General features: G+C 37.1%; 1 protein-coding gene and 1 long non-coding RNA gene across 3 annotated transcripts; both read right to left on the minus strand.

Annotated features, from left to right (window-relative positions):
• Positions 1 to 17,070: 17,070 nt before the first annotated feature.
• Positions 17,071 to 93,795, minus strand: epha8 (eph receptor A8). 2 transcript variants are annotated; one of them, XM_084101855.1, is made up of 17 exons: positions 93,547 to 93,795; positions 72,369 to 72,433; positions 50,729 to 51,392; positions 33,263 to 33,418; positions 32,025 to 32,489; positions 30,478 to 30,602; positions 29,534 to 29,696; positions 28,423 to 28,540; positions 26,456 to 26,523; positions 26,146 to 26,271; positions 24,528 to 24,713; positions 23,549 to 23,610; positions 23,206 to 23,415; positions 22,033 to 22,182; positions 20,755 to 20,945; positions 20,082 to 20,237; positions 17,071 to 18,589 (listed from the first exon to the last, which is right to left on the minus strand). In XM_084101855.1, the coding sequence occupies exons 1-17, from the start codon at positions 93,632 to 93,634 to the stop codon at positions 18,475 to 18,477; spliced, it is 3,108 nt and encodes a 1,035-aa protein (XP_083957981.1). In that variant the 5' UTR covers positions 93,635 to 93,795; the 3' UTR covers positions 17,071 to 18,474. The 2 variants fall into 2 exon arrangements, with proteins under 2 accessions (XP_083957981.1, XP_083957982.1); XM_084101856.1 differs by having other exon boundaries at positions 28,444 to 28,540; positions 93,547 to 93,794.
• A 20,741-nt stretch (positions 93,796 to 114,536) lies between these two features.
• LOC311074902 lies at positions 114,537 to 127,032 on the minus strand. The gene is made up of 3 exons (XR_014604389.1): positions 126,889 to 127,032; positions 119,104 to 119,181; positions 114,537 to 114,574 (listed from the first exon to the last, which is right to left on the minus strand). It is a non-coding gene; the product is annotated as an uncharacterized lncRNA (long non-coding RNA).
• Between the last annotated feature and the right edge of the window lie 17,147 nt (positions 127,033 to 144,179).

Genomic DNA, 144,179 nt, shown 5'->3' on the forward strand with positions numbered 1-144,179 from the left:
ATGTACAAGATCGATGTTTTGACAGCATCTGAAACATAAACCTTTTTTGCAGTACGTACAACTTTAGATCTGTATAATTATGAATCCTCAGAAAATTGTACTTAACTGGAATTACTGGAATCTTTCCATTCAAACCTCAGGTGCAATTTCATTCATTTACATTTAAAAAATGTGTGATATTATTACATTTCATTGCCTTAACAAGTACATTTTTCATACAAATACCTATGAATACCAATGAGATCACATTGGGATTTCAAACTGCAATCCTCAAGAGAAACAGATATCAAGAACTCTGTTAATTATTGAGAAGTGAGAGTAAATGTTATCACAGGTTAGCATGTGACACCATTACTACAAACAAAATCATTTTAAACATGGCTAAAAATACTTATTGATTAAAAAACAGATTTAGTGTCCTTGCAGCATGTCTTAGTGTTTCATTCTTGTTTATTTCATTTCTTTTTTCTCATTTAGAAATACCAGCCATCTGGCCGCTAGCATTCCTGGCAGTAAGTAATTCGGGCAAATATTCTGTCATTTATTGCTGTGCTATCATGACATGCCATAAAATATTCTCTCACTAATTAATAACATATTTATGGGCTGAAGAGGAACAAGTGAAAATGTGTATCTTTCACTCAAATGAAAGAGTGCAGCAGAAGGGAGAGAAAAAGAGACAATCTAATTACGGCAAATCCACCTCAGAAATACTCCAAATCATTGTTACTGTGCTAATAAGCTGTCGGATGTGTCAACACAGCTGTTATTAGCTGGACTTTTCAAAATAATGGGTTTTCAAAATAACGGAACTTTTCTAAAAGAAATAGAATTTCTGTAATGTAAAATAATCTGTTTTCAAGTAAGTTTCCCCCGTCTGCTATTGGTCAGGCAAACAGAGAGTCCCGCCCCCAAACTCCTGCCATTGGTTGAGCTGTCCTAAAATGCTCAAACGGAGTTTGTTGCTGCGTCTGAAACCGCATACTGTATAGTAGGTACTACATTTGGTTTGAAACTTACTTAACAACTGTTAAAAAAGGAGAAAGTAATTTAATAGAGGTGAAACCCTCAATTATCTGTGATATTCTGGTCTAGAGTCCCTCTTTCAATGGAAATTTTATCATACGATAACTATATTTTATCATTCCCCTTCATTTCAATGAGATTCTAATTCAGTTAATATGTTAAATTCTAGTGCATTGTAATATTCTTCCATTTTAAATCATTCTGCGTGCTCTTTTTGTGTTGTTTCGTATAGTTTGAAATTCTGGAACAGTAAAGTCCTTGGTGTGATGATTGCACACAGCCAAGGTTGCTGTGATCTCCTTAAATGTAAGCTGTCAAACACTTCCAGTCCACACTCACCGCTGCTGTGGTGGTTTCTGTGCAGTGAAGGTCGACTGAAGTCTCAGACAGACCCTTCACGAATAAAACACTGGGGAAAATCCGCACTAAACGTTTAAAGCACATTAGTCTAGACCAGCACTCGAAATAATGCTTATTCAATAAATTATATGTTTTTCTACTATATAGTATATTTAACTAACACGAAATCTGTTTTTTTTTTCTGTTCTGTCTACTGCCTAACAGCTTGTATTTATTTGCCAAAGGAAACAGAGGTCTGTTTAGTATCACTGCTGGCCTGATTTTGAACTAGATTGCTGGATATGAAAAGGTTTGCGGCATTGAATGTTTGAAACATATTCAAGAATTTAGTTTGAAGTATTTGCAAGTAAGCAAGATGTCTCTGTATGTTTTCTACAAACACCACTTTTGATGCACACCAGTCCCTAAAAGTAACATAAAAACAAGCAATTAATTGTTTAATATGCCAATTAGGCAGCACTTTCATACATGAATGGATGGTCAAGCTTTTGCTTGCATTCCTATGTTAGGTAATGTGGAATCTTAAACGATAAGTGTAATGCATGTGCTTTATTTTTGTGCACTTAAGCGTTGTTTTTCCCAGCTGTCTACGACCCTTTCAGAACAGAAAACAGCTTGTGACCCATCAGTTGAGTATGTTCTGGGCCTATCAGTCTGTGTCTATTGAGAGCGACAGTTCGTCTTGTCAAGCGGTACTCGAGATACAGAAAAAAACTGTGTAAACTCACAATTGGTTGTTTTCTCAGTGCAGGAACACCTTTCGTCCTTCCATTGACACCTTCTTCGTCGCATCTGTATAACTATTAATATGACAAAGACGTGAGAGTCGCCCCCGCAAATAAACATGCAGCACTGCGTGATTTATACCCAGTGCCAACACTCTTTATTAGACTGTCAATGTCAACCTGTTGTCTATTTGCAGTTGTCGAGGCTGAATACACAGACAGGCCGAGAGGAGAATGAATGCGTCTGCGGCGGGTGAGAAAAGCCTCCGGTGAGGAGACCCGTGATGGACAGAGTGGTAATTGTGCGGTGGACCGGATGCGTGAGATGAGCGCTCTTTCTCGGGACCTCGCAGTGTGTCTACGCCCTGAGCCCATGTTTACCCTGCTCTGAGCTTGCTTTGCCTGTCGATTGGAGAGGGGAAGATAGTGCGTGTCAAGTGCTCTCCTGGGTTAAACTATCATTTCAAAGTGTTTTCACACAATCCCGACTCCCAGGGGCCGCCCGCCCGCCAGCCGTACGGAGGAGCTCCAGACTTTTGCCAAGTTCAGCCAATGACGGGCAGCCAAGGCAATAGCGACCTAGCAAGGGCACTGAGGGTGGCAGGTTGTGCAGGTAACACTCCAACAAACCAAATGATTAACCAGGCCATGTATATTTATGGCAATAGAAAGCACGTTAAATGTGTTGCTTAGATGCAATGTTGCTTTGCATTCACACAAAATGTATTCTATGACTGGAAATCATACATTTTGCAAATGTATGCAAAATACATTTTTAAGTATATTTTGACATTTGAAGGTTTAAATGAAATATATTTTATATTTGAAAAATATTTTTTTTCTAAAGCCATGCTGTTAACTTATATTTACTCAATTTTTTAGCTATTTATATATTTGAAATGTAAATATTTTTATTGTCCAAAATATTTTTTAAATACATTTTGAGTGAATGCAAAATGTATTTAAAAAATATTTTGGACAATAAAAATATTTACATTTCAAATATATAAATAGCTAAAAAATTGAGTTAAAGACTCTTCCCCCGGAACTAGACTTGCATACGGCTGTTACCGGAAGCTAATGATTATAGTTTATAAAGTTATATATTTTCTCCAGAAAAAGAATATGGGAAACACCCACTTTGTACTTAATATCCTGTTTCACTCTGAAATGACACATTATAGAAGTGAAATGGGTTGTGAATGCTGACTTTAAATGCACAGGTAGTTTGATTAGATCCCAAAAGTTGACAATTTGTGGCCTTTACATTTGAACAATTAGGCTATATACTGTATTGTGACAAATTATGTTTTGAAACAGTGGCAGATAACTTAATATTTCATTTGAAAAATAATATAAGCTTAAATTCATATTCTAAACCATTTTTCTATGTGTGGCTAATGACAGCATAAACTCATTGTACCTAATGGATATGCAGGGTTAAAGTGCAAGAGGGCAAAGTTCAGTAAATTGCATTTTAAATAATTTTGTGTTACTAATTGGATCACCCCTGAATAGGGCAAATCTGAGCAAATTAATTTTGTGGTCCCAGTGTCATTTCAAGGACGTCTCCAGCAGTGACATCTGTTGTTCTCAGCAGTCGACCCCAGTCAGTGTGTCTTTCTTTATGGCACGCTAATATTTGTCATGCAAGTGTCTCGCCCTAAACACAGTTCTGCCTTCGACTTTGTAGGCTCTACAACTAACTGCTCAGTTTATGATCATATTACCATGGAAATGACTTCCGATTAAATAATATACTTGTTTATTTACTTCCATTACTTTGTAAAAAGACTTATCAATTATCATACATATGGAGTAGAAAGATTTTGCATACCATTTTACATTGTTCATTTAACAGACACTAGTGTTGTAATTTCTTCAACCACAAAGCCACATAGGGCCCTATTTTAACGACCTGAAACGCAAGTATCAAACACGAAACGCAAGTAACTTTGTGGGCGGATCTCGGGCGCTGTTGCTGTTATACTGGTGGGATAAATGACTCTTGCACCCGACGCAAATCTAAAATGTGTTGGTCTGAAGTAGCTTCATTACTCATAGGTGTGGTTTGGCCATAACGTGAAATAAACCAATCAGAGCGTCATCTCACATTCCCTTAAAGAGCAGACGTGCTTGTTCCATGGCGGATTGTTATTACAGGGTATATGCAGGAATCTTGAAGTTAATTTTAATACCTTTTCAAGACTTTTTCAAGACCTTCTCAATATTTTTTAATACCTCACCGCCACTTCAAGCGTGGCCACGAATTAATAATACCTCAGCAGGTTATACTAATTTGTTCCCTCGTTTTACTATATTTTGGCCACGTTGTACTCAAATTTGTAAAATGTGCTGAGGTATTATTAAATCGTGGCCACGAAACAATTCACTTGAATATTCACCAATTCACAAAAAAAAGGAATAAAAAGCTGTACGAGAATAGTCGGCCTTCACTGAAGAGCTATCTTCACAGGTAAGAAAAACAGTTTAATAATTATTATTAATTCGTGGCCATGAAATAATTCACCTGAATATTCACCAATTCACAAAAATAGGTCTTTAGCATTCACTAATAAATAGTATCAAACTGTTTTTGGCCACGTTGTAATTCGTTAAATCAAAATGAGGGAGGGAATTAGTTCAACGTGTCCACGATTTATTAAAACGAGGGAACAAATAAGTCGTCGTAACAACTAATTATTTAGATCAGTGGACAGGGCCCATAAGAACAAACAGAGAGAGAGAGAGAGAGAGAGCCCCGGCCGCGCGCGCGCACTCTCACCCTCACCGCCTTCAAACAACACGAGCGCTGTATTGCTCTCTCTCTCGCGCGCATATCAACACAATAGTAAAAGGCCGGAAGACCGATTGCGTTTTATAGATTAGTAGTTTGTTCATATAAAGTGTTTGATTAGCAAGTACATGTTAAGGAAATGCATAATACAAATTGTGTGGGTTAATGTAACGGTAAACGGACTCTGCGGGTAAAACTGTTGTGATGAAACTGCGCATGCGTGGGGTAAAACTGCTGGGGTAAAACTGTGGCTCTGCGGCTCTGCAGACAGATATTATTGCATTCTGTTCATGCGTTCACCAACCTTCTCTTAAAACATTTCGGTGCGTTATAATACGCACTGGGAACGCCAGAGCGTACATTGTGCTTTTGAACTTCCGCCCGCCTGCCCGCTCTGGTGCTCTCAGAGGCAATTCACGAACGCACCCACAATAGCCTATTTTTTATGTACCTGTTCATTTTTTTAATAAAAATGACTAAATTCACACACTTTTACAATGTTTTTGGGACTCAAACTGTTGGACAGCTAATTCAGAAAAAATACTTTCAAAATTTAAGACTTTATAAAGCCGTGATAAGACTTTTTAATACTTTTTAAGGGTCTTAATTTTCCCAAAATTGATTTATCACCTTTTAATACTTTTCAAGACCCCACGGATACCCTGTATTATAACGGAGGATTTGCCAGGAGCGGTTCACAGCCGAGGAGACCGACGTTCTCGTCAGGGCCGTAAAACACAGAGAAGTGACATTGGGGATGGAGAAACCCACCCAAATTAGCTTCGGTTAAACAGGCGTATGATAATTTGGCGTAACAAAAATGTGTAAGCTAGATTTATGCCTATTTTTTCACATCTTCATGGACACAACAATGATTTTGTGTGTTAATATTTTTCCTTGTAATAATGTAGCCTATGATTTGCAAAAATGAAAACTGCTGCTTCTGTGTAGATGAGAGAATCAAAGTGTATGCGTGTTGTGCACACGCTACATTATGGCCAAGCATGTGCCCTCAAAATAGCATTTGAATAACATGCGCAACCAGGGACGGACTGGGGCTAAAAAACAGCCCTGGACTTTCTCCCAAATAGGCCCATCATCCGGCCATTTGCCTCTAGCCGTGTGCGACAGACACTAGCCAGGATCTCCTGATACTATATGCCACAATACTGTAGCCTATCAGACAAGGTATTCACAGCAAGTAACATCTCAAAACAAATGATGATAATTGGGGTTGTGTTTATTAATGAAGCCTCAGCCTTCAAATAAAAACAAAAAATGTACAATGCCATAAAATACAAATAATGAAATGTCACTGGCTACAGTAACCCCAAATTACACAAACTTGTAATTATAAAACATATAGTTAGCCTACTATATACCAGGGTCCAACCTTTTTGTGTGCGAGGGCTACCTCAAGGGATAAAATAATCTAGAAGGAATTTGTATTTGTTATACTCCAATATTTATTATACATAACATGGTGAAACTTTTTTACTTTTCACCATCATATTGGAAATAATAAAATATCTTGATATTCTGGTTCAGACTTACATGCGTTTTAAAAAAAAAAAACAATTCCTGAAAAATTATGAAAATATTTATTGATTTTTTTTTTGTTGATTTTCTATAAACCTATTGTATGTGTTATCAAAAACAGTAGCCCAAACATTTAGTATAAATACAAATGAAAAAATAAATAAATAAATAAACTGTCATAACTTCTAAACAAAACATTACTGCATTAGGCCTACATTTAATACATTCATACATGATTATATTAATATAACAGCATTTTTAATATGAATACAGGCACATTTCTGCCAAAAAAGTTTGTTTTAAGTTTGTTTCAAATAAGTTTTGGTGTGAAATGTCTTCTAGCTGGTTTGTTCTTGGAACAATGTTTCGCCTGTTTTTTTGCGTCAATATGTTGAGAATATCAGCGCTGTTTAAGCTGGCTTTTTACAAGCTTAAATCACATAGTCATCTGTGGGTTTATAATAGAGATAGAGAATTCTGCGCTGAATTTAAATGCTTCTCAGTGGATCGTGCAGCTCTGTGTAATAGCCTAATGTTCGCGTGATTGAGATCAGCCCGCACATCTGCTTTGTCCGCGAATGCTGTTTTTGGGCCGAGCTGATAATGCGCTGCTCAGATCAAACAAGTTTTGTTCCGTTTTTTGAGCGTTTGCCATTTGATGTTTCTCATACGCAACGCAAATGACAGCGTATAATCAAAGAGAGTTGGGTAATTTTGTAGAGGCAAAAGTTCAAATTGAAACGTTTAGTTGAAAAGGTCGCAAAATTATACCATTTATTCAAAGTCTGGAGCCCCGACGGCAAGTTGGGCTATTTATAGAATGTGTTTAGCAGGCAACTCACAGGCACCACGTTGGAGACCACTGCTATTCAAATATAATGTATTCTAGGCTAAGCAAATTTAAAAGTGCAGCCTTATAAAACTAACTTTCTGTCAGTGGCTATAGGCCGACTCTTCTTCCTCAGTTGTTGTTTTTTACACGTAGCATATAAGTGATCATATTAGTGCCCCTGCTGTTGGCTGTTCATATTGCTTTATTAGACTTTTTTTTGTTTTGTTTTTTGTGCCGACGGCCCTCGGTTGGACGGCCGTTCTGGACTTTTCCAGAACGCACAGATTGTCAGTCCGTCCCTGTGCGCAACAAATTGTTAGTTGAATTGTTTTTTGAAACTGCAAAATAGCACCAGGGAACGTTTGCGCCGGAACACGCCTCCTCTTTTTGCTGAACCGCCCCGGGAGCGCAAGTTCATTCCCTAATTTACCGACGTGCATCTGTGGAGGGAAAAGTCCGCTGTGCGCGCGTGCAAAATAGGAATGATACATGCGTCAGTGTACAAAGTCAATTACGCTGGGTGCAAGATAGGGCCCATAGTGTCATTTAGCTTAAAAAATAACATTAAACACAACACGAAAAAGTAAGTGCAACACAATTGACTAACTACATGTGAGGTATTTCCAAGTCAGAATACAGAATATGGTAAGGTTATGGTATGGGGTGTGTGACATTTCCCAAACATACTCAAAGCAGCTGAACCAATCAGAACACATTGTGCTTTTCGGAAGGAGGGGCTTCATAGAGACAGGAACTAAACAGAGCGTTACTGACAGACTGGGAAGAGAGGAGCTGCAACAATGGAGAATATGTGAAAATAAGGTGTTTTTTAACAGTCAAGCAACTTAAAAAAAAAAAGAAGAAGAAGAAAATAATAGTCAGCCCCCTTTAAAACACCCAGGAAAAGTTGAGACTCCCAGAGCCCACCCAACATGGCGGCTGTTTCACTAGCTTCTCTTAAATGAAGGATTAGCACGTCTAATTGCACACCAATAGCCAAACTCTTTTAGCTGATAAGGTGCCGCATGAGTAATGCATTTCCATCTTCCTCTGAGCGCCGTAGACACAGACAGGATTTACTCCTGCCTCGAATCTGTCTCTCCTCTTATGCGAACAGGCTCAGAGGGAACGTTTTGCCCTCTCTATCTACATAAGCAATCAAATCAAAAGGTGCATTCACCAAGCCTTTTCAATTTAGCCGTACTGCGCAGACAGGGCACTGCTCAAATTGTTTCTTCTTTTCTCTCTTGTTGACTTTCTCATCATTTTAACTCTCAGCTTGGCTTGAAGGATGCAACTGACAAACAACATCTTTAGTTTTTCGGTAGAAAGTTGACATTTGAGTTAGTGATGAATTCATCCAAATTTACAATCAAAACCAGGGTTCCCAGCTCAATGCTCAAATATACCACTACTACAATATTTTGTACAGGGTCATAACATTATTATGCCAATTTTAAAAATGCAACGTTCATAAACATAAAATGAAATGTGTCATGATTAAAAGACTGTTTTTTATTTGAAAGACTGAAGATTGCATTAAAATATTTACAAACTAGCCAAAATACAATACATTTCAGTTGACGCAAGACTTTTAAGGAAGGGCTGCACGGTATATTGTTTTAGCATCAATATCGCGATGTACGGATGTCTAGTATAGGGATCGTAGTTGATCCGTACAGACCAGGCACCAGGGTTTAAAACACACGAGATTCACAGATTAACTGCAAAGTTTAACCATCATAGAGTGAAAGTTTATCATTGGATTGTATTTTAGGTCCTGTCAGTTAAAACATTCAAGCGTTTTTAAACCATTTGAGCTCGAGAAGATGCAAAAGAGAACTCAATTCTGAACTTGCATGCTTTTTTTCTACCTGGTGTCAGTGGTGTTGGAAATTGTGAAAAGTTAATTATTTTATTGAAATATAAATGATGAGTATGTGTATGGGTTAGAAATATTATAATAACATTTACGTGATATGTTATTTATTTAAAAAAACAACCTCAAATTAATTGCTAATTAATGTTCTAATTTACAGTAGATGATTACAAATTATTTTTAATAAATGTTATACAGTAGGCTATATAAATGTAGTTTTTTTTCTGTTTCTAAAATAGAACAAGAATGCTGTTCACGTGGTCTGTATAACATTAATATCTGTCTATATGAGCTAATGAGTTAATGAGCATCTAATGCTTTTTGGTCTTTTAAAATATACAAAATAGTTTACAGCAATAATAATACAATGGATAAATGCTCTTCATCATCATATGGTCCATTAGCACTCAAGGAAAAAGCTAGATTGTGCTCCATCTAAAGAAATAGAAAGTTGTCATGGATCGAAGTATTGCGCATCTGATTTCATGCCCGTTTGCATGTGCAGCTCGTTTCGTGACTCTGAGTCTTGTGGTGTGGAGCCTGAGTGAAAAGCTCTCTCATGAATGAAACATCGCGGCTAATGAAACGAACCGCTCCACTTCCACTGGCTCACACACACGCTTCACGTGCAATACAACATGCACGGGCAGACCATCTATATTTGATGCTGAAAATAGTGACAGTTTCTCCATTGTCAGGGGGTGGAGGGCATAGCTTAGAAAAAGAGAGGTTGGATGGCATCAAGATGGTGATGGAGTGAGTGACTGCACTTGGTGGTTTCCGTGCAGAAACGGCACGTCTGAATGTGCGTGCAGCTCTGGCTGGCGGCCCATGAGGCCTTGCTGCCGTGTCTCAGCCTGCGTGACTCAGTGTGAAGTTTGAAAGAAAAACAGACCATACATAAAGAACAAACTCCAATCTCTGACCTCCAACTGGAATATTTTTTGACACAAAGACTGAAATAATCAAACCTCCATCTGTGTCTCTCGAATTAGAGATCTGCTACCCAACCTGAACCAAACAAGGCCTACAAACTGGTGGGTTTGAGATGAAAATTGTTATTTTGCACAGACAAACACTCATAAGAAATTGTAAAATAAAATATTTTTTGAAAAGTTAGAACATTATTTAAAATCTCAGGACAAAAGAGGCTCAGTTGCCAAAAAAGAAAAGAAAAATGGTTTGGTTCTAATGTAGGCTATAGGACTATAGTGTTCTAATATATGCAGTATGGACTATAATTAAACAGACATTCAGTACATACTGCCTAATTAATTTTGCGTCGTCTATCTAGAGGACGTTTTCAGGTTTTGAAGGTGAAAAACTTTTAAGGTTCAGTTATTGCACAGTGCGTTGCTAATTTTACTGAAGAACACGTTCACGTAAAGACAGAAGTGGTTCGCTTTCATCCATAGTGCTGAACTTTTATTTCCCTTCAAAAAGAAGATGCTATCCGACACAAAGCGCTGCTGCTCAAACACCCACGAGGAAACACACGGAACAGTAAGACCGGCGGTGAGAGGTTCAGTCAGCGAACACGGGTGCCCAGAGGACTGACCCGAGGAGGAATCAGGCTAGGGCACCGCTGAGGCTCCAGGGGTTTGGAGATCAATGCACATAAATTCTGTGCTCCATTTCTACACGTGTTTCCCCCCTCTCTTCCTCATTGGACTTCTTAATGAGAGCCGGATTGAAACGTGCTGATTCCCTCAAATTTATTTTTGGCATGGACATTAGAGTAATTTGCATAGAGTAATCAGACCGGTAATCAGTCTTGCTTAGTTGTTGTCCAAACGAACACGCTCGGCGATACAGGTGTGAAATTTTGCCAGCAACTCTCTCTTGCCTTCTTTTTATCCATATGTGGATTTGCATCTATTCATTTTATTCGAGTCACTGGATTGCACAGTAATTCAGCTATGTGGTGGCCATAGGATCGTTTTATGTTAATTCTTATGTTAATGTTTTGTCAATCAAAACCAACAGTAAGAAAAGCATCACCACTATTAATGCTAATATTTAAGGATTTAAGGAGAGGTGTGGTAATTTTCTATGCAATCAAATGTACATTATGAAATAAAAATCCCAGCAAACGTTTATGGAAGGAGAGACATGAGAACACCTTAGAAAGTGCATTGCTGCAATATTTGCATCTACTTTGCTTCTGAAAGTGTTAAAATCTAATTTCTGTTGATAGTGAAACTTTTGGGTCACATCAGTTGATCTGAATTTCATTAATGTTGGAAGGATGAGACAGACAACAGTACCGTACCCATCGCTGTGCCTGCATGCATGCTGCCGCCCCCTTGTACTGCACCGGTGGGGGAGCTGAGGCATGCTGGGAAAACAAACCACAGGGAAGATCAGCGTGTTAACTAGGACAGTTTCAAAACTAAATATTCACTCTGCCTACGAAACATACAGCCTAGAAAGAGAATATCTGTAACTGAATGAATCTGTTCACTTGTTGACCTTTTGGTGTACATTTGAGCTATCTGAAATGTAGGCTAATGGTGAATCGCAAACATGTCTGAGTCATAAAGCAAAATAAGAAGTTTTATGAATTTAGCATAAGAAAGTAGTTCCACAAACTTATTTACAGAGCTATTCGTCATGACTTAGTCTAAGTAACTTATGTCATAATTTTGAGAAAATAGCTTTGTTACCTTATTATGCTAAATTCATAAAACGTGTCCAAGCCTTCGTTACAAATTAGAAAATCGGCCAGTTTCTGAGAAGTTAACATTCATGAGGCAGCACGATTTAGTGCTGTTTTTATACCACGATAAGATAATAATGAATAACTTAGGCTACCTTTTAGACCCCAAATCGCTAGCCTGCTACTTGTCTGTTTTGGTCCGCCAACGAAACTATTTCCCCACAAACCGACAGTTACTGCATCGACACTCCAAAAACGTTTTTTTCCCTTCCTGAATGAACGAGAGTTTTGAACAAATCGGTTGGATGAATGATTCAAATGACTCACTCACAAAGACCCGAATGAATAAGCATTGAATCCTATTTTTTACAGTCTATGATTGAATCCTAGCATGAATGAATCGGTTGAATGAGTCAATAAATGTAAATGACTCATAAAGGCAGTTACTTACCGTCACCTACTGGTGTAACTAATCTGCAGAAAGAGTAGGCTAACGTTAATTGAAAAATCCTCACCACTCGACAAACATTCTAGCCTAGTATAGGCGTATAAATTTTTTTTTTTTTTTTATATATATAGCCTATATATATATATATATATATATATATATATATATATATATATATGCACCGATTAATCGCATCCAACATAAAAGTTTGTGTTTACATAATATATGTGTACTGTGTATAATTATTTTGTGTATATAAATACACACATAGCCTATGCATGTATATATTTAAGAAATATTTGCATGTATATAGGCTACTGTATATATGTTTATACATAATTTATATATAAATATTTTATATATAAATAACATTTTTTTCTTAAATATATACATGCATGTGATGTGTATGTATGTATTTATATATACAAAATAATTAAACAGTACACACACATATATTATGTAAACATACTTTTATTTTAGGTGCGATTAATCGCGATTATCATATAGGCCTATATACAATATAACATATAATGTAGGCCTATGTGTGTGTGTGTGTGTAGGCCTATTCTTTAGATAATGAAAAATAACCTGTTTTCGAAATATACAGCCAGTCTCAGATATATTTTGCCCGTGCCGATGCTTAACAATACCATCTGATTCTAAGAAAGTGCCTTGGAATCAATAAGGATCATTTAAGAGGATGATGAGGTTTAGGTGTTTTATGGCGTCTGCTGGAATCAGTTATTGAGCCAGTTGTTGTTTGTGTTGACAATGCTCACCCACAAGAACGATAAATAATGGATAATGACATTTTTATTTTAGTGTTCAAAACAGTCACATAGGGTAAAGAAAACACCGGAATCTGTTCATTACTGATTGAATTAGCCCTCCATGCTAACGGAAGCACTTCGAGCTCTATTGTGCGAATCTCTTTGCGGTAATAAGCTCCATGAAGTTGAATCGGCGGTCAGGCCTCTCTGTGACTAACAAGGTTTAATCCGGGCCAACAACACACGGAACCGCCTGATTCAGCATTCACCCCGAACCATTTGCGTTTTCTCGGCCCTTGAAATGTCTTATCTTCTGAGTTAGAGCTTAATTTCTCCTCTGTCTGGTTGATATCTCCAGGGGCGTGATAATTTGCACAGCATGGATTGTATCAGGTTCATGCAAATAAGGATCATCGGTGACAGACTTTGCTTATAACATCAAAGAGAAAGTTTGAGTGGTTAGGGTGCACGCCGAGGCCAGCAGAGTAAAGGTTTTGCATTGAAATGATGCCAATTTACATATATGCTAATGAGGGCACTATTACATTTTATTAACAGGCTAAGTTATGAATTTCTGCTCTCAAGGTAGGAAAACCCTTATTCCACTTGGTCAGGTAATTAGGTCACACTGTAGATCTCTTTAATTCTTTATGGATGCAAGTATGAGAGTGTTATGACTCATGGTAGAGATTCATTAGGCTAATTAAGAGCCGCTTACAGTAGAAGTTCACAGAATTATACAGCGTATCTTTGTAGCACATAAATGTTTAATTATTTTCTTTCCAACTTATTTTGCCCAGGGTTTCAAGTATTACAAATCCACCCTTTCCATCCTTTCCCACAAGTGGGTCATGTGGACATTATTTTTCTTTATGGATATTGTATGCACTAAATGTAAAAGTACAAACACTATACATGCATGACAACACTGGAAACTCAAGGTTCTCATGAATGTTTAATCAAAGAGTTTGTATAAATTGCACGTATCGCAAATGTTTGGGCAACAACAAGAGCACCGCTGTTTGCATTTTGTCCCTTTGGGAAACTGTGGACACTCACATTGAATATATTTGTCTTAAGCGCAGTTGGTGACAAGAGTAATTTATGGTGTTGTTTACAGTGTTCAAATTAATATCAAATGTGCTTTGCATCCTGATTTCTGACATCAGGATTTTATTAAGAGTGAAATTCAAAAGCTAATATTTTATAGCCTACTTTTTCAGTTAAAAAGTGGTCGGGATGATGGGTATTACAATATTACAAATGCATTTATTTGAAGTAAATGTAAACATGAAGTCAAAAGGTGAGTATATGTATATATAAGTGCTGTCAAATCGATTAATCGCAATTAATCCCATCTAACATAAAAGTGTGTAAATATACAGTACATATAGCCTATGTGTGTGTATGCTTGTATATACTGTATATATACTATATATACACAGACATATTTCTATATTTTATTATTGTGTTATATATTTACAAACTTCTATGTTAGATGTGAATAATCGATTTGACAGTATGTATGTATATATATATATATATATATATATGTAGCATTCAAAATTCTAATACATTTGAACAAAAATTCTTGATTTTGTCTCAACTATAGATTTTATGTTAAACTTTATAAATGTAATTGATTTAGTTACACTAACATTTGAATATTTGTGCAATCTTTTATATCACAGCTGTAAAAATGACTACCATCTAGTCAAAACTCTTCTGTGCCGTAATATGATGCTCGTGTGGGAGGGCGGCACATTGCTGCACAGCTTGTTGCGTGATCTCCTGGCGTCCTATCTGACTGTGCTCACTCAACGAGAATGAGAAAGTGATGGAGGACAAGTTTCCTACATCGCCACACACATCCACAGCACTGAACTCTGTTATCTCCGACGGGCAATTCAAAGATCAGGCTGTCTTTGAATTGAACTCGTCTCATCTGAGAGTTTTGTGGAACAGACTAAATATTTGACATCCAACTGCGGAAGAAAGTCACTTTAGCTGTCTGTGGGAAGTGCAAATCAGTTCAGTGTTGACAATATGCTTCTTTATAGTCAAACAGAAGCCCCAAATGTATCGGGACACTTAAAAAATGTATAAATCTCACATAAGTTACATAAGATATCAAACATGTCACTTAACTAACTTCACTTCCTTCATCATTTTTGTTCAATGATCAGAAAGTCTCCAAATACAGATCTGTTCATTTCTACAAGCTCTTTTTAGTTTTTGTGGTAACAGTTTTCAATAAGGTTTCATTTGTTAACATGAACTAACAATGAAAAATACTTCTAAGTCAAGTCAAGTCACATTTATTTATAAAGCGCTTTTCACAATACAGATTGTTTCAGCTTTACAGAGATAACAGGAAAATAATGCAACAAAGTTTGTTTCCAGAAGAAAATAGCGTCACAGTCCAGCTTAAGTAAGTTCAGTGATGTTTCATTTTTGTTGTAAAAAAGTTATTAATTTAGTTCATATATATAATGTATATCCGCTCTGGAGAAAACCGTGATGTCATCGTCCAGCTCAATTCAGTTCTCATATAATAGTGTCAATGCAGGCAGATCAATATTATTGCTGAATATTCAATTAAATGTTAAATTTAATGTCCCCAACTAAGCATGCCAAAAGCCAATGGTAACAAAGGCGAAAAAGGGCGACATTTATTAATCTTAGTTAATGTTCATTAAAATATTTAGTAAAACATTAAAATCAAAAGTATTTTTTGTTTAATGTTTCTTTAAAATGAATAGCACAAATCTTTCTTTCTATGCAATGAAATGACATTCAGACCAAAAAACTAACACATGCAAAAACTGCTTTTGGAGTTCTGATGATGTTGTGTGTGTACAGGTTCTGTATATGTGACCATTCACCTGAAATGAATTCTGAATATAATCCGCTTCAAGGTGACATTTGCGCATGGATGCTTTCAACGCGTCATGCAGAGAACCATCCAAATGGGTAAGTTATATTCTTGGCAAAGGGAAACACAGACAAAACACTTGCTAATATTTTGTTTCCACATAGATGACAACTTTCATAATGTGACAATGGAAGCTGACAGTCTCTTGATATATGCAGTGTAGTCATGAATCAGTTTTAAGACATTAAATTCGCAGCTTTACGTTAAAGTAATGAAGAAACCTCTCAGAGGAGAGCGCTAAAGCCCAGCGGACATTAAAAGCAATTGCTGTGCTGTCACTGAAGTGCTGTTGGCTTGTGGTTCACACCGGAGAGATGGGACAGGAGACTCATGCCTGATAATGCACGATAATGTCTGACAAATATCCGTGTGGGTGAATGTCACCAAAACTGTGAAGAAGGGTCATATTTCACAAACATGAACAACAGAAAAAGTACATATATTTTGCATAAATACATTTTAATTAAAGTAATGCCATGATGAATACTTACAAAAATCTATTTATTTTTTTTGCAAAGCAAAATAAATGATTTTAATTGGTATCCTATTTGTTGTTATGAATTTAAATTTTGCAGAAAAATGGACGGATGGACAGAAAGATAGATAGATAGACAGACAGATAGATAGATAGATAGATAGATAGATAGATAGATAGATAGATAGATAGATAGATAGATAGATAGATAGATAGATAGATAGATAGATAGATAGATAGATAGATAGATTAATGAATAGATAGACAAAGAGACAGGCAGACAAGATAGATAAAGACAGACAGATATATATATATATATATACATATAGAGACAGACAGATAGGGACAGACAGACAGACAGACAGACAGACAGGTAGATAGATAGATAGATAGATAGATAGATAGATAGATAGATAGATAGATAGATAGATAGATAGATAGATAGATAGATAGATAGATAGATAGATAGATAGAGAAAGAGACAGATAGACAAGATTGATAAAGACAGATATATAGACATATAGAGATAGATGGATAGATAGATAGAGTGGCAGTGTTGTTTTTATTTGTACTCCAAGATGCGTATGGTTATTGCTCATTTCAAAGAATCAGAAAGAGACAGAGCTGAAAAAAACTTTATTTTATTAATATTTACATATATGATTCATGGTAAAGTAACTCCACTAATCTTTGTCTTACAAACAAATGCACAATTAGGTAATTTAATATTTAAAACTGAATCATTATAATTTAATAAATAAAAGGATGAACATACAGATAATACCCTGTTTTCAAAAATTAAATGAGGTCCAGTGTTTTTGTAAAGTCAACATGAAATGGCATTCAATACCCATTTTACTTCTGTGAAAAGGATGTCCAACAAGGGGATTTAATGTGTAGCGGGACCTGATAGGAACGTGAAACGTGGCTGGAGGGGAACGTCCTTTCGGCTGGTGAAAGAGGCAGCGAATATTTTGATGAAAACTACGAAACATTTTCTTCCCTTTGGAATAACATGCACAGATTAATCATATATAATAAGACCAGGAACATCTAGTAAAGTAAACAGGGTCAGTTATGATTTCATGTTGACTTTAAATTAGTCAGTCCCACCATTAGGCCTACAAGATCCACACAATTATGTGCGATTCCCCTTTAAACTCATTATTGAATCCGTTAGTTTCAGTCAAATGAATGATGTAAAACAGCCCAAACTCTGAGAATACTCGATTTTCCCAGGATGAGAATAAATATTTTAAAACTGGCCTGAACTCTGAATCCACTTGTATGAGAAAGATAGAGATTCAATTTCAGACAGATTTCAAGCGGAATGTAAGTTAAAAGTATTTCTGTTTTCCGCAGACCAACATTTACACATATTCATTCCTCCCATTTCCAGAGGGATCCGGCGCTGTTCTGCACGCAATAAATAACAGCAGGTTGAGTTTCAGAGTGTTTAATCAAACACATGACATACATAATTGCCTTTTTCCCTTTTTACGACCACAGAGACTAATTCAGCGTTTGTCCGTATTCTTGTGCGCTCCACAGCTTTCGCAGGAGCCCGAACGTTTCCTCCCGAGGGTCTCGGTTTGTAGCTTAACTCTTACTCTCCCGTGACGTCGCATTGTTTTCCGTCACGTTTCAGCGCTTGAGGCACTCGTAGTTTCATCCAAGCCGTTGTGATGCTGTGGTGGGTGTGGCAAAACTATGCATATTCATTTCCACCTTTTTAATATTCATTATTAGGTCCACTTTTCACATATTCATGACTCTATTATTCATAAAATCTTTATCCATGTACAACGATATTTAAATTACGTGTCATTTAAGGCAGTCCAAACATTTACAAAAGGAAGTAAAAGAGATAATTGCAGAATGTCCCGCTGAAGAAGAAAAACTCCATCCTTATCCCAGTAGCAGTCCACGTCAGGTTTTCGCTAAGGAAGGGAGAGTCTTTTGAAGTTCATACACAAGAGCCAAACACATATCAGATCAATATGTACTTGCATTCTGATGAGGTCTGTAATTATATGTGCACTGACGGCACGCTCTGGTTCAGTACTTGGGCTCTCATCACCTGGACGCTGGTCATGATCTTCTTCTGATGGCCCATTAATGTGACTCCCAACCGCTGCATGTCACTGGAAAAAGAAATGTGATTAATTGATTATGATCAATTGTTTCCCTCATAATTATGATTTTTTTTTATTCATATAATGTATTATGAATGTAAACATCCAAAACAAGCTTTAAAAGCTCACATTAAAACTCATCCATTATTAATGTGATCTCAGACTTAACGCCTGCTATTGCCTACAATGCTCAACTGCTACACAAACATTTATACAGAAATCTTTCTATTGCTGTAATTGACCCTTTTCAAGATTAGTTAATCATGGCAATTGTAACCATAAACATGATTAATCAGACAACTAATTGTGCAGCTCTAATTATGGGCTTATTGTGTTTAAAGTTTCATTAAAAACATCTGAAACAAACAAATGATTTGCAACAAGCACGGTTGTAGTTGGTCGGTTTTTTTCACACATAAATCTTGAAGACATTATGGCTGATTTCATGATCACATCTAATATTAAAAGCGACTCTAATAATATGATTTCCAGAAAGGTAATTGACAATTTTTGGGACTGGGAATTTGGTCCAAAATTGACCAACAGGAAGAGCATTGACTGACCCATTGAGTAGTAAATGGAAATATGGAGAGAAATATGGACAAAATAGCCATAAATGACAACAGAACTGCTTTCAATGAATTATTAATCAGTGTTATTTTTGTATTATTAATTTCGCTATGTGCTTTTGCTATTTTGATCTTTTTTTTATTTTATTTTTACTATTTCTACTAAGCTTTAATTTATTTTTATTTCAGTTTTAGTCATTTTAGTACTTCAACTTATACATATTTTATTTCAGTTAGTCGCCAAGGCAATATTTGTGTTTTAAGTTTATGTTTTTCATCTATTATTTATATTTAATCAAATTTTTAGCTTTATCTCAATTAATGAAACGTGTATTTCCGTTTGGTTTTATTCCTCCCATAAAGGCGTCAGCAGACTTGGAATACAGTACAAAAGTCGGACGAAACAAAGTCATGTGGGTTTGGTAAATTTGCATTTTTGGGTGATCTAAACTTTCAAACATCTGAAGCAAATCAATTTAAAAGCAGAGGTTTGAGAATGTGTCACAAGTAAACCCATGAAATCCGCTAAAATCCTGAAATCCACGATAAAGCTGGTCTCCACCAAGCTGGTTCACTGTTTTTTGTTTTTTATCGAATCAATCAAATAGATTGATTTGCTTCAATGTCTACAAATCCACTAAAACTGGACCGATAGAAATAGCATTGACAATTGACAATATATTTGTACACCTGAAACACCACAAAACTGCATCTAATGGTCATTGATCATCTCGCTTGAGGAGATGATGATCAATAAAGGCTTAAAGCCATAAGGACACCTCCAATCTGTCCTCCATCAACCTCAGCGCTGAGATTCACGAAGCCAGCTGGAACCCTGCGATGGTGACATGATGCATCTAAAAGGCTTCATTTCTGCATTAGCAATCTCAAGCACTCCATCGTGTTATGGAGCGAGATCTCAATCAACTCACTGTTGTTTCATGCTCATCACGTGTCCTAGAGTCAGATACCCTCCTGCGGCAAAGTGGTTCTTATAACGGCCCATCTTAATGGTGTCCAACCACTCGTCCACTGATCTGCAGCTGCTGAAATCAGGAATGCTTCTGTTCATCAAAGGACTGTTTAGTCTGAAATGAGACGGCGCGTACGAGATGTACCTTTGAAATGCGGCGAGCAGAAAATCAATATGAGTTAAAATGATAGAGAAGGTAGGAAAGAGGGTGGGGGGGGGGGGTGGCTGTAGATCTGGCTGGTTTGGGTAGATTAATACAGGGATGAAATCCCTATTTCTTCCCATCAACGCTCCCTGCGCATCTGGATATGCACCGGCAACTTGACAGGACTTGCGCTCCGAGCTGTGCAATTTATACAAGTCCAATTGTGAAAGCAGAAGCGTTCTTTTTTGGTTCACGGCAGATCAATGTCAATATAGCACAGAGGTCTTTTATTTAACAGAGAACACATCTATTTGAGATGAGCTTATTGGAAAACGTACACTAAGCCAGCCAGTCGTATTCCCAGCCACTCATATGAAACTTTCTCGTCAACTTTGCGAGACTTTTAATGCAGATGATATCTGACATCGACAAAGTGCATTTGTCAGGTAAATCCCCCCAAGACGATGTATCGATTGCCGGCGCTCACCTGCACAATGTGTCCATTGACTTGAGGTTCTCGGGGTTCCGGATCAGCTTGTCCAGGACCGTGACGATCTGGCAGAATCTGGGTCTTTCGTTGCGGTCTTTCTGCCAGCAGTCCAGCATTAGGGTGTGGAGGGCACCGGGGCAGCCCATGGGGGCCGGGAGTCGGTAACCCTCCTCTACGGACTTGATCACCTGCAGAAAACCAATCAAACTCAATTCATATATGGGACGTGGCACTGCAGGGAATATTCACTCTAGCAGAAATCATTCTGATATGCTGATTTGGTGGTCAAGAAACATTTATTATTATAATCAATGCTGGAAACAGTTGTGCCGCTTCATGTTTTTGTTGGAGATAAAATCAGGATTTCAGAATATAGTTTAAAAGAACTTAATCACCTGCAGTAAACCAATCAAACTGAATATGTCAGATTGATTTGTCTAATTGATCAAATGATTTGGCAGATGTTTTGTTATGTTCGGAATGAAATATTAAACTATCATCGCATGCTGCCTACTTTTGAAAATAGTATGAGCAACATTCTTTATTGTGAAATGAGAAATAATTAACAAGCAGCTGTATGCTACATTGTTGTCATATTATCTCAATATGCACATTAAGTAATTTTTTTAAATACATATTTTTAATCCAATTTTATGTAAAAAAATTAAATACATGTCTTAACTCTTGGGAATCTGATCAAATAATGAGTCAAAAAGTAGTAAACTACAGCTGATGTTACTTCTGAATCATGCATCACACTGGAAACATGCTTTTGATTATTATTATTTTATTTTACTAGTTTTAAAAAATTTAGTTGAAATACCCCAAAAAAAAAAAATCTAAAGTCCAAGATAAATGTACTTCTGCATAGGATATGACAAAATGCTTCTTAAGAAAATGATTTTTTGCAGTGTATGCTAGCATACTATTCCGAACACAGCCAATATGAGTACTTGCACTATTTATACTACAAAACGTCATAGAACAGCATGAGTAGTGTGTTCACACTGAAAATTCCAAATAGAAAAAGCGAACTTTAAATTCCCGGATAATGCACTTAATTATCCAAAATTAATTATGACCCTTAATTATGCACTCAACTGTCGCAGCTTTAATTATGTAGCAGAGGGGGAGGGGCTGTCAGGTCCCAATGATGAATTATAAAATAAACTTATGAAATTCATACACTACACGGTTGAGTACATAGCGCATAAGTACATAGTGTATAAGTGCATATTGTATGATGTGTCCTTTGGGACACAACTTTAGACCCACATCTCTGTTGGTCAAGTTCCAGTATGGCCGTTCTCCATATGACATCACTTCCCACATCACCACTGCATAACTCCATACGTCACTGGAGGAGGAGAACTTCCGGTAGGCAATGGCCTCCGGTGCCGTCCAACGGATCGGGATCTTTCCTCCCTAAAATTCCATATAGACATAGATGGACAAAGATTAGGGAGAAACAACACCAAACATTCAAACGATATGAAACAAACACGTCAACAGAACAGAAATGTTTGTTTGTTTCCCCAAAAAAGTTTTTTTTTTTTTTTAGCAAAAGATTAGACGGAAAGATTTTCAGTGCTTTTGAAAGAAGTCTCTTATGCTCAAAAATACAGTAAAAACAGCAATATTTTGAAATATTATTACAATTAATATTTTATATTTTTATTCTATTTTAAAAATAGATTTTAAAGTAAAATGTATTCCTGTGATGTATTCTCCAGACTTCAAGGTTCAAGTTTCTTTATTATTTGTCACATACATATACATGTGATGCAATGTAGTGAAATGGTTTCCCCCTAGTTTCTCGTCCTACAATGCAAAAATACTAACAACAAGAAGATAAAGAGAAAAATAAATAAACCAATAATAGAAAAACATGAATATAAATAAAATCAATATATGATCATATCTGTATCTGTATGTAATGTATGTATTCAGTGTCACATGATCCTTCAAAAATCAGAATATGCTGATTTGTTGCTCAAGAAATATTTCATGTTTTGCGGAATAAAAGTATACATTTATATTTATATATATATATATATATATATATATATATATATATATATATATATATATATATAAAACATAAAAACTGTGAAAATACATATACGTATCTCTATCTATCTATCTATCTATCTATCTATCTATCTATCTATCTATCTATCTATCTATCTATCTATCTATCTATCTATCTATCTCATTAGTGCAAATAAACTGTTTGTCCCATTTTATAAAATTTATTGTTAATTTTTTTTATTATTATTAAAAACAGTATAAACAGTAACAGTATATATTTTTTTATTTCATGACAAGTTAATGGCACTAACATTTGAAGCTAACTCTATTGCCCCTTAAGTACTGCGGTCTTCATAGATTCTGCAGAGTGTGTTTCTGGCTTTATAAACTGGTTTAGAGCCGGTAACGGACACTTACACTGGTGGTATAGGCTGCATCAGGGTCGTCCTCCAGCACGCGCGACAGACCGAAGTCTGAAATCTTGCACACCAGATTACTGTTGACCAGAACATTCCTGGCAGCCAAGTCCCGGTGGACGTACCCCAGATCAGCCAAGTAAGTCATGCCAGCTGCTATGCCACGCAGAATCCCCACCAGCTGAATAATGGTGAACTGACCATCATGTCTCTGTTTCGAGGGAAGAAAAACAAGGCGAGGGAGAGAAATCTGTGAAGTTTAACTTCGGTTCACCGGGAGGTTCAGCGAGGCGAAGCAAAACTACAGCGAAATAACAAGAACAAACAGGAATATGTTTACACACCCTCAGGAAAGAGTCCAAGGAGCCATTCTCCATGTACTCTGTGATGATCATTACCGGTTTGCCTTGGCAGAGAATGCAAAAACAGAGAAAAACAGGGGAAAGAATGAGAAAAAGATGTCAAGAGATTGGAGAGATGATGCAATGTTTGGGTAAAGAAAAACAGAACAGGTTTTCTTCACTTTTTACTTACATTATTAACTTACACCGATGTACATTCATCTGATCATTATTGCAAAATATACTGTGATCAATACCCCAATGTGAAGGCAGAGGGGTCTTATATCAACCTCAAGGGCCTTATTTAGCAATAATGCCAGTCACATCTTACGGCATATTACAAGACTACTCTCAAAATAAATACACACTGATAATTTGAGTTTGTGAGAAAAAATGTATTATAACAAATACATGTATTACTTAAAAATGTATATAAATATATATATATAAATTTATATATGTTTATAAATTACAATAATAATTAATTTAATTTAGAATATATATATATATATATATATATATATATATACACACACACACACACATATATATATATACACATATAAACTGAAAAAACAGATTAGTAAAAATATATTTCAAATATATATTTAAAAAAACATTTTTACATTTATATATATATATATATATATATTTTTTTTTGCTAAATTAATTTACATTTTATTATATTCAAATCAAACACACACACACACATATATATACACATAAAATAAAATAATAATAACAATATATATATATATATATATAATTTAATTTTTTTGTTTAAATAATTTAGTAAAAAATATATAACAATTTGTATATAATTAATGAATTAAAATTGTATTCAATTATATAGTGTATATGGGATATAGGGGAAACATTTTGCTACATAAATGTTTTGGAATGATTTTGAACACAAAATAACGCATTTCAAAAATGTTCCATTCACAAGTGTGTGACACTGATGGACATTTAAAGCTCTTACTGCGGGTAACAACCCCCTCCAGGTGGATGACGTTCGGGTGATCGAACTGTGCCATGATGCTGGCCTCGCCGAGGAAATCCCTCCTCTGTTTCTCAGTGTAGCCGGCTTTAAGAGTCTTCAGAGCCACTGGGATATCACGTTTCCCGGGCAGCTTCATCCGCCCATAACACACTTCCCCAAACTCTCCTGATGTGTGCCAGAAAAAAAGGATTATCCAGTGAACAGTGTATACTCATGTAGGATCTGGATTCAAGCAAGACTTTCAACCTTCACAATGATATTCACATGACATCTGAATGTTTTGTCATTCATACTAAAATTACGCGTACATGTACAGTTGTGCTCATAAGATGTTTAGATAAGATAAAGATTTTTTTTTAATAAGATAAAAATAGCTAATTTTTTTTATTTTATTTAGGACTGCCCTGATGAAGCGGCATAACATACTACATAATTATCCTGTTCAAAATATGTCAAACCCTCACACAAAGATTTGTTTGCTGGTTCTTTGGTATCCAGCCTCAGTCACATGCCTAAAAGTGTCTGCATTTCAATGTTTTCGACCATCAATATACTGCATTATATTCATGTCGCGTAACACCGGGAAATATGAAGTCAGTCACTCAAAAGATGCACATGTACACAATTAAAGTGGCAGTTTATTGCAATTAAAACAGCATACGCCACGTTTAACTATGATTTATGCTATGAATTTATGGCATTTTGATCAAAGTATTGTGCATACATGAGGCAAAGTTTAATCGTGATATTGCCTGAATCTCATTATAACTGCATTATCAGGGTGCATGTAAACATAGTCGATGACCGCTCGCAACCCTTTGTGATAGCTGTGATTGAGTCTTTTAGCAATTGAAGAGTCAAAGTTGGACCTCAACATCATATAGACACTGTGATGAAAAGCTTAAAGCAACACCAAAGCACTTTTCCTCTTCGGTCCCCCTACAGGTTGGAAGCGGAATTGTCCATTACCGCTGTCGTAAATAATTTAGCCTACCGCAGCCTACCGTCGCACACACGCCATTTGTTTATCCAGCACCGGCTTTGGAAATAACGATGTTCACAGACAAGGTAGAGAATGTTGCATGATTTTATGAAAGTATGATGTATTGCGACATCAGAAATGAAGAAAAACTAAATAATGACTATTGTAACGCTTTCCGTAAAGCAAGTCAAATTTGTAGTTTCTTATGTCTTATTTGAACTACAGATCTGCTACCCGATCTGGCAAACTTGCCCAGTGCGGTTATAGCCGATAAAGGGCCGCAAAGCGAATGCAGAAGTGCCGTTCACCCCGTTACAAGTTGATGAAACACTGAAACGATTTTGGAAACATTATTTTAAGGTGCAAAAGAATCTTTGGTGTTGCTTTAACCAAGAACAGGAACAGGAACACACCATATTAAGCAAAATTAAGTGAACATGATAGATTCGGACATGATCGATATTAAACTATATATATTTTTCATCTTGATTTGTATGATATCATCTTTTTTGATTATTTTCTTTATTTCATATCAATGTTTTTCCAGTTTTTCTCATGTAGTCTCCCGAATCGATGCCCAGGTGTATTTCACACAGTCGCCAAGGACAGCTATACCTGAACCGATGATTTTCTCTATTTTGATCCTGGACGCTTCAATTTCTCTGGCAAACTCATGGACAGCTTGGCAGGGGTCCTCATATGTGTGGGGATCAATATAAAATCTGGCTTCTGGAAATGATACTAGAATAAACAGAATTAGCATTTGGTCACATATTGCAGCATGAAAGCAATTTTCAGTCACAGCCACAATCTCTGAAGGGCCCAGGCAGCAGATACAGCAAGATATTGGACCAAAAAAGCAATAGTTTCCTGCCTAAAATTCATTAAAAGAGAAATCATCAGGGGAAAAGAGTGCGTCTCATACCATGGCCATTTTGGTAGTGCATTTTCTCCTCGTCTGAGTCTTGGAAAGCTTTGCTGTATCCACAACGACTGTAACGCAATCCAGAAGGAGAAACAGAAATAGGTTTATTTTTTTTTAAAGGGTCTTGTGATGTATGTCCCACATGTTAATAATATTCAAACATAAAACTTAAAGAATGTAAAACTTAATTAACTTGATACTTAATTACCAAAGAACTTCAAGACATTTTTGCATCACATAGGAATAACAAACGTCCTTTGACTTAATCCGCCGCCTTATATTTATCAAACAAACTGAAAAAGTGTCCGTTCATTAAAGTGATAATACATTTTCATCAAATGAACATGTGGAAATCGTTGGCATCAGAAGGCAATAGAGAGCAGTGTTTTTCACATTCATTTTCTCCATAGGGATTTCCAAAATTCTTCAATACAGAGTTCAAGTCATGATCCAAATCAACCAGCTCTGAGATTAATTAAACTGAATTTGATTCGAATCAAAAAGTATTTGAAAAGCCCCCAAAAAATTCAAGAACGCAATCAAATCAGAGACAGCTGTAGAGCACTAAATAATCGATTATGATTGCAAGTATAAAAAAAATACATTTGACCTTTATAGCAAAATGTTCAAACATATGCAAACACTACATAATTCACAAAGCTTCATAGGAGTTTCATGATATTTTACAGCACTTTTGTAGCATTTCTGTATGGAGAAAATGAATGGGATTTCTATTTCTGTTGCGCTATATATGACTTAAGAATATTCGCAGTGTTATTTAGTCTAAAATCAATAAAATAAATTTTGTATTGTACAGGCCCGTTCACAACTACGTATAATGATAACAATAAAGATATTGTTCTAAAAATCATTCTTAATATAAAAAAATAGCAGATTCCACGGCACAACTAATATTTTTGGAATCACTTTCAGAATGATTTTTTCCAGCTGATGAATAATAAAAACATTGACGTCCAATCAGAATCCTGCTTAAAGAGCTTGAGCATTTAAAGCGGCAGACGACAAAACTACAGAGCAATATCATCCACTGGTGTGGACGCTAATGGTCACCGTGATTTTGCCAAGTATGACATGTTCCTGGATCAACATATTTTGTTGATCCTGGAATAACATTCCTGTCCCAAAATTTAGTCCTTACCCTATCCCTACCCCTACCCATAACTTTTCCCTAAAATCAGAGGGAAATGATAGGTGAATAACACTGATGTTGAAGCACCTCACCCTGGTTCTAAGCCTAAACTTGACATACACTGTAAACTTGTCCCTCAAATCTGATTGGTTGATTGGAAAGTTGTTCCAGGATCAACAAAGATGTTGGTCCAGGAACATGTGGTACAGTACTTGGTGAAATCACGTTCACCGGACGCTAATATAGTCATCATTATAGATATCTTTAAAGTTATCGTTCTTAAACTATGTATTTTTAACTAAGATAACTAAGTTGTGTATGTATTTCAGGGTGTAAATGTACCTAAATATATAGAGTATAGTCTAGTGAAACTCTTTCACAGATAATTACAGCATGACTCATTGCGGTGTTTGAGTGGGATTATTTCAGGATGGGAAGCTGGCATGAATATTCTCTTGATAAATGAGAATTCTTCTTCATTAACTCTCATATCGTTCTAAACCTGTATGACTTATGAAGATGTACAATAGCAAAATCAAAGATATTTCACGGAAAATCTAAACATCCACCCTTTTGTTGGTGCTTTCACTAGAGCAGATGTCTGATTTGTGAATGAATCATTCTTTTGAGTCTAATTGTTCTATGAATCATTTGCTCCAGTTCACAAAACCGGTCTGAATTACTCAAAAATTCAGTTCATTCAGTCTATGATTCAGTCACAGACAGACGGAAGAAAGTCATACAGGTTTGGAATGAACTAGATGAACTACCCCTTTAACATATGTTACAAAGAAAAGCAGGGAAAATGAATGCAGACAATTCAAAGTACTCCTCTTGCCGTTTTCTGCAGATGACAACGGCCAGAAATGTCACCAGTCCCGTTACCGAAGCCAAGCAGATCCAGATAATCGCCATGTTGGTATTTCGCAGCGGAGCTGGTGAAGAAACACAGGAACCAAATATCAATTTTAAGTCTAACGCATCATTAAACAATCTGAATCATCACCAGGGGACGTTCGACCAGAAATGGCATGTTTGTGTACAATCCAAACAATACGCTTCACAAGATATGAATATATAAACTGAAGATATAAGACATACATTTGTATTTATATTTTTGGTGCCTGTGAAGAACATGATCATTCAATGACAAATCATTGGAGATATTTTGGACAACAAATAAATTTTTAACATTTTAAGATTAATGAGAGACGCAAAGATGTTCTCTAAAATGTTCCTAACACAATCCAAACACAAATTATAACTTTTTATTAAAACTTACTTTTCCTAATATGTTAATTAAGTACAATAATATATATATATATATATATATTATATATATTATATATATATATATATATATATATATATATATGTATTTAATTATTTAAATGCATTTAATTTATTTAATCATAAATATTTACAAAACAAATAAACATTATAACTATGTCCTTGCAGGAGGAAGAGATCAAATTTACCATTTCAATATATTTTCTCTTTATTTTAGCAAACTTATGACATTACATTAAAACACACTCCTCTTAACTCAATATTCCATGTACATTCATTAAAAAAATTAACAAAAATATTAAATGATTACTTAAATTAATTACAAACAAAAATATTAAACTAAAAAATAAACTAACAGAAGAACAAATAAGCATTACATTGTTCTTTTAAAAATAGCTTATTTTAAATATATTTCCCTTTCATAGCTGTGTCCCTTGTGTTTTGTTCTCACTGACAGATATTAACAAAAATATTTATAAAATTAATTAACATCAAAGTCTTCTCTCCATTTTTCACCTGCTATGAGAACAACAGCCTCTGGTCCAGTCCAATTGCTTGGAAAAATAATGGCCCGTCTCTCCTCAGCAAGCTGCATGATTTGACTATCGTTCATGTCAGAAGCACTATTTAACACTCACGTGCTTTCCCGGTCTGAATCTCCACAGACTGGCTGAATCTCCCACAGCCAGCCGAGGTTCTGGCCCGAATCTGGAAGATGTAGCTCGTGCCGGGCTTCAGACCTGACACTTTAGCGCTGGTGTTCTGTGACTTTATTGTAGCATAACTTGTCTGTTCGCGGTCCTGTGGAAAAATCCCAGTCAGACAATAAGACGTTACATTCAAATAAATAGACTATTTAAGGCAATTTATATAATTGCAATCCATAAAGACAATAGTGGACAATTCACACCAGGACCCAACAAAATCTTGTTTTGAGACCCAGGATGGAGGATTGGAACGATTAAATTGAAGTGCTCACTAATCTGTTAGCATTCCCCGCTTCACCCCACTGCGTCCGTGAATTCTGTCCCCGCCGAAGCATTTCGCTTTGTTAAAACGTCTTTGATGCAGCCCTGTCCCCTGAGGAGACCGCCGGCACGTATATCCATCAAAAACCACTGCATGGTCTTTTGTTAAGCATCGTTCCCCAGGAGTCAACACACGGGCAGCGGATTGGCAAACGGATTGCACGTAAATCATATTTACATAGTGGCATTGTTGACTAGGCACTGTATACTAATTCTCTGTCACAGCTGATTTCTCTTTTGCGCCATTAGGCAGCAAAGCTCCCGGCTCATGCGACAATTAACTTCCCTCCAGTGTTTGGCAGCACTCGCTGTGTTTGCCTTCAATGTCACTTTAACTAATCTCGCTGAATCAGTCTGAGAATGCTATTGGTTGGTAATTTCCTTTCAATTGGCCCGAGCTGCCAATAAACCGAGTGGTTAAATTGAGATATTTGATTCCAGGCTAGTCTATAAAATGTGACCCGCCATCAAGCCATTTGACAAGTTCTGCTCAGTTAATGAATAAATATCACTCCTTTAGGACTTTAGTGTATTCACTCTGATGAAGAAATTACCTTTTCATAATATTTGATGTCGTATTCTAATATAACTCCATTGGGCTGAGCTGGTTCGTGCCAGAACAGAATGACACTGTTCTGACTGGCATTTTCTTGCCGGACGGCCATCACTTGAGATGGAGCTGTGAAAACAAGGACATGATGGTCCCTTTAGTAAGACAGCAGATTCATTCTACAACAATAATTTTATAGATATGGCAAGCAATACAATTTAAAGTATTAGCACTGCTGGAAAATCCAGGTTTAGTACCAGCTTTAGATGGTTTCTAGCTGTTAATTTAAGCTAGTTTAGTTGATTGATCAGCTAGTCAACTAGCTTATTGGACCTGGTAAGGGCTGGAAGACCACCATTACTAAGCTATTAAAAACTGCTTAGGAGATTAATAAGATAGACTAGCTAGCTGATGAAACAGGGATCAACCTGGTTACGGCTGATAGATCACATTGTCTAAACCAGGGGTGCAAAACTTAAGTTAATCAAGTCCTTCAGGCTTATTTGAAAACTACAGGTTTGTGTGTTGGAGCAGGGCTGGAATTAAACTCTTCTGGGCCGTGGTCTTCCAGGAACTGAGTTTTGCACCCCTGGTTTAGACAATGTGGTCTACTAGCCGTAACCAGGTTGACCCATGTTTCATCAACTAGCTAGTCTAGCTGATCAACTAGCTAAGTTTTGAACCCATGGTCTTAACTGTTTGAAGGAGGCCATTTACAGTCAATATAGCTATTTCAAACTATTGTAGGTGTTTGAACAGCTAGACTACTAACTGGTGGGACAAAGTTCACCCTGGTTAGGGCTGGAAAACCACCTTGACTAAGCACTTAAAAATTGAACATTTAGAGTCATTAGCTGGTTCAGACTAGACTAGCTATCTGATGGAGCACAACTGGCAGACCACCTTGACCAGGCCTATTCAAAACTGGTCATTTATGGTCATTAGTTGGTTCAAACAAATGTAGGTGCTTGATCAGTTAAATTAGTAGCTGGTTTGGTCAAGATCAACATGGTTAGGGCTGGTAGATCACCTTGACTAAGCCTATACAAACTGGTCATTCATGGTTATTAGCTAGTTCAAGCTAATTGAGATGGTTGCTTAGTTAAATTACTAGTTGGCTTGGCTGTGATCAACATGGTTAGGACTGATAGACTATATTGTCTAAACTGTTTACAACTAGTCAGTTATGGCCATTAGCTGGTTCAAACTAGTTTAGGTGGTTGATCAGTTGGTGGAGCCACTTTTGCTAAGGTTGACCATGTTTGGTCGACTAGCTATAACCCCTTAGGCTAGTAAGACCTGGATTTTAAGAATTATGTGACATTGTTAACATTAGTTAATGCACTGTGAATGAACTAACAATGAACAACTGTAATTTTATTAACTAACAGGAACAAATATTAATACATACTGTAACAAATGTATTGCTCATTGTTAGTTCATGTTAGTTAATACATTAACTAATGTTAACTAATGGACCTTATTGTAAAGTGTTACCTGAATAATGAATGCAATCATTACAAACATTAATGACCCAACAGTGTCTCCTACCTGCCTGGTTTGTGGTGATATTGACCATCACAGACTGTGGCAGTTCGTTGCTCAGGTGTGTGACTCCATTTAGCGCGACAATACGGAAGGTGTAGTTAGCGTGAGCGGCGAGATTCAGCACCGTCACCCATGGTTCTGTAAGTCCCGTCTGCTGTGGGATGAAGCGCACCGTGGCCGCTCCAGTCCGGGCCACCACGACCCCATTCAAGAGTCCTCCTCCCCCAGCCGTCCCACCAACAGCTCCATTGGTGTCTGCAACACCCCCATTGACGTTCCCCACCCCATTACTTCCACCCGCACCCACCCGACAGTCCTCACACTGCGTCCCGTCTTTGTCACACCTCTGGCAAAGGACATCATAGATGACATCACTGCGGCCCCCTGCGTCCAGAGGTGAACCCCACTCCAGATTGACCGAGGTGCCGTTCACAGATGAGATGATGTTTACTGGAGCAGACGGAGGTCCTGCGGGGAGGGGGAAGTTAGACACTTCTTAATTATAGGTTAATTAGTGAGGTTCAGGGAATTGGCGGTTATCAGGCTAGCCGATCAAAAGAGAATGATTGAATTTGCACTTCAGTAACCACACGACCCTGGTTCAACAAGTAATCTTGTCTTACGATTTTTACACTCATTAAAAGTTTAGAACAAGTTACATTTTTGTCCCCAGAATGTATTTGGACACTTAGGGCACAACTTAAAAATATACTATAGTAATTAAATTAGATTAATCTAAAAATAATGATGATGATAATCATCAATGTTTTAAAGAAAGATAGCACAAGCTCACTTTTCAAGCAAAACATATGATATAAATATTTAGTTTTACAATTAAATATAATAAAATAACAAAATAACAAAATTAATTGATATAAAATAAGATTTAAAAAAAAAATGTATTAAGCTTGCTACTCAAGCTGATCAAATGATTGATATATTAAAAAATATTTATACAATAAAAACATTTATAAATTATAAAATAAAAGGAAATGAGGAGAAAAGACATCATACATCCACTAAAAATGACCAAAACACCAGCTGATTATAAGTAATCGACTTATAAGTTAGTGAAGAGGAATGATCCTGCAGCATTGAAATATCACTTAATTTGATCATTTATATCTTACGCATTGACATTCACACATTTGAATGCGTTTTCAAATAGTTTTCTGGGCCATTGTATCTAAAAAATGTATTCAAATTTTTTGGTTTGATGATATGTAAACATGAAGACTCACTTGTACAGGGAGAAGCCGGTGGATCCGTAGAGGACCGATAGAAGTTGGCATCACACGGGCAGGATAGAGCCGCTCGTGTCTCGGAGTGACTGTGGAGAGGACATTTCCCACATTGCTGATCTCCCGCCACTGGCTTGTAGAAACCCACCTCACATGCTAACAGAAAATACAAACACAATCCACAAACTGATTCTTTGCCGCTTAGATGTACATTAAACAGTTTAAAAGTCATGAAATCAAAGTGAACTATTTAGTTTCTTAATATATGTTCAACTGTCTTATTTTGTGCATGATTCATTAGTACATTTTCCAACAATATGATAAAATAAAGTCTTACATGCTTTCTCATTGAATATCCTGTTTTCTCAGAGACACATGAGTAAAATGGGTTGCAAATGCCGACTTTGAATATTATTCGAACAAGTTGTGAACAAGAAGTGCGAAACTGTCACTCTCAAGTGTAGCGGTTCAGAGTTTGCAAAAAGAATGTTCAAGTAAGGACAACAAGTACATGGGTGAGGAATCTGAGCTTTAGGGGGGAAAAAAGAATTGAGAATTAACATAGAGCGATAGCAAGATCTTTATCTCCACCGACAGAAACCCCAGGGAGTCCAAAAAGTATTCCTTCTTGCAGTATTTATCCTTGTCTGTTTTCTCTTTTGGTTTGAGCCGATTAATCCTTCCCTCCCTTGATGTTTTTTTGAAAAGCTCCTGAGTTGAAAAGCAGGTCACGATAAACATACGCTCATCGAGTACGGTGACGTCTGTGCTTTGAAGTTTTTGACAGACTACCCCTGGCAACACAATCAGAAGCGTGCATTCAACATACACACCGACAGATATCAGGTAATCATGATGAACTTTTGGTGACCTTTTCTGTTTGGGCAGAAATCTCACTTTTAAGACTCTTTCTACTTAGTAAGTCTCTTTTCAAACCTGATAAGAGTAAAAAAAAAAAAAAAAACCCCAAGAGGGGTGAGGAGATAGAGACTCCAGTGCTCTTTATCCAGTGGTGTTTACACACACTACATTAGGGCTGCGGTGTTCTTCTGGTTTTTGCACACTGTTTGGTCTGTCAGCACCTGTCAGCGCAGCTCTCATTGCAGCCGCATTTGCATTACAATGAATTTTAATGAATATCTACAGCCATTGTTTGCTGACCTTGATTTTTACTCTGAGTGTAGATAGTTAAATAAATATGGTTGAAAAGAATATCCACCGAGCTGTTTTTCATGCAAGGTGTGACTGTGCAAGGTGCTGTAATTCAACAAGGTGATTCAAGCATCGGCACAAATGAAATGTTTTTATTTACCAGAGTGTAACCTCATACACTCAACTAATTTATCATGAATGGGCGTCTTTTCATGGTAACTGTTGCAAACCAAGTTGGAGTAATTCCACATTTCAGAAATAAAAGTTAAACATGATTATCATAAGATTGATAGAGATGTATAATATAATATAATATAATATAATATAATATAATATAATATAATATAATATAATATAATATAATATAATATATAATATATTATAATATATAATATAATATAATATAATATAATATAATATAATATAATATAATATAATATAATATAAGAAAACTTGTTAATAGTTGGAGTGCTTTATCTTTAAAAATATATTATTTTAAATTAAGTACAAAATATAATTAACAAAAATATAATATAATTGTCAGGTTTCGTACAAACGAAGCAGGCAAGATGGTAAGTTTGATATTTTAATAACAGACTGGATCGGACACAGCATGAAAGGTGAGTAAACAGGAAGTAGATAATTGGATGAAGCTTAACTGAATGATAACAAAGTCTCTCTTTCTCTTGCAGATGCAGATGATGAAGATTCACTGAAGATGGACTGAAGATGGACTGAAGATGGACTGAAGATGGACTGGGAACGGTAGGTATGCAGGTAGGTAATGAAGAGAGTCTGTGTGTCATGGAATGATGTGTATAGACGAGACCAGACAAGGTGTGAAGGGAGAGTGCTGAATATATAGGGCTTGCTAATTTCCAAAAGTAGTGTTAATGGCTCAAATATTTGACCTTATGACCTTAATAGCTCAACTAAAAGGAAGATCCGATCATTATATACAGTGCTCAACCTCATAGCTTTCTGGAATACAAAAGCAGCGACATTAGTGTAAAAAAACCCCCAAAAAAACCTGTTATTATAAGAGAGTCATTCTGAGTATACTGCAATGCTCACGAAAATACACACGGAAACACTCTTCACACTCACAAACACCTTCAGAACTCTTATGGGAGCCGAACAACAGCTGCTAATGAGCAGGGAGGATTGTCTGAGTGATGTATGATTCTGTCAGTGAAATCATAACTGGAAATGGGGCACTTCATCACAACTCCTCCAAACACACATGCTCTCCACTGAAGGGGTTACTGATAGCTCAGGCTCCGGACACATCCCGCACGCTCACGTTAGTGTGTCATTCGCCCGCTACGCGCCGTCCTGCTCTAGATTTGGACCAGCCACACATACAGTACAGCAGCGTACCATTTTGAAGGTGTATGAAGGCCTGTACTGTTAATGTAATGACTGTTTCCCGTGAGAGTCATGAAAACACAACAGATGTTCCCATTCAGCCTCTAATATACAATGCAAGCATTTCTGATTTGTTGTTTAAACATGACATAATGGTTAAATGCCTAAATGGCCTAACAAAAGTGCACTGTTGCATTCAAGTCATGTCGGAAAGATCGGATTTATGATTTGAACGCACATGAATACCCCGGCCCCACGAAGTAAATAAATACGAGTGGGAAGCTCTGGATTTTCTTTAAAGGGTTAGTTCATCCAAAAATGGTTCCAAACCTGTATGAGTTTCTTTCTTGTGTTAAATAAGAAACATGACAAACACAAAATATGATAGCATTGTAATATAACGATGTAACGATAAAGTAACGATAAAGTTTACAGTGGCTTCATAAAACACACCTGATGCATATTCTTTATTCTTAATTTTCTAGAAGTATAAAAACTTGCTGTATTTTTGTGTACTTAATTAAGAGAAGGTACACCGCCATCTAGTCTCAGCCTACCATATGGCACATACAATTGGAAACACTTCAGGAGTTTCAAAGTCATCATCTGATTGGTTGAATTGTACGGGATTTCCGGGAGACGTGTGTGTCTCGTTCTTAAACGTCTGCCTGGAAACAAAGATGCCATGACGTCAAACCCCCTCATGGAAGAAGCAAGCCGTTGTGTTTACGAATGTGACACTGAGCAAAAGTATTTGAAAGTATGTGAAGTATGTTAAGTTAGACTCTTTAAAATACATTCAAGAGTTTTACACATCGGTCTGTTATTGTAGGAACATCAACGTTACATTTTCACGCCCCTAAACATGACGTGGAACAAAACGAACTGTGATTGGTTGCTTTACATGTCACTCAGACGGGCTCTGGGAGGTCCTTGGCCAATCAAAGCTGCTATGGAAAGCTGGCTACGCAAGACTATACGCCATCTTGCTTCAAATAAAGTGACTTGAATGCACCTGACATCGAAAACACGACTTCCCTACTCAAAATTACAAACTTCACTTGAACACACCATTATTTTAGGCCCAATGATTCCATTATTATGTTAGTCAAAGTTTCTTGCACCAAAAATATAGTTTCTGATCCTATTTTGACAAATTAAACCAACTGTTTCTGCTACTGTACCTTAAGACTTATCTAAAGGACCTCTGTTATGATTGGATAACTAAATACTGAATAGGCGTAAACATATAAAAATGAGCGGTCATATGTGAATGGGTTAATGACTAATGTCAATACAGTGACCACCCACTTCTTCAAATGTTTTTCTCATTCTTTTTCTCCTTAGAGAAGGCATACTAAAATAAATGACTATATGTCTATAAACACAGATTATAATTGTAAATGTATTGTATCTCATTCCTTCCTAAAAAATTGCACTTTGCTTAGCTGTCAACACCCTTAACATTCATTACAGTAAGTGTTATATGTCCCTATCAGACAGATTTGATAAAATCACAAAATAAAATTCAAGTAAATAGTGTTACTGATAAACATTATCACTTAAAAGTTTGTTTATAAAACTCTCATGCTCATCAAGGCTGCATTTATTTGATCAAAAATAAACTCTAAAATTGTGAAATATAGATATTGTTTTTTATTTGAATATATTTTAAAACGTAATTTATTCCTGTGATGGCAAAGCTGAATTTTCAGCATCATTACTCCAGTCTTCAGTGTCACATGATCCTTCAGTAACATCTGTTATGATTATCAATGTTGTGCTACATAACAGCATTTATTTAAAATACAAACCTTTTGTAACATTATAAATGTCTTTACTGTCACTTTTGATCAATTTAATGCATCCTTGCTAAATAAAACTGTTTTAATAAAACTGTAACATCTTACTGACCCCAAACTTTCATATTCAAATATTCATGCAAGCACATCATTTAATTTATTTAAAAAAGTTCAGCACAAATCTAATTCATTGCATCTCATATCTAAGGCGAGAAATATTCCTCTGAGGCACATCAGCTCATGCTCAGCTCAAGAACTGCCTAAATTTTATCATTAAAAATAAATTTTACTATGAAGGCGATGTTTGAAATACCTTTTTAGCTTAGTTTCCTTCTGGGTGGACTCAGGGAGGAAGCTTTGCATTGATACACACTCTCTTTCAGTTATCAAAAGGCGAAGATTTTCCACAGGTTGACCCCAGTATTGTTTCTTTCAAATCATAAAGAAAAAGCTTCTGCAATTTTTTTTCACGACAGCACTTTTGGGGGTGACATTAATCAAGGTTAGTGACATTTGGAGCCGGCCAATCCATCCCGAGGCAAAACTCCCAGCAGCAGCAGCGATACCGAGCATGACTGGCACGTCCAGATCCCGAAGCCGCACGGCCACGATAACACCTAATGCTGACTGGCCCTCAAACCACATGGGAATGAGTCTCAAGATCGAACAACCAGAGGGTACAAATAAATAAAGAAATAAATAGGGACGGATAAGGAGAGGAGAAGATGAATTGCTCGCAAGCGTTTGGGCCTTCAAGCTTTGGCTCTGACTATCAAAATGCCAATTCATGCATGAAATTCAAGCTGAACCAAGAGGACAATAACAGCGAACACAGACATGACCTTTTGATAGCCATTAAATAGACAGGTCTTTGATTTCAAACAGCGTGGATCATATTTTGCATTACAATACAAGGATTTACCTGCATTAGACTTACTCTTCAGTCATAATAGGCTTTGCTAAATGTTACTCACTGCCTCCTCTGTAGATTTAAAGGAACAGTGCATACAAAAATTAACATTTTGTCATCCATTATCCGACCACATATTATTTTCTTTCCTCCTTCTGTGGAAAAAACAAACAAATTAGATGTTAGGAAAAATAACAGAGTTGCTTTTTCCCCCCACAAACAACAAAAGTAAATAATGATTTACACTGCAGAAAAAGTATTTTAAAAAGCAGTCCAAATGACTTGAATCAAATATGAATTGAATCTGTGCTTGTGTTTAATTAAAAATGGCATCATTATATACTGTAGGTCATGCCAGGTTTGATATATGATTGGTTCTCACATGTCATGTGACCAATCATGATGTTGCAAGTTTGAAAACTACAATAGTATCTCAATGACACTAAACAACACTGATTACATTTCATTGTGAACAAGTACTGCTGCTATCTGCTATGCTGCTGCACATTAGACATTAAAATATTGACTATCAGTGAATAACGTCCGTGTGATACGTCTTTTTTGAGCTTGACAATGTAAATCACCAGCACTTTCATGGAAAACAGCTGATCGGACATCCTGCATAACATCACCTTTTGTGTTTCACAGATTAAAAAAAGGAAATAATATGGGGTTGGGACAATATAGGGCTAAATGAGGAAAAAAAAAACTTTCACTGAACTAATCCTTTAATTGCTCCCAAGGCTAAAAGAAGATGAAGCGGATGAGTTATAAAGCCAACAAACTCAACCCCCCTATGCACAAAATAACCATATACCTTTGACACACAAGCATATCTTAATTTGTGAAAATGGCTTGCGTTGGTCTGAAGAAAGCAGCCTAATTTGAAACCGGCCATGTGTAAAAATGTCTGTTTATCCCAGAGGGAGGATTTTAATGGATATATAAGAGGGCCGTAAGGAGTTAATTGTTTGTGGCTCGCAATCTGATATTAACCACACAGTGTGGCTATAAGAACAGGGCAGGGGTGACTAGTATCTAGTTTACTCTCAAATACTTGCATTAATATACATATAGATATATGTGTGTGTGGGTCTGTTTGGACGTGCATCCAATTTTGCTTCTGTTTTCTATTTTGGCCCTTAATCTTATTGTCTGTAGTTGTGGTTAGACTGTGTCCTCCAAAGATCTCATCTTAAACTTTCCAAGCGCAGGAGGGTAATTGCTATCAGATCAATTTACTCAAGAAAAGTGGTGCCTGTTTCTAAGTGCTTGATAGATGGAGACCAACTTGTCTAAATTGGGGGCGACCTTGAAGAGTCATTAACAGTAGAAGGAGAAACGCGGCCGGTGACTTTATTGACTTGGAGAATCCTAGTGATTGCGCAGATAGGCTCGGCTGCCCCTTGATATGGATAAAGAAACGAATAAATGATTAAACAGAATTCAAATGATTAGTTATAACTTCCTTTAAAAAGTATTTCTGCCGCTTTAACGTCCTTTCTGCGAGATGAGCTAAAAGTCTACACTGAAAGTCGAAACTGATTACTGGAGTGTATGTTTTACTAGAAAATTGTTTTTCAGTCTACTTCAATAATTCGTGTTTAATTTCATGCTGGTTCTTTGTGATTATTGGCAAAATTATCTAGCAACATCTGATGGAAAATTGTTCCAGAGTTCACCCAAAAATGAAGATTCTGTCATCATTTACTCACCCTCAAGTTGATCCAAACCTCTATGAATGTATTTAAGCTGTTGAACATTAAGGAAGATATCCTGAAGAATGTTGGTATCCAAACTGAGTTCCACAGTATTTTTTTCTATACTATGGGAGTCAATGGGGACCAGCAACTGTTTGGTCACCAACATTCTTCAAAATATTGTCCTTTATGTTCAACAGAAGAACTTCATAGAGGTTTAGAACAACTTAAGGGTGAGTAAATGATGACAATTTTCATTTTTGGGAGAACTAACCCTTTTTCAGTGTAGTTAAAGGCATGCTTTGTTGGATACTAGTTTTGACTGGTCAAGCTGGGTTATCAGGGAAAAAAAAAATCCATCTTATCTACATAGCTTGTGCCAGTAACCCATAGATATAAACACTAGATGTCGCCTTGGGGTTCTAAGCATGCGTCAAAACCGCCGCCATCTTGGAACAGGGGTCTTGTCATAGGAAGTAGCTAGGTAACGCTGCTATCTCCGCCTGTACTTCGAATTCATGGATGATACCGGACTTTTGTGCTGCGTATGGATTGTTCACACAAACAAAATCTAAACCAGACAGCAAGGGATTACCTTTACTCTGTGGATGGTAGTAGTCAAGTTGTTTTTTTATAAGTTCAGTGTACATTTCTCTGCTTGGAGGAAGAAAATGAACTGTGATTCTCGCACAGAAAATGAACTGTGAATGTGCTGTACTCTTTAGATATTATTTGAAATAACCCTTGTGTTTAAAATGTACAATATGCAGGAGTTGATCCTCAATACCCACTTTTGGCTGTGTTGTGCTGTGTTGTTCCAAACTTTAGATTTTTTTACCGATTGTACTCAAACCTTTTAATGAAAAAAAAAAAACCAGTGTGGCGCTTGTAACCTGTAAGTACAGTCCTAGTAGCCTATGCTTGTCCTCTCCCTGTCAATCTTCAAACAGTACATCCATGATTATTATACATAGAATTCCATAAATCTTATGTATGTGTGCGTTTTGCACAAGGATACAGTGGGCTCAAGGGCTTGTTTCTTTCTTGCAAACTGGGGATGGAGGTGTGGAAGGACACTGGAATTTGTGAAAATGTCAACTGTTTAAAGCCTTTCTTTAAAGTGAATTTCGTTTTGTATAAATTGTATCTTAATTTTAATCAATTTTTCATCAACCAATTGCCTGGATTTAATAAATAAGAAGCAAATATAACAGACAAAAAAATCATGGAGGCGCCCGCATGGTCACTTGCATTGCACGTGAACTGGAGCGCATCTCATCCTAACTTAACGAAACTCAGTGTATGCCTGACACAGACATGAGAAATACATCAAATACACAAAGCTTGAAATGTCTTTAAACAAAATAATTCAAAACGAAAAGAAAAAGTTCTCTGATTATGTAATTCATTATGTGCATTTCTCTCTATAGGTGCGTTCACTACGGAGATGGCGATCGTCAACTTCATCTTTGCAGTCGACACTGTCAGAAAACACTAGTTTAAAATCAATGCACGCGTCACCGGATTTACAAATGCACATCTTGCTTGTTGCACGCACACATAGGCTATTATGTCGAAATAACGAGATATTAGGCCTATGTTGAAATAACATTATTATTAATAATACATCTTTTAAAATATTTGATTGAATGCTGAATGTTGCGCTTGTTCAATTTAATAAAATTAAAACTTTAATTGTGATCATTAAAATAATTTAATATTAAATATTTAGTGGCCAAGTTTTGCTCATTTATATATATATATATATATATATATAAGTTATATATATATATAAGTATATATATATAAGTATATATAAGTTATATTATATATATATATATATATATATAAATATATATATATATACATTATATTTGGAAAAAGAAGTAAATTATCTTAATATCAAAACCTTACATTTTCTCTGGACTCAATGATAAATACATGTCTGACCGTTGGAACGAACCAAAAAAACTAGAAAATCGCATTCATGACGATTTATGGTGATTTTATTTCAGTTAGACCTTTACCTACATTGACGCTGATACATTAAAGAGGAGGGGCTCCCCTGTTCCAAGATGGCGGCTCTATTGACGCATTCATTCCAATGAACTGCCGTATACAAGGCGACATCTAGTGTATATATCTATGCCAGTAACCCTGCTGAAAACTAAACCAGCCTAAGGTGGTTTGCTGGATTTATCTGATTTTAGCTAGTCTAACTGATCTCCCAGTCTGGCTGGTATTCAGCTTCAACTTGTCAACCATCCTGACTAGCTCAGAAGTGCTCCAAACCCCTTTAAAACCATTAAATCAGACCAATTAAGACCGGCAACCGCTTTTTTATTATTATTAGTGAACAGACACGGATTGCAACCAGTTAAACTAGTCCAAACTTAAAAAGTTTAAAAAAAGATAGTCACCAGCCAGTAATATTTAGTTACGCCGTTGAAACTCTTGCTAACGAGAAGCATCTACACGTTTGACAGTCGACTCCCAGCGGGAAAGCCCTGGATCTCGGACCAGTGCTTCTGTCCAGTGGCTACATCACACACTTGCTGTTGCGTAAAGCTAATGAAGTCGTTTAATCTACCTGAACGCTCCCACAGGGGCGTCCCACTTTAATTATGTTCTTAAACGTCTCTCACATGCACTAATAGGCAGAAATGAAACATGGCACCACGTTAACAAATCCTGCCGGAGGAAGGGACCTGAGAACAGATATTAAAAACTTGGCTGGCATTAATTTTAGCCACTACGGATGTGCGTAAGCTATGTAGCAAAGCGAGTCCATGATTACATGCAGCCCCAGTCGGCACAGAGCGTAAAGACCATTTATCTCCATTTCTGGTGCAATAGGCTAAGCAAAACTAGTCGGTTGATTTAAACTGCCTTTATCATATCTTCCCATGATATTAGGCTACTTATCATTTATTTGTTGGACAAAGTCCAAAAGAGTAAGACCACTAATGAAAATACTTCTATTTTGCACACAAAAAAATATTTTCTATGTTGTCATTTTTCAATCCCAGTCTATATTCAATATATGTAAAAAATTGCCAGGGAAATGGACTTGAGGAAACCTACTAGATATGAGACACAAAAAAAGATAAACACTAAAAAGAAAGTAAAGCAAAAACAAAGTACATAAATAATGATGATATATTATAGAAATGTTGAAGTATTTATTTATTATTCTTCAAATCAGTATAATGGTGTTGTACTGTTATAGATAGATAGATAGATAGATAGATAGATAGATAGATAGATAGATAGATAGATAGATAGATAGATAGATAGATAGATAGATAGATAGATAGATAGATAGATAGATAGATAGATAGATAGATAGATAGATATTTTTTTAACAATACAACAACAAAAATATTTTTTTAACAATAGGCAAGTACACAACAGATGTAAAACGTCTATGTTTTCACATTAAGATTCTGGTGGCTAAAAGTTCATTGTTCAACAGGTGTTCATGTTGCTATTGTGCAATAATCTGCGTACGGCAACAATCCAACAGTGCTTTTCTTTGGAAATAGTGTGCAGCCACATCAAATGAGACAAACGACTCTGTTAATGAGCATTAAATGGCTGCTAATTGTTTGATTGAATTGCTGTCACCTATCTAAGCGTGTCTAATTGAAGAGTGCGGAGCGAGGCATTTACAGTGCCGCTGACAAAAAGGAGCCATCTAAATGAAGAAATGTTTTGTGCACGCCAATTACCAGAGAAAAGTCGAGCGTGCTTTTTTTGTTCTTTAGTCTTACACAGACTTGATCTGTCTTATGAAGTTGCTGTGATGCAGCGGCTTTGTGGATTTTTATCACACAGCCCGTTTGTTGCATGAGAACAATGGCAATGCAAATAGCCTGATAAGACATTCAGTTTCCGGTGCAAACTGGGAGGCAGCTGTGTATTTTCACATCCTCCAAATGAAATTAACTTTGAGAAAGAGCATGCAAGAAAGAAAATCACAATCTAAAAATCTGATTATGTAATGGGTTTAATAATTTCCCCATATTATCAACACCGCACTGTCATTCACGTCCTTCCAGTGTTATTAAATGTGCAGACACATGCATTTGAATCTAGACCCACATAATTATAATACAAAATATGGATGCCAGTTGCATAAAATAAATGAACGTAGCTTTTGTGTGTCCGATTGTAATTACACAGGCTGTTTTTCACTATTTCTGATGCAAGTGCCAATATTGATGGTTTGGGGGGAGGGGTGGGGGTGTATTTTGAGTGACACGGTCCAGCTCCGTCTTGCTGAGATAAAATTCATTCCTTTTCTTGGGACAAAGCCCCTTTCCCCAACACTATTCCTCCGTCCGCCTGTCTGCATGGTGGTCTGACAGATTAAACGGCATCACCACAATGGCATAGTTGCGTGCAGGGCTTTAATATTGTCCACTGGAGCCCCCCGTTTCCTCATTTAATCCCTGTGTAATATGTTGGCCAGAAAACCCTCATGCTGTACACAATGCACGCCCAGCTAAGACACAAAAAAAGGCTAATTAGTCGCCCACCCTACCACTCCGCCCCCTCTCGCAAATCCTCATTCTTTCCATTTACAGGCGCAGTATCTGCTTTTGTTATCAGGGCCACCAATGTGCTGTTGGCTGCAATTGTTTCGCTTTATTTGACATGCAGTGTGGCTCAAATAAAACAATAAATTACTGCTAGAATGTGGGATTTTAACGATGATCCAGCAGACATACAGCACTCATCGGGAGACTGTGAAGGTATGAACATTCCAGGTTCAGTACAAGTTAAGATCTTCTGTCAACAAAGAAAAAAACTTGTTTAACGTAATGCACTTACAAAGGAAGTATAAGTAGTGTAATGCAATCCATAAAAAAATACTCAATGTTTATTGACCAGAACCAGGTAACTTTTGCATTACACATGCAAGAATAGAAAGAGACAGTTGAGTTGTTATTAGATAAGATGTTCATCCATATAAAACTACAGTCCCCTAAACTTACGTTAGACATTAGACATTAGACATAAACAACTTAGACATTCTACTGACTATAAGTAACTTTGCAACTACATGTCAACTTATTCTACTAACCCGAACACTAACAGTCTACTGATACTCTAATGAGAGTTAGTTGACACGTAGTTGTTTTCTGGTTTTCTCAGGTTCTGTCATTTCAGGTTCATCCTCAGCATAATATAAACCGACTGTTCAGCACTGACATGAGTGCTCTTTCCTTATTTTAGTGTTGTGACAACAAATCTTCCTGCTAATACATATGGCTTATTATACTGCATACACACAGATGGTGTCCTCAACTCCTTAAATGTGTAAACAGACTTAAAAAAACAAACAAAAAACAAATTAATATCATTCCCTACCTTCAGAAAATGCACAGACACGAGTCATGAGAAGTGTGCTGATATCTTGACTTTTTGTAAAAAATCTCATAGATTTGCATCTAAACAGCTGTGCCACACAGTATGCAATGCAATATTTTAGTGCAAATACCAGCTGGATCATTCTGTGTCACCTCAACCACAGGCCCCCGGCTAAAAAATGTATAATGTTTTCTGGTAAAAAACAAAACATCAATGAATAAAAACATGCATGCTATAGATTAATATTACTGTTATCCACTGGAGGTCAACATGTCAATTCTTACTTTTCATATGGGGGGAATAGGGGGGAATACATGGCAGCATTATTATATTATTTTTTAAGTCTATAAGTCTAATCGGTTATACTTCGATAGTCCACTTTAGACATTTTACTTTGCAACTACATGTCTACTAACTCTCATTAATTTCCAACTACATGTCAACTAATTCTCATTAGAGTATAAGTAGACTATTAGTGTTCGGGTTAGTAGAATAAATTGCCATGTACTTGGAAAGTTACTTATAGTAAGTAGAATATCTGTAGGGGAGCATAAAAATAAAGTGTTGGCAGATATTAAGCAGAAAATCTACTAATACTCTAATGAGAGTTAGTTAACATGCAGTTGCAAAGTCACTTATAGTCCATAGAACGTCTAAAGTGGACCATCAAAATAAAGAGTTATCGTAAAATCTGTTTACTTTAGCAATACTTGTTGCATTATAAGCCAGCGGCCACTTTTTACATGTTTGTCCCCAAAGTTTGCATGTCTGTAACTAAATAATTTCCCCCTACTGATATCTGACTCCAAATCTCAGGTAAAACTCAGGTTGCAACTCCTCTACAGTGGATTACCTATTTACTTACAGTACAGGAAAAATTCATCCATGGCAATTAATATTGTGACTTTCATCACTATTTATGTTTGTCTTTCTTTAGAAAAAAAACATAACAAAATCAAAAACTTTAGCTGAGGAAGTTTCAGAAGATTGAACACTTCTTCTTATTCGCTAACCACCCACAATCCATTTTCACCAATAAATGTGTGCAAACCCAGTTCGTCACATCTCTCAAATCGCATCATATTTTTGTCAGGTGTCTTCAAGTCAGAGAGAAACAAACACACAGCTGGAGGAATATAAAGTGTCTATGAGACAAGAATGAATCTGTCTGCTTAGTGAATTAAAACATTTGATTGGCTGCTTTCAGGCTTATGATCTAATGTAAGATTATTAAAACTCTACACCTCATTCTTTCCTTTTCGTTCGATTGTACGCTGTCAGAAAATAAATATCATTATCTAAGAGTGACAGACTAAAGCATTCTGAAATCCCCTTACCGGTCGCCAGCGGGCTGCTGATGTGTCGAGGCTAACAATCACAAGCACACGCTAGATTCTTCGGAGGAGTTTATAATTATAATCTGTGAGAGCATGAAAAGTGGAAATTGATGGCTGGGATTGTGAAAAGATGGCCTCTTCAACAATGTACAGTAGCTTTTGACTGGCTTTGAAATCAGCTAATGTCAGAAAGTGTTACAAAGTCAGATTCGTAAGCTTTTTTACAGACGAACAAAAGACTTCAATAAACAACTCTGAACTCTGAGCCCTTCAGAATAAAGAATTCTTCGTCTTGGACAATGTAAGGCATTCTTGTAAAGCTTAGCTTTGTGCCCTCGCAATTTTTGCATCGTATTGTTAATGTTAGACAAGGCAGTGTATATCAAAAGACGTTTATGAAGGATGCCTCCGTCATTAAACTGGATTGTTGCTTCGAAAAGTGGTCGTCCGTTACATTCATTCTTACTTAGAATCTGCTGAATGAATATTCATATTGCAACATCCAAAACACAATTTTAGTGTGAAATGTATAGCTTCAACCAACAATGAATACCCAATTCCACACACTTTTACACTCACTCTGATTTGACCCCAGACGCAGTGCATGCTGGGTAACTAACAGAGCCACAATATATCACAATGCTTTGGGTAAGTGGCAACAGAGTCTAAAGTTGTAATACAATTCTTTTGCAAACACTGCATTATTCTCTCAGGACATAAAAAAAAAGAAAGAAAATATATTATGTACACAGTACGATTCAAAAGTTTGCTATCAATACATTTTTTTAAAATAAATTAATACTTTTATTCAGCAAGGATGCATTAAATTGATCAAAAGTGACAGTAAAGACATCTTTAATGTCTTTCTATTTCTTTTGAACTTTCTATTCATCAAAGAATCCAGAATTTTTTTTTATCACCGTTTCAACAAAAACGATTAAGCAGCAAAAACTGTTTTCATTTCAACATTATTAATAAGAAATGTTTCTTGAGCAGCAATATTAGAATGATGAAGGATCATGTGACTGTGAAGACTGCAGTAATGATGCTGAAAATTCAGCTTTGATCACAGAAATAAATTATATTTACAATATATTAAAATAGAAAACAGTTATTTAAAGTGGTAATAATATTTTCACAATATTACTGTTTTTACTGTACATTTGACCTTAGTGAACAGATTTCAAGTTCTTTCAAAAGCAGTAAAAAATCTTACCGACCCAAAACCTTTGTACGGTAATATTTCCATTACAAATTATATCAGCACAACATTGAGTAAAAAGTTTCAGCTCAAAGCAAGAAAATGTGAAAATCCATCTGTACAAAAGAGTTTGCATGACCAAATCACAATTTTACTGCAAAATCTGAAATATTTCTTGTTTATTTTACATCATACCATTTCATGGTTATCCATTTTCCACATTTCCACATTTTAAAATCCCTAATTTTCAATATGACCTCAGACCTTTAGAGCCCACTGTATTTCTGATTGTTAATCCCGGTACAGCGTCATCATGCCCTTCCAAACACAATTGTTTTGCATGGACGGCTGTTTACAAGCGCTCATGAATAAGTTAGCCCACAGCGGCAGCTGAACATGTGGGGAAGACACTCTCCCTTGAATCTAAGTAGGTTAAATCAAGTTGCCAAATGGAGTGGATTTGACAAGGCTCCCTGCTATCCCGATAGCATGAACTATCTCATCTCCTCTGAAATAGATATTTTCCCTACATTTTCACGCTGGCCTGGAAGGCCCACTGGAAAACCCAAAACAGAGCTGACGTGAGTGAGACGTGAAGCTAGTGCTCTGTTTTGATCGGCACTTAAAATGCTAGTAGGAGCCCATCGCTTGGATCTCGGTCAAAGGAAACGGGAATCCTTTTGACATTTTCTATTGCTACGGCATGCAATCCTTCCACGTGGTCTGCGCCTACGGCTTTAAGAGTGGTTTTTTTTTTCCGTTTTTTTTTTTTTTGCAGTGTCCAAGCCCAGCCCAGTTTGCCATGCCGGGTTTGTCCCTGAGATGTGCGTGACTAGAGGAGGAGCGCTCACCGAGAGAATTAGCACAGCGACCCAGTTTAGACACCAAAAGCCTGACTCTGCGGCTCAGACACTTAACCTTTACTGACTGGCGGCAGCACTTTAGAGAGGAGAGAGGAAAAGGAAATGGATTGCCACGAGTGCTATTAGCCACAGATCGAGCAGAAAATCACCTGACAAAGTGTGAGTTTGTGATGGTTTGAGTAATACGTTCAAAACAGAATGCTGTGATTCTGGCAACACGAGGGAAATTGAATTAATAACAATTCCACAGAATTTAGTCATGTGTCAGTGAAAATGGAATGGAAAAACTAGAGAGAAAGGTTTAACTTTTAATTTTGAACTTGACGAATTGTCTAAAAATATCAAATCAAATTTATTTTTAAATTGTTACAAAAGTAGTGTTTTGACGGCTGGAACATTGCTATCATGCAGCATGCTAAAACGGTCTTCAAGAAGTTGTATGTCTAAAATCATCCTCTTTACAGTATCGCAAAATAGAATATTGAATTCTCTAATATTAAAAATATGAATATTATTAATATTAAAATGTGTCTCTGAAACCATCCTCTACTCAGCATCACTTGTTAAAATATTTACAGCTAAAAAAAATTATATTAAATATTATGGTAATACTTTACAATAAGGTCTCATTTGTTAACATTAGTTAATGTATTAACTATAACAATGAGAAATACATTTGTTACAGTATTTATTAATCTTCGTTAATGTTAGTTAATACAAATACTCATTGTTAGTTCATTTTAGTTCACAGTGCATTAACTAATGTTGTCAAATACAACTTTTGATTTGAATAATGTATTGGTAAAAGTTGAAATTAACATTAACAATAAATGCTGTAGAAGTACTGTTCATTGTTAGTTTATGTTAACTAAAGTAGTTAACTAATGTTAACTAATGAAACCTTATTGTAAAGTGTTACACATATTACTAATGTTAAAAACATTAAATATTAAGCATTCTATATTAAGTACGAAAAAACACTATAAACTCACTAGATGACCTCAATTAACTTCCCCGAGAAGTTGTGTCTCTAAAATCATTCTGTTTTCAGCATTACTTCCAAATAACCCAAAAAAAGGGAGCAGTCAACTTCAGCTATCGTGAACCATCACTAATTATTATATCAAGCATCCATATTTATTATCTATAGCATTACTGTTTCCCATTTCCAAACATTCCCATTAAGTTGCATCACTAAATTTATTCTGTTTTCAGTACTGCTGCTGAATTATGATTAATATCATTATTTTTCTTGCCTAGCAGATGACAAAAGAGGCACAAAAAAATTATTTTTTTCATTGCCTTAATCTGAAGATGGCACTATCTAACAACCAGAACACCATATTCTTCATCCAAAATCTTATAATGTAAAGTAGGCACTACATTTGATCACTTCGTGACCAGTATGTTCTAGTATGGATGTGTCTATAGTATGAATGAAATTTGGATGTACTACATTGTCATGTTGTCATAGTCATGTGACCTACTTAACCACCATTCTCAACTCCACTCCTGTGTCCAGTATATAAGCACTTCAGAATCTGGACGGTCATCTAGGTACTTTTCGCCAGCCGTTTTATGACTATTATGAATTCAAACATACTACTTGGCTCACATAGTTTCACCTACTATATAGTATGAAAGTAAGCATATTCGGATGCAGGACTAGACTGGACTCTTCGGGCTTGGAAATGCAAAAATACAGTTCTGAAAATGTTCAAATGTGCTTGAAGATGGTGAAGGGTATTGTCACTCACCAATGCAGTTGTCTCTGTGCTCCCCAAACCCAGCGCTGCACACACACCGTCCAATAGGAACGAGCCACTCGCCCTCAGCGCTGCAGTACATCTTTGGCGTGTCTCTCTCCTCAGCGTGGTCCACACACTGACCTCTGACCTCCACGAGCGAGGACGAGTCGGCCCCCGTGACCACGTCCCTGAAGACGGCCAGGTTGCGAGCCATTCCCGTGCAGCGTTTGTAGTACACTCGAACGGACACCACGGCGATGCAGGCTCCTATATCCTGAAACGCCAAGTAGAAGCCGCGCTTGCTGAGCGGCCCGACGCCACGGATTTCAGTGTTGAGCTTGAGTCTCCTCACCCCCAGGTCCACGTTGGTGAAACTCTCGTCGGCGGCGATGGTGTCGATCTTGGAAAACTGACTCTCCCAGATGGTCGTGCCAACATCACGGTCGCTCTCGTAGTAGTAGAGGTTAAAGGTCTCCTTGCAGGTACCGAGAACGCCTGGCATGCTGTTGCAGTCTCGCAGAGTGAATTTCACCTCGATGTAGATCCGCCGGGCGCCGTCACGCTGGATCCAGTTGGTCCGGAGCCAGTTGTTCTGGCTCGGGCTCATCACGTTGCACACCTGGTACGTGTGGATGGGGCTGAAATACTCATCCATTTCATTGATTGCATCCCACTGTGCGAAGACAGAAGGGGAATCTGGGTTATTATTGAAAATGGTTACGTCTGAAAGATTGTTTTTGCAAATTAAAACAGTTTTACATAAAAACGAATTAATACTATTACATTTTCCTTAGTTTTTTTTTATATGGAGTCAGCATGTTGAGATCACATGACCAGAGGTGTCATGCAACTGACCAAATTACTACTGTACTGATAATCATAACAACAACAACAACATGTATGTTTACTTTATATAGTGCTTTCAGGCGATGCTCAAGGCACATCAAAATAAGCACATAAAAACACATTTAAGCTAATAAAATAAAATAAAGTAATAAAATAAAATAAAAGGCAGCGAAAAGCGAAAAAAAAGTGCACCCTTAAGGATAGGAGATTACACGCTCAAAATGTGCTGTTACAAACACATCTTTAATGCGATAGAGATCTAACTTGTGGATTTACATATTTACAGTGTGAAGATTCTTATAAATCAGTCCAGTATTACTTCAACAGCATATCACTTTTCACAGCATTAGAGCTTCTTTAAAACGTTTACATATGCATTGCAGTGCATAAGATTAATATCATGATGAATGTGGCCTGCCTTTCCTTAATAAAGTTCAGTATCCCTCGTTATTCATGGGTGGGTTTTGTGCGGTTTAAGCAGTTTCTTACGCAATGCAAATAATCAGGCATGAATAAATATTTTATCATGGGTTGCAAATGAACTTAAAGATTCATATCAAGAGCCTGAAGCAAAAAATGGAAATGCTGATCAATGAGAATGAAGCCGTCCACAACCAGAGAACACCAAAACTAACAAACAGGTAAAAAATAATTGCAAAATAAAGAAGTTGCTACAAATTCAAGTACAGTTTTCAGTAGCGTGATAGCAGTTGAGAGAGAGAGAGAGAGAGAGAGAGAGGAAAGGGGGGGGGGGGGGGGGTTAAGAAGAAGATGCAAAATATACATAGTGGTTATGTTAATGCTCGTAATTATACATGAGTTTGCAACGCATAAAGTAGCAGCCTCCCCAACATCAATATTAAATATTTTAAATCTTGGGTTCTTCAAGACTTCTAGAAACACTGATGAAATATGTTATACAACTTTCATCACCATGAGTTGTTTCAAACCTGTATGATTGTTTTTACTTCTGTTGAACACAAAAGAAGATATTTTAAAGAATGTTGCTATCCAAACAGTTGACGGCAGCCATTGACTTCCATTGTATTTATTCTCCCTATATGGAAATCAATGGCTATTGTCTGGTTACCAACATTCTTTCAAATTTCTTCTTTTGTGTTCAACAGTAAAAAAGAAACTCATACAGGTTTGGAACAACATGAGGATGAATAAATGATGACAGATTTTCATTTTTGGGTGAACTATCCCTTTAACGAAAGACCCTCTTCTCTCTTTACTGCAGAAAAGGAGAGTGTATGGACAGTTCATAAAGGTATTTTCTGATGGCTCTGTCTATGGGCAATTAGCTGTTCTCTTTCATCCTTCTCATGTAATAGTAAAGCAGGTGAATTGAAGGCTAGCTGCGGAGTGAAAGACCTCCAGCCCCATGAGAAGGGTCCGCTACGTGCCTCCACACACAGCAGGTCTTTCATCTCACGAGCTCACGGCTCACACCAGGCTTTACTGACGCCACACGCCGTGAGCGAGCAGCGGTTATTCACTGCTAATTAAAAGCGGAGGGCTGACGGATAAACAGAGTGGACAGATGATGATGCTCGGGAGGGATCTGGAGCGGGAAAACTGTAAATAATTAATGTATTATATTATAATCTACATTAAAGTTGGTATTGGTGTAAATTGATGTCTTCTATGGTCAGTTTTCTGATAAGTTCAAAAGGTAAGCTAAATGCTTATAGCTAGCAACTTAAATAAAAATACATCCAGTTTAATGCACATTTCCTGTAGATCTAACGGTAAAAATGATCGTTATTTTAGCGGTAAATGACTGTAAAAATGCTACAGTAAAAACCTGTTAAGTGGTTAACAATAAGTTCCCTTACGGTAAAGAACTGTAATAGATCTAATTGGACTTTTCAGTAAAATACTGTAAAAATCTACAGTTTTTGGAAGTGAAAAAAAAAAATCCAAGTCATCTAATAATTTACAGTGAAAATACGTGTAATAATGTACAGTATTTATACATTTATTTATTTTCAGTTGATGATTTTTTTCTTTCTTATCGTGAAGTTCTGGCAATCAGATGTGCTGGTTTTACCATACATTTCACAGATTGTTTATTTATTAATTATTATTATCATCATTTACATTTGTAAAGCATGGCTCTAGCAACACCAAGGACATGGATTTGATTCCCAGGAAATGCATAAATGGATAAAATGTATACCTGGAATGCAATGTAGTGTTGTTATCGTTCAGTAAAATTAAGGCAAAAACTAATACTAAAAATAGTTTTCATTAACTCATTAGCACATAAAATTACAAATCAATAAAAAAAAATTAACATTAAAATAAAACTCATTAAAAATATTAATAAATACTATAATGCTATATAAATAATACTAAAATAACACTGCGATGCAAGTCACTTTAGATAAAAACGTCTGCCAAATGAACAAATGCAAACATGTTAAGCTAATTCAGGTTTGTTACTGTCACCGTTATGTAAAAATGCACATTGTGTTTGTATACATAGGTTTGTGTCTGCAAATTAGTGACCAGGATTTGACATCTGCATCTGTGGACTTTGTGGCTAGTGGTAGTAATAGCAGTATAACAGCATCACTTATCATTATGTTGTTATGGAAAAATGATGGTTTGCAGTTTGTGGAGCGCCTTGGGATGTTCTGTTATTAGCTCGCTACTCTTCAAGGCTAATCTCACATCTATTTTCTCCTCTATGGATATTATTATGCACTCTTACATGATATACGGCGAGATAAACAGCGGGCAGATGTGAAAACAAGGCTGGAATGTCTTTGAGAGAACAGATACTACAAATGGGGAAGGCATCACTAAGCAAAAGCACATTTTATGGGTTGTACCTACTAGCAACACCGCTAGCAATAGAGCGCTGCAGTGATGATGGCGTATTTTTGTAGGCCAACACGTAAATTAGCACCCCTTGACAAAAACCCAATGTTTAAAACTTATAATGTTTTGTTCATCATGATAATCTTCACAAATAAACACAACTTTTATGAATTTTTAAGTCAGAAAGCATTAGTAAAAAGCTAAATAGGCTGCATGCAAAATCGCATACTTCCCTACTACTGTATATAGTAGCTGAAAAACAGTATGTGACAAAAGAAGTGTGTCCGAATTCACAGTACTCATAAAAGTACACTGATGACCTACTACTTCCGATGAGATTCTGAAGTGTGCGTATGATCAGAGCCCGTCTACGGAGAGCCTGGCCACTCCCTATTAAGTCCTATTGTACCGAATTTTGGTTGTAGTTCCACCAGAGTTCCACACCTTCAGTGCAAAATTAATGGGAGTCTATGGGGCTAGACGGCTAAATGTGTCTCTTTCACCTGATTGCCGTTGAGAAATCTCAGATTTTATTGTAGGTTTTGCAAGTTCAACATGGGTTATAGGTCGAAAGTTGAATGAACGAGTACTTATGTCCTTTTGATTTCTTACAGGTTGAGTTGTTGTTGCCCATAACACGCTAGCATTCTGCTAATGAACGCTGATTGGTCAGTGAAGGACTGATTACGACCAGAGATACCGCTTGATGATGGCATCGTGTGTGTGTGTGTATTTTCGGCGTGGTCTTTTAAAACAACAAAACAAAAACTCTTCTAGCACGTGCATTTACCTGTGTCAGCTGTGTTGTCGATGCCTCGAGAGAAAAGAAAGCGCAAAGTGTGAAAGCACCAAAGTGACTGAAGGACTGCCGTAAAGCAGTATCTCTGGTCGTACGATGTGTATGACGTCATTGACATTTTTAAAAGACTTTTTAAAGCAAATAAGTGACTCTACAAAATCGAACACCCAGCAATGTGTAATTTCTTTGCATCTCCTTTCGAATACAACATTCAAATTACTAGACAAAAAATTATATCCTGAGAAAAGTGGATTTTGAGGGGTATAGCGCCATAGACCTCCATTCATTCTGCACTCGTCCTGTGAGCGCCCTCATATGGAGCCAGAGTGGAACTGCAACCAGTTCAGAAGCCGGAAGTTTACTGAGAGTGGAAGTTCTCCCCTTATTACACATTCTCTGGTTTTGCCCTACAAAAATACGTCATGCATGGAGCACACTATATCTCAAATGAAAATAGAGGCACTTTCTAAGACAAGCAACACTCACATTGTCTGCAGAAAAAGTTTGAACTTCTAACAGCGATCAGAAAAGTAGAAGTTTATGCCTGTCATAGCAAGCATAGTACACTATAGCATTGTGATCCCGCTGGCCTTGAGCAGATCGCCTCTCCTGAATACATTACGGACACAGCCGGACTAATTGAAAGGGAAAACGCTGACCTCAGAGGAGCCTTGAGCTTGGCCACCGTGAACTTGGCCTCTCCTCACAAGTACATCTTCCAAAGGAGCAGATTTCCTCGCTTCCCTGGCCTCACCTCGGCCCACGCTTCCCATGGGAAAACTACAAAAAGCCCGTTGCGGTAATTAAACTGTTGGATTGGAGCGCACACCGTAGCCAGCCTCCCACTTTGAGTATTTAGCGGTTAAATTTAATTTGTCCTTGCACTAATGATTAGATTAGAGAGTCTGTTAAAATCTAACACTTTTCAGGTTGGCTCGAGGGCTGGAAGTAATTCGCTTAGTTCTTTCATGAGGTTTCCGATAAAAGCCTGCGTTTTGTTTTTAGCCACATCACATATTAGACGATCAGTGGAAGAAAATGATTGAAATTGATCAAAGCGATGGAACAATGAGCCACAATGAAAATCCTTCAGATCAGATATTTTTAATCTTAATTGAGACACTTTTTATGTAAATTAAGCTAATCTCCATAATCTCCATATCGATATAAAAGGTATTATTCTTTTTTTAATGCAGATTAATGGTTTCAGATCATTTTTGTACCTTGTACATGGGAAATATTCTTGGGCTAGAAACTTTTATTCAATTTATTGAGAAAGCTCACTGGCAGATTTACTAAAGATATAAGCACATTATTATTTAAGAATTACTAAATAAAATAATAATTAATAAAAATATGATAATTATAAGTTAAAGTAATAACCAACAATTATATTTATTTATATTTAAATAATTTAATTTTAATAAAGCAATTCATGTTTTAGTGATCCAAATTTCTTAAATTAATTTCAGTCCTTGTAGAAATATTCTTGGACTATAAACTTTTATTAATTTAATTAATAAGCCCCATGACAGCTTTACTGAAGCTTTACACAATTTCAAATTTAAATTAATAAATGATTCAATTATAATAATTAGAAAAACAATTAATTAATAATAATGATTATATCGGCCCAATTTCCCTCTTCACACAAGGAACCTCATTAACTCTGTTTAACATCTTTGTTTGGATAAAATATTTAAGTGTCTGTTTTTTTTAATCTCGGTTTGTTTTATGGGACACGTCAAACCTCTGTCAGTCACAAGCAGGGGAGATCTTTCTCCTGAATACATTCATAATCCGTTGTTCCTGGAATGAGCTCGCCTCCGAACAAACAGCTGCAAACATACAAGCAGTCATTCCAGGGAATAAAAGTGATTCTGAAACACATCCCAAGAGTCATTCACGGAAGATCTCACAACAATATGCACAAAAACAGCATTTGTTTCCACTTCTTCTGTACAAATCTAGAATAACACTAAGGCGTCAGGGTTTGGCTGGTTATCTTAAAGGGGTAGTTCACATAAAAATGAAAATTCTGTTATTATTTACTCAACCTCATGTCGTTCCAAAAGGAGGATATTTTGAAAAGTGTTTTAGTGAAAATCAAAAGGATAAGACGTTTATGCACGCTTCCGAGATCCTCTTTTCCATTCTATAAGACGTGAAACGAATGATAATGCAATGTTCAGGATAATCCCGAAACAGCTATTCTGTACTGTAATGTCAATGTGTCATGCAAAGAAAAGGGATTAATTCAAACTATATTTGACAGATCTATAAAGTCTCAAATACACTTTATAATCAAACTATCATAACAGTGTAATTTTATTCATCTCATCTGTCAACATGATGCCGGTGAATTGCTTTCTTAACTGCTGTTGTTAACACTTGTTGTGTTTATTTTCTTATTGAGAGGAAAGTGCACAGCACGTTTATATTCAACGTCTCTCAGCAATGTGGGTTGTTGGAAAGTTCGTTAACAGTATATTGATATTGAAAAGGTATAGCCTATATACAGTGCAATGCATAAGTGAATACACCCATGCTAAAGTTGACTAAAAAGAGGAATAAAAAATCATATTTTGGAAATTGAACTTAATGCCTTAATTTAAAAAATTAGGAAAAATCCAACCTTTAAGGACACCAATTTTCTTTGTGAATGAATAATGTATCGTAAATAAATAAATGTTCTTCCTTAAAATACATGGTGCATAAGTGTGTACACCCCTATGTTAAATTCCCATAGAGGCAGGCAGATTTTTATTTTTAAGTATTTTTTTTAAATTAATTTTTAGGATACTATGCATCCTGATAAAGTTCCCTTGGCCTTTGGAATTAAAATAGCCCCACATCATCACATAGCCTTCACCATACCTAGAGATTGGCATGGGGTACTTTCCATAAGATCATCTCTCAATGCAAATCAAACTAGCTTTTAGGCTAACTGAAATAAAACCATGCCAATCTCTAGGTATGGTGAAGGCTATGTGATGATGTGGGGCTATTTTAATTCCAAAGGCCAAGGGAACTTTATCAGGATGCATAGTATCCTAAAAAAAAATATAAAAAAATACTTAAAAATAAAAATCTGCCTGCCTCTATGGGAATTTAACATAGGGGTGTACTCACTTATGCACCATGTATTTTAAGGAAGAACATTTATTTATTTACGATACATTATTCATTCACAAAGAAAATTGGTGTCCTTAAAGGTTGGATTTTTCCTAATTTTTTAAATTAAGGCATTAAGTTAAATTTCCAAAATATGATTTTTTATTCCTCTTTTTAGTCAACTTTAGCATGGGTGTATTCACTTATGCATTGCACTGTATATATATATACATATTTTTTTTTATATCTTCCATTATTTTTATTTTATTTTAGTTAACATTTTAGTAATTTTGTTGTGTCATAGATATATATAATTTTTTTTAAATATTTTCCATTATTTGTCATATATCATATATTTAAATGCCTATATAGTTTTTATTCATTTTTATTTCATTTTTAGTTATTGGTAACACTTTATTTTAAGGTGACGTAGTTACACGTTACTACATGTACTTACTATAGTAATAACAGGAAATTATGTTAGTACAGTATAGTACATTATTAATAGTACTTATTTGAGTAAGTACAATGTAACTGCATCACCTTAAAATAAAGTATTTAATTTAAGCATTTAAACTAAATGAAAATGAGAAATGTTGCTTTGACAAGTAGCTCAAAGAATATTTTTGTTATGGTTTTGGTTTCAGTTATGGTTTTAGTTTTATTATAATAACCCTGGTGCTGACCCCCTTCAAAATGACCCCTTCAAAACTTAACCCAGGGTTAAAAGTGGTATGACAGGGATAAGAATAGTGTGAAAAGCCATAAATGCAACTGGTAAAAAAAAAGAAAAAAGAAAGAAACAGACAGAGAATAGTCTTGTCTAAGTTCTCGGTGATCCAATTTCAGATTAGCAGCTAGGATGAGAAAATCCTTTGAATCTTGTTTGACAAAAGCAACAGAACGACTGGCCATCCTGGGGTGGTATTTGCGGTGACACAATCATGTAGCATCAAGGCAGACGCTTAATCTTGGAAACGTCCCCCACCCGCTTCGCTCAAGTGTGAGAAATCTTGATTTGAACTGAATTCTGCGCCTGCTAATTGGAATACAGTCTTTGACAGTGATAACCTTTGTGGAACGGGCCTGTTAATTGTGTGTCGGCCTCACGCTAGCACACAGAGTTATGCTCCATCCAGAGCCTTACGGGGTTCACAACATCTCCCTCTGTAAACATCATTCATTGTTAACATGTGTGTCCGGCACTTCAGAGCAAAGTCCGATAAACTGAGCCAAAGCAAGAGCACAATACAGCCATTTTCAACGGCTTTAAATGTCTGAAGAATGACTGATGTAATATTCTACTGAAATATCAACATACAAATAGGCAAATCAAAATAAGGCTCTGTTAACACCTGCTATTAAGATGCGTTTTGGTCGATCGGATCACAAATAGACAATGTTATATACAGGTGTGAACGAGGTCTAAAGCGTTTTGAGCTTGTCCACTTTTGACCACTTGTCGTCTCCGGGCACATTCATTTGTAAATTGCGCAAATTTGTCCATTAGATCGGAAGATCTGAAACAAAAAACAAACATTTACCAGCCCAGAGACCCTCCCCTCGAAGAAATCAGGACAGAATTGGTTGAAAGTGGACAAAAGAGATGGATTAAAACACCAGGTGTAAACAGGAATGTGTCTCCCTCGTCTACTTTTTGATCTGATCGTTTAAAACGCATCTTAATACATAAAGGCATAAGCTTCTCAGATTCGTCAAATTTATAATAAATTCTGCAAGCAAAAGCCTCATTTTGAACAAATTCTTAGAAAAATCAAATGATTTAAGCTGCTATCCACATTCAGTTTATAGCTTTATATTCATATTGTATGTCAACTATTGACCCATTTTGATTTTATTTCTCCTAATGAATTTTAGGAGAGACATCTGAGACAAACTTGTTACTTAAACTGAGATCTTGAGCTGTGAAAGAGCAATACAATGTTCCTGTGAGCAGACGTCTTTACTGGCCACTCATATAATGCTCTTGTACAAACACATTTTCTTGACACCAAATATCCACCAACATTTTGGACTCTGCGAAGTATTTGCTCAAGACCTTTGCTTTTCCTTCACTACTTCAGAGGTGATGAAATCTCAGTATTTGTTCAAGCGCCTGTGGTTCTGAGGAGAGCGAAGACATCCTGCTCTTCTTAATCAGATGAAGCTGTTCCAGGAAGATCATTATAGACGGGTTGTGAATGTAATTACTCCAAAACTATGCTGAGAAGCACCATTAAACTATCAAAACTGTCAGAACCCCACAGATGTGTGTTTAGAATATGATACAGTATGTGTAGAAAAATCGAACCGCATATAAACACCCTAGCAACCACTTAGAATACCCTAGCAACCATCCAGAATATCAATCTGTTTTTTTCTGATAGACGGTAAGGCCTTCAAATCTTCAAATGGTCTATTTTACCTAGTTTAAATTTTGTTTTTTGTTTTTTTACATACCATTTATTTACTTTTAATTCAATAAAATCATATCTTTACCAACCTTTGGGAATTATGAAATATTTATAAAACATTTTTAAAAACAAGTAAAAAATGTGGGTAAAATATTCATTCAAAACTGAATAAAAAGCTAAATAAAAAAATAAAAACTTTGAATGACTGAGAGATTGTAAATGATTTAGTGATTAAGAAAATTATATAATATGAATCCAATAATGTAATGCATAACAAATTGAAGTGCAATTTTCATTTCACATACAATTTTTTCATATGATTTGTTCTTAGTTATATAATACTTTACAATTTATAAGTATCTCGGTCTAAATTTTATTTCTTATTTAATATGAATGCTGGACACATACACTGCTCAAAAAAATAAAGGGAACACTTTTTAATCAGAGAATAGCATCAAGTCAGTTAAACTCCTGGGATATTGATCTGGTCAGTTAAGTAACAGAGGGGGTTGGTAATCAGTTTCAGCTGCTTTAGTGTTAATGAAATTAACAGCAGGTGCACTAGATGGGCAACAGTGAGACAACCCCCAAAACAGGAATGGTTTTACAGGTGGAGGCCACTGACATTTTTTCCCTACTCATCTTTTCGGACTGTTTTTCACCAGTTTTGCATTTGGCTAGGGTCAGTGTCACTACTGGTAGCATGAGGCGATACCTGGACCCTACAGAGGTTGCGCAGGCAGTCCAGCTCCTTCAGGATGGCTCATCAATACGTGCCATTGCCAGAAGGTTTGCTGTGTCTCCCAGCACAGTCTCAAGAGCATGGAGGAGATTCCAGGAAGACAGACAGCTACTCTAGGAGAGCTGGACAGGGCCGTAGAAGGTCCTTAACTCATCAGCAGGACCGGTATCTGCTCCTTTGTGCGAGGAGGAACATGATGAGCACTGCCAGAGCCCTACAAAATGACCTCCAGCAGGCCACTGGTGTGAATGTCTCTGACCAAACAATCAGAAACAGACTTCATGAGGGTGGCCTGAGGGCCCGACGTCCTCTAGTGGGCCCTGTGCTCACTGCCCAGCACCAGGGAGCTCGATTGGCATTTCCCATTGAACACCAGAATTGGCAGGTCCGCCAGTGGTGCCCTGTGGTTTTCACAAATGAGAGCAGGTTCACCCTGAGCACGTGACAGACAGGAAAGGGTCTGGAGAAGCCGTGGAGAATGTTATGCTGCCTGTAACATCGTTCAGCATGACCGGTTTGGTGGTGGGTCAGTGAGGGTCTGGGGAGGCATATCCATGGAGGGACGAACAGACCTCTGCAGGCTAGACAATGGCACCCTGACTGCCATTAGGTATCGGGATGAAATCCTTGGATCCATTGTCAGACCCTATGCTGGTGCAGTGGGTCCTGGGTTCCTCCTGGTGCACAACAATGCCCGCCCTCATGTGGTGAGAGCATGCAGGCAGTTCCTGGAAGATGAAGGAATGATACCATTGAAGGGCCACCACGCTCACCTGACCTACATCCAATAGACCACCTCTGGGACAATGTGTTTCGGTTCATCTGACATCACCTGGTTGCACCTCAGACTGTCCAGGAGCTCAGTGATGCGCTGGTCCAGATCTGGGAGGAAATACCCCAGGACACCATCCGTCGTCTCAGTAGGAGCATGTCCCGACGTTGTCAGGCATGCATACAAGCACGTGGGGGCCATACAAACTACTGAGTACCATTTTGAGTTGCTGCAATGAAATTTCAGCAAAATTGACAAGCCTGCTGCATCATTTTTTCACTTAGATTTCCGGGGTGTCTTTGAATTCAATCCTCTGTAGGTTGATTATTTTCATTTCCATCAAACGATGTGGCATCCTTTCGTTCATAACACATTACCCAGTCCATATTAGTATAGATATCCAGCATGATATTTTTCCCCATTGAGATCTTATGTGTTTTCAAAGTGTTCCTTTAATTTTTTTGAGCAGTGTATTTACCCACATTCATTTACTTTCCTCGGTAACACTTTACAATAAGGTTAGTTAACTACCTTAACTACCTTAACAAATTAGTTAACTACCTTAGTTAACATGAACTAAGAATGAACAAAACTTCTACAGCATTTATTAATCTTAGTTAATATTAATTTCAGCATTTACTAATGCATTATTAAAACCAAAGGTTGTATTTGTTAACATTAGTTAATGCAGTGAAAATGAACATGAACAGCTGTATTTTTATTAACTAACATTAACAAAGATTATTATATACTGTAACAAATGTATTGTTCATCTTTAGTTCATGTTAATTAATCATTTAACTAATGTTAACTAATGAACCTTTCAACATACCTATTGTATGAAATTGTATGGTACCTCCCTGAAATGACTTTTTGCAGGTTGGGATGTCTGGTAAAGTGTCACCCTTTCTTCTAATGCATCAAGTTTGCAGTTTGACACCCCGGTTTGGTGTTTTGCTGTCCCTTTGCAAACATAAATACAGCATGATGCAATCATTGTACGTCTGTGACCGCGAAACACGCATGACAGTTCGGACCGCGTTCAAGCGCTGCAAAGTAATGCTGTGCATCTCTCTATGTCTCTCCACATCTCTCCACGTCTCACCACATCTCTCCACGTCTCTCCACATCTCTCTCCGTCTCTCCACATCTCTCTCCGTCTCTCCACATCTCTCCACGTCTCACCACATCTCTCCACGTCTCTCCACATCTCTCTCCGTCTCTCCACATCTCTCCACGTCTCTCCACATCTCTCCACATCTGTGGGCGGGTCTCTCCACATCTCTCCACATCTGTGGGCGGACATCTGGATGCATCCATATCATCTCCCTCTCAAAGTCCATTTGTCATCGTCTCTGTCTGTCTTATCACTGCTATCGATTGTGGTGGGTGGGCGAAAAAAATGAGGTGGGTGTCAATAGATGTGTCATGGCAAACACGAGGCAGATAGGAACATAATGAAGCCATCGGACAGCAGCTGTCAAGGCCTGAGTGATTCGGCTCGGTGACAGCCGATGGCGACAGGAGCCCTGCAGGAATGTACAGACAGCAGAGATATCTGCCATGGGTCGGCCTGGGGTCACCCGTCTCACTGCCAGCTTCAATTGGACTGTAAAAAGACATCTCACTATGAGTTCATGAAGGGGCATAAATGATTCAGGGCTGACTGACTGCAGTGAGGATCCATAACAATGCATTCAGACACAAACCCTGCATCAGCCTTCTATCATTAGTGACACACTTATGTGTGTAAGCCTCGATTAAATATTTAAGAATCTTTCTGTCTGTATATCTTCGGTCTATCTATCTATCTATCTATCTATCTATCTATCTATCTATCTATCTATCTATCTATCTATCTATCTATCTATCTATCTATCTGTCTATCTATCTATCTGTCTATCTGTCCGTCCGTCCGTCCATCTATCTATATCTATCTATCTATCTATCTATCTATCTATCTATCTATCTATCTATCTATCTATCTATCTATCTATCTATCTATCTATCTATCTATCTATCTATCTATCCATCTATCCATCTATCTATCCATCTATCTATCTATCTATCTATCTATCTATCTATCTATCTGTGGATAGATCCCCTTACATTGAATTGGCTCTATCACTCTCTCTCCTCTCTCCACCTATAGCTGGTGTGTGGTGTATCTATCTATCTATCATTGGTCTGTCTGTGTATGAATATAGAATAATCTATTGAGAAAATGAATTACATTCATCCATATTCATATCACAGTGCTTGTTGGATGTACAGTAGTTCCCATCCATTCAGTGTGCAGAAATGTCCTTAGAGCTTCAACCTGACGTCTCACAGTACACTATAGTCTGAAACTGTCCGAATCTGTCCTGCACTTTCGCAGTAATCCCTGTCAGAGCACAGGTTATGGACACTTGTGGCCCTGCTGTCCTGCTCTCTGAGAACTGGTAAATCACATATCTCCGAAGCTGGAGCGAAAGAGTGGCAGTGCATCCTGTCCTTCATGACAGATCTTCAGGCTTTCTGTTTGTTCCAGCCGGTGCAAGGTGACACTATGTGTTCACAGCTAGTCAACACTTTTCTAAAGAACCACAGCAACATGTGCAGCTGTTAGCTGGACGCTCGAATCTCAAGCACGTTCGGGATATGTAGAGCGCTTAAACGATAGCTGTAATTGCCCATGTTACAGTTCAGCAGTTTGTCAGTTTCAAAAGATGCAACAATGAGCAAATCTGAAACTTGTCTTTTCCAGTTATGATACATTTCTCATCAAGACGAGCCAATTAACCTCTTATTTAATCAGCTTTGACATCCAGGGGCCACAGGCAAGGGTATCAGATGCTTAACTGTATATTTACATTTTCTGAAGTAGAGATGCTTGCCACAATAGTGGGGTGTTCTGAGGGGTCGCCAAGGTGTTGCTAGGTGGTTGTTTGGGGGGGTTGCTAGGGTGTTCTGTTGGATGGATGGTTGGATGGATGGATGGATGGTTGATTATTTGTGTTTGCGTGTTTCACTACAGCTATAAGCAGACACATTGCATGTGGAGCGAACTATGCAGAGGAAACTCTTACCAATAAGAGGACAGTTTTACTCACATGTGACTTGCATGAACACATTTTGGTACGCTTTGAAATGTTGCCTTGTGAAAGCAAAGCGAACCGAACCAAGAGGAAAATGCTAAATTGTAACAATGTTACAACAAGTCCCTAGCTTTCCTGTAGCTCAAACAGTGTTGGCGCTTGCAACGCTAAGGTCATGGGTTCGATTCCCAGGGAAAGCAAGAACTGATAAGAATGTAAAATGTGTAACTTGAAATGCAATGTAAGTCGCTTTGGATAAAAGCATCTGCCAAATGCATAAATGTAAATGTAAGTCCCTGTTTCAGAACAAAGCAAAAGATCTACAGGTCTGAAAATGCCCTAAGTGTTGTTTTAAACTGTACAATTTACAACGGTATTATATGCACTATAGTGAGGGAACATGCAGGTATTCTCTCTTGACTGGCTGATCTTTGCTCCTCCTACATTCATGTCACTGAAGTGGCCAAATCCAATGAGTATCACTTCTATTTTACCTGGCCTGATCCATGTGTATAACCCTGGGTTATACGCATACAATAGGAGTGAACTGCACACACAAGAGTAGGTTAAAAAGCGCAGCATTTCTTCATTTTTCAGTCCATGTCAGCTCCTCATCACTCCTTTCTGCTTTATGCTTGCACAACTTCCATAAGCCTCCTACTTGCATGAGGGAACGTGATGGATTTCATAGTCAAGGTGCTGGTTTAATCCAATTTTAATCCATCTCCCCGGGCCGGAGTTTGAGATGGCTTTTATTCCTTTTGTCAGGTTACTGCTGAGAATGCAGCCCATTCTCATTTCCCATTCATACTTATGAGAACAAAAGAGTCATGTGCACACAAAAACCTATAAAAATATACGCAATAATTTGTCCAAGATGTGATAGTGTAAGCTATCAAAAGCATATATGTAAATAAATAAATAAGCAAATAAGCAAATAAATAAATAAATAAATAAATAAATAAATAAATAAATAAATATTTATTATATACATAATAAATATAAATAAATATATAAATATAAATATAAATATAAATATAAATATAAATATAAATATATATATATATATATATATATATATATATATATATATATATATATTATATACATACATAATAAATATTTGATTTTTCCTATATTTTAAATATTTGTTAAATGGCATCTTTTTGTGAAAGAAGGTCAGGATCACCGATACCAATACTGATACTGATGTCTCTATGAAATAGATTATTTTTCTCAATTTTAGCCATTATAACCATTCAGCATTACAGTAAAATTAAAAGCTATCCATTTGAACATTTATTAGGCTTTAAAAAATATAACAACTTTTAATTTAAGTGAACTTAAAACAAACTTCACATAAATCCATTGCACTTTATTCAGTTTCTCTGTGCTGTTATCATTATAGATGTTAAGCGGACTCTGCTATTCTTTTATATTTAGAACTATATCTTTATTGTTATCATCCTTGGTGTGAAGGAGCCTTTAGTCTACAGTGTAATTCATGAAATCCCAGAGAGTAACGCACAGACAGCTTTACATATTGCATGTCTATCAGGAGCAGTCACTACAGAAGTATTCATGTAATCAAACGCAATCTTCACTGTTAAAATCATTCCGATAACAATACATTCTTGCCTTTGACTAAAACCATAGCTATAAAATAAGGCAGATAAAGTGAGATGTGACAAGCTTCCAGACCTCCCAGGAACCACGACGGAGATATAAATGAAATGTGTCGAGCGGCTGTCAGAGAGAGCACAATTTAGTATTTGTTACTATCATGAGTGAGATAAAGCTTCCAGTACATGATAGTACAAACTCCTGCTTCTAAATATGATATGATTAGTAGTCTAAGACATCATTTATAGAATAAGTCAGAGAAAGTAAACTTCAATCTGGTCTAAAGTATCTAATCCAGTCTAAGCAAGCATTAACTCCATAAAGCACATGACAGATTTGCTGTAACCATATGCTACATTTTCTTATAGCTGTGCTCAGTGAGTGTGTAAGGCGACCTGGAGTTGCAGAATTCCTCCTCGCGTGACACAATCTGCCATGGAAAACGTTTTATCATCAAACCCACGAGACACTCACTGCGCGCCGGCCCCTCCGCTGTGACAGGGAACACGTCACAAGCATTAAAACGTCAAATGTGAAGTCTAATCTCTTTGTGCTCTGCTCTTTTCTGCCCCAGACGGTAACATGCATTGTGTCGCGCCGCACATCGCCGAAGTCACGTAGCATTCACTGGAAGACTGAATTTTAAGGAAATGGAAGTGCCGAATCCTCGAAAAAGACGAATGGATATAGAGGAAAGTGTCCATGCAGCAAATCCTTTTGTAAATGGGAATCGGGGGCAGAAAGCGGGCTGAAGTATTTAATCCATCAATAGCGATTCTAGCAGACAGCGGCGTATGCTTTAACATGAGGGTCAGGCCTGTGACTACCAAACAAACTGTATTTACCATCTACGTGATCCGCATGTACCAGCAACAACAGGAACTGTGTGTGGAATCATTTATCGCTCAGATGTTGCTCAGGAGACTCTGTGGACGTCTCAACATGGTCTCAGATGTTTCACCGGAAATTCTTTTTGAGAGATTGAAGTAGAAACCAATTGTTGGCATATACTGTAAGATTATAGAAGTGTAAAATGAACGCATGTCCCAGATCATTTAGTCTTTTTGAATTTGATGAGAAATATTTGAGATCAATTAAAAGTCAAAGATCTCAATGCAATCCCTTTATTTTTATATTTACGAATATTTCTCAACAAATTCATTCAAGACTGATCTGAACTATTATAACTTGAAAATTACTGACGAAAACTCTTTAATATCTCAATCCATCCATCCATCCGTCTATCTATCTGTCTGTCTATCCATCCATCTATCTATCCGTCCATCCATCCATCGATCGATTGGTCTATCTATCTATCTATCTATCTATCTATCTATCTATCTATCTATCTATCTATCTATCTATCTATCTATCTATCTATCTATCTGTCCATCTGTGAATCTGTCTATCCATCCATCAATCCATCCATCCATCTAATGGTCTATCTGTCTGTCTATTTTTCATCCATCCATCCATCCATCCATCCATCCATCCATCCATCGGTCGGTCGGTCTATCTGTCTATTTATCTATCATCCATCCATCCATCGGTCGGTCTATCTGTCTATTTATCTATCATCCATCCATCCATCCATCCATCCATCGGTCGGTCTATCTGTCTATTTATCTATCATCCATCCATCCATCCATCCATCCATCGGTCGGTCTATCTGTCTATTTATCTATCATCCATCCATCCATCCCTCCATCCATCCATCCATCCATCCATCCATCCATCGGTCGGTCTATCTGTCTATTTATCTATCATCCATCCATCCATCCATCCATCCATCCATCCATCCATCCATCCATCCATCGGTCGGTCTATCTGTCTATTTATCTATCATCCATCCATCCATCCATCCATCGGTCGGTCTATCTGTCTATTTATCTATCATCCATCCATCCATCCATCCATCCATCGGTCGGTCTATCTGTCTATTTATCTATCATCCATCCATCCATCCATCCCTCCATCCATCCATCCATCCATCCATCCATCCATCGGTCGGTCTATCTGTCTATTTATCTATCATCCATCCATCCATCCATCCATCCATCCATCCATCCATCGGTCGGTCTATCTGTCTATTTATCTATCATCCATCCATCCATCCATCCCTCCATCCATCCATCCATCCATCCATCCATCGGTCGGCCTATCTGTCTATTTATCTATCATCCATCCATCCATCCATCCATCCATCCATCCATCCATCCATCGGTTGGTCTATCTGTCTATTTATCTATCATCCATCCATCCATCCATCCATCCAGAGCAATTGGTTTAAATGGAGAACAAATGGAGAATTATCCTGTTTCCCATTAGCCAATAGGCCTATATCAAAATCTTCAATCAAAAATCTGAGATCCTAATATGAAGACTTTGGTATCTTGACAAATCTGAGCACACTTTTCTATAGGAGGTGCATATGAATTTAGTGAGGTCTTTTTCTAAACAAACAAAAAAATATTTAAAAAAAATCAGGCTTCATTTGCTCTACATTTAATCTCATTGCTGTCCAGCATTATGAGACATATGAGATATTAAAAACATTTAATTTGTTATTTTACTTTCCTATTGGCTAAATTAGTTCTTGGAGTCAACAGCTCTGAAGTTGAATGCACATTAAAAAAATACAAGTGCAGCTATTAGAGAAGCAAACAGGAGTTTATGCATCTAAGATAGCGTTGCGGCGTGTAAATGAGATGCATTTGTCGTGGCTCATTTCAGTGGGACCGACGCAGTCACATCAGACAGGTACACTAACTAATGCAGAGCTGTTAAAGCACGCCGCTAATTTTAGCTGCCTGTCAAGTAATAATTGGGGAGGAAGTGTTTGCTGTGCCACTGTGAATATGCACACTAACATAATGTATTTGTGGAAATTATTTTTACAGTTGAGAGAAGAAGAAATAACTGCCTGCTTCCCACAGGAGGCGGTTTAATCGCTGTTCCAGGTCTTCTGTGTTTATGTGACTGAGTGGATGCGAACGAAAAACGGTGGCAAAGTTCAAGTAAATAGTTTGCATTATTCCCTGAGAATACATCTAACAAACAGTAATTAGAGGGCAAACGCAAACGGGGACGCTCGTTATCTGGCAGTTTTACTGCGTTACTGCTTGTTGACTTGCATTGAAAGCGCACTTCAGTGAATTATGTATGTCCCATTTTCTACCTTTCAGGTCGTAGTAAATGCGCTCTCTGTAAGAGAGGAAATCCATTTCATTTGTGCACCTTTATGACTTTAGTCTTTCAGAAACTCTCTCTCTCTCTCTCTTGCGCTTTCTCTCTCACCCAGGATACAAACTGAACACCTACTAAGCGACAAATGGGAGTAAAAATAGACTTTGGTGAGTAACTTTATTAGCAGCTGCAACATAATAGATGGTTTAAATTGAACTGTAAAAATGACATTGAGCCATACTGATGTTTATATAACGTATATATATATATACACACTAACATACAAAAGTTTGGGGTCAGTAAGATTTATTAAAAAGGTCTCTTCTGTTCACCAAGGCTACATCTATTTGATCATAAATACAGAAATATTGTGAAATAGTATTACAATTTAAAATAACTTTTCTATTTTAATACATTTTAAAATGTAATTTATTCCTCTGATGCAAAGCTGAATTTTCAGCATCATTACTCCAGTCTTCAGTGTCACATGATCCTTCAGAAATCATGAAACATTTATTATTATTATCAATGTTAAAAACAGTTGTGCTGCTTTATACTTTAGTGCAAACCATGATTTCACAATTTTTTGATTAATAAAAAGTTCAAAAGCACAGCCTTTATTTGAAATAGAAATCTTTTGAAATATTTCAATGTCTTTACTGCCAATTTTGATCAATTTAATGCATCTTTTAATAAAAAATTTATAATTTAATTAAAAATAAATAAATAAATAAATCGTATTGACCCCAAACTTTTGACAGTATTTCTGACCTCAAACTATTACGGTTAATATATGGAATGGAATGGAATAGAATAGAATGGAATGGAATGGAATGGAATGGAATAGAATAGAATAGAATGGAATAGAATAGAATAGAATAGAATAGAATAGAATAGAATAACATTACAAATTTACAACTAATTTATGAAAATATAAATGATAAAATAAAGCAGTCACAACATCACAACCAAAGTTAGATTGTAGTCCAGGTCATTTTCTGATCAATAACTCGAAGTATTAAAGTCATGCAATGTTTTTGAGTGGTGGTTTAGTAATTGTCGGCGCGTCACAGTAAGGGACATCACTCCACCATCAGACTCTGACAGAAACCCTCGCTAATTGTGACAGTTCAACGCTTAGATCACTTTGTGCGCCGTTAATTCAATACCCCATGCATCATTTTCCCCATTAGAATATGCAAATGCAGCCAAATCTGAACATCGCCTTCCCTTTTTCTTCTCCTGCTCTGTCCTCTCCTCACCCACACACACACACCTCTCTCTCTCTCTCTCTCTCTCTCTCTCTCTCTCTCTCTCATGGTACAGATGAGAGTGGTTGAATAATGTGTCAAATGGGACAAGTAGGACAGAGGAGTTTTGAATTAGAGAACGTGTGTGTGTGTTTATGATATAAACACACACAAATATATTATATATATATATATATATATATATATATATATATATATATATATATATACACACACACACACATACACACACATTTCCTTTAAATAATTGTGGCTTTTTTTTTGAGTCATTCTGGCCCAATTTAACCTCTGTGTAAAAAGTTGTTTTATAGGTGAAGCAAATTGTAACATTTTGATGAAAAATTACAAAGACCTTTGGAATTATTTATTTATATGCACCAGCTGTTCACAATAAGACCAGTTATGTGAATTAATAAAGTACAGTAAATAGGTCATTTTTGATTTCATGCTGACTTTAAAGCTGCTTTATGTATTTTCTGTGCCACCGGCTCTAACACTGCAAACAGGAAAGTTTTGATAACATAACTTACTCATCATAAAATTAGAAACAGCTACAGTGATCGTGCAAATTAACGCAGGTTTACAGTCATTGAAAACGACTAAACGAGCCAATCAGAAATCAAATTGGTTTGAGCTGGAAGAGCAAGTTCATAGTGGCATTCAATGGAACTGCAAGAATAATCATTGATTTAAAATGCATTTTACAAACACTTTATCTGCCATTCTTCAAACAATCAGGTAGTCCCACCCTAAACTCACACCGCTAGTTGAAGCCAAAGTTGACATGTTGGATAGTTAAAAAAAAAAAATAAAAAAAAAACGAAATCAAACACGGCATAAACCGCAATGTTTACTCACTTCAGGATGTCAAAGTATAAACAGTTTCCTCTTAGCATAAGTAATGATGCACTTCACTGAAGTAAAAATTCAAAAACACACAAATAATAATGAAGAAACTGAATTGTCTTACCCCATGTGAAGGATATGTGAGCCAGCCCCAGTCTCCTGAGATTTTGGTTGTGTCCAGGAGATTCACTGTAAATTCAAAATAAAACATGTTACAAAGAAATTCAAAATATTCCTATATATATATACACACACACACTTTCTTTTAAGTGCATATTTTGTTTGACAAATATACCTAAGGGCTAAGAAAAGTAAAATAAATTCAAGATTATCTGAAAACAAGAGTTTGTTTACAGATAATATAGTTTCTCACAAATAAGTTTATCTTGTTTTAGAGATTATTTACTTCAGAAACAAAATATTTTTACTTTTAGCAGTGCTGTCAAATCGATTAATCATGATTAATCGCATTTAACATAACATTTAGAAAATAAATAATTATACAGTCAAACCAAAATATATTCAGACACCTTCAACATGTCTCACATTGTCACAGTTTATTCGCTGTAGTTTAGAAAATGGTAATAAAATATGACAAGAACTCGGAGTTATCAAATCAGTTGATATTTCACTGGTTTTGTCCGTCCTTCTGTTAGACTGTTTCACAGATGGATTAGGATGAATATCTGTCAGTTGTTAAATTTAGCTACACTATTAGATGATACCAATTTAGCTCAACCAATTACCAAGCAATGCTTCATTTTGTTCAGTCTGTGATGTAAAAATGTTGCATTAGCAATTAAAGAAAAAACATTTCAGCAAAACATGGTCAGGTCAAAGTGTCGGAATAATTGTTGGTCTCAAATTTTATACATGTTACTGGTAGTCACTGTATGAAGATTTTTTGGGGATAATATGTCACAGTTTACTTTATTTTGCTATCCTCACTTACATAAATGAACTATAGTGTCCTGCACGCACTAGTAAAAAAATATATAAAAAATGATATCTGAATAATTTTTGGTTTGACTGTGTGTGTGTGTGTGTGTGTGTGTGTTTGTGTGTGTGTGTGTTTGTATGTATATATATATTATATATATATATATATATACACAAACTTTTATGTTAGAAGCGATTAATCAGGATTAATCGATTTGACAGCACTAATTTGTAGATATTTTTACAGAAAAACAACCAAAACAACATTTATTTATAGAGCACATTTAAACTCTATACAAATTGATCCTGTACAGTGTTGTACAGTGTACAAAGCAGGTCAAAAATACAATAAAAACAACAATTACAGGTTTCCAAAATAATAAAAATACGATTTAAAAGTAGATTTACATAAAATGTCCAATGAAGACAAATGAAGAAACCTTTCCAAACAAGACAAACGTACAGATTAAGATAATAATTGCTTGTTGTGTAGTTTATACAGAGGCACAAATGTAGCATGATGAAGCATGTACAGCCATAGCATTGACATAATGACATATGCAGTGGGCCTTCCCCAGGGCTTTATTGATGACCAGACACCTAGCCTGTTTTCGGTACGAATCAAGGTCACCATGGAACAAGCTTTTTTTTTCTCTCTGTGAATGTATCCGAGGGCCAAATCATGCTAGATTTCTTTCACAGATAAACACGGTAAACTGTATCTTCCTGCTCCCATCCATCTGGGAAACACGAGAGGTGGTGCGCGTCTGGCCCTGAGCTGCCGGCGGGACACTTGACGCGGGAAGCTGTGACAGATGTGCACATCTGTGAGAAGGAGTCGGCGTGAGACGTGCACCTGACCCAGTTTTACCCCCAATAAGCCCAGAGCCCTGAATCCTGCTTTATATTCACTGCACCCTACTAGTTGGAAATGGGTAAACAAGGAGTCACCTTCAATTTGAAAAAATGCCAGCTGCCACATGGACGCGTGTCGGGTCCGCCGCTAACAGATAACACAAACCGGCTTCAGCGTCCCATAGGTACCACAAAACAACAAATTAAGCTTGCCGTTGCCTTGCATTTGACTTGTTACGTCTATCCGCGGCTGCAATGGTGTTTTTAACAATGTTATGGAGGTCACATATGGGCAGTGTTAGGTAAGTTACTCTAAGGGGAGGTTTACACGTTTAAAGTTTAAAAACGTAAAACTTCTGCGCTTTGGCCATTCGTTTACACGAAAACGGCGTTTTGGGGTGCCGGAAAAAGAAAACTTTTGAAAACGGGTTTGAAAGTGGACGTTCTTGAAAACTGTCTCCGTGTAAACAACAAAAACGCAAATCTCTGAAGATGATGACGTCATGTACACGCATATTACGTGTTCAGTCTATAGTGTTTCATCGCCATCTAATGGCCTGGCAGCAGAATTTTTGTCGTTTTTGCGGAATGGGGATTGTTTTTACCATGGTGTCGTTTCTACGCGGAAAACTCAAAGGAAAAATGTATCCGTTTTAAGCATATCGTTGTTGTGTAATCGTACCCTAAAAAAGTAATTATAGCAACTAATTACATCTTCAACACTGTAATTAGATTACTGTACTCATTACTCTCTCTAAAAAGTACTGCATTAGGCTACTTGTTATTAAAGGGATGGTAGTTAGTGTGTAATGTTGCTGTTTGAGCATAAACAACATCTGTAAAGTTACGATGCTCAAAGTTCAAAGCAAAGGGAGATTTTTGCTTATAAAGAAATAGTTTAAGGATTACAACAAACGACTGGAAGGGACCACACAAGCTTCCTATCGGGTTAGTGACATCACAAACCCTAGAATTTACATAAACCCCGCCTCCGGGAACACGCAACAAAGGGGGTGAGTCCATGTTGAGAAGAGGTAATAGGATTTGCTAACACACAAGCTCCTGAAGCTCCGCCCCCTGTGCCGGGAGCAGCAGCTCATTTGCATTTAAAGGGACACACACAAAATGACACGTTTTTGCTCACCCTCAAAAAGGGACAAATTTTAACATGCTATATAAAAATATCTGTGGGGTATTTTGAGCTAAAACTTCACATACACACTTTGGGGACATCAGAAACTTATTTTACATCTTGCAAAAAGGGACATTATACCACCCCTTTAATAATTGTAACTTTCTAAATCCCATATCAACATTGACCAGTTGAACAATACAGGGCATGAAACTGCTCTTTCAAATAAATAATATAAAATTGCATAAATTAATCTTGAACTGAACAACGTATTTAAAGGGAGAAGGTTACATTAAAAACATACATTTGAACAGTAGACATTACATTTTTTATATTAAATCCACTATTGTTTTATATAGAACTGTTCTAGTCTATAATGCAATTACATCAGAAGTAACTGTAATTAAATTACAGAGTAATCTCTTACTTAACTTTTTCAAGGGAAAAGCAATTAAATTAAAGTAATTAATTACTTAGTAATGCATTACACCCAACACTGCATGGGTTATCATTGCGGTCTGGATCAGGGTTAAGTGAGACCTCAATTTTCATGTTAAACGCTAAAGTGCCCCTATTATGTGGATATTACCTTTCATGTAATGTAGCTGTTTGTGAACATAAAAGGCGAGCAAAGTTTCAGAGATTAAAGTGCAGATAAATACAGTTATTGTCTCACATACAGCAGACCTGCCTGAGGTAGAACAGCACTGTCATCAAATCTATCCAGACAGCCGTCAGAGACATTTACACAGACCAATGATTTGTTTGACTACTGCAATGTCTGTCATTATAGTGTATCTTGCCATCTGAAACGCACATAACAGATTGATCTTTATTTGAGTGAAAAAGTTAACTCGGAACACTTTAGAACACAATTGAAAGCACAAAGACTTTAGATGTTGAAAATGTGAGTCCTCGCGTTCAGCAAAAACATACTTCTACTGTCAAATGGCATTGGAAAAGTTTTTATTCATTACTTGGCCAATGGAGATGCCGAAGAGTGACCAAAGAAAAAAAAAATATATATTTTTGTAATTCTCAAATGCTGGCTAGTTGGGTAATAATAACACCTAATAAAACTACTCTCATATAAAAAAAACCTTTTAATGATCTTTATACTATCAATCTACTCCCAAAACTACATTATTTGGTAAACACAGTATTTCAAAGAAGAAGAAAAAAAAAGGAGAAAATAAATAGAATTTGTCTATAGCAAAATTGTGGTATCTATGTTCTCGGCATGATCCAAGGCATCAATTAAGAACAGTTTCAGTACAATAGCCAAAATGCAACAAAAGCTATTACCAGTTTTGGAAACTTCAATATAACTTCAATATAACTTGACACTAGACACATTCAGAATTTTTGTTTCTAGCCCTTACAATTCAAATGTTATTAGCATAAAAATGACTGCAAATTTGGACAATTGGTGGCACTAGACTGATTGAGTTAGAGACTCCAAAATTGCTATATATTTACATATAAATATAAAATGCAGTGACGTCTCTTCTCTTCTCTGATGACGTGTTCACTGGAGTGAGGGCGGGACAACCTGTCACTCACATGAGATCCACCAATAGCAAACAACCATCCAATCAATTCCCCATGGACAAAATCAAGTCCCGCCCTACATTTCTTTCTTGTTCGAGAAGCCGTTTCACTCGGATATATAACAAAAGACAATCACAAATTCAGTTTCATTCCAACTTCAACACATGAAACCTTACTGTAAAGTATAACCAGAAAGAATCTGTTGTTTTTGTGCAAGTACGCAGAGTAAGGATTGCTGCTATACAGTACATTTATGCTGCTAAACTTAATCAAACAAAGGGAATTTATTTCATTTTCTGTCCTTAAAAAGGAATTAAATGCATTAACGTGAATTGACCGCACTAACTAAAGAACCACGCTGTACATCAGATGAGCTCTTCTTCCTCTTCTTGTATTTTACATGTAAAAGCAGTACAGTACTCCAGGGAACCTCTCTCATTCTGTTCATTACCAGGTTGTCTGTGCCATTTTTTTTTTTTTTTTTTTTCATTTCTTTTAAATGTCATCACTTTGGTTAATTTTCTACTTAGAGAACTTTTCCAGCTCTCTCTGATCTGTCTTTCCCCATCCCTCGCTCGCAGGGAGCACGTGTTGTAATCAGCAGTATTAGTGCACTCAGTGATTGGACTTCTAATTTAGAAAGGCTGTTCCTGATGAGAGCACTGGGTCAGAAAGTAGGAACAGATGGCCCCTATCTCTCTCTCTCTTTCTCTCTCTCTCTCTTTCGCGGTTTCTTTCCCTCTCGCTCTTTGGCTCCTTCCTACAAACTGGTGTTGGGGAGTAACTAACTAAAAGTAGCGGCAGCGCTGCTACTAACTTAACATTTATCTGTAGTGTGACAGTAGAACAGCTGCTTTCAGAACTGAGACGCCAAGAACACACTACAGGACAGAAGCGCTAGCATCTGTGTGTCAGCATGTTTCATACACTAGAAGAGCACTGGCAGTGACACTGCGCGAGTTAAATACATTCCGAGGCCATTTTAACAGACTTAAAACTAAGGGTGCCAAGCTTCAGTGTGTGTGTGTGTGTGTGTGTGTGTGTGTGTGTGTGTGTGTGTGTGTGTGTGTGTGTAGCAGTGCAGCATGACAAAACCTCACATTTTTTGTCACTGCATTGTGCAAATGCAGCTTTATAGCTGAGAAACCTAACAAAAAAATCAAAGTTGAGAAATCTTATTTATTTTAGCAAATTTGTTTGCTATACATACATACATACATATTGTATAATATAAATATAGTCTCCTTCAAAAGTTTAAAAATACCCTAGGACAATACCAGCATAAATACTTGTCATTCTCACACACACACAAAATATATGACAAATACAACACCTTTCTAAACCATCTCTAAACAGTGCTCTAGTTGGTTTGTCTGATTTATGTATCAGTTAAACTAGAAAGGTGTGAGGAACCAATAATCTTCAAAAAATAAATCTGTTCTGACTGTGATGTGTATACTGTATATTACCAATCATTATGTTATCAAAGGAGAACACCATTATTACTGGTCTTCAAAGATAATTGCCAGAAAATAAAAAATAAATTAAAAAATAAATAAAGATAACTGCCAGTTACTTTGTTGATTTTATGCCAGAATGATAAGTTTATGCTGATATTGTCAAGAATCTTTTACATTTACAAGCTTTATATATAAGTAAGTATGAATGAATGAATGAATGAATGAGTCTATCTATCTATCTATCTATCTATCTATCTATCTATCTATATATATATATATATATGTTGCATATGTATATATATGTATATATATAAACATATATATACATATATATACACACACACAGTATATACACGTTATAAAAGAAATATAAATTTAGAAAAATAATTGCTGCCGATAAATAAATATAAAGAAACAAATAAACATACATTACTGTTTATAGTGTCAAAAAAAAGTTTTATATAATTGCTGGAAGAAAAAAAAACATTTCCACATTTAAGCTTTAGCATTACAGGAATAAATCACATTTTAATGTTCAAATAGAAAACAGTTACTTTAAATTATAATATAATATTATTTTACAATATTATTTTTAGTGCATTTTTATCTAACAAATGTAGCCTTGATGAGCATAAGAGACTTCTTTTATAAACACACAAAGATCTCACCAACCCCAAACTTCTCAGATGATATAAAATCATAAAATGTCATCTGATAGTTATGCCAAAAGATATTGCCCATGAAAGTAATACTAAACACTAATCTGCCAATGCTAATCTCCCCGTCCAGCCGTTCAGGGCCTCTTACATCAGCCCATTTCAGAAGCCCATGTCACAATTACACATGGAAATGCCTGTCAGCCATGACGAATGCCTTTCCTCAACAAAAGCATCTCTCCAGGGAATCAGGTGTACACTTTCTGAAATCATTTTTAATCTTTTGCCCCTTCAGAAAATGTAATTTTAAAGTGTCTATCCATCAAAAACAGAAAAGTCACCGACCTGCTCTGAAATAAGTTTACAGTTGTGCTCATTCACAAACTGAGACGTCCCGCGGGCAGTGGTTAACTTTTCCATCTTTTCCTTTTACACCCTGAAAACTGTTCTCCACTTTGGGTTCTGAGCGTCTCTCAGAAACAGAATTGATGGAGGGCTTCTCTGGCCTGAACACTCTGGGTCTCTGATGGAGAAATTACAGTGTCTAAAACTAGCACAGGTGAAGCACTGGTCTCAGCGAGGACAGAAAACGTCCCACCAACAGTCTCAGAGCGATTAAGCACAATGCATTTTCGGCTAGAAGTGTAAAGCTTTTTCTAATGAGACAGGAATATTTATTTATATAAATATAAGCGCGTGTATAGTATGTATGAAGAAGTGTGTATATCATTTAGAAAGTTAAATACTATTTAAATTAAATTAGTAATGCTTAATTATTGAAAACACTTTGAAGAATGCGTCATTGAAAAAAGAATAAAAAATAAAAAAAAATGTAAAAAAAAAAATTCCATTTTTTTTTTAAAACAAATAATAATAAAATAAATAAAAGCACTGGTCTCAGCGAGTGCAGAAAGTGTACCATCAACAGTCGATTAAGCACAATGAATTTTGGGCTAGAAATGTAAAGCTTTTCCTAATAAGATGGGAATATTTATAATATTTATCTACAGTATACTAAAACGATTTTCTCAATATAGCATCATATCAAAATCCTGAATAATTATTAAAACATTTTTTAAAATAAAATGACATAAAATGGCATATATGAAGCACTGATCTCAGAAAATTCCCCACCAGAGCGATTAAGAACAACTCATTCTGGGCTAAAAATGTAAAGCTTTCACTAATGAGGATGCCATCCTGATGGGAATAGGAACATAATGTTTATCATTAGCATGGAATGTATTTTTAATGAATAGATGCGTGAATAATGCAAACGGGGGAGGATTCAACCAGAGAATTAAATATATATATCCATGTTTGTTTGTTTTGCTTTGAATTTTAATTATCCAAAGCATATTTTCAAATGCTCAAAACAAGGTTGTAACAATAATGGTGTTTTATTAAAAGCGCTAATAACTACTATTGCTAGGGATTTGAACAAAGTTTAACAATAAGTGTTAAACTTCAGCATGCAACTCATCTTGTGTGCTGTTACTTTACTTTAACAAGTGATCAGAATTATGATTTTATTCAAAAGTATTTAGTACGTATCTTTCTCTTTTTTGCAACTACAATGCTAAGAGCTCAACATAGCAAAATTCTTTTCAATTTTATTTCAAACCAGCTATCTGTTCCAGATGGAGCGACATCAACAGATGCAGTTTTTCAAAGGATGATGAAGGTTTTAAGATGAATTTTGATAGGCAGGACATCCATATGGCTGTAATTCAACAGTAATTCAAAGTAATTCAAATCACTGATCTATCTCTTCCTCCTTTGCTCTTCTACTCTATGAAAGGAAAACACACACAGACATAACAGCAAACTCCTCAAAAACAAAGACGTTTTTTAACTTCCTGGAAAATATCATTATTTCTTCCTTTCTAATTGGCCATGTTCACACACTGCGGTCACACCAGTTCCACTGCCCAAAGAACGGCCCTGGTAGTGACAAACACAACCCACAACCAAACTAGCTGTTGTTTGTCATGATACGGAAATTTCAGACATCTATACTAGGCTACTAATACCACTGAAATTTCAATATTCTCAAAACAAATTTTGGTGACAGAGCAAGTATTGAATACACTTTTTTTGTTTAGAAAATGTTATATTATGTAAATTAAATTAGCAATGTTTAATTAATTGAGAAACACTTTGAATAAAAAAAATAATAAATAAAAAAATTAAACAGCATGCATATTTTTTAATGTTTCTCAAAATAGAACACAGATAATAACATAAACAGAGCTTTAAAAATCCGGAATCTAACAGCATTACCAAGTAGCCTATTAAAAAAAAAAAAAAAAAAATTAAATAAAAAATTAAATAAAAAATATATTTTCTCAATTAATAAAACCTTGCTGTAGGAACAAAAAATAAATAAATAAATAAATAAATAATATAGATATAGTTTTTTTAATTGAGAAAATATATTTGTTATTTAATTTTTTATTTAATTTTTTTTTATTATTTAATTTATTTATTTATTTTTTTTTTTTAATTATATATTTTTTATTTAATTAAATCTAGTTTTCATTTATTTAATTTTTTTTTTCAATACTTGGTAATGCTGTTAGATTATATATAATTATTTTTTTTATATTATTTAGATTATATTTTTTTTCATCTATTTTAGATATTTTTATATCTGTTTGTCTTTCTGTTCATATATATTTATATATGATAAATATAAAATATATAAACAGAGTTTGTCCGTTATCTAACAGCATTATCAAGTATTTGAAGTAGCCTAAACATTCTGAAACTGAAGAAAAGAACCTGACTGGTTAAACTTTAGGCTGTTTTCAGCTGCCTGGTTCTCTATCCTCTCAGTATACTGCAACTGATTAAGGCAAATTTCACGTTACGACTCCTAACCGGGGAGCTGATCTGACAAATATTGTTTTCTCCATTATAATTAAGTTGACTTCGGATTTCACACAGCGACTATGTGCCAGTGCTTTTGTTTCTCAGGCGGAAAACCGGCCATCTCTCTCTGTTTGAAATGACACATCCTTTCAACACTTCACAAGGAAAACAACAAAGGCGTCCTGACTAAACACCCTCGCGCTCGACAGAGAGCTTCTGCGGGGAGTCTTCGAGCGACACGACGTTTAAAACAACATTCTGTTTATCATTATCATGAAGCGGAGAAATCTTTGAGGACTCATTTCATGATCTCTCCTCAAGGCTCCAGAGAGGCCCTCCACTGAAAACACATCACGCTTGTAGGAAACGGTCATTAGATCGCGACTATTTCCGCGTCCAATATCCGGCCGCTTTTAGGACGACTTCAGTGAACTGTAATGAATTGTTGATGGCGTTCAGAAATGGAGATGAATTCCCCCGCTGTACGGCACACGTCTGTCTGTTCTCCTCCACGGCTCACACTTCAATTATTTCAGTCGACTGTCTGTCTGACGGATCGGTTTACGCCAGCGCTTCGTGTTCATCTCAGTCTGAGGTGAGCGAAGACCTGAAGATACATGAACACAAGCCTTCGTCTGTCCCTGTGGACACAGTGGACACGTCAAAGCCGGACGGCCCTCGGGGAGAGTTCGCTCACTTGTTTGCTGGAGGAACGAAAAGACCTGCAAAGCTATTTTTGGATGAGGAAAAGCACAGCAAGACCACTATGTGGAACATACAGTATTCCTTTAGTTAGTCAGTAGCAGTAATGACCAAGGATTTAATGTTCATAGTATTCAAAAGGATTTAAACGGATCTGACCTTTGACAGTCTCAATGTACAATTCGAGAAAAATTCCAAAATCTGTTCAATTCTAGTACTTTTCATGATCCAATCAATTCACAATGGATAAAATCAAGTCAAGCCCTGCCCGTTCCCTTAGATCAGCTGAACTTGGTTTGCATCCCTCGTTTCCGGTTGTCTACTGTAGGTGGAAGGTCATTTAGTGTTAATGCTCCTAAATTATGGAGTTCACTACCCTTTACACGTCCTAATATCTCATCTGTGGTTCAAGACTCAGCTAAAAACATATCTATTTAACATGTATTTTGGATAATGTGACTATATGTGTCCTTATGTGATTGTAGGTGTGTAAATGTATTGTAATCTACAATGTAAAGCGACCTTGAGCTACGGAAAGGCGCTATATAAATAAAACTCCTCTACATTATTCTGAACCACACAACTAGTGATAATTTATCATGATACAAAAATTTCAGAAGTCTATATATATATATATAGGAAGCACAAATCTATTTGTGGCGGTCACACTGTGGCAGGCCGCAACAAATAAATCAATGTATGGCTATGGGAAACACAAATTTACTCCAACAATGTGAGGTCACATGAGATTGATGGTGAAGAACCCTTTTATAATCTAAAGAACCTTTTGTGCAATGGAAAGGTTCCTTGGATGTTAAAGGTTCTTCATGGAACCATATAACCCAACAAAAAACCTTTTAAGAACCCTTATTTTTAAGAGTGTACCATTTCATTACAATGATACCTCAGAAAAAACTAATACACTATTGAACACACTCCTTTATTTAGAAAGTAGCATTATTTAATTAAATGTTAAATTAAAAGCTGTGTTAATTGAGAAACACTTTAATGTAGACATTAAGTATACTTATAAAGTATGTCAGATCAGAATAAAAAATAAAATTGATCAATGAGATGATAAAAATGACACTTGCATTACACATAATTTTGGTTAATGCGTATTTTAAACCAAAATGAACATAATATTAGCAGGTCACTCCTCAAGTAATTCGAGCATTTGTGTGTCTTAAGGCCTGTTCACAGCAAGAATGATAACTATAACAATAACTATAACTATATTAACGCACAATAACGCTCTGTTAATTATAAGCGCGCTGCTGTTTTGTCGCCTGACGCTTTAAATGCTGTTTTCATCATTCATTTATCAAAAAAATTGTTCTGAAAGTGATTTCAACGATATCGTTTCTCTGTGCCGTTATCGTTACAGTTGTGATGTGGACTCTTGCTTTTTTTTTTATATTTGGAACGATTTTTAGAAATACAATATTATGGTCCTGTGTGTGAACGGGCCTTTACGCTCTTCCCGAACTGATTCCGGCCCATCAAACTCTATGATATTGTCCGTCTGTTTCTAAAACATACTCTTCAAAGTCCCAGAAAGATCATCTTTATGCTCTTCGGGAGGCCTTCACCCAAGTTCGCCGTCTCTGAAGGAGACTGAAATAAATCTACATTGCTTACAAATTCACTTTATTCAATTCCTTCAGTTTCCTTGGCTTGACAAACATAAGCCCGATTTGTGTTCACATTCAGCATGTCAGACAAAATCATTTGACTGAATCAGTAAATCCCTTAAAGCAATGCACGATTTCTCATATAACAGTCAGGATAAGTCTTTCTCAGATGAACAACGATAAGTCTTTTTTGACAGTCATAGATAGACATATTTTAATCCATATAAAAGGCTTTAGTGTCGGGCTGCCATTCAATGGAAGCACTGAGGTGAATCTATACACTCTGATAGCATTTAATGGAAATAAGTCCAGTACAATATAGATACTAAACGATCTCTCGCTGATAGAACGGCAGCAATTTCAGCCGTACCCCGTGAAATGACAAGACACGCTCGACTGAAAATGGCCAATTCATTTCAAAGCCACGTCGCCGCTGATATGACACTGGCATGGTTACGTTTCTCAATAAAAAGTCTAAAAATAAATGACACACACACACACACACAAAAATGATGTCAACGCTTGGAAAAAGAGATTATTTCTTTCATCACCAAACTATAACTTGATTTTCCACAGGTTTAAAGGCCTCGGGAAAGAGTTGTAAACAAGTTTTTTCTGGTAATTATTTAACGTATGAGAAATATCAAGCCTCGCTCACACCTCTTTTAAACCTTTAGTTCACAAGCTAGATCTTTTCTCCAATAATCTGGGCCGCAGACTAAAAAAACTTGTTGTACGGTGATGCAACGGGGTGAAAGAGATATTAAATAAATCTTTTTCCTCAGAATGAGCTCCGTTTGCTGCTCTTCTCTCTTTCAAATAATCTTTATTAATTTTTCTACCTTCTATAGCATCCGCGCTGGCTTTAAATGATGAATTTATTCGTCACATTTTAATGTGATGAATGTGCGAGCGCGAAGCATCAATATTGCGGCGAGCGTGTTGGTTGTGGAGATCTCACTGTAGACTTCCACCACCTTCACCCCATCGGCGAATTAGGTTAAACCTTTGATTTATGTGCAGATTATGAGGTTTAAAATACATTTCCACCATGAAAAGAGAGGGAGAAATCCATCACTGAGGATCAGACAGTTTCAAGAGCGCTGCATCACATTGTTTTGAAGAATAACAGAAGAATCTTCTAGACTCAAAATATTCCCAAATTCAATCTCAGACACAAAAAAGCACTTGAAGAGCCCCCCCCCCCCCACACACACAAAAGACTTAATATGACTTGATGTCGCAATAAATCTGTATATAAACTCAAATATTAGTTTATGAATCTGATCATTTTTATAAACAGGCCAGTGACAAAAAAAAGGACATCGAAAATTATGAAAAAAGAAGACACGTTCTTAGAGGTAAACTAGTTGTATTTATACTGATTTTATATAATTATGAAACACTTTTTGAATTAAGGACTATAATGTGTAGCAAACAAGTAAAAAGTAACTTAATATTCTCTGTACGCCATTATTGGCTTAATATCAGAATAGTTTGATGATGTTTTCCTTTTGAGTTATAATAGTTAACTTATAAAAGTATCATATATATATATATATATATATAAAGTTTACATGTGTAAATATTATAATAATAATATATAAAACTAACCTAACTGCTTCTGTTTTTTTTTTCAAAACTATTTTTTTTAGACTATTTATGTAAGAATGAATTTCTTACAATTAATATAATAATATAATACATTAATTAAAAATAAATATCCATAAATACATAAATATCCTTAATATAAATATAATCTATACACTACTGTTTTTATTGTATGTCATTGTATGTATAAAAATACATTCTTAATTTTTGAATAATTAAGAAAAGTCATAAAAAGCATGAATTAATTGAAATTCTGAATAATTCTGGCAAAAAACAAAAGTCTGGCAAAAATACTTTTAAAAGGTGTCTGTTTAGATAAATCTTAAAGATAGTTCACCTAAAATGAAAAATCTGTCATCAATTACTCACCCTCAAGTTGTTCCAAACCTGTGTGAGTTTCTTTCCTCTGTTAAACACAAAAGAAGATATTTTAAAGAACGTTGGTTACCAAATAGTTGACAGGAGCCATTGACTTCCATAGTAGCAAAAAAAAAAAATTAAAACATTTGATGGTAGTCAATGGCTAAAGTCACCTGTCTGGTTACAAACATCCTATAAAATATCTTCTAACAATCCCTTTAATCCTGGTCTGGCACGATTAATGGTGACTATCGGTTTAAAAATATTTATTGGACTAAATCTAATCCAATTATCTTAAACCAGATTAGTTCCTTCACCTGATCGGTGGTGTTCGTTAGCGTCTGCGCTGGTGAGGAATGAGTGGCACAAGCACACACAGGAGCTTCGGCTGAGCACAAACCCCTCAAGCGCGGCCATAGACTTCAACACAGGCATTCGTTTATGTCTGCTGTGGGCCACTCCATTTCCACCATGCCCGAATGCCATCTATCTCCTTTCGTCCTTACTCTCTCCCTCTCTCTCTCTATCTCCTGAAAAACAGCATCAAGTGGCTCTTTTTTAAGCGTCATGCATCAGTTCTGTTGTTCTCGTTCAGGCTGGCACTAGAGCAAATTGAATGGACTGAAACATCATTTCAGGAGTCAGGAACAGAAGTGAAGAATGCATTTAACAAGACCATATAACGTATACTATTTCTGTGAATCGCGTCTCCGTTCCAAACCCAAGTGAGTCGCCTCGACAGGCGTCGGTCTGAAGCCCCAGCCGCTACTAAACACGAGCACAAACTGCCTGTATTGATTTGGATATCCTCGTAACACACGTTCACTACTGCAAACACAGACAGTCAGCTGTGTGGTCTGATAAAGATCATGTACAGGTATATATATATCGTCTGATGCCGCACGGCCAACATTGTGGTTACATCACTGTATATGATGAACAGACTGAATTTAGGCTTTAATTCACATATAAACATTCATCAACACACACATCAGCTGTGGTAAACGGAAGCACAAGCATGTTCACTTGACGTGTGTGAACCAATGAGGTTCATTCTCGTGTTACGCAGCACGTTTCTTTTTGCTTCAAGGATATTTACTGTACACTACTGTTAAAAAGTTCAGGGGTCAGTATGATTTTTAAAATATTTTAATTAAAAATGTATTATTTAAATTTTAAAATATTATTACAGTTTAAAATATCTGTTTTCTATTTGAATATATTTGAATATGTAATTTATTCCTTTGATGCAAAGTTGAATTTTCAGCATCATTACTCCAGTCTTCAGTGTCACATGATCCTTCAGAAATCATTCTAATATGATGATTTGCTGCTCAAAAAAACATTTCTGATTATTATTGATGTTGAAAACAGTTGTGCTGCTTAATATTTTTGTGGAAAATCAGGATTATTTGATTAATAGAAAGTTAAAATGAATAAAATAGAAATCTTCTGAAACATTATAAATGTCTTTACTGTCACTTTTGATCAATTTATTGTGTCCTTGCAGAATAAAAAATAAATAAAAAAGGACTGACTCTTAAACTTTTGAATGTGCATATATTTTAGCAGATAGCACAAAACCCAAGACCATCCTACTGAGTAAGACGATTGAATGCAGTGTAAAGCTATGGGATCTCAGTGTCCCTCTTCTTCTCCTCTGGGATCTGAACCCACAACCTTATGTGTTATCATCCCAGATGCTAAAGCACTACAGCCTAGCGTCTCTCCCCATCGCCGAATCCACACTTATCAAAGTCACAAACGGACTGCAATCAATATCAGATTCCCCACACAGAGAGGTTTCCTCATGCAGGTTTCAGCTCTGCTTTTCCTCCACAGCCACGACGGACATGTAAGAAATCGTAATGCATCTCACACACTGCATTCCTGTCATTTTATCAACACGAGACGCCGAGTAAAACAGTGAGAAACAGATCAGAGCAAATGTGTCCTGCAGGAGGAAGGCGGCGCAAGGCCTCAAAACAGCAGGACAAGTCGGGGACATTGTGCGTAACCCTCCTGAAATTGTGCATGAACCCTGTGATGCTGAGACCCCAATTACAGAGCAGGACTGCCATCTCTTTCCTCGGCCTCCCGCGCGGATATAAACAGAGGAAAGGGATTTGACAGTCCTGTTCGGGAATCATTGTTTTCTCCCTGGGAAGATAAGGCTTTGCTTTGGGATTTTTTTCCCCCACTGTCACACTTCAGCAGTCACTTTTCATCCCGCTTTTAAAGCCATTGAAGCTTTGATGTAACCTACATGCAGAAGCGCAAGCGTCTAGAATCTTGATCGCGAACTGCACACGTACGCAGAAAAAATAATCAAGAAGAATGTTCTTGTGAATGTTGAAAAACCAGCAGGTTTGTTCGTTTCACTTTAATCTATCACGCTAAAATCAAGTACTATACAGCAGGGTTGTTGTATTAAAACTGAAACGAAATTAATAATAATAAAAAGCATTTTTGATACTTGAGATGAGATAAAACATAAGTTATTTTATTTCAGCTACTTGCGAAGGCAACTTTCTCATTTTAATTTAGTTTACCTTGATGTTACTAAAATAACTAAAACTGAAATAAAAGTTAATAAAACTATATAGACATATATAATAAAATAAACTATTAAAACAAATTGAAATGAAAAAAAAAACTATCTTTAAAATGAAAACAGAAAATATAAAAATTAAAAATGCTTCAAAATATTAATAAAAAAACTACTATTAACAGTTACTCGATTGTATTAAAATAACATTGCGGTTTTTGCTGTTTGTAAAAGCACAAAATCAACAAATTTTTGCATTTCTTGCAAACTTAAAAACACATTTTATACATCCACTGTTATTAATTCATAAAAAACTAAATGTAAAATGTATAAACAATAAATAAACATGACTTAATTCAACTCAGAACCTCACTGAACTATGATATTGACTTAATTATGTTTATAAATATACACTGTAAAAAAAAAATACATCCCCAAGTCAAAAATTTCAAGTGACCGATAACATCTAAATTTTTCAATTAGTCTGACGTATTATTTCTCATTGAGCCAATGTTAACAGACTATTGCAACAAGAATTTCACTTGGGCCAATTGAAAAATTTAGATGTTATCGGTCACTTGAAATTTTTGATTTGGGAGGGTTAGAATTTTTTTACAGTGGATCGGAAAATATGAACTTCTGTTGTCGAATGCTCACTTTATAGAGCATTAAGATGACTACATCATGGATAAATGATGTGATTGTATAAGAGTAAGAGCTTGTCTATGAGGAACGCCTTTAGCAGAGGCTTCTTCTACTAAAGAGGTTCAGATACGGAGCTTGAGGTTCCCTCACAGAAAGCCCAAAAGATTCGTGTTCAAACCTTGAGTGTGCTGTAAAATCATCAGAGCAGAACATTAATATCTCATTAAAAAACAACAACAGTCATGCTAATCTTTTCTCATCAGAAAGGTGCCAATCACGTACAGGGAAAAATCACTCTTCAAAGAAGATCTCATTCATTTCACCATTCAGGTCTTTGAGAAACTAAAACTTTTGAGTCTGACTAAAATTCATTTATAGTTTCTCATATAAATTCTACACATCCACTGATAAATATTCCAATAATGTTCTGGATTAAGGGCCAATAAAATAAAATAAATAATAAAAATAAATTAAAAAATTATTTTTATAAATTATTTTTAATACATTATTCTCAGTAATGTAGTAAATGTAGAAATGAACATGAAATGCTGTAGAAGCATTGTTCATTCTTAAGCTCATCTTAATGAATGTAGTTCACTAATGTTAACAAATGAAACGTTATTGTAAAGTGTTATCAAAACTTTTTTGTCTCTTAATCATTTTTTGTCCTTACACTTGTCTTCTAGCCATAAGCAATTTGGGTTTGAAATTAACTGGATATCTCTCAATCTGAATAAAAAAATAAATAAAAAAAATACAATAAAATAAAATAAATGAAAACAAAATAACATTACATTAATAAAGAAAACCAAAGACCAAAAAAACTCATGTGGTCACACTTCACAATGCGTTCACAAAATTATCCATTATATCTTAATACAGTATGTCTGACTGCATGGTTGATGATAATGTACAGTGTTTCTTACAATTACTATAGTGCTCTCTCTGACTTCATAAACACTTTGTAAGTGCACTTGATGTCAACATTTTCGAATGCCTTTTTAATCATGACCAAAAAAAACATTGAGTTTTAGCATCTCTGGCAACACGATTCATCTTTTACACGAGAATATGCACAACACAAACATCACTAGAGGAAAATCTCTTGGGTGTTTTATGCAATGCAATACAAACCCGAGCTTAATCACGCTCACACTAAAGTACTTTATAGGGCAGGTAGAAATTCTTTTCAACAAGGATTTTCAAAAGACTTTTGTGCAGGTTAATGGAACAATTCAACAAAATACCAAAAGCATCAGCAGTAAAGCACTGAACAGCGTAGCGTTAAAGAACAGAGTTATTTTGAATTTCAAACATGCGTCTCGTCGATTGAAAGCTCAAAAATAGGTGCCTTGTTTTCTTTTGTCACTGCAACTCGTTCAGAACAAATTTCTACTGAGATGTTTTTGAAAGCGTCTGCCGTTAAATTAAAGGCGAAATTGAAAGCCAAAGGTGTATTTGTTTATATACTGCAGACCGGGGCTAGTTGTCACACTTTTTACTCCAGTGAATATTTTCCAGGGAAGGTTTATTACTGAAAGTCAGTTTCTGTAACAAAACAAATCTTGACTATATAAAAAAAAAAAAGCTATTAAATATTTGGAACTTTTGGCAAGACACATTTGGCAAGAATATGATGCTGCATTGGAAAGCAAAAACAAGCATTTATGCATTGGACTTCTGACTGAAATCATCGGAGATTGAGCTATTGTCACAACTTATGCGTGACAACTAGCCCCGGTCTCCTTGTTTGACAGCACAACTGTCATCTAGAGTGTTTTTCTTTCTCTCTCTCTCTCTCTCTCTCTCTCTCTCTCTCTCTCTCTCTCTCTCTCTCTCTCTCTCTCTCTCTCTCTCTCTCTCTCTCTCTCTCTCTCTCTCTCTCACCTCAGCGGGCTTCATGCTGTATTGAACCGTTTGTGACAGTGACTAGAGAGGCAGAAATATCACGCAAACCGTGTGTTCACTTAGTGTGTCTGAGCGGAACATGCGTGCCGAGCTTCAGCCTCGGACACACGCAAACCCTGAGCCTGAGATGACGTACACACACACACACACACACACAGGCTGAGTGAGGTCATGAGGTCACAACCGCTTCACGTCCACACAGCATCAAAACAGAGATCAATATTCTACAGCACGGGTTTTCGTATGTAGACATTTCTTTAAAAATGATCAACAAGATCTCCTTAATGCTCATAATGCACAATATCTGACAGCAATTAAGACACTTTATATATTAATCTAACTAACTTAGAGATGTGCAAGTGTTTATGAATTAGAACCTTTGAGGTTTATAGAAAATCAACAGAATAGAATAGTATAGAACAGAATAGAATTAATAGGATGGATTTATAATATATCTGTAATATTTTTTTCATGACAATATATTTTATAAGAAATTAGATTAATTTAATATGGAAATGTATGATTGTAAAGAAAATCTATAGAGTCAAATTCATAAAATCAATTTATAATATATTTGTTATACATTTTAATTCTATAACATATTTTAGAATAAATTAGATTAATTTAATAAGTAAATATGTAAAGACAATCAATAGAATAGAATAGAATTTATGGAATTCATATGACTTTATAATATATTTGTCATATATTTTAATTTACTACATATTAAATGTATCTAATTTATTATAAAATATATGTAAATGTATGTTTGTACAGAAAATCAATAGACTAGAATAGAACAGAATTCATAGGATGATTTATAATATATTTGTAATACATTGTAATTTATAACATTATATTTTATATTAAATTAAATGTAAAGAAAAATCAATAGAATATAAAAATAGAATAGAATAAAATTCATAGGATAATTTTACCATATATTTGTCAGATATTTTAATTTATAATATATTATATTTTATAAAAAAATGAGATTAATTAAATTCGTAAATGTAGTTATATAAAGAAATTAAATAAAGATGCTGTCAATACACTGATAGTGGATGTTTCGGTGTCTATCCAAACGTACTAAAATGTATGTATTATTGTTTTTATTAGTATTACTGAAAGTTAATAACAGGGAAGCAAAAGTCTGGTGAGGGCCCATGAGTTAGAAAAGGCTGATAACCTCTGATCTATAACAAATGCATGATTTTAAATTTTGAAGAGCGAGTTATGCGAGGGAATAACCACATATCCTGACAGAGCACACAGTGTGTGTGTGTGTGTGTGTGTGTAAGAGAACGACTCAGTGATGATCTGATGTTAGATATGATGAGAAAAGACCCTCATCACCCCAACAGTGCTCTTTTGCCAATCTGATGCTCTGAAATATAGGATTTCCAGCATGATATAGTCATGTATTCTGTGATATAATGGCAGATTTATATCAGAAACACTAAACAGATTCAGAAATGCTCTCGCTGTGTGTTATCGCACCGATGAGCCCGGCAGAACTCCGGAAAAGTGGCGGGATCATTCCAATCACAATGACAGATCCGAACAGGCAGTGTGTGTTCCCTCTTTCACAGTAACCGATCAGCCCACACACACACAAACACACACTTACTTCATGATATACGTGCACTTTCTAAAAGCATCGTTTTTAATCACACACACACAAACACACACACGTCACTCTCAATAAAAGTTTTCCTGTCATTTTTACTGATGCATTTAACGGCCAAGTATCATCAAGGGGAGACCGGGGCTAGTTGTCACACTTTTAACTCCAGGGCTTTCAACTCCAGATAAGGTTTATTTTTGAAAGTCAATATTTTTTGCCAACACCATTATTGGCCAGGAAAAATAAATAAAAAATACACACATTGACTTTTGGTGACAGCCTATTATATGCTTTCCAGGCAGAATCAAATTATGCAAAACTAGAAAAGGTAACATTCAAAAATATCAAACTACCTTTCTGGCAATCATAAATTGCACTGTATAAAATTACCACATTTAAACAACTTATAGAGACCAGGTATTTATGAAAAACACTGACTCCTGAGAACATTTTTGAACCAAAAGTTTGAATTATGTCAGATTTTTCTCTTAATGTTCATCACTCTTCACTCAAAAAAAATATTATAATAATGTTTATTTTATCTAGTGCCTTTCTACCAAGTCAAGGACACTTTATAATAAAGCAGTGGAAATGTACAATAAAGTAGGAAAAACAGAGAAAAGTCCATAGGAATTGATAAAACCCATTAGATTAACTTTAAAGTCTAATTCCTATAGTTACTGATACAGACGCTGTGACAACTAGCCCCGGTCTTCCTATTTGCATCACCCTGACATCTGAAAGCAAGACAACATAAGTCCCCATCAGTATGACACACACACACACACACACACACTTACCTTCATTATTAGATGTTCCTCTGGAGCCCAGGACCTGCATTGATATAGTCCACACTAAGAGGGGCAGCAGCCCTGGATCTGATGCCATCGTGCAAATGTGGACCCGGCGCACGGGGAGAAATCTCTCTCTCTCCCTCTCTCTCGCTCGCTCTCCCCTCTCCCTCGCTCACTCCCTCTCTCGTTCTCTGCCAGTGTAGAATCGGAGCAGTGGCTTCTATCAGGAACTGCTTTCAGAACTGCCTGCACTCGGGCACATGCAACATCACCAGGCGCAGCGCGGGGGCGTGTCCAGCGCTGCCTGTCACACACAGCAGCCAATCAGAATGCAGGGTTTGGAATATGCACATCCCTATCTTTACATCCAGCACACCTCCCATTTATCATCTGCGGCTACAATCCAATGCATATATTTATTGATTTCAATTTTTTTTGTAAATTTGATTGATATCAGATTTTAATATAGAAAAAGATTTTTGTTTACAGAAAATAAGGAAAATTGTTTATGTTTAAGGTAATTAAACAAATTAAACATAATGACCCTAAAATTTCCTGGAATTTGTGTGTGTGTGTGTGTGTGTGTGCGCGTGTGTGTGCATGTGTGTATTTATTCATGTAGTCTTATTAAGACGAGTTTATTCAGTCATATGTCAAATTAGATTATATTTATGACTTGAATAAAAACAGTTTACTTAAATGAAGTGTTACCACATGAAACATTGTTTCAAACAACAAAACATTTTATAGTCGATAAAAGTATCCATAAATAAATGCAAATTTTAAATTAAATAAAAATACAACTGAATTGTGAATAAACATATCCTAACCCTATTATTTCTGGAACATGTGAAATTTAGTTTTTCATTTTTGGAAATGTATAAGGCTTCAAAATGAAAATGATGTGACTTTAATACTGAGATTTATCATGACAGCATAAACTGTTATAATTAAATTTATAAGCTATTTTTTTCTTAAAGGTAAACATAACACAGCAAATAATGTCAAATAATTAAATTACATCCACTACAAGAATACAGCGTTCAATCTAATCTCATTAAATATATCAAATGTTAGAATCAGATTCAACTATGGGGCTTTTTCTGAAACCGTATTTTTAATATCTGGATCTTTCATAATGTCTACCTTATGACTCTGTACTAATATTCCTGAAATGCTGCACTTTTTGTAACTTTAATGCTCAACAATACTGAATTACTGAATGATAGTACTGTAAATCTCAAATGTTCCCGAGTAGAAGATGCTGCGCATCAAATATGTTTATCAAATATCCTTTCTTCCTCATTTTAGCAGATAAAAAAGCAGGACATTCAATTTCAGATCAGTGTGTTATTATTTATGAACAAGAGGCCACCTCAGTCGCCATCGTCTGATGGATTTTCTGATTAAGTGCTTCAGGCGCAGATAAAACGATGTCTGCATATCGGCTCTTCTCAGAGCGTTTCTCATGGCAATATCTGATTCAGTTATAGACTTCCAACCTCCAAACTGGAGTCTTTACTTGCTTTCCTGACATTGATTCAACATAACCATAAAAAACATCTGCTTTTCTGCTAGTGTCACTCGCCTAAACAGCATCAACGCATTTTGCATAACCAATTTCAGATTTCTGCTGAAATACACAAAATTGAAAAGATTTTTTTCTACATTATGCCAAATTTGCTGTATATTTAAACATATAGCCAATTTTCTCAAATATAAACACTTCGTCAAAAGTTTGATTGTTTTTCAATGTGAACGGCTTTTATATTAATTTGGCAACAGTTTAACTTTCATCAAGTAATTAACAACTCATGGTTTCATGACATTTATAAGTGTTGAAATATAGCCTACATAAATAATCTGCATTATAATTTGGTCATCCTGACTGGAGTTTAAAAGACTGAACTGAAATGTGCTGAACAATGACACTAACTTTGCAACATCGACACTTTTAATAAACTGAACTGCATCAATATTGAACTGACTTGAGCTGATTACTGACACAATTTCATTGCAAAAAAAAAAAGTATTTTTGTCTTGTTTTCTATTAACAAATCTTAACATTCTTTAATCAATATACATTTACTTTAGAAGCAAAATGACTTATGATATTAAGTTTTGTGTTCATCAAAATTAAGTGAGTTTTTGCTCAAAACAAGAAAAAATATTTATCAGTGGGCCAAGAATAATAATCTTAAACAAGATTTATGACAGATTATTTTTATTTTATTTTTTATGCTTTCTTGTTTACTTTGATACATTTTAAGTAAATGTTGCTTCTCAAGTAAATGTATCTTGAATTAAAAATGTTTATATATTTGAAAATGTTTCGTAGAGTTGCTTCCAGCTAAATTGAACTTGTTTCATAACTGATTAACTTTGCAACATTGACTTATTTTTCTGTTTCTTAATATGAAGCTGCTTTGAAACAATCTGCATTGTATATGCGATATATAAATAAATGTGACTTGCTGGCCATTTGTGCAGCTTTTTTAGATACATTTGACTGTACTTTTAACTCAATTATAACACAACTACAAACCAAATAAATGAAAAAATATGAACAAATACTGAGTTCAAATTTTTAAGCACGCAAAAAGAAAGGGAGTCGTTTGAGAGACATGAAACTTGGAAATCTAGTGCCTGGGACAATAGTCATTATGCAAAAATATTTGACCACAGAATGCTGCGATTGACGAATCAGAATCAAGTATTCCACAGAGTCATGTAATAGAGTGCAACAGACATGTTCCGGAAGTAAAAACTCCATTCATTTTCTCCATAGGGAAATAGATTTTTAACGATAACGTATAAACCTTTAAAAACAGACCAAATGTCCACAATGTTGTTAAGCTTGTTTTTTTTAAATGATCATGTTTAATAGTGGAATTCCTGGTGAAAAACTACATTACCCATGATGCTATATAGAAAATTACACCAATCAGTCGAAAAAGCAACATGCGCCAAAATATCTCTTTAGCTCCGCCCACTCCCATGAAGCACTGCGAATGACGTAATCGTCTCTACGCCCTCAAAATACTTAAATGTTTCTATATATTTCTGCATATTTTGCAATAAACTTAAAATATGTTGTTTTTATATAAATACAACCAACATTTGTAAATGAGTAGTTTTAGATTTTTCCCTGGTTTTCAATTTGATTATGCTGTTCGCAGTGCTTCATGGGATTGTAGTTCTTTCCCGTTAAGTACACGGTCCTGTAGGCCTACCTTTGTCGTTTTGTCAGATTTTCCAAAACTTTTTCGTTTCAAATTAAAGTTTCTAATGTTATGATTCACCTCATAGCTGGTTTGGATTGGTGCATAGCTTATAAACTCTTCAATTAACTCTTCAAACAAAAATCCCTATGGGAAAAATGAATGGAAAAATACAATAAGGAGATTTACATCACAGCTCTTCTAATCAGAATTAGAACTATTTGTTTAATAATACACATTATAATATGTACAAATGTTTGTAGAACATAAAGTAGTGTTACCATAAAGCAGTCTTGCCTCATCTCTGGCTCTGCAGCTGGGCGGGAGAAACAGACAGAAGATGAGAGGAAGAAGAGACACTTGGGGGATTGGGAGCCAAAGCGAGGGTCTGCGTCTTGCCTGCCAATGTCTTTCCTGCTCAGGCTGAGAATACAGGGAAGATGTTGTGCTGGGTCACAGCTAGTGCTGTTCAGTCCCCCTGTGAGCAACATGCCTATACGTGCAAGAGGGCCAAGACATTTGGATGAGTCTATGAGCCTCTGTTTATAACTTCAGGCCAAATGAGATCTCATACAGTATGTTGTTAGAATGCTAATGAAATCATTATTATTGCTCATACTTATGACTAGTTATTTAACAGCATCTGCCTTTCTGCAAATCTAGTATGACTATTGGATGAACGCCTCGTCATGTTATAATTAATATTCATGAGTCAAGATGGTGATATAATATGTATGCAGAAAGCATGTTTCTCCATATCTACTGTTCAAAAGTTTGGGGTAAAAAAGAAATTAATCATTTTATTTAGCAAGGATGCATTAAATTCATCAAAAGTGACAGTAAAGACTTTTACATTGTTAGAAATTATTTGCTGTTCTTTATAATTAATTAATTAAATAATTATGCTGTTCTTTAAAACTTTCTCAAAGAATCCTGGAAAAAAAAAATGTATCACTGTTTCCAAAAAGATATTAAGCAGCACAATTGTTTTCAACATCGATAATAAGTTAAGATAATAAGATAAAAGATAATAATAAGGTTCTTGAGCAGCAAATCATCATGATTTCTGAAGGATCATGTGACACTGAAGACTGGAGTAATGATGCTGAAAATTCAGCTTTGATCACACAAATAAATTACATTTTAAAATATATTTGAATAGGAAACAATTATTTTAAATGGTAATAATATTTCACAATATTTCTGTTTTTACTGTATTTTTGATCAAATAAATGCAGGCTTGATGAGCATAAGAGACTTCTTTCAAAAACATTTAAAAAAATCTTACAGACCGTGTCAAGAGAAATGGAGTGTTCTCTTCTAAACTATTAGATAAAGATCTAATTATAAGAAAAGCTATATTAAAAAGCAGAAAATTACAGATCTTGGAAAATCTCTAGAGGCCATGAAGTTTTCAGAAGGTGACAAAAACGTATACTGTGCACACATCCGTATGTTGCATTGTGTGTGGGTAAACAGGAGCATTGTTGTGAGTAACTGCTAAAAATTAAGAATGTTAGGAGTTTGGAAATGTCTAGAAAGGTAGAAAACTGATCAAATGTACAATAGAAAATGTGTGTATTGCTAATGCCATTGGCGCAAAGAGGAAAAGCATTGACGAAGGTAAAGCAAGCATTGACTCAACATGATGTAACAATTAACGCACGCAGGAATAATATTAACGCAAGTAGGAGCAGCATGTGCGCAAATGTAGAGATATTGTGCGTCATTAGTGATTATAAAATGAGGCCTTTTTGAGCTTTCTAGCAGAGTTGTAGATGTATGTGTGTAAGATCTTCTGGAGAGAGCAAGCAGCAAGCGGAAGAAGAAATAATAAAATGAGAATGAGGACTGCCCTCAAAACTCTGAATAGTATTGGCCCAGTCTGTTTATTGCTGTAGAGTAAGAATCCTTTTGGGGTATCATGAATAGACATAGCGGTATCCCGACGGACTTTACAAAGTCAGTCAAGGTTGCCAACCAGTCACAACAGACTGGGCCGTGGGAGTGCATGAGCAGGTATAGCTCATTGTAAACCCTAACGCTCAAAATAATTAATTGGTTTGAGTAGGGCCAACTCAAATTATACAAATTAGTTCCATCAAAATAACTTTTATGAGTATTTAGAACGTTCTTTTTCTTTTGAGTTCACAAAACTGACACATTTTAAGTAAGTTGAATTGTTTCATTGTTTTGAGTTCTATGAACTTGTTTCTTTTAATTTAGACAAATTTAAATTGAATTGAAACTGGGCTGGGATTTCTATTTCCCAGCATGCTTTGCTGAAAATGGAGAGTAAATGCTAAAATGAAGTGTTATATAATTTGTGCCAGATTAATGTTAAGTGGGAGATTTAGTAGTGTTTAATGTTTTGTTATGCTAATTTAAAAGAGTTTCTGTTATGTTGGGTTTGTGGGGGGGTTACGATCATGGTGACGAGTGGAGCGAGCTTGGTTTGAGAACAGTGTATGTTAAATGTTTAAATTGCTGTACTCATTCAGCAAGAGCTATGCTAATGCTATCAAGGCATTGTCACCAATTAACAAGGTAGCATTTATTGAATTAGCTGGTTAAAGCTAGCAAGTTTCCACTACTCAACATTTTTAAGTTGAGATTGCATGATAATTTTAAGTTGTGTATGAATTAGCTAACTCAAATATTTCAAGTTTAAAGCAATTAAAATGTATGATTAAAAAATAAAAATCTTCAAGTTTTGCTAACTTAAATGAGAAGAGCCAGCTGTAGTGCACTGAACGGCAGGCTAACCCACACCACCCAGGTAGGACGGGGTACGGTAGAGATCAGAGTAGATCCTGAGATAATATAATCAAGGAAGAGTATATAATATACGCCTACCTGACTTCCTGAATCTATAAAGGTAGACCTTTTACGGGATTTGAGTAATATAGAGGAAGTGGCTCATAAGAGTTATGTGGTCGCGGTAAAAACCACCCATTGGGTGACGCGGCTCAACCGCAATCTTTTGAACGGAAGTGTACATTCATTCAAACATAGCTGACAAATAAAAATAACATATTTGCAAACAACATTATAACATACACATTCCTGCCAGGCGGAACAATCATTTTTGCAGTGTTAAAATGTAAGGCTCCTTCCTCTATACATGACTATTTTAAGGCCAAGAACATTCTATTGTGCCTCTGCAGTGTGGAAACGAGACTAGAACATTTTAAGGATGGGTGACTAAATCATACAGATTGATTTCATGCTTTCAAACGCATTCTTTTATGTGTTCAGTCCTAGAATATCCAGATAGTGTTCAGATTAACAGAGACGCACAAAATGATTTCGTTTCTTCAGCAGTGTGCTTTTAGACGCACTAGCGTTCCCATATACGAGAGGCTTCTTTAGCTGTTTAGTTACTAATCCTCAGGAGGAGACGAAAGCAGCCCGGCATCTGAGCTTTACAGCTGTTCGCCTTTCAGCAGACGTGGAGAAACCCAGACAGAGATGATGCTACCTTAAAACATGCCACAAGACCAATCAAATGATTGAAGCTTAAACTATATTTTAACATCAAAGCTGCTTTAGAGTTTACTGCATTCAAATATAAATGCAAATACTCTGCACTATTAATGCTTTGATGAGCAATCATTGACTTTAAACATCGAGTTCTCCAACAGCAATTCTGCATTTAATGAAACAAAATTAACTAAAAAAACTAATCTGCACATATGCTGCCGTATCTTTATTTCAGGTTGTGCCTGATTTTAGTTCAACAAAGGAAAAAATAAAAAGCTATTTTGTTCTGTTTCAATGCCAGAACATAAACAACGCATATATGACAGGTATTCTCAGAGATGGAACTTGTAATCAGTGCAAACCATATGTCTCGCAGCTCATAACCAAAACCCCTCATTAAAATCAAGAATATTTCATGTCTCAATGAGTGTACCTTTGTTTCCTAAGAAATTGTCAATGGGACATCATTAAGGCACAATCAAAATTACATGCGACAAGTCGTTCTGGAGAAGAAACGGTGTGTGCTTTTGTGAAAAGGAGCCGAGCAGAACTGAGAAAGAAGAAGTGATCACACGTCGACGGATCGCGCGGAACTGAAACGTCTCCCGTCAACACCACCGCCACAACATGGAGACGCCCCAAGCTGTGTCTCCTTTCTCTCACAAAGCTATTGAAGTTTCCTTAGCAGAACATAAGGTTTAATCTCAAAAAAACATGCAATATTGCATACCAAAACCAAAAGAATATATACACATATATATATATATATATATATATATATATATATATATATATATATATATATATATATAGTTTATGGTCCAATTCTTACAATTAACTAGTTGCTTATTAGCATACGTATTAGGATACTGGGTGTTTATTAGTACTTTTAAAGCACAACTTAATGCCTTATTCTGAATCTTAATCCTACCCAATACCTAAACTTAACAACAACCTTACTAACTATTAATAAGCAGTAATTGGTTTATTGAGGCAAAAGTCGTAGTTAATAGTTAATTAATAGTGAGAATTGGACCCTAATCTAAAGTCTGACCATATATACAGTATGTGTGTGTGTGTGTGTGTACATATATGTATGCCATTCATTTCAATAATTTATATATTTATTTTAGAAAATATATATTAAATAAAAAAAATTAAAAATTATACGTATATACTTTTTTTTTTTTGCATTAGGTGAATTTGGGTGTAAATGTAAATTCATAAGCTTTTGAAGCTTCCTCTGCTAAACTAAACGTGTGTGTGTGTGTGTGTGTGAAATTACAGCCATATATATATATATATATATATATGTATGGGAAAAATGACATCCCAATGCGAAAATATCTTAAAGTCTTGATGTAACAAAAGTAGCGACATCTTTTCTTCCGTATTGTGACGCACCTATTATTCAAGAGAAAAACAAATGTAGGGCGGGTTGTTGATTGGATGGAGGAAGTCTGATGATCATTCAAATGTGTTCAACATAACATGCATTTAGAAAACAGACACGGTGAGTTTCCATTTCATGCAGACTTAAAAATAAACATATTTTTTGACGGTGGCATGAAAGTTTCGTTACATTCACCAACTAAATTGAACTTTTCTTCAGCCATATCCCTCAAGCAACGAACATCCTGATGTGCTGTCATGTGCTTCGGCCCGCACTAACTCGAAGTGTTTAATAAACTCCAACATACTGCAGCACGAGAAGCACTGCTGGGGACCTGACGTTCCTGTGCGCTTGATGGACGCTCGGGCAGTGCGCTTGGCACGCGCCAGCCTTGAATTACTTGCCTGGCTACCCTGCGGCCTGCCATTTTGTGGCACTGTGTGGCAGCAGATGGTGCGGGTCACTACACGGGTCTTGGACACCGAGTGTCTGCTATATATAAACCTGCAGCAGCACACTTGTGTAGTCTAATGGATTCACCTATTTATGGAGAAAACATAATAAATGCAATTAGTATTGCGATGAATCACGTTCATGCCAAGAAAACAGATGAGATTAATATATTTTAAGCAAAAAATTATGTATGAACACAATGTTTTTCTTATTAACACATCATGGCATGCATTGTTGTCTTGCGTCATGTTATTGGCAGGACTTGTTGTTCTCTTGTTGCCGTTACATCATCACTTAGCTATTTTTCCCTGACACAATTGCAGACAAATGCTTTTCAAAGACTTTTCTGGGTGTTTGGAAACTTTAAAGGGATAGCTCACCCCAAAAATTGCCATATTAAATACTATAGCATTTACTCACCCTTTTGTGTCATATGAATTCAGAAGACTTATAACTTCATGCTCAAGTATGGACTGCTTTTAGGGTACTTTTGTGCCTTTTTTAAGCTTAAAAAGCTCCAATCAGCAGATAAGAGCAGAATAAACTTCAAAAAAAGAATTATATATTAAATTATATATTACCAAAAAAAGAAAAAAAAGTTCAGGTCCAATTTCACATCAAATACAACAGAAATGTGTGTGTAGCATGCTGTATACAGTATATATATATATATAGCTGGTCAATGATCTGAAAAGAGCTGGGACCACCGTTTCCAAGGTTACTGTTGGTAATACACTAAGACTTCATGGTTTGAAATCATGCATGGCACGGAAGGTTCCCCTGCTTAAACCAGCACATGTCAAGGCCCGTCTTAAGTTTGCCAATAACCATTTGGATGATCCAGAGGAGTCATGGGAGAAAGTCATGTGGTCAGATGAGACCAAAATATAACTTTTTGGTCATAATTCCACTAAATGTGTTTGGAGGAAGAAGAATGATGAGTACCATCCCAAGAACACCATCCCTACTGTGAAGCATGGGGGTGGTAGCATCATGCTTTGGGGGTGTTTTTCTGCACATGGGACAGGGCGACTGCACTGTATTAAGGAGAGGATGACCGGGGCCATGTATTGCGAGATTTTGGGGAACAACCTCCTTCCCTCAGTTAGAGCATTGAAGATGGGTCGAGGCTGGGTCTTCCAACATGACAATGACCCGAAGCACACAGCCAGGATAACCAAGGAGTGGCTCTGTAAGAAGCATATCAAGGTTCTGGCGTGGCCTAGCCAGTCTCCAGACCCAGTGGCGGAGCTAGGGGGTGGCCAGGGGTGGCCGTGGCCACCCTTGGTCTAAGCTTGGCCACCCCTGTCATGACAGAATACTGGAAACAATTGCAGGTGAACAATATTTATTGGAACTCAAACACAGAATAAGACAATTCAGGAATGAAAGTTCCTCTCAGGGTGCGGTCGCGATCTCGCGAACAGGAAACAGCTCCGGACGGTCCACACAGGGGGAAACGCTCAGACTCGGACACACAGGGACTTCGATGGTCTAGTGCTCGGTGCTGAGTGCTGGTGCTCGGTGATCTGTGCTCGGGTGCGGTGAAACAACAGGGATCCACTGAAGACACGACAACCCGGAAGACGACACGAACATTCACGCAGGAACAGCAAACAACGGATGGACACTGGAATGGAGAGATGAGTGAGTATAAATAGGGAACGGTAATGTGAATCAGCTGAGGTGGGGAATGAGATGATTGCGAACAGCTGGAGCACTGAACAAACACGTGAGCGGGACAACGCCCACTCCCGCAAACTCACAGACATGTAAACAACAATGACACGAGACACAGAGGAAACAATGAATTCACAACCGTGACAGTACCCCCTCTCCTAGGAATGCCTCACGGCATTCCCAGAACTCCTTACCTGTCGATTGTAATCATCGATAAGGGAGTGATCCAGGATGTCACGAGCAGGAACCCAACTTCTCTCCTCCGGACCGTAACCTTCCCAATCCACCAAGTACTGAAATCCGCGTCCCCTCCGCCTGGAATCCAGGATACGACGAACCGAATAGGATGGTTCCCCATCTACGAGTCGCGGCGGGGGGGGAACCGGGGCTGGCGGATTAATGCGTGCAAAAAAGACGGGCTTAATTTTAGACACATGGAAAACGGGATGAATCCTCCTGTACACTGGAGGAAGATTGAGGCGGACTGTCACTGGACTAATGATCTTAGTGACAGAAAACGGGCCAATGAATTTGGGTGCCAGTTTATTGGAAACGGAGCGGAGCGGAATGTCCTTAGTAGAAAGCCACACTTTGGAACCGACGACGTATACGGGAGGCCTTGACCGGTGGCGATCGGCCTTGGCCTTGGTGCGTTCCCGCACTTGGAGGAGAGTCTCTCGGGCCCTCGTCCAAGTACGGTGACACCTCTGGATGAAGGCGTGGGCGGAGGAGACCGCGACTTCGGACTCAGTACTAGGAAAAACAGGTGGTTGGTACCCTACACTACACTTAAACGGAGATAGGCCCGTGGATGACACTGGTAACGTATTGTGGGCGTACTCCACCACGGAAAGTTGTTGGCTCCAGGAGGAGGGATTCTTGGAGACCAAACATCGTAACGATCTTTCCAAATCTTGGTTGGCTCTCTCAGTTTGGCCATTGCTCTGGGGATGAAACCCAGAGGACAGACTGACCGTCGCCCCCAGTAATTTACAAAACTCTCGCCAAAATCTGGACACAAACTGGGGTCCCCTGTCAGAAACCACGTCTGTCGGGAGGCCATGTAACCGAAAGACGTGGTCAACGACTGCCACCGCTGTCTCCTTGGCTGAAGGTAATTTGGGCAAGGGAATAAAGTGGGCTGCCTTCGAGAATCGGTCCACCACGGTCAAAACTACCGTGTTACCCTGGGAGGGTGGGAGGGCGGTGATAAAATCTAGAGCGATGTGGGACCAAGGTCTCGAAGGCACCGACAGCGGTTGAAGTAACCCAGCTGGGGGTCGATTGGACGACTTACCAGTGGCACAACTAGAGCAAGCCAAAACAAAATTGTGAACATCACGAGCCATCAGGGGCCACCAGAATCGCTGCTTAACTAGAAATATGGTACGACTCACCCCTGGATGGCAAGCTAGACTGGAACTATGACCCCACTGGACGACGTCTGATCGTAATTCCTCCGGCACAAATAAGCGGTTAGGTGGGCACCGGATCGGAGGCGTTACCCCTTCTAAGGCCTTCTTGACCTTCGATTCGACCTCCCATGTGAGCGAAGAGATAATCAGGGTCTCAGGAAAAATGCGCTCAGGAGTAGCTTCGTGTTCGGGACGATCAAAAATACGCGACAAAGAATCGGGTTTGACGTTTTTGGAACCCGGACGATAGGAAAGTGTAAAATCGAAACGACCGAAAAAAAGTGCCCACCGAGCCTGCCTGGAGTTCAATCTCTTAGCGGTTCTAATGTACTCCAAATTCTTGTGATCAGTCCAGACTGTAAAGGGTACCCCTGAACCCTCTAACCAGTGACGCCATTCCTCCAAAGCTAACTTGACTGCCAACAACTCCCGGTTACCAATGTCATAATTACGTTCGGCAGGAGATAATCGATGTGACAAAAACGCGCAGGGATGCATTCTGTCGTCTGAAGGTGAACGTTGTGAAAGCACTGCACCTACCCCCACCTCCGACGCATCGACCTCTACCACAAACTGACGTGAAGCATCAGGGGCAATGAGAATAGGAGCTGAAACAAAGCGGCTCTTGAGTTTGGCAAACGCAGCCTCAGCTGCGTCTGACCACCTGAACGCAGTTTTGGGAGAGGTCAAGGCAGTCAGAGGTGCGGCTAGTTGGCTGAAATTGCGAATAAAACGCCGATAGAAGTTGGCGAATCCCAGAAACCGCTGCAGGGCCTTGCGGGAATCTGGGATTGGCCACTCTACCACAGCCTTAACTTTGTCAGGGTCCATAAGCATACCTTCAGACGACACGATGTGTCCCAGGAAAGGAACTGACTGTGCATGGAAAACGCATTTCTCCGCCTTGACAAAAAGCCCATTCTCTAGTAACCTTTGAAGCACTAGTCGTACGTGTTGCACATGTTCCTGGAGAGACGAAGAAAAAATCAATATGTCATCCAGGTAAACATATATGAATTGATCGATCATGTCTCGCAACACATCATTGACTAGTGCCTGGAAGACTGCGGGACTATTGGAAAGCCCAAAAGGCATAACCAAATATTCAAAATGCCCCCTAGGGGTGTTAAAAGCAGTCTTCCATTCGTCCCCCTCCCTGATGCGGACCAAATGATAAGCATTACGCAAGTCCAGTTTAGTGAAGAGAGACGCTCCCTGCAACCTCTCGAAGGCTGAAGACATCAACGGCAAAGGATAAGTATTCTTTACCGTGATGTTATTCAGTCCTCGGTAATCAATGCAAGGTCGCAGAGAACCATCCTTCTTCCCCACGAAAAAGAACCCCGCCCCCGCTGGAGAAGAGGAAGGGCGGATGAACCCGGTTGCTAGAGAATCAGAAATATATTTCTCCATAACCTCTCTCTCAGGAACTGAAAGTGAATAAATCTTGCCCTTAGGCGGAGACTTACCTGGCAATAAATCTATAGCACAGTCATAGGGACGATGCGGAGGGAGAGAAGCAGCTCTAGACTTACTGAACACTTCACTCAGGTCACGGTACTCCTCGGGCACGTTTGATAAATCCACTACTTCCTCCTGTAACACAGGGACAGAAACAACAGAACAAGCAGACACAAGACACGAATTGTGACACTCAGTGCTCCAAGCTGAGATGGTCCGTCTTTTCCAGTCGATACGTGGGTTGTGTAAACTGAGCCAGGGGTGTCCTAAAACTATGGGTGTGAGTTGAGAGTCCGTAATGTAAAATGATATAGTTTCAGCATGATTTCCAGAAGTGATGAGTGTAAGTTTCTCGGTGACCAAGGAGATGGTGGGTAAAGTCTGTCCATTCAGTGCGTTGACTGTGATCTTCTGGGAAAGTGTTCGAAGAGGAATCTGTAATTGTAGTGCAAACTGATGATCCAAAAAGTTACCTTCTGCCCCTGAGTCAATGAGTGCAGTGCAGTGGTGATCCAGAGTAGACCATCTCAGTCTTACCGGGAGGATGGTGGAAGTGGATGAGGTCTTTCCTGCGGAGATCCCACCCGATAGTAGCCTCAAACTTACTATCGGGCTGGGCCTTTTACTGGACAACTATAGGCATAATGTCCGTTGCCACCACAATAGAGACAGAGGCCCTGGGATCTCCGCCTTTCTTTCTCCTCCCGGGAAAGCCGAGCTCGCCCCACCTGCATGGGCTCGGGATCGTGGGAGCCGAACGTGTCCAGGCCGCTGGACCGCTGGTTCTCATTCCGACTCTGAACTGGGTTGGTGGGTGTTCTCTGCCCAATCCTGGACAGACGGGCGTCCACTCTCAGGGCCAGGTCGATGAGTCCATTAAGAGTTGAAGGAAGGTCCAGGGCGTAGATCTCCCTCTGGACACGTTCGGCCAGCCCATGCAGGAAATGGTCCCACTGCGCCTCCTCGTTCCAGCGACACCCGGCCGCCAGGGTCTTAAACTCGATGGAGTAGTCAGATACCGATCGGTCCCCCTGGCGTAGGTCAGTCAAGACCCTGGCAGCCTCCTTCCCCTCGACGGCTCGGTCGAAGACACGTCTCATCTCCGCCGAGAGGGCTTGGAACGAGGAGCAGCACTGGTCTCGATTCTCCCACACTGCAGTTCCCCAAAGCGCCGCTCTCCCAGTCAGTAGCGTCAGAACGAAGGCTACTTTCGCCTCCTCTTTTTCAAAAGTTCTGGGCTGTAATGAGAAATGCATACTGCAACGTGTCAGAAAAGGACGGCAGAAATTCGGCTCACCAGAGTATAATTCAGGCGTGGGCAGTCTGGGTTCCGACTGGGAGAGAGGCACAGGTGGTGTGGGGGGAACTGCAAGTGCTGCTGGAGGTGCTGGCGCAGTGGGGGGTTGTAGCTGGTGAAAACGCTGGGTGAGCTCGGACACCTGTGTGACCAGAGTCTGGATAACGCGTCCTGTCTCCCCCTGGCTGCGCTCCTGTGCATCCATCCGGCCGATGCATACTCGAATGAAATCCTCCAGTGAAGCAGATGAATCACCTGCTGCTCCCATCGTTTGGTCCATCCGTTCTGTCATGACAGAATACTGGAAACAATTGCAGGTGAACAATATTTATTGGAACTCAAACACAGAATAAGACAATTCAGGAATGAAAGTTCCTCTCAGGGTGCGGTCGCGCGAACAGGAAACAGCTCCGGACGGTCCACACAGGGGGAAACGCTCAGACTCGGACACACAGGGACTTCGATGGTCTAGTGCTCGGTGCTGAGTGCTGGTGCTCGGTGATCTGTGCTCGGGTGCGGTGAAACAACAGGGATCCACTGAAGACACGACAACCCGGAAGACGACACGAACATTCACGCAGGAACAGCAAACAACGGATGGACACTGGAATGGAGAGATGAGTGAGTATAAATAGGGAACGGTAATGTGAATCAGCTGAGGTGGGGAATGAGATGATTGCGAACAGCTGGAGCACTGAACAAACACGTGAGCGGGACAACGCCCACTCCCGCAAACTCACAGACATGTAAACAACAATGACACGAGACACAGAGGAAACAATGAATTCACAACCGTGACAACCCCTTTGGCCACCCCTCTCACAACTGCTGTTTCTGTCTCTTTTTTTATTGACAAAAATCGTGTTTTTTAAAACGCTGAACCGTCTCTTTAAGACCACAAAAAAACGTGAGACTTTTCAGACGCACACTCCAACTTCACCTCAGCGCCAGGCGCAAGTCAAACGAGTGCGGAAATGTGCAAGTGCCGAATGAGCTTCAGCAGAACATCAGACAGTGATATGCACATAGTAAATATAGAGTCAATCTTTCTCAACTGGTGGGTTGCAAGACCGTTTTGAGTAAGTCGAATAGTGTGCAGTCAACAACAAACGTAATTCTCTTTTTTTCTGATGCTACTTTTATTTTATAAAATGTGTGCTTGTGACACTTCTGTCAGATGCTGAGAAAAGCGCGTTGTCCTTATTCAGTTGGCTATCTTCGGTTAGATTAGATGTTGTCAGGCCAAATGTCAGTAAAACTAACTAACTTTCCTGTCATACGGCTGACAGCCGTTGTACTGTGCTTGCGGTACGCACATCACGCGCAAATGCGGCGTGCTGTAGCCGTAGTTCTGTCGTCAATTAACTCATGTAAGAATCAAAAAGGCGATTAAAGCTGTCAAAACTGCATGCATGTATTTGTTATACATGTGTCTGGATTAAAATATTCTGCTATGTGAGATCACAATATAAGGCACAAATGGATATGTAATGTTTTAATGTCCAAATAAATGTGAGCACTGTGCATTTGTACTAGAAGATAGGCATTCATTTTGCGTTAATTTGTAAAGGACAAACAAAAATGGATCATTTTTAAATCCATAAAATAACTTAATTTTACATTCTGGCAACATTACATTATGAAAAACATAACATTTTACATTATGTGCTGTTGACTTCCGCCTTGTTCACATTCTTGCACATGGGGATTCAAAAGAGAACTTTTGTTTTCCTTTTTAATTTAGGTATGATAGAACTGTTGCAATTATTTATTTTGACAACTAATATAGAAAGTTAAACATTTTTTTGACAAACTCAGAATTGGTTGAAGAGTTAATTGATTATATAAAACGTATTGAAGGTTGAATAATATTTGGACTACAGTATTATCTGCATGTTATCTCATCCATGAAGATGCAACAATGTAGAACAAGCTATTCGAGATTTTGAGAACCAGAACCAAGCTAACTGAGCAAGCTGAACTTTAGCTATAGTGTGTGCCCTTTTATTACTATTTAATTCATTTTAACATGAGGTGGTGGGTAATAATAAAAAATATATAAAATTCACTCAGTATTCCATGATTCCTAATTCACTACTATCTCAATTACAATTAAGTACAAATGAACTTTCTTCAGTTGTGTAGGCACTAAAACAGTCCAATACATTATAGTCAAATTATTTTTTATGATAAAATAATTAAGATTTCTGTGCCACCCCAGACTGGTTGCTGGCCCTTGCCTGGCCATCCCTATGAAAAAATCCTGGCTCCGCCACTGTCCAGACCTAAACCCAATAGAGAATCTTTGGAGGGAGCTCAAACTCCGTGTTTCTCAGCGACAGCCCAGAAACCTGACTGATCTAGAGAAGATCTGTGTGGAGGAGTGGGCCAAAATCCCTCCTGCAGTGTGTGCAAACCTGGTGAAAAACTACAGGAAACGTTTGACCTCTGTAATTGCAAACAAAGGCTACTGTACCAAATATTAACATTGATTTTCTCAGGTGTTCAAATACTTATTTGCAGCTGTATCATACAAATAAATAGTTAAAAAATAATACATTGTGATTTCTGGATTTTTTAGATTATGTCTCTCACAGTGGACATGCACCTACGATGACAATTTCAGACCCTTCCATGATTTCTTGCAAAATAGCAGGGTGTTCAAATACTTATTTTCCTCACTGTATATATACAGTATATAGAGATAGATATATAGATATAGATATAGATATGTATGTATTATTAAAAGAGTAATGTATGTATTATTAATAAAAGAGCAGCCACATTCTTCAATATTTCTTTCTTGAAACGAAAAAGACGACGTGGATTTGGAACGAGGGTGAGTAAATGGCAACAAAATTTATATTTTTGGCCGAACTGTCCCTTTATCAGTGGCTGGAGGGCATGTGAGCATGTCACAATGAAGATGCCAACCTTATGGTGGCCGGTTCTCCAGATGGAGCGTGCGCTACAAAGGAGAAGCCTGTTCTCATCAAAGGCTAATGTGAAGTTTTAATCAAACGCCATCCGAATACCAGACCAAACATTGAAAGGATGGAACATACGGGTCAAATTCAGTTCAAAAAGCCACTCAAAGGCTTCCTAAAATCGCCGCCAACTTCAAACGCACAAGCAAATCACGTTCTCCATGGCGGGATTCAGAGCCAATTTTAAGCTAATCACATTGGGAAGCCCTGCAGCTCTGCTAACCATGACGAAGGTACAAAAAAATAACCAGAAATCGCTATGACACAAAAAACAAGCTAGTGCTAGACATGCACAACAAAGAAGGTTAATGGAAAAAATAACACGCACAAATTTGTCAAATGGCATTACCAAAGCTTATATTTTTGCTTTTTTCAGTGCTAAATGAAGCCTCAATTCCGAGTATGAGAAAACCACACATTTAAAAGCAGCAGTCCTTATAGTTTATTAATCAGAGAAATCATTTTAATTTGGATGAAAGATGCTGTATGATGAACGCTGGGCTTAGTGGGTCGCCTGGCACTGGTCAGGCTGGGAGACCAGATTAAACCAGCTAAGACTAGCAGACCATCTCAGGCTGGTTTAAAAAAGGTGTTTGTTTTTTTTGTTTTTCAGGAGGAAATGACATTTTCATGGATCTTAAATAATTAATTTTGACTATAAAAATATACTTTAAAATACAGCAATATTAAAATATTTAACCGATTAAGTCACAATATTGCTTAATTGTATTGTGCTGTACATAAGCAATATCTCAAAGACATTAGTAAACTTTTGAATGTGTATTTACTATAAAAAAAATGATAAAACAGTCATGTTTTCAAATATGTAACTGATCAGAAGTAGCTATATTTCATTTTAGTCTATATTTTTAATATACATTTTATACTTTTTAAATGCCGGTAATTTTTAAAAATGTTTAATTACATGTAACATGATAGTGGAAATAGCACGAAGACGGAGGAGGACGATGTTGATGATGATGATAATATATATGATAATAATGATGGTCTTTAATGACAAAACCCAGGAACCAGGAGAAAACCACACTTACCATCTAAATACACAGAGCAAACAAAAGGAACTTAATTAGATAACTAACAGGACACAGGTGAAGGAGATGACTATTAGACAGACTGGGGAATACTGGGTCACAGGACTAAACCAAAAACACGATGAACCATGCGAGACAGAACATAAATGTAACATAACCTTTATCAAAAAGACATTAATATTACTGATTTTTAATTTGCACTTCCATGAAGCCTCCATTTTCCGCTTCTCATAACTCATAATTGGTAATCAAGTAATCAATGTGCAGAAAGTAATATGCTAATATGACTGTCAACTGCCCATTAAAAATAAAAATGCCAACGTGAGTGTGGTAAAAATACACTGTGTGTCACAGATCCAATGCAGAACATCTGTAGCTCTTATCACGATGACAGTTTGAGAACATCTAAAACGACATTAATTACATTCCTGACAGCCGAATCAGCAAGTCTGATCAATGTGACATTCAAAGTTAAGCCCTCTGCACAAATCACACACCTCTAGCATCTCACATTATAGGCCAAGCGTGAAGTGTGTAGACGACCATGACAGGTTACCACCCGCTGATCTTATTACGTTGTCTTCAGCTCTTTAACCATAGCGAGAGGACTTTGCTTATTCAGTCAGAAATTAATCATAATCACAAAAGCAAAGTCTAGACTCTAGACAGTCTTTGTTTCTCATTAATGGGCTACCAGGGATTCTTTCATTTCTGACTTCTTGAGATCTTGAAAAACAAAACTTCTTCAAAGTATGTTTCATCTGTGTTAAAACATTTAACAGAAGTTATGAATTCTAACCAGCCTTGAATTTTTCTTATTATTTGTGACAGTAAATCTTTATAGATATTTTCTATGCAAAACTGTACATAAAGTTCTTAGAAAAAAGTGCAAAGTTAAAGGCCACTGATTATGTCTGTCAATGAATACAGCATTATATATATATATATATATATATATATATATATATATATATATATATATATATATATAGTGCTTAGGAATGGCTTTCGTTATCCGCAGACCAAGAAGAAACAAGAGAAGTCAACTTTTAAATCAAGATCATGACAAAACAATGGCTGGTTTAACACTTTTCTGAGTAATTCTGGCATTCAGGAAAAGGTATTAAAGAGACACAAAACAAAACATTATAATCTATCTTTCAAAAGCAAAAATTGTTTAAAACAAAAACCTAAAAGTTCCCCTCATTGAAGAATCACCATCTAAACTGTTTGCTGAAGGCCAGTTCATATGATCCTAATAAGATGAAGTCTGTGCCTTTATTACGTTTTCTCTTTGATGCATATTAATGAGTGTTTTCACTGTACGTTTCAGTTATAAAGAGAATCTTTTGTTGTTGAATTGAGAAAACACATCACAGCCAATGAGTCTCTCTTTCCGCCTAAGCCGTCGGTGGGAAAGTCATAAAGTGCTTATCTCTCTGAGTTCAGAGATTTTCTATTATTTCATTTATTTTTATCTCATTGTTTTGCACATTTGCATAGAGTCTTTATTCGGCGAGTCCATCCAAGCACTTAAGGTTGCTTTTATGAGTAATACACATTGTTAGCCATTTTGTAAATTAATGGTCCACTAGCCTGATTGGATCAAATCAAGGGTGGACAAACTCCTCATCCACCCTCACCCTCATTTTCGATCTGCTTCATCCTATCTCTTTTTTCATTCTATTAGAGATGGTGAAAGATTGCCTTATCTCCCTCAAAGGCATGGAAAGCCGCCTTGCGTGAAAGTGCCAGGATTCAAAATTCAAAGTAGTGATTAATGTAGCCGTCCTCCTCATAGACTGTGAAAATTAGCTCCCGGCTCTATTGAACGTGACACTGCACTCGGGAAGAATCCTTACAAACTGTAAATACGGTGTAGTCATGTGTGCTCGTCTGCTAGCACCGTTGCCCTCGTGGATTTAACTCACACAACTGGGAACTTAATATTCCCAGTATATTAATAAAGATTCGTTTATTTTTATTTTTGAGCTGCTGTAACACAGAAATGTCCCCAGTGTGGGATTAATAAAGTCTATCAAATCATATTCAGTCGAAGACTTTCAGGCAAGGTGCAAAATTAAAACCCACTAAGAGTCAAAAAGGAGTAAAAACTTACTTTAGCAAATGTTAGTATTTTATAGAATGACCGCAACTCAAAAACAGTAGCTTTTTCCAATAACAAGCAACTTTTTGAATGAAGGAAATAATCAAACACACGCTGTATATAGCATTGCAAACTCTGATTATTTTTAGTGAGTCATAAATCTTTGTAGTGAATCAGTTCGTTCAGACAGTTTATGTAAATGAATGGTTAAAAAACATTCAAAGATTCATTTAAATCCCTCGTGTGGGAGTGCGTGTGTTTAATAAAGTTTAATACTGTCACCCTAGAAATATTTTTAAATTAAAAAAGAAAAAAAAAGGTTCAAAGTACATTTTCTTCATTCAGTTGATATATATTGGAAATGGCTTTCATGATACTGGCGCTTCTCTTACCTTCAGTTGTTTGATTTGTTTTGGATGCAATTCCAAATTGTCCAGTTTCCAAATTGTCCAGTTTCCATATTCGTCATCATAAAGGTGATGCACCTCGAGAAAGAAGATGATTAGGGGTTAATTATCACTTTATCAGAGGCAGAGACATGACATCTTGCTATGAAGTATGACCACTAAATGGCTTCCTAATTATGATTAATCACTCTGAGATGACAGTCGGGTTTCATATCCATTCATCCAGGTTAAGAAAGACAGTTTCAATTAGCTTTTTTAGGACAGAATCACACTTTTACTTTAACTAGTTATACTGATTCAATCAACTGGGAAACTTTTAGATGGAGCACCATTGGGAGCGCCATGTGCTGCTCTCACTGAATTAGTGACACATGCTAAGGAGTGTTAAAGGTAGGGTAGGTCATTTTCAGAGAGACTAGCAATAACAAGCTAGCTTTGAAAGCATAAGATCCCACCCTCCTTTCAGAGCGTCTCCAAAGCCACGCCTCCTTCAAAATACATGAACGCATACAGCAAGGGAGCAAACAAAAGCGTCATGACTACCTCACGACTCAAAGCACATAACATTATTATAATAATGAACATAAACAACTTAAAGAGCACTGATCTTTACCACCTGACTGCTGAAGATTAATTTCGGCGCTGATAGTGTTGCCATTGAAACGCATAAATTAGAGTCACAAACCGCTCAGAGTAAAACGTCACGGGTTTCCATCTCCAAATTACTCTAAATTACGGTAGTTATGGCGTGATGCTAAGTTTGTTGTTTTGGTTCTGGAGGAACTGTAAAAGGCGGCTGCTGTTTCAGTTGCGGTGCTCAGTGACTGACGTCTGTCTAACTCATACCATGAAACGCGCTGATGATGTTTTTACGAGGTGGCTAATTCGTACGAACTCATATGACATCACTCGTACGAATTAGTATGATTTTTGCTAAATCGTACATATTTTACGACTTGCCCAATTCGTATGAATTCGTACAAATGACCTACCCCTGACCCCACCCCTAAACCTAACCATCACGTGGGTTTAGACAAATCATACGAATTCATACGAATTAGCCACCTTTTAATCACTCGTACGAATTGGTCGTGAGATAGCGTTGGGAAATACATACGCTGACAGGCCGGTAGGAGATCGTATCGGAATGAATACAATGATTGGATGAACATTTTATGGTCCTACACCTTCCACAGATGTGATATATATATATATATATATATATATATATATATATATATAAATAAACTGTACATATAAACACATTTAGACCACTTAACAGTGATTGCTATCAGGATGTGAAGAGACTTTCAACCAGCATGACAAAATAAAATTCTGATAATACTAATATTACTAAATATTACTGACCAAACCTGAACAACCCTTTAACCCTAAGGCCAGATATCTACTTTACCCACTCAAACGAGAATGCTTGACCAATGCACTGCAAGCTCACATTCTCCTTGAAGTGTTGTGCTGCTGTTGTGATAAAAAACCTCAGCAAGGGGGCGATAGAGTTACCTCGGCTGCCAAGTAAATTGGATGTGTTATTGTTCATTTAGCTACATTTCATTGAAGGACACAAGCCATATCTATTGGCCAGACTATCGGAGAGATTTGGGGATGGGGTTTCAAAACCACCTGGCAACCCGCCAAAAACCCTAGCAACAGCATAGCAATTTGCAACATTCCCAAAAGGGTTCAAATTCAAAACACCATAGAAACTCCTTAGCAATGCTTTGAAAACCACCCACAACACCCTAGCATTGTGGTAGCGCATTTCTATCGCTAAACACCATTCACATTTTAACAGAAAATCTACTTTCATTTTGGCCTCAGGCACTTTGAACCTTTACTTCCTGGATCAGAGATATCAGAAGCATCAACATGTTAGCACAGCTCATGTTTCAGACATTTGAGGGTGTATTGGAGGTTATCCGACTTGTTTCCTATTGATTGCGGCTCTCTAAAGACCCTGAGAGGATCTTAAACATGTGGACTCTTCAATAATGAGTAAAGCTATTTAAGCAGAAAGGGAGGCATGATGTTTTTGTTGTCTGAAGTAATTAGTCACTTGTTGTTGCCCATGTAGTTAGCAGCTGTAGCTTTCACAACTACATTTTCACACAGTAAATGTCAGTGGCTTGCCCGAGCAAAAGCTGCCAACAAGAAATGCTAAAGTGTTGTGGTCAGTTGCCAGATGTTGTTGCCTATGGTGTTCTAAATGGTTTTCATTGTATTTCTATGCAGTTGCTTGAGTGTTCTAGTGGGTTTCTTAGCCATTCGAGTCTCTATGACATTTCAATCTGGGATATGACTAGGATCCCTTCTTCAAAGAAAGGTGTCATTCATGCCCATAGCCACCAGGGGCAACCGCAGGATTACCTCCTAGGGTACAGAAACTGGACCAAGCACCAATCTAAAAATTCACAAAACTTTCTTAAAAGGATAGATAACATAAAAATGAAAATTGTGTCATTATTTAATTACCATCATGTTGTTCCAAACCTGTATGCGTTTCTTTCTTCTGTTGAACACAAAAGAAGATATTTTGAAGAATGTTGGTAACCAGACAGTTGATGGTAGCCATTGACTTCCATTGTATTTTTCATCCTACTATGGAAGTCAATGGCTACCGTAAACTGTTTGATTACCAACATTCTTTAAAATATCTTCTTTTGTGTTTAACAGAAGAAATAAACTCATACAGGTTTGAAATAACTTTAGGGTGAGTAAATTATGACGAAATTTTCATTCTTGGGTGAACTATCCCTTCACTAGAATGTGATATTCAGGAAGCCAAACACTTAAACACACAGCCTATATGTAATGAACTTAGCATGGCTCCAAAAATATGTTTACGGCAGCATCATTAATTTGAGGAACTTGTTATCTCAGTCACATATGGCTGGAGCTGAGAGTCTGAGACTCAAAGACGCACGCTCAAACAAGCCTATATGCACATATATTATGCAAAATAATGGAAGAACAAAGTAAACAGACGCTATAGGTGACAGGAAGGACTTCATTAGGGAGGGATTTCTGCTGAGCTGACAGAGACACCCTGCTCTCTCTCATTCTCTTCGCTGTCTTAAACTCACACACACTTTTACGCTTCCCATTCTTGTGAGAAATACAGTGGGAATGGGAAATGGGGGTGGACAAGGAGAGAGACAGAACAAGGCCCGTCACCACAGCAGAGGCTTTTTGTCACTTTCAGAGGAGGCCTGTAAGCGAGCTAGTGGCAGTCACAGCGGTTGTGGGAGGCAGGGTGAGGGAAAGTTCATCTGGAGGCGCCCGGATCCAAACGCAGCTCCAGAGACACGGATTGACTCCAGGCTTTTGGCAGTGCGACAGCAGTTAGCGCGTAGCAGGCTAATACCGCACGGTGCTTTTCACAGACCCTAATCTACACAACAACAGTGGTTAGGACAAAAACAACTCCAATATGAGTCATGTTTATACATATCTGTGCTGGGTTTGTTGCTTTGTTGCGCATTATGGGTAATTTTTCATGTCTGTTGGAAGGTGGATAGAGAGGAAACCTGGAGCGCTTAACCACATGTCACGGCCAATTAAAGTGTAGCACTTTTGAGTGGTGAAAAACTTGGCGGTCAATTTGAGTTCAATGTCTGCAACTATAGCTAGAATTTGCTTAAAACACTGTAAGGCGGTCGTCTATAACCTACCCCGCCAATGACAGGTGAATGGAGAAAAATTACAATTCAAAAATATTCCTGACCAATCATGAAATTACCATATTCTTGAATCCATAAAGTCATTCCTTTACTTCACAAAAGTTACAAAAAAACAACAACAACAACAACAATTGGGCAAAGAAAATCATAATAATTATTTATTCACCCTCTTGTCAAATATGTATGATTTTTTTTCTTTTTTCTTCTCTTTTCCAAACAATGAAAGTGAATACTTATTTTTTACAACCAGGCAGCAAAAGTGACAAAAGCACCATAAAAGTTGTTTTTAAATATGTTTTTAAAATATGCACACAAAAAAAAAAAAAAAAAAAATATATATATATATATATATATATATATATATATATATTTACTGTATACTGTATGTTCACTGTTTAAAAGTTTAGAAGTGGTCAGATTTTTTTAAATGTTTATTATGCTCATCAAGGCTGCATTTATTTGATCATAAACAGGTAAAAACAGTAATATTGTGAAATATTATTTCAATTTAAAATAACAGTAATTTATTACTGTGATGCAAAGCTACATTTTCAGCATCATTACTCCAGTCTTCAGTGTCACATGATCCTTCAGAAATTATTCTAATATGCTGTTTTGTTGTTAAAATTGTTTTATTATTTATTATTGTCAATGTTGAAAACATTTATTTTTGTTTTGTGGAAACCGTAATACTTTTTTTCAGGATTCTATGATGAATAGAAAGTTCAAAAGAAATGGGAATATTTTGAAACATTATAAATGTCTTTACTGTCACTTTTTATCAATTTAATGCATCCTTGCTGAATAAAAGTATTAATAATTTTAAAAGAAAAATTGTACTGACCCCAAATTTTTGAACAGTAATGTATAATATAAATATAATTTAGGACATAAAACCCACTTTCATACCTTCTTTTTGTTCCTCATATGTCTTTTTGATGGTTTAATACAAAGGGATATCCCACAAATGTGTCACTACATGGAATTCTGGAAGGAGGAAAAACAGATACAACAATTGACAATTAAAAATTGTAATGTTTGCAACAAATATTACAAGTTACCAGCCAACAGGCGAGTAAATAAAACAGCAGTTTCACATGCCAACGTTTCCGAGTGCCTACAGCTATAACTATCGCTGTGAATAGGTTCGCGCTAGCATATCTAAACAGCCCCAGAGCTAAAAATGAAGTTGAGATGTTGACATGCAGGGAATTCTCAGAGGGCCGGTCATTTAAAATACTGTAGCACGCAACTCAAAGTTTGCCATCATCCTTCATCAAAAACAAATTATTAACCTTTAGAAACTAGCGCGGCTGGCAGACATTCCCGAGTTCACTCCAGGCTGCAATATCTGCCAAAACTCGGCTGAAAATACACACAGGGACCATTTTCTTAACAGCTGGGAGTTCAATTAGCAGCTGATAAGCGAGCAGGGGTTGGACCCTCCAGTTTCCGATTCCTCATGAAAAGAGGAGCAGAGCGGGCCGACTCGGCACCGCAGGCCAGAATAGAAGAGTAATGTTCCTCCGCGCACAGCTGCTAACTGACAACAAAGGACTTGTCATCATGATTAATGGCTTGAGGAAGCCTCTCTTTGTTACCAGGGCAGCACTGTACTATGTTAAAGGCTATTAACGTGGGGAAAAGATGGGGAAATATAAAGAGGGAGGGGAAATTTATATATAAAAATCAGTACAGTGCGTGATTAAAGAGTAAAGGCGTCTGAAAGAGGGGAATCCGTGATGTAGTTTGCTGGAATTTTACCACACTGGCAATGTGGGATGTCATGTATGACAAAGACATATTTGTTGAAATCACTGCATATCGGTATTTGGGGTGATAAATACTTAAGGCTGGAGATCTGTCATGTGCAGCACTGGATTTAGGAGTTCCAGACGTTCTTTCTGTTCCCCTTCATTCCACCAGCTCTAAATGAAAAGAACTATTTATGGAGGCCATGGTATGATGCACTGTCAGGTAAGTAAGAGTGAAACAAGCAACTTTTCACATTGATTTTTATGTCAGCTGAAAACAGAAAGGTTTTGGCTCTGATGTTGCCATGGTAACTAGAGGCAAAAATGCTTTCAGATTCACTTTCAATGATTGAGATCCTCCTGACACAAAAGTTGGGCAGGTCTTTTGGTGGCAAAGAAAGCTGATTTGTGCTCTGACAGCGTGCAGGTCACACTGGATTCTGAGCATGCAGACCCCATAATTAATTAATTATTTCAGATACCACAATGAATAAGGGCAACATAATGACCACATATAGCCTGGAAATCCAGAACCAAATCTGAAAGATTAATGGTCTGGCATCGACTAATGAAAATCGGCCAGCTCGAGGGGCGGCACCAAGCATGCATTTGAAAATCTCACTGCACGCAATTGGATAACACTACGACCAATCACAACAAGCCCCATACGCTTAGCTACCAGCAGAGCTAACTGGTAGATTATGGCGCTTTTCCATTACCAGTACCGGCTCGACTCGCCTCGACTCAGCTCGGCTCGGCTCGCTTTTCGCTCCGTTTTCCATTGCAGATAATACCTCCACAATAGTACCGGGTCGTCATAGCGACGCCGCAGGAAACTGCCGTGACTTAATCTTTTACGCGAGACACACCCGCTACCCACACACACAGGACAATGGAGGAAATCGAGTGTATGCTGTTTTTGGATGTTTTTGTTTTTGTTTTTGCTGTTTTTTATTCAGGATACTGTGTCTGGCGCGTGCAATGATGACGCAGTGAATAGTGACGATTCTCTCTGACCAATCAGCAGTCTGCCGTGATTTCACGTCACATTTTAGTATCGCCTCAGCTCGCTTAGAACCTCGCCGGAGGTGGTACGAAAAAAAGTACCTGGAAGCAGGTACAGGTACAACTTTTACACAGTGGAAAACCAAACAGAGCCGAGTCGAGTCGAGTCGAGCCGAGCCGAGGCGAGCTGGTACTGTGTAGTGGAAAAGCGCCATTAGACTCTTGCCGTATCCGGTCGGCAAAACAGCAAAAACGTCCTTCTTGCATAGGAAGGATTTGAGCGCCACCTTCTGTTCCTATTTAGATAAAAAGCCAAGTCTAACTCGTTCATTGTAGCGGCCAAAGCCGTTTCAAACAACTGGTGTTCATCCATAGCCATCTTGCAATGTTTACTAATGACTTTGACGTCACAGCGCTGTCGTCATCTCGCCTCTGGCCCGCCTATATCAGATAACCCGATGTGATTGGTGCAGCTCGGATACAAGGGCATATTTAATGAGCATCATTACTCGACGCCAGAGTAACTCGCTGAGCAGATTCAACTTGTGCTCTCGCGAGAACTCTGGATTTCTAGGGTAGGCCACATACACACTACAGCTAAATTCAGTTGCCAATCAACCTTTTAGTGTTTAATCCCGTTCTGGACACACACAGTTCAGTAAATTACGGGAGTGGCAACCACATTCTACAAACAGAATTAACGCCTGAAAAATGCAGGTAGTGACAACGGAATTTACAAAAAATTCTAAGTAGTGTGTTCAGAACTGAACTAAACTACCAGTTGTTAAAGGGATAGTTCACCCAAAAATGAAAATTCTGTCGTTCCAAACCCGTAAGACTTTTGTTAATCTTCGAAACACAAATGAAGATCTTTTTGGTGAAATCTGAGAGCTTTCTGTCCCTCCACTGACAGCTACACAACTACCACTTTGACACTTCAAAAAGTTCATAAAGAGATCGTAAAACTAATCCATATGAATTGAGCGGTTTAGAGACTCGATCGCTTTATATGATGAACAGAACAAAAGAGACGGATTTAAACACCAGGTGTTAGCGGGTATGTGTCTGCCTCGTCTGATCCGATCGACCAAAACGCATCTTAACACCAGGTGTAAACAAGGCCTAAGAGTCTATACTTCAGTGAACTCCTGAGCAACATTTGAGCAATGACATTTCTCTCTGGGTTCTTACTTTTCCTCACAACTTCAGACATACGTCATGCTCTCTCTTGAGAGCTGCGCTTTTCAATCTTGTCAGGACTAAGCGTTAATTCCACTTTCCTTACGCAAATGACTAAAGGGATTTTTTGGTCTTAAGTAAATCTCGTCACGTCCAGTCGACTAAAACACTGGCGTAATCAGTCAAATTCAGATGGCTTGTTTTTAACATCATGAAATATCTGACATATATGTCTTTCTCACAGCCATCCTCATTGCGTATTCAGTCCGCCACGCGTCTGGCTTGCCATTTCCCTACAGCGCTCTGGCAGTCGTGGTCTGAAGGAGTGTCGACCCTGCCCTCGGAGCAGACAGCTTTCCCATGACTGAGCCCACAAGGGACATCACTGCTGCGGTGTTTTAAGTGAGAGGAAAATGAGAACCTTAGACACAGTGTCACACGGCCCATGAACTATGGAATAGCCTCTGCACCGATAAGACAACCCTTTCCGACAAGGGAATATTTGAGGAGTCTTTCATATGACAGGTCTAGTGGAACACGGCCTTGAAGGGTCAAATGGAAAGATTTCACGCATGTTTATGCTGGACAGGTTGGGGCGCCATGCTAGGGGAACTCCGGTTATATTTCTGTTCTTCAAATCAAAGTGTTTGACAGAATGCAAGTTCAAACTTTAGCATGCGCACTGGTCTAAAACAATTAGTTGGATCAGAAACATTGTTTGCGCATCGGCTGCTCCTCCTCGGTGGCGACACGCGTGTCAGGATGGAGCTGAGCTGTCAGGGTTATTCTGAGAAACGTGGCTTGCGTCAGCTGGCACAGCTGAGACAGATGCGAGACTCATCCGTGTGATATCCATCTCCAACGCCCAGAGCGCCATCCTCCAAATCTCTCACGAAAGCCTTTGAAGCAAGTCTTTGATGTCTCATCATTCTCTAATTACTTGCATTGTCATGGTTATCACTCATTAGACTCAACTGGGGTCGTTGAAGTGTTGAGTCTTTAATGGATACTTGCAGTTATGTGGCTTAATGGTTAAATCTTGGGGCCTGTAACATAAAAGTTGTAGGTTCGAATCACAGAAGGAACATTTCAGGCAGTGTTAAGGGATGTTCACACAGAACGCATTTTTCCATTTCACTGTGCTACTTTTCCATTGTTTTTCAATGTAAACACGCTAGACGGGTGTAATTAACCATTGCACTCGCGTCTTTTGCACCGTCTCGCGCACGACACGACATTCTAAAAAAGCAGCGCTCATGTTCAACTTTTAAAAAACACATCTCTAGACCTTGCACTTTTTTCCGTTCCACTGCCCTGCATCTCGCATTTTTAACAGCAAAAACGCGTTCTGTATAAACTGGCCCTTAATCTATTCAATTAATCTTTTTTTCATTCCATCAATCATGAAGACAAGACTAAAAACATACATAATAAGGATAATTTATCATTTTCATTAAAACTGTACTGTTGACAAAAATATGATAACACACTAAAACATGTATAGTAACTACAGCAAAAGTTTTCACATATTATTTTAGTTAAACAAACATTTAAATTATTGCAAAAAACCTTCTCTAAAATGTTATTTTCTTCAACTAAAATTAGATGAGTAAAACTTGAATATAATATGGCTAAATTAAGAAAACTTAATAGATGTTTATGATGTCTTGGAGTAAAGCATGACTGTCCCTGTACCAATATCTTATAAATTATAAGTAATATAATAAAATAATTTAAAAAAAATTGCAACAAAACCAATGCTAACCATGTATTTAAAATGTAAAAAAAAAGAAGAAAAAAAAGAGAAGACTGTTTGTTCTCTTAGACTTAGAGACTGTTTAGGATGTTGCATTATGTATTGTGTGTTTGCACTGCAAATAGTGCCATAAAAGTAGCCCATATGGCCCATGCACTCTTTCCTTGACTTCTGAAGTCAAACAATAGGTTTGCAAAACGACTGAAATTTGTTGTTCAAATTCACTAAAAACATTTTGAAATAGTGATCAAGTTTGCTCATATTCAAGCTTACAGCTCAGCTTCAAGCAACAAGCACGAATGACGTGTGAACTATTCCTTTAAATCTGCTAAACGAATAATAAAACCTTTAACTGGTTCCAGCAAGATCACCTGTAACGTTCAGGGGCTAAACTAATTTGAGAGTTATATTCAAGAAGGACGGTAGCCGACAGACATCTTTGCTAAATGTATTTTGTTGGGGAGGCAGACAAAACTGTTGATCTGAGACGGCGCCAAGTTCTCGTTAATACCATTATGTACGTAAACAGAGGAAGACAGAATGATGCTCAAGGTCTTGTGGGCAGGGATGGCGATAGCCAACATCATTTGGCAGATGGAGTGAGGTGATCTCACCAGCTGTTGCTGGCCCTTAAGCTGGTGTGGAGACGAAACATTACATTATGGTCTGTTGGGGAGAATAAAGCTTAGATCCAGCACTCATGTTGAGTAATTGTGGAGTACCAGGTGTGAAAGCTGAGAAAGCTTCGATATCATCATCTTGTGATTTCTAATGCAGTGTGAGATGATTATGCAGGTCGTATTATTATTCAAGGTTAAAAAGCATCAAATTGACCAGAATTTCAGTTCTCTATATTCAGGTTAAAATTGCATTTTGCGCTGTATGTTTGGATATAAGGAATGAGGATCGCTATTGAATATGCTTCCCCACTCGGGTCGCGCAGCAAAACAATTAAACCGTAATCGTCGTTTCCATTGTTTGCAGAGCGTTTAGCGCCAAAACCCTGAAAAGGAAAAGACCAAGGCATGTTATGAATTCTCTGCCAAACGTTCTGCCATAATTAAAGCTGTCGAGTTGCAATTATTAGGACCTTTCTTCCCACCCTTCCCATGCAGCAAAAACAAAAAGATAAAGAAAAACCCCGGGCAGCTATAATCAGAACTTTTCTCAAATGTTGAAATTGCAAGTGGGAGAAAGGGGCCTAGTCGAGCACAGCGGACAAATGAAAGCTTTGCCCAGCTCTGAGAATGGGTGTTCCTAATCTTTCACAACAACGACCAGCTCTGACGATCTCTCTCTCCGTTTTAGAGCAGCTTATCTCTGTTCCCAGCACTAATGCAGAAGATAGGAGTCCGCCGGCTTCGACTACTGTAAGAGAAGGAACACAAAACCTCAGAGAGTGTATAAACATGCCGTGCACGGACTAGAAATTTGAATACAAGACTTATTATTGGACACATTGCAAATATATGCCCAACTATGTTTGACATGCAGGAGGTCAAAAACCCAACAACAACCCCAATAAACCAAAGTAGGCCAATGTGAAATCAAAATGAACCCAGTTTACAGTCTTAAAGCTGCACTATGTAATATTGACAGCTAGTGGTTGAACTGGGTCTGCACTCTACAGTACAAATTCAAAATTGGAGAGTATTTTCCCCGCACCCTCAAACTCGACACAGGTTGCCAGATTGAGGACACGCAACAGATAGCGACAAGGCTCACAGTATAAGTTGATCTGCTATTGTACACATTTGCATTTGTTTTTATTGCCGAGGCTTTTTAGATTGGGTATAATTTGCGATCTTTGTCCCAGTTCATTTGCTGGCTTCCATCCCTGTGATTTCCGCCAACTGGCAACCCGGGGTGTCAAAACACTATTGGATAAATTTGCAGTGGGCGGGATCACAGAGACCAAAACAAAAACAGACATTAGGTCACGGAACACACATTTCAAAGTAGAATAACTGGGTGTATTGTCTTTCAGAGAAACAAGTACATGAACTTAGCATGTTTCCTACATCTCTGCAAGCATATTATGGTGTTTTTATGCTTTAGTACAGTCAAAAAATAATAATTACATGGAGATCCTTTAATATGTATTCCTGTTCTTATTGTGCATGATTCAGCTGTGTATGTTATTCCAAAGTGAAAATTGCTTAACAAATTTTACCAACTTGTAAAACCAAGTCCCTATATTTTTTTTAATATTCTGTTTCCCTTAAATACAAAACAGTATTTAGACCATTTCCAAACCAAGTGACATTCTGGCATTTAAAAAATTACTGTCAGGATTTAATAAAGACACGCAGTGAAAAATTAGCGCTGAAAAGGAGCGGACAAGGTAATTTTGCAGCTGACCTTATTGCATATGCATTTGTAGGAGTTTTTCTTTCCAGATGCAAAATTTATGGGAGGAGAGTATTTAAATGAAACCATGGAAGGTGATTTAAGGTTTGTGCTAGTCAATTTACTGGTATTTACACCATTATTTACCCAAAAAAAGCATGTCTTAAACCAGACGCTAATTTGCGCTCTTGGTAGATTGCATTGGCCATTATGGAAATTATACGGCTGCGTCTGTGTTCATTAATTTGCTCGTCGTCAGTAGATCACGCGCAGAACTTTCCACTCCCATCGGCGCTTTTATGGGATTGCGCTCCCACACTAATTTGCCCTGTTTAGTAAATCTGGCCCTATGTATATAATAGGAGAAACATAATACATATATCATTAAAATCATGTTTCGTTCATTCTGAAAAAAGCTCAAGCATTCCTTTGCAGATGCTACGTTTTGACATCTAATTAAATTTCTTGTGTATATTATTAAGCATCGAAATGTGTCCAAATACCCTTTGGGGCCACTGGGCATCAGATTACGGAAGTGACACGGTTTATGTTGACTATTGTCAACAAAAACTATTGTTCATCCTTCACCTCAATGGCCTCAATCGGTTGCACAACTTGTGTCCTGTGTTTAAATCTGCTTGGAAAACTCACCATGATAGTGTCTGGGATCTCATGGATAGTGTTGGGTTTCTCGGTCCATGCGTTCTTATCCCCAGTGCCAGATCACTGACAAGACCTGACACCCAGCTGATCACGGTGCCAGACAGTGACACACCAATGCTGTGAGTGCCACGGGTCTTTATTCTAGACGGGGGTCGTCCATTTGAGTGTTAAGGACTGTCAAAAGCACAGCACGACAATTACAGACCACTGCTTTTCTCCACGCCTGTATCAACCAGACTCTGACGTGCCCAGAGAGAGGCTTGCAATGATGGAAACGCGGTTCTGCTGCGGGACGTAGAACGAAATGACAGGGGATATTCACAGCGTGGAATCCTTTGGAGTCGTGTTGAAAGATTCCCGTGGAGCTGAGATTGGAGATGGATTGCGGTAAATGAGCACAGGAGGTCTCTGGAAGTTAAGACAAACACAGATTCACCATATTCATGCATGCAAATGTTCTGCACATGAAATAGCTATTCATTGGAAACCCCCAGCGCTGCAGGAATATTCAGCAGCATCAACATTTCTATATGTATCTCTGAATATCCTCAGCATTTGGTCAGATAAAAAAAAAAAAAAAAAAAAAAGAGAACTTTATGGAAGCATTAGATGATGGCAAAAGTAATCTAAATGTAAAAATATATGAAATAAGCAAGCACAGTTAAATACCCAATTTGGCTGATATATATCTTATATTGATCATAAAACAAACCCTCAAATATCAGTGAATGACCAATACTAATATCTCATGCATCTCTAGTTTAAATATTGCTCGGAAGACATGATCACTACAACCTGTAAATCATGAGAACATTTTCATTGGCGAGTGAACTGTTTCTTTAACACAGATATACCTGCTAATGATTCAGCCTGTTTCTGCAGGAATACGTGAACATCTATGATGTCTTACAAAACTAGAAGCACGCAGCAGTCATCTGAAGTGCATACACTCTCACTTTCAATGTGATTCCAGCACAGTTCATTAGTTCAGATTACATAACTATGCTAATGAGTAAATGGTTTTACCGCTGTAATTACACTACAGGGATTTGCGAGATAAAAAAGAATTATATAAAACCCAGAGCACGAAAGTGTAACATCTGCTCGATGAAATAATTAACCCACAAGCTCTGTTTCACTGTCGATGTGTCGTCTGAACCTTGGGGGAAAGGTTCTGTGTCAAACTCAGAGGATTCAAAGCCAGATTTTGTAATACTGGCTCCTTTTTGTAATCTTGTTTGTATTGTCTTTTCGTAGCCAGAAGCTAAAAGTTTGTCGAAGAGGAGAACTGAGGCGATGTGTTAAAGCAGACGACATTCAATTTGCAGGGAAACTGTGTTCCTTGGTCTATGTCCTTTGTTATCCCGGGGGCAATGTTTTTTCCACTTCATGAATTAAAAGGCAAGTCTTTAAATCAAATCTGTTCTTCCACAGCATATTGAGAATCGGAGGAACCGACCCTCAGGCGGGAAAATAAGTCTGGGTATAGCATGCCTGCTAACATATGCAATGTTCAACCTACACACAACTGACAAGATCCAACACGCGACATAGACTCGGCAGCGTACATTAAACACCTCAATGAAGATTGGACACCGGCAAGACTGATTACCTCCGGTTCGGTTTTGACAGGGGCAGCGTAAAGTTTCCAAATCCATGCATTAGTGCTTTAATGCTACCTCGCTGTACGGACCTGCTCAGCTTAGCCGTGTAAGACGGTACATCTTTCCTGTCCCGGGTTGACACACACTACTTTATTTTCTCTGGTTTTAGCTCATTTAGAAGTAACCCAAGGGCTATGAAAGTAATTATAAGCAATGATGAAGTCATCCTGGTCCATAAATTCTCAGAGAGATTCCGTATGAATTAATTGGTTTGTACAGCATTGATACTGCAGTACTCTCGGGAGCCAGCATGCACAAAGCAAAGCGTTCACTGTTGCCCTCTTATTATAAAGCCTATAAGCATTTGCTTAATTTTAGATGCTGTATCAGTAATGAATCGGGTTCACATTTCGGTCATTTGGCACCTGATGGACTGCTGGATTTGTTTCAGAATAATAATTGGCCAGGAAAAGATTAGAAAAAAATGGGAAAAATTGCAGCAGGGAAAATATCAAGTCAAACATCATTAGCGATTTCCATCAAAGAGGTTTGATTTTTATATTCCAGCATTTTTTTCATGATGCCGTGACAAAATTGCTTGATGAAAACAACTCTTCATATTCCTTTAAACCCTGGAAAATTGTACGTGCACTGATTAATCATTCAAGACCTGGAATGTGCACTACAAAATGTAAATAGGGTCTAGAATGTTGACAGGAAAAGAGGCATGCGAGGCAGTTTTTGTGTCATGCATCTCTTTTCATAATGATCCAAAATGATCATCTCTCTGCATTTGCTTGATCTTTTATCTTTTATTATTTATCAAAACCCACTTAGATGGACCACAAATTAAATGCACAGACCTTAAATGATTTAAGATGACCAAGAACAAATACATGCCATTGAAGAACTGACATGGAGTTCAACCACACTTTTCACCCCATTACAACAAAGACTTTAGATATTCAAAGACGGTGCACTACGGTGTGTTCACATTTGTAGTTTGGTTTGTTTTTAGTCCTGGCCCGCTTAGCATTCACATTGGCATTTATAACACCGAACCTAAAGGCATAGGGATATGTTTACAAGCTGATTGGTCGGCTTTTATTATGTATATTTTGCGACCGAACTTACCGAACATCCAAAACAATGCTGTGTTCCAGGCGAAATGCGCTCGTTGTATGTGCGTACGTAGCCTACATATGATGATATTCTGACCAGCTGAGAACTCGTGAAGAGCTTATAAAATGTGTAAAGGAGTCAAAACAGCAGCAGGAATCCCTCTGTCACACACACAAACGAAGATCTGCTGCGAGGAGACGCGGTTCTGATGCCATACCGAACTGTGAAAAAACAGGTATGCGTGAGCATTCTGTCCTTTTTAGGGTCTCATCTTGTTATATCACGTCCCGTTTTTGGTTCGTTTACATGTCTTTGGTCCGTGTTGAGTTCATATTTCATTCAAACTGCACCAGAGTTCTCTTGGAAATGGACTGAGACCGGTCGGTTTATTGCACACCAGGGTTCAGATATCAGCATTCACACTTATTCGAATGAACCGCGCTAACAGAGCAATTGCACCAGGGTTCGTTTTAATCCAACCAAACATGCCAAGAGTGAACACACCCAAATATTACTTATGAATAGGAGAAAGTGCAACGCACAATAGCCTATAGAGGATTAAATTCCACATTCTAAATAAAAGAGCCATTTGCTAAAGTTGTGGTGCAGAAATAGTCAGTGTTTTGAGACGTGCGTATGACTGCACATGCACATTGGCTGAAAAGTGCAGTTTTTTGTCATTATTTGAGCATTTAGGAAGAAAAATTATGAGACAGTTGTGGTCAGTGGTGATTTCAAATATGAAATTTAATCATAAGCTTGGTGAACAGATTTGAAGAATTTGATGTTTCCCCATTTAAAGAGATAGAAGCTGCACTTGCATGACTGAAATAGCGGCGTTTCAAAGATGGCCGCCAAGTGAAATGACTTACCTCAAAGGGACTTTGGCTATACATTCTCACTGTCAGTTTTTGGGATTGACAATTTACTTAAAGGTGTACAGTAAGTCTTGAAATGTTGCGTTCACACAACTTACAGTAGCATCTTGATTACAGTCTGAATGAACGTGCAACAGAAGTCAAGCCTGTATTCTTAGCGACAATGACCAAAGTAATATCAAAGATGGCGACGTCTAAAAAGTCTTATCACTTTTGACACATCATATTACTTGGGGATATTTTGGGGATATTTAATTTTATTCTATCAATCAATAAATTCCACTAGAAACAAACTTTGTTGTATTATTTTATTTTAATACTGTGAAGCTGCTTTGATACAATCTGTATTGTGAAAAGCGCTATACAAATATACTTGATTGATTGATTGATCAAGAGTCCAATTGAGCATTTACCATGATCATTAATTATGAATCATAATTCATTCATTTAACCAACCCCAAACTATACAACATTCTTTTACCTGATTTTGAATCTGGTGATAATGAAAGTAAAGACCTATTCAAATGAATATTTGGTTTCACTTACCAGAAGTTTCCTTCCAAACCTCACCAGCTCATCATTCTCTTCTGGAGCGACTTGTTTTGACAGCTTCACAGAACTGTGTCCAACTTGCATAAGAAAAACAATAAATAACAGTAAATATCCACAGCAGTTATTATTCATATTAAAATGAGTATATGAATTAGATTATTGTAATTATGTACATAGGGAACCTCTGTATCAATGAGCAAAACACAAACAAACATAAAAAAACTGATGTCTTTATGTTTTGTTAATTGACTGGAATTCACATATTAGTTACAATTTAGCCGTTTGGATTCAATGCTCAAACTTTGTCCTTACAAGTCTGACTGCTTAAAAAAATAATAACAGACTTAACGATCCAGGCAAAAATGGCTGAATACTTAGAGTTAGGAGCTTCTACTTATGTTTTGAAAAGTGTTATTTTAGTATCATTCAATTATGAAACTATTATAGTTTTTATTAATATTTTGAATTACTTTTTTATTTATATATTTTCTGTTTTCATTAAAATTTTAGTGTTAAGTGTTTTTGTAGTGTTTACTTTTTTAATGTTCAACTAAATAAAATGGGAAGTGTTGCAACTAGCTGAAATAAAATAAGTTTACGTTTTTCCGCATTTTTTGTATTTTTTTTTTAGTTTCGGTTAACTATAATAACCCTGGTTTTAAATATCACCTACATAAATGTAAGTGAATTTATCAACCAATTACAAGCAGGCACAAATGTGTGGCAGGTTCAAGTGTGTCTCCAGTGAACAGCGGTGGACACAGACGCCTTTAACACAAGTCAAAAGGACCAGCTCTTTTTTTTCTCCCTCCTTCTCTGTGACTCAGTTTCATTTGCTGCGCTCTGCTCCCATCCATTTTTCAGGCCTGGCAGAGCTGGCATGAGCCGGGCCTTGATGGACAGCCCGCAGCTCAGGACCCAACATTACCTGCTCTCTTTCTCCTGGAGCCTGGTGGAGGGAAGATAATTGACAGCAAGCCCTTTTTTATTTTTTTCCCCTGCTTTCTTTCCCTTCACACTTCTTGCAGCCCGGAAAGACATCCTCTGGTGAAATAAAAGTGAGCCTATCGAAATCCCAGCAGAGACCGCTTGTTATCTACTAACAAGATATCTTAACTGTGGATTGAGTGGTGTGTGGAGGGGGAAACTCTACGGGGGGACTGGAAGCTCTCGGAAACATTAAGATGTCTATGCGCTCAGTCTGGGCTCCGACTGTCTGCTATGGAGATGGAGTTATGCCCTAATGCATTACGTACGTGCCTGACAGATGGGTGAAAGGCAGCGAGTGAGATTTGAGCTTTTTATTGGGTCGTAGTTAGCTGGTTTTTCATGTGTGAACTGTAATTAAAAGTCATAGCAGAATGTCATTCAGTCTCATTATTACGCTATAATTCAGCATCTTGTTACAGCATTCAAGCAATGCTATATAATATAATACATAAATAAATTATAATATATATAGCACCGTGTGATGATTGAAAATGTCAGGCAGGAAAAAGGTCCATGTGGTCATCAGTGGACATGTGAGATCTACAAAGAAATGTGGAAAAAACATGTTAATGAGGGACAATGTGAAACTGAATGTAGTTGTATCAGTTCCAATTAGAATTTAGAGTTGTATCAAATTCATTTTAATGTTTGTCATTTTTGTTTTAAATTCATGGGCTGTAAAATGTAAAGATGTTTTTCATTTCTTCATTTTTTTTATGGATTAATATGATTTTTGGATATCTATCAAGCTAAAAAAAATGAACAATGTAAAAACCTTTTATTTGTAAATGTACTGAATTATCTAAGAATAGGCACTGCCACACACACACACACACACACACATTTTGCTTTTTAATTCAAGTGTTATATAATGTAAAGGTATTTTCCTTCTTTAATGAATTAATATAAATAATAAAAGAAAATTATTCAAATGAAAATGTACCATTCATGTGAAATTCACTAAATTGTCCAAAAATAGACATTTATACTTGTCTATAAAATTATCAACTATACATACATTAGGCTATATAAATATATAATTAATAATCAATAATCATTATATAACAACTGAATAAATATATTAAACATACAATTATTTATATACACATATTTGTTCATTGGACTATATTTTGATATACTGTGGTGATAAAACTGTGGTGATATTTTTTTCATATCACTCACTTTTAATTCAAGGATGTTCTTACTAATGATGTTGTTAAATTAAGTTTCATTTATTTCTTCCTGTATAAGTGTCCTGCACTGGTCTGGAATTAAGCATCAGTGAAGCTCCTCTAATGACTGTCTCGTCCAGGTCAGCCAACTGTTATTTTTTGCCTTTCTAGTTTCAGCTCTACTCTTTCTCTGATCTGATAAAGCTTTGGCATATTAACCAGAGAAACCTTGAGGTTACGGTGGATGTGAAATCTATTTTTAAAGATGTGTGGGTAGAGATAGCTCCCTCTTAATTAAACCTGAGAGCACTCTTGTCCTGTTATTAACTTTGTTATGTATGAAACAGCTCTGTGAAGCCAGAGAGGAGCAAAATTCACTAAACAGTTTGTGCCAATTTAGCACATTGCATTTCAGTGCAAGACCATGGTACTGCTGATCTATGTGTATTTATCTATGTGTATAAATCAATATCGTTGTGTTAAATAAGGCTCCACACATAAATGGGTTTCCATTTCAAATTACACATCATACATTAAACAATAACACACGGCACATCACATGGGTTCATTTTGTGAAACTTTTGTCTTTTTAAAATAGCTTATTGCTAGTCGCTATTCACTGTCATTAGATATGGATGAGCGCGAGCGGGACTTTTTTTATATTTATTTTTTAAATCCCCTTTTGTGGTCCATAAAAGAAAGAAGGGCATACACCATTAAAACAACCCCAGGGTGATTAAATGATGACTTCATTTTCATTTTATAGTGAACTATCCCTTTAATGTGACTGGCGCGCACTCCAGCGAGACCATGACGAAAATGCAAAGCTTTCTCGATCTCGAATAATTACGGTCTGGATCCCTGTTATGTGTGTTATCGGGCAAAGTTAGTTCGTTGAAGTTATTTTATATTTGTAGGTTCTGGTTCATGCCTAGTTGTTTTGAAGGAGAAATTTGAGCAAAATATAGTTTTGCGTCATTTTCGCTTCCGTAATCATGTTATGTGAACCTTACCGACAAGCTGTTTACCAATCGAGCTTGCTAGCTATTCTTGAGCCCAGCCTGGAGACAGTAGTGACGGTTTCTTTTTATAGTTTACTCCTTACCAGGCCTTCCTCGACCCCACACATTTTTCTTGCACTTGTTCTAACAAGGTGTAGCACAAATAGCCGTGCTGAGAGAATGGAGGAAAATCCCCGCGGGATCTAGCGTGTCCCAGCGGAGCCGCAGGAGCTGTGGAAGACGAACATGCGCGTGCTCCACGGAAGATGCACGTCGTCATCATTATATCAGAGTCAGCACCTCATCATCATGAGCAAGACATGACAAATATCTGCCGTTCTTCTTTTGTGGAACAAGAGCCATCTGAAACAGAACATTAACATAAAGTTAAGCATAACAAAAGAAACTCGAAGCAGAAGTCAAACTAACAGCACAGCATCAGGATTGTATTATCCTAAATAATAATCATTCAATGGAGACAACTGTGAAATTCACTTTTTACTTGTTATATTATTATCTGTAGGCTACCTGTTTTTAACATCCCTGCACTTGATAATGAAGCAAGAAGCCACAACATAGGCTACTGTATGACACTTTTCTTTTTTTAGGCATGTTGTGAACTAAACTCACCTTAAAGGGATAGTTCGCCCAAAAATGAAAATTATCCCATAATTTACTCACCCTCAAGCCATCCTAGGTGTATATGAGTTTCTTCTTTCAGTCAAACACAATCAGAGTTATATAAAAAAATATCCTGGCTCTTCCAAGCTTTATATTGGGAGTGAATGGTACCTTATATTTTGAAGCCCAAAAAAGCGCATCCATCCATCATAAAAGTAATCCATACGGCTCCAGGAGTTAATAAAGACCTTCTGAAGTGAAGCGATGCGTTTTTGTAAGAAAAACATCTATATTTATAACTTTATAAACTATAATCACTGGCTTACGGTAACGGCCATACGCAGTCATTTGTTATAATTTTCCATTAAATTTTTGGGTGAACTAACCCTTTTAACCGTGGTAAAATCACTGTAACACAGTGTATTGTTCTATTGCTTTTACAAAATAGTAGGAACAGGTTTCAAAATCATGAAACGCAGAAGCCCATTTCTGCCTCAGAGAATATATACAGAAAGTTTTAGGAGAAACATCTGCATGATCATACAAACTAATGTTCAATAATTACAATTATTAAAATTAGTTGCACTTGCATCAATAACATTCTTCCACCAAGGTTGTTGATTCAGATTTTGGATTTTAGTGCCATAACTACTATACATAATCAGTACTTGATATCAAACCTCACAAGAGACACTTGAACACATAATCTCTGAGAGAAGAGTTGTTCTTTTGGATTTGAAATTATTAACACTGACGCTCTCTCTCTCTGTTGATAATCAGCTATAAATAAGTCCAAAACGAGACTGCCATCCCCCAATGTAATCAGGACACATAATGGAAATATGTGTCTGAGATGATGCATTGTTATATAGGCACTAATTCTGCACACACACAATGACTGTACAAGGACAGATAAAAGGATTAAGGCTAGTTGTGGGTAAACAGGAAGAAAGCGATTGCTGCCGCCACTGTTGAGGACAGATCCCACAAGACCATGTTGAATGTCTGCGAAAGAGTGAGCGAAAGAAAGACGTCTGTTGGAAAGAAAAGTCACAAATGACATCTCTTTACTATATCTTAATTAGTTCTCCTAAACAGTTCTGAGATATAGAGCAATTTTAGTATCTTCACTGTAAAAAATGATCGTGATTTTAACAGTTAAAGACAAAATGCTACAGTGAAAAACTGTTAATTGGTTAACAGAAAGTTTCCTTAATATACGGTAAATAACTGTGATAGATCTAATGGTACATTTAATGTAATTTTACTGTAAAATACCGTTCCAGTTTTTGGAAGTGAAAACGAACAAGTCATTGTATAATTTACAGTGAAAAACCATAAATTGACATTCCCACAATTCCCTGTGTGACACTTCACATTTGATGTATTTTTGTTGAAATAACTATGTTTCGTCATAGTTTTCTTAGTTTTTTTCTAATCAGTTATGTACATTAGGGTTTTATGTTATATTTAATGTTGTTAAATTAATGTTTATTGTATTTTTAAAATTTCATGTGTGTTACCATGATGGTGTTTAATGTTTGTGTGACACTGTGCAGCTTCTATATATATTTGTATTAATTTTCTTGTGGAAGAACTGCTTGTGATGAGCTTTGATTGATCATGTGACTCGTTGTGATTGTTGGTTGTCAATGTATTACAATGCAGATTTTAATACTTCAATAGGTCGGTAAATTAACATTATATCAGATAATGAAATACGGTTTATTACTGTAAATTTTAAGTTAAGTCTGTAAAACCTAAAATGTTGCTACCATATATATTTTACGTTAAATTTCTGGTAACCACAGCTGCCAGTTTTTTTCCGTAAATTTGTTTTATTAAGGGGAATTTTGTGCTTTGAGTCGGAAAAAACATTAATTAAGTGTGTAATAACAACTGCAGTCTTATTCCTGGTCCTGTTTTGATGTAAAGTAAATGGATTCGGGAGTCGGAGTCGACTGAAAAACCTGAAATCGAACACCCCAGATCTCAAGTTTACTTATCTACTCACTAGTCCACTCGTTGTGTTTATAATCATGCTCTCGCAAACTATTCAAACTCAAACTCTCGGGAAAAATGACATTGAAGTCATGCGACTATTTTTTCTGCAATAATCCAGACGCCAATGGAAAAATCCTGTTGGGTTTTTGTCAAGGGAACTGGGAAGATGCAAACTTATGGGTTGGCTATAAAAATACGTCATCACTGCAGCGCTCTATGTGAAGGTTATCTTAGCTGCTATCCGCATTCATTTTTCATAGCTCTATATACTTTTTGTCAACATTTTTGTAATTTGCACGTACACTGCCAAAACAAAAATGGGTGTAGAAACAATTTTCACTCAGAAATTGCATGTTTAACAAACAATTATAAGGAAATAGCAAGTAACACATTCAATTGAATATGATATTTTCAAGTAAAAAAACAAACAAAAATAGTATCTTAGTCAACATAAACTGGTATTAACAAACTATTTTATTCCCGCATTGTGCTGTATTTCCAAGTGAAACAGGATATTTAACAAAAAAATAAGCTGTGAAACGGGTTAAAGCGGATGACATGGGTGACATGAGCTTAAAAGGAAAGTCGTTTTAGAAGAGGGAAAAAATATATACAGTTTATTTCTCATAAAAGAAAAGAAAACTGTGCACCAATGAATCATGCACAAAAAGAAAGTAAATTGGGTCAAGTCTTAAAGAGTAACAAATTTGCAAGGAAATGTCATGCCTTTTTAAAGCTATACAGTCATGCATGTACATGTATGTGGATAGTTGTCCTCAAAAGTAGTTCAGTGCACAAGGCTATTGAAATGAGTCTGTCTAGGAGAACTAGAGCAAGAGCAGTGTGTGTGTGTGTGTGTGTGTGTGTGTGTACAAGCGAGTGGCGTGAGACACAGAGCCTCACTTGCTCTTAGACGGGGCTTCCGTGACTTGCCCAGAAACCCCCTGCTGCGATGGAGACCACGTGCTCCATTCAACTACATTAAAAAAGGATGAGTACCATGCTCGAATGGGGACCAGGGCACATTGATGGATAACTGCATTTTAAGTGCTGCACGCGCGTTCACTCAAGTGCCCCTTTAGATCTATGTTACGACTGAAGCAAACTTGTCTACTCGTCCAACAATCAAAACAATAGTAAACTTACTCACCCTCCCCAGTTTGACGTTGTCGGCTAAACTGGCTCTTGGATTAAAACCAGAATGAATGAATTTAAACTATAAGAGGAACAATTGAAAGGAATGTCTATATAATAATACATAATTACTATTATTATTATAAGGAATTATTTATATATATATATATATATATATTTTTTTTTATTTTTTTTTATTATTATTATTATTTTTTTTTAATGGAAGCTTGTTTCCACCAGGAAATAAAAAAAGGTAACTGCAACTTTATATCTCACAATTCGCAAGACTTTTTTTTATCCTCAGAATTGTAAGATATAAACTCGCAATAGCAAGAAAAAATTCCAAATTGTGAGATAACAAATATATAAGGATTAAGGCAAAAACTGATTACAGATTGAGTAAAACAAGTGAACAGAACGGCTCATGACATTTCACTGGCACTGTGAATTCAGTTACTATCAACACTGCATGGTTTTCACTATAAGTGCATTACTGTACACTGAATTTGTGCTTGTTTATGCAAACTGATGTACGAGTTGAAATTATTTTCTGTGGTGTGCTGAACCTAGAACAGTCCTTTAATTTAAACTTCAGGGAATCTGTGCATTGTGCCAAAGAGGCTCATATTTAGCATATGAGCTGATCTTCCTTTAATTATGACCCATAATTTCCATATCTACCCCCCTCCATCCACGCCCCCACCTGCCCCTTTTCCCAATAAAAAGTCAGCAGTGTGATACTGACGTTTGGCATTTTAGCAGTGTTTACGGTTTCCTCCTGCACGTTCATTATCTCCATCAGTTCACCTCCTGCGCAATTCTCAGAGTTATTTACAGATTCTTCCAGAATCTCTTACCAGCATCTGACTGTCACGAGTGTGTTTATGAATCTAATAACCACACTTCTTTGGGTTGTTGCCACATTTATATATAGCTCAGGTGTTGGTAAGATTTATGACAGAAATTCTTGCCATTTTATCACTGATGCAACCAAATGATTAACACTGTCTCACAGCTAACAGAACAGTTCATTAAAAAAGAAAATTCTGTCATCATTTACTCACCCTCATGTCATTTCAAACCGGCATGGACTTTGAAAACTATTTAAATAATACATTTTTGGCTTTCAGGCTTCAAAAAGAACATGAAACCATAAAATTATCAATAAAATAGTCCATATGACTCATGCAAGTCTATTCCATATAAATACTGTGAAATATGATTACAATTTAAAATAGTTTATAGCTTTCCTGTATAGCTCAAACAGTAGAGCGTTGGCGCTTGCAACGCTAAGGTCATGGGTTTGATTCCCAGGGAAAGCAAGAACTGATAAGAATGTATATGTGTACCTTGAAATGCAATGTAAGTCGCTTTGAATAAAAGCATCTGCCAAATCCATAAATATAAATGTGATGCAGAGCTGAATTTTCAGCATCATTATTCCAGTCTTCAGTGTCACATGATCCTTCAGAAATCATTCTAATATGCTGATTTGTTGCTAAAGAAACATTTCTGATTATTATCCATGTTGAAAACAGTTGTGCTGCTTAATATTTTTGTGGAAAGTGTGATATACTTTTAAAGTTACGAAAGTTACAAACACACACACCCACCCACACACACAAAATAATATTAGCACATTTCCTTTAAATGCCATTTCTGCATTCATGGCATTTAAGGCAGCATTCAGCAGCAGGGACACGCACGGTTTCTACACTAGTGCACTCAGAAGAAAGGAAACAGCTTTTTGCGTGAGCCACCTTCCTTTCAGCACTAAATCTAAGTGACATGCAACACAGGAGTCTCGCACGTCAGTCTAGTCTACTAGTACCCGTACCCTTGAGATGAATGTAGCTGGCATCATAAATGACTTATCAGGCTCCTCAGAATCTCTCACCCGCTGTGTCCATTGAGTTAAAGCTGCAGTCCGTAGTTTTTTCCTCTTTGTCGCCATCTCTGTTCGAAATCTGCAATTGCAGTTATTCACGGATTTATCAACTTTACGTGGGTTGTGCCTCGGCACAGCACAGCGCGGATGAATCCAATGTTTTGAGGAGAATGTGCGGTCGCCGCGCCGGTGTGAATACTGTCATTCGCAATCACAGATTCTACTTTTTGGAAGTATGACCAACATAAGAATTTTCACCGGTAATGTAATCTGAACAAGTAACATCCACTTTTGTTCTGACCAACTAAGGAAAAAAAAGCATTGCAGTAAATCGCGCTGATCAAATCTAATGATCACTTATCATATCACGTCAAACCATGCAAATTATACTTTGTTCTCAAATTGTTAATGTTAACAACATCAACATTTAATGCCCTTCTGATATTTATCCATGTTTTCGCATGGGCCCGGTTGCAGTCTCTTTTTTTCTGTTGCCACTCCGAAGTCTTTTGCATTTTACAGCGGGTGAATCTCCAGTTGTCACTGGTGATTGTTGTTTGAACCTGTCTGGATCCGCTATCAAATTGATAAGTTTAATTATATCAAGTGCTGTGAGAAAAGGCTATACATCTCCAACACATGCTCGAATTTCCCGCGAAAATCCACCAGTACCACTGGAATTAAAACATTATTACAAGTTTACCGTTTTGAATCGAGCTAAGGCAAGCAGATTGTTTTGAACAATGACTGGTTATGTACTTGCTCAAAAATGTATTTTGGATAATTTTTAACCCAAAAAAGTTACAGACTGCAGCTTTAAACAGACATGCCATATTAGAAAAAAGCAATGCAGTCATGCACTTATTAGCAAACACGAGACACTGCATATTCTTCTCTCGCATTATTGCATTTAGTGATACTTGCTAAGGTGTGGATGAGTCAATATGCAACCACTGAAATATGTTGCAGTGGTATTTACTGCAATAAATGCAAATGACTTAATTCATTTTTAAGCTTGTTATCAGGAAGGATACAGTTCATCCTCACTGCCCGAGAGCCATTTAGCATGCATGCACATCCACAACAGATAAGCCTTCAGAATCTAATATATTTACTTCTGTGAAGCTTTCCGAGATGCAAGTGATTATTTACATTGCTAAAAGTTCATTTGTGACCTCTTCATAATCCTTTAAAAAGCTATAAAATAGTCTGGGACTTCTTTGACCGCAGCCAGGCAAACATATGTTTGAGATATGACAGGAGCTGCTTTGATTGGGCAATAAATATGCAAATGGACCTGGAGGGATATACTAATAGCTCATTGGTTTGAAGATTGGACTTATCCTCAATGACAGGATTTTGTTGGTGGGAAATTGGATGCAGGACGGCACGTTAAACACAATAACACTATTGGCATTATTAGTATGTAGGGTGCACCGCAACGAATGTCATTACCGAACACACTGTGACAGCTAATCATTCCACTGTTCTGGAGTTACTGTCAAAATAGCTGGAAAAACAAAATTTCAAGGCCAGTGAGTAATGAATCAATGATTTTAGTAATGATTTTTCTTCCTGGCAGACCTATGTGCGCACGAATGCAAAGCCACAACATTTTGTCAAATAACAATAACAATAACAAACAAAAACAGCAAATGAAATGGTTTGTTTTATTCTTTTTAGTATCAATTTTGGATTCAAAGCGGATTTGAATGTTTTCTGAATGCTTGGCACAATAATAGGGTGTGGTGGGTGGTTGCCAGGGTGTTACCATGTAGTTGCTAAGGTGCTTTGATGCTGTTTTTTTTTTTTTTTTAATGCATTGCTATGCAGTTGCTAGGGTGTTCTTTGTGGTTGCTAGGTGGTTACAAATAAAAGGAGTGCTCCACCAAGACTCCGGCCTCTATATGCCTCAAATTTTCTCCTTTAATGGGATTTTTTTCATCTGTTTCATGATCTGCAGGCAAAAATCAGAAGTATATTTTTGACACACAACAGTTTTAGTCAGCTCATGAACTAGAACATAAAAATTCTACCTTAGGGGTCTTCGACAGGGGGTCCGCAGCAGTACTGCAGGGGGTCTGCCAATTATTGTTTGATCTCAAACTAATTTTTATGTATTTTAAATATGCATTAAACAAAAATAAAATAAGTCAACTTGAACCAAAGCTAAAGTCCAGCTAAGTACAACAGTCTGTACATTAATCATTTTAATAGCTTTGCAAATTATGTAAATATATGTAAATATATTAATATGGCACAACACACATGAAATTTGAAAATTAACTCTGTTGCACAGATAACAGGGCATCTTTCTTAACATTAAAGGATCCTAAAAAGGCTTGAAAAAAGCTTGTAATCATATATCATTGTTAATTTTTGAATCTCTGAGGGGTTTGAGCCACTCATAGCAGTCAAATAGCATGTCTGTTTGCTAACAGTAGACCATCCACTCGCCCTAACACTGTGTGAGGAGTGTAATACAACATTAGCACTACAGAAAAAAATATGGCAGTCCTATAATAGCAGCACAGACTGTTTGAAGCTTGTGAGTCTGATTATGATGGTCTTTAATTAAGAGAAGCGGTTGTAAATAAGAAGCCTGTCCTTCATCCTCCCAGCTGTCATGAAAATATTAGCCAAAATTTGTATGAATGAAGGTGATTTACACAGGCACTTTTTATGTCTTGTGTTTCTAATGTCTGATACGAAACATCATAAGGAATCACGATGCATTAAGAGCCGGGGGTGTAAACTTTTGAACAAGATATCTTATTTTGTTTAAAGATCATATATATATATTTTCATTTAGTACTGCCCTTCAGAAGCTACTTGCATGTTTCCCAGAAGACAAAATAAGTACAATTTACTCTGATCATCAAATTCAAAAAGTTTTCACCTCCCTCCTCTTAATGCATTTGTTTCCTTCTGGAGCATCAGTGAATGTTTGCAGCTTTTGTAATAGTTGCGTATTGTGTATTGAGTCCCTCAGTTGTGAAAAGATGGATCTCAAAATCATACAGTGCTGAAAATGGGTCAAATATGCAGAAGATGATTGAAAACCAAATAATGTGCAGGACCTGGAGGATTTTTCTAAAGGACAGTGACTCATGAACAACTACCACAAAACATAAGAACAGTAGTTAATCATCCAGATAATAACACGTAGTATTACAAATCAGGGGTATGTAAACTTTTGAACAGGGTCATTTTTATAAATTCAGTTATTATTTTGTCTTGTATATAGTATATTTAATATATTATATATAAACATAAACATCTAGTTATGTGAAATACCGTATTCAGGACAGTACTACATAAGAAATAATATGCAATTTTAATGATGTTTCTTATTTTATAAAAATTATTAACATTTTACAGATTCTGCGAAGGGTGTGTAAACTTTTGATCACAACTGCACACACACACAGTTAGGTATATATTTATATTTAATTTAAATTATTTAAAGGGGCTATATGCAACTTTTTCCCCAAAATAAACGTAACAATAGCCTTTTTATTTTACCATTTATGACTCAAACATCTCCTGATGAGCATACTGACACCTTGTCCGCTCACAGTGGGTGCACCTATAAGCCTGTATCCTATTTTTCCTATTTTCTGTCGGGTCGGATTTTTCCCGCGCTGTCTGCGGATGTGACGTCAAGCGCGTTCATGTTAAACGTTTCAGATCACTCTGCCACCACCGCTAGTCAGCAAGTAGCCTACACTCGCAAGCAGTGCAATGGAGAAACTTACTCTTATCAGTGTAAGAGAACACTTATCTCAAACAATATATGTATTTGACTGTTCTTACCTCTGTAAACATAATGTTGACCTCCTTGCAGCAGATGACTTGTGAAGTGTGCACGTACGAGAGCGAGCAGAAAGGAAGAGCAGTTCTGTTTTTTGGCCACAGGTGTCAGTCGCGAGTTTAAATTTCAGAAAAACGCATATAGCCTCTTTAAACTTTGATTGACAGCTCCTAAATGCTTTTGTTGTACAGAACTAATAGAACACAATAGAACCAACGCCTGAGCTATTTATAAACATCTTCTTTTGTTCTTCAGAAAGATCATTTTTATTTTTGGCTGAACTTATCCTTTACAAAATATATACAGTTCTATCATCAATGTTATTGGGTCTGGTGGGCCAACCCATAAAAAATGTCCCACTTCTTGTGAATTTTAGCAGTAGCCGGGCTATTTAACATGGCTCTGATTATTTACATTCAGAACTTAAAAAATCAGACATAAACTCTATTGCAGACTGTTGAATTGTACCCAATCCACATCTCATTATCATAAACACAGA

The sequence above is a fragment of the Abramis brama genome (assembly GCF_963993115.1).
Source record: "Abramis brama genome assembly, chromosome: 23".
NCBI classification, from domain to species: Eukaryota; Metazoa; Chordata; class Actinopteri; order Cypriniformes; family Leuciscidae; genus Abramis; species Abramis brama.

Excerpts from the sequence above, each read along its gene's own strand:
- epha8 (XM_084101855.1), bottom strand. The coding sequence starts at position 93,634 with ATGGCATCAGATCCAGGGCTGCTGCCCCTCTTAGTGTGGACTATATCA. Across the intron at positions 30,603-32,024 it reads TATCACCACAAACCAGGCAG|CTCCATCTCAAGTGATGGCC; the intron begins GTAGGAGACACT and ends TTGTTTTCACAG. Across the intron at positions 18,590-20,081 it reads GTGATGAGCATGAAACAACA|TGACATGCAGCGGTTGGGAG; the intron begins GTGAGTTGATTG and ends TTCTTTTTCCAG.